The 144,179-nt window shown below is 42.5% G+C and overlaps 2 protein-coding genes across 3 annotated transcripts in view; both read left to right on the forward strand.

The window, feature by feature from the left end:
• The first annotated feature begins 42,413 nt into the window (after positions 1 to 42,413).
• DHX15 (DEAH-box helicase 15) lies at positions 42,414 to 102,029 on the forward strand. The gene is made up of 14 exons (XM_038533565.1): positions 42,414 to 42,638; positions 50,097 to 50,532; positions 54,629 to 54,822; positions 71,990 to 72,149; positions 74,428 to 74,646; positions 79,556 to 79,723; positions 86,793 to 86,879; positions 87,961 to 88,110; positions 88,512 to 88,620; positions 89,102 to 89,293; positions 92,207 to 92,329; positions 97,430 to 97,620; positions 100,091 to 100,260; positions 101,458 to 102,029. The coding sequence occupies exons 1-14, from the start codon at positions 42,568 to 42,570 to the stop codon at positions 101,573 to 101,575; spliced, it is 2,388 nt and encodes a 795-aa protein (XP_038389493.1). The 5' UTR covers positions 42,414 to 42,567; the 3' UTR covers positions 101,576 to 102,029.
• Positions 102,030 to 137,806: 35,777 nt separating this feature from the next.
• PPARGC1A (PPARG coactivator 1 alpha) overlaps positions 137,807 to 144,179 on the forward strand; it is a 639,471-nt gene continuing 633,098 nt past the window's right edge. Inside the window, exon 1 of one of the 2 annotated variants that reach the window (XM_038533568.1) lies at positions 137,807 to 138,400. The gene's annotated coding sequence lies outside the window, so the exon portion shown is untranslated. The remainder of the gene's footprint in view (positions 138,401 to 144,179) is intronic. The other variant, XM_038533573.1, reaches the window with a different exon arrangement.

The raw sequence follows: 144,179 nt of genomic DNA on the forward strand, positions 1-144,179 counted from the left end.
ACCTTCAACCCGGGGCGTGATCCTGGAGACCGAGGATCGAGTCCTATGTCGGGCTCCCTGCATGGAGCCTGCTTCTCCCTGTGCCTGTGTCTCTGCCTCTCTCCCTCTCTCTCTGTCTGTCTCTCTCTCTGTCTGTTTCTCATAAATAAATAAAATCTTAAAAAAAAAAGGAAATAATTTCAAACACAGAAAAGTGGCAAACATAAAGATAACACAAAGAACATTCCTGTACCTCTTCCCCAGATTCACCTCTCCTTAGCATTTTACCCATATCTTTATAATTCACTCCTTCCCTCTTATATAGAAAATATATGTGATTTTTTTATTATTTATTTATTTGAGAGAGAGAGCGTGAGCAAGGGGAGGAGCAGAGGGAGAGAGAGAACCTCAAGCAGACTCCCCACTAAGGGCAGAGCCCCACTCGGGGCTCCATCTCACGACCCTGAGATCATGACCTGAGCCAAAATCAAGAGTCCCACGCCTAACCGACTGAGCCGCGCAGGCGCCCCGATGATTATTCTAATTATATAACCATATTATGGCTTCTAATTACTTCAGCGTATATTTTCCAAGAATTGGGATATTCTCCTATGTAACCACAGTACGGTTATCAACTTCGGTTCATTTAACTCGAGCGAAACACTTTAGGCTACTTACTATATTCCAATTGACAATTGATCCAATAATGTCAATTGACCCAAAATGTCAATCAACCCAATACTGTCCTTTATAGCATTTCTCCTTCCCAGTTTAGTTAACCTTTCTTTGCATTTTATGACATCAGCACTTTTGAAGACTAGAGAGCTTCTCTCTCTCTCAATGGAAGGGTTCCTCATTTGGGGTTCATCTGATAGGTCCTCATGGTTAGATTCAGGGTATGCATTCCCAGACAGGGATCACCATAGGTGATATGTGTCCTTCTCAGTAAAGGACATCTGGAAATACACAACAGCCACCTGCCCTTCAGGGGTGATGTCAGTTTTAAACATCTGGTCAAGGTGTTGTCCGATTTCTGCACTTACAGTTACTGTTCTTTCCCTTAAAACTGATGACCAACCTCTAGAGAGACGCTTAAGCTCATGCAAATCTCCTGTTGCTTGTGAAAATACGTCCTAGGTTTAGAACCACTGATGATCTTTGCCTGAGCTAACTTTATTGCGATGCTGGTAAGGGGTAATCTCCAACTTTAGCACTCTGTGCAAATATAAAGTGGGGACTTGACATTTTATTATAAGCAAGATCCTTCTTGTTTTACCCATTATTAGAGTGGATTCACCTGTTTCTAATTTTTAATGACTTTTATAATTCACTATTGTCTTTAGTTATCTGGTTCTTAAATGTCCCAGATTTTGCTGGTGGGAACCCCTCTGAGTAGGATTTGTGTCCTTGTGATGCTCACTCCATCCTTTTTGGGGGTACCTCCTTCCTCTCTAAGCATTAGAAGATGTTCAAGGTTCATCTTGGAGTTAGGTCAGGGATTTTTGTCTGTTCTGTTCATTGCTGTATCTTCAGTACTGAGAATCATGGCTGAACATAATAGGTGCTCAATAAATATATGTTGATAATATGAAAATAGTTCTATTTTTAAGGTTTTATTTATTTATTTGACAGAGAAAGAGAACACAAACAGAGGAAGTAGTAGACAGAGGGAGAGGAAGAAGCCAATGAGGGGATCGATCCCAGGACTCTGGGATCATGACCTGAGCCAAGGGCAGACGCTCAACCAACTGAGCCACCCATGAGCCCCAAAAACAGTTCTTAATTAAAACCTCTTCGGGTACTGAGATATATCTGTGCTCAGAAAAACCTAAATGTTAAAGTTAAGATTTTGGTGGCCAAAAGCTTGTGAACCCTGCAACCTACTAATTCTATTTCTAGGGACCAATCCTAAAAGGAATACCTGAGATTAACATGTAATCTGTGATTACAGAAAGATGTAAATGTAGCAATGTTTGCACAAAGAAAATGTAGACTCACTGTCCAGAAATGGGGAAATGAGTAAGTAAAACTATGTGACTTTCACAGGATATAATATAAAGAAGTCATTAGAAGTCAGATTTCTAGAGATCTGTTAATAGTGGAAAATGCTTTTGCTCTGATATAAAGGGGAAATGAGAATACAAAATTGAATATATAGCATATATGAAATATATTAAAATATATCTATAAGAAAAACCAAAAATCTAGAAAAAGATTTTAGTAAGAATTGCTTGGGTGGGAGGATTATGCAATTTTTCTTCCTTTTTTTTTAAGATTTTATTTATTTATTCACAAGAGACACACACACACAGAGAGGCAGAGGGGCAAGCAGGCTCCCTGTGGGGAGCCCGATGTGGGACTCGATCCCCGGACCCTAGGATCAGGACCTGAGCTAAAGGCAGACACTCAACCACTGAGCCACCCGGGTGTCCCAATTTTTCTTCCTTTTTTACTTAACTTCTGCACTTCCAATTTTTCTACAATATGCCCAGATTTCTCCTTTAGCTAGTAAAGTTAATTAAAAAAAAGCATGCGAACATGCATAATGAATAACCAGGTGAGCGGTACCCCTCACGTTGGCTAATATGTGTGCTACGTGTTACAGAATCAGTCCTATGTTCTGGAAGGCACTTCTTGACAAACAGAATAGTCTAGCTTGGAACCCCTTGGGGGCCTCATTCAAGCACAATCCTCTACCTCCAACACGGTGTCAGCTCCCTCTGTCTGCCAATACCCCATCCAGCCTTCAAGGGCTCTTAGCTTGGTTTCCTACAAAAGCAGAGCCGAGGGCTGGGGCGCAGGCGGCCCCATTGAAAGAGGAAGGAGGAGAGGTGTGTGTTAAGGAGCAGGTTACTACGGATCCTAACCTGGGCTTCAATCCCGGGGGGATCATCTGAGGAACCTTGGGACAACACGCCTCAGAAGTGTCCCCTTGTGGGGTGTAGGGTGAGTATTGGTTTCCCCGCTGCGCTCCCACCTTGGCTGAGGGTCTCCTCTGGGGCATCAAGTCCGGCACCTGCAGGCTGCCCTGCAAGCAGGAAGGTAAACATCGATGGTGCTGGAGAAAGCGTCAAGCCGATGGGCCGGGAGTCCCTCCAGGTGAGATGCTGTCAGCATTGGGGAACTACCCACCTGGCTGCCGCTGAACCCGCGCATGGTCCTGGTACGAACTGGGGGCAGGGTGGTATGAACTGGGGGCTAGACATCTACGGTGTCCCGGTTCCAATTATCCCCTTGCCGGAGAAGCTTCCAGTCGTTTATAAAAGCATCCATCTCTCTCTTCACCAACACTGTTCCTGCAGCCACTACTTTCTATGTGAGCTCGGGTACCTCTTCGTGCCTCGGTTCCCCCGTCTGTGAAATGGGGATAATCGTCCCTGGGTAGGTTGCAAAATAGGGCTACCACTCTTTGCCCCTCTGGTATCCATCTCTTTACAGTCGAACCCTACGGTTCCTCTCATCCCCATTCCCTGAATCTAGGGAATCCGCGTTGGCCAAGTGCAAATGCAGCACAGTTGACGGCGTGCCGACTTCATGTCTCGGCCTCCAGGGCTTTCCATGCTCCTTGGGATCCTGCCTCCATCGTGACAATGCTGGAGGAGGAGAGACCCAGGAAAACGGAGGCAAATCGTGTCGTCGGAGATCTTCCCAGACTGGCCGGTCCCTGGATGCCCGGATGCAGGAGAGAACCTGGCTGAGGGGTCCCAGCCAACAGCCAGCTGCCCCACGAGCAGGAAGCTCCCAGCCGGTGCACAGACTTGTGAGCGAAAATAAATGTTGTTGCATGCCACTGAGGTTTTATGGTCATTACACAGCATGATTATGGTAATAGATAACCAATACAGCACCGATTTTACTAAGGATTAAAGAAGCCTATAAACATGTGCAGGACTTAGCACAGTGCCAGGACCATGATACTCTTTCTTTAAAGGTTTATTATTGTTGGGATAATATTGCACTATCATAGTTTCCATGCTTTCAGATTATTTATATGTGTGTGTGTGTATGTGTGTGTGTCAGCTTCTCCTACTAAACTAGGGGCTCCTGGGTGATAGAAAAACCAGATCCAATTCATCCTTGATGACATATTTCCCTACACTCAGGAGCCCGTAATTCAGGACAGAGACAGATGTATACATAAAGTCTGTTGTGCGAACCAGAGATAGCAAATGTCCAAAAGTGCTGAACACAGGGCTTAGCACAAAGAAGGTGCCCAGTAATGATAAAATAAATAATAAAAACCAAGCCTCCACCATGTCAGAGCATTTTTGTGGAGGGCAAGATTGATAAGGACCCGGCCGGCCGTCACCTCCACCTCTTGGAAGCTCAGCCAAGGGAATGATGGGCTTATTTGGCGGCTTTATAGCATAGCTGCTGCTCAAACTTTCAAGCTCACTCTTCCTCCAGAGACCAACATCACGTGATGAAAAAACTAATTAGAGCAAGCATGGTGCTCAGAATAAGCGGCCTATTAAAGAAATGTGAGTCAAATGAATGCAAAAGGATGTATATTATACATACATTCTTAACAGGTATTTATTTTTTGTTTTTTTCACCAACTTCCCTGGGGGAGTTTATTGTTTGAGAAAAGGCTGGGTGAAAAATCAGAATATTTTTACGATTTGCCTCCTGGTCCCCATAGAGACGCTCTCTGGGGCCCGCAGGCTGCATGGAGCAAGATCCTAGCAAGAACAGGCAGCCAGAACGTGCTGAGCCTGGACAGCAGGTTAACAGAGACTCAGACAAATTCATCTTCATTTCATGTCTTCGACAGCCTCTCAACTTAGGTCAAGTCCAAGGCAAACCAAGTAATTTTATTAGAGGCAGAGAAAGGTGGTAGAGAGCACGAGGAGTACCTTGGATTCGATTCCCAGCTGCATGACCCACCAGCCAGGAGACCTTGCCCTAGTTATTAAATTTCTCTGAGTCTCAATTCTCTCATCTGAAAAATAGGGATAATAAGAAGTCACCTTGCTGGACCAGTATGAAGACCAAAGAGACACCAAACGTCTGACTCATAATGGCAGGTGTGTAAGGGCAGGATAGCCTAGTGGCTGAGCAATTGGGCTCTTGAGCCAGAAGGCCTGTGTTTGTATTTAGCTTGTTCACTTGCTAATTGTCCTTAGCAAGGACAGACTTCCTGGTCCTCAGACTCCATAAAATCCGTAAAAGGAAGTTATTTCTAGCTCTTGAGGTTGTGATGGTTTCAATGAGCTCGTGTATGTAAAGTCCTTAGGACAGTGGCAGGTACATGGCAAGTGCTCAGTGTCTACAATTATTGTTCTTCAAATAGAATTATTAATAAAAAAAAAACCTCTGATGGCCAGAGACTTCCTAATCATTTCCCTTCAGTCCAGATATCAGCTGCAATACATTAGCTCATACGCACAAATGGCGAGAGTGGATTTAAGCACGTCATAATTCAGTGAGTCACGATTCCAGTTTATAAGCAGAGAAGCACAATTCAATTTTATAGGCAGCTGGGCTGCTAATTAAGAAGAAGCCCTTAATTACAGCACCTGACATAGGAGACCTGTCTCATGCTCACTTGCCTTATCTGTCCTCTTTTCTCCTCCCTCCATCTATCGCCCATCTCTTCCTCTGCTTATTATTTATTTTCCTGTCTCCGTCGAGGGTATGTCAGCTGTCTGGAGACCTAAATACTGAAGCTGCTCTCTGACTCTAGAATCCATGCATCTCTGCTTGAAGGAAGAACAGCTCTCAGCTCTCCAGGCACAGGTGCTGAGGTCCAGGCAACAGATGTAGGGGAGCCACAGAAGTTGTGGGGAGCCAAGAAAATGGTCCGCGGATTTACGCAAGGGAGATGAAAACCTATGTTCATATAAGTCTGTATGCAAATACGTATACTTGATTCATAATTGCCAAAACCCAGAAACAACCCAAATGTCCTTCGCTTTGGTAAATGGATAAACAAACCGTGGCATGTGCGCAAAATGGAATACTGTTCGGGGATGATAAAGAAGAAACCACCAGGACAAGTGCGTCATAGGTGCATCTCAAATGCATTAGCTGAGGAAAAGGAGGCAGATCTGAAAAAGCTATATTACATACAATTCCATAATCCAACTTTCTGGAAAAGGTAAAACTATGGGAATGGAAAACAGGTCAGTGATTGCCAGGGCTTGTAGATGGGAGAAGGGGGTCAGCTACAAAGGGAGGGCCTTAGAGAATCTGGGGGAGGACTGGAAATGTCCTCTACTTATACACACGTGCTTGTCAAAAGTCACAACTGTACACTGAAATGGGTAAATAAATGTCACTGCGTGTAAATTATGCTGCATTAACCTGACCTTAAAATGAATTTGTCCAGGGACGCCTGCGTGGCTCAGTCAGTTAAAAAAAAGCATCTGCCTTTGGCTCAGGGCATGATCCCAGAGCGTGATCCCAGGGGTCCTGGGATCAAGCCCCACGTTGGGATCTCTGCTCAGTGGGGAGTCTGCTTCTCCTTCTCCTTCTGCCTGCTTGTTCTCTCTCTCTCTCTCTCTCTCTCTTTCTCCCTCTGTCAAATTAATAAGTAAAATCTTTCTAAATAAATAAAGAAATAAATAAATTTGTCCATAGGGAGCCATGGAGCAGGGAAAAAAGGACCTCAGCACTTCCCAAAGTTTAATGAATAACCTCTATGTTTCCGTTTATTTTTATTTTATGCATTTCTTGACGTCCTTGCTAGCTATTGAAATATGCATTTTTAAAAGTAGGGGGTAATTAATCTCATCAAATATAGTAACTAACACCAGCATAAGGAAATATTTCTTTTCACCAGTAAACCAGCCTTTTAGAAAGAATCAGCTAGGAGGGGTGCCCAGATAGCTCAGTCGATTAAGCATCCGACTCTGGATTTCAGCTTAAGTCATGATCTCAGGGTTGTGAGATCGAGCCCCACATGGGGTTCCATGCTGGGCATGGAGCCTCTTAAGATTCTCTCTCTCCCTCTCCTTCTGCCCTCCCTTCCCCACATCTATCTCCCTCTCTAAAAAAAAATAAAAAATAATCACAAAGGAATTCCACTGGGCAAAAACCATGGTCAAATCAGATGTTGCACAGAAGGGGATATATGTGTTTCAGAGTCTGAAGTAGAAGAGAAAAGGGCCGTTAACCATATTTTGCCCAACTGACTCATATCAGCTCTCAATGCACAATGACTGCAACACATAGAGAAGCTGATCATCCAAAATTAGGGTAACGTCAAATGTAGACAGAGGCTGCATAGGTGTTCCCAGAAGAATAATAGCTTTATCCAAGTAAAAGACTGCCACATGGATAACATCCAAGAGTTGGTATTCAGAATGCCTACAAACTGCCCAGGGTCTAGTGTTGTAGAAAGAGGCCTGGTTTTCACAGTTCATCACAGCATAAACGTGTGAGTATAGATGGATTGTTGTGAGCTTTGTCCATCATTAAGATGATTTTTCTCAACTTGAAACACACGTCACTGATGAATCACTAGTGACAGCTTTTCACAGAACATGACAACTCCAAAAAATATCTGTGAATACATGAGTCACCCAAGGTTGGGTGGGGCAGGGCATGGAAGGGTGCTATAAGCCAACAGGTCCTGAGTATTTGCTGAGGACAGACCTACATGACCAGGCCTCATCCCAGGACCACCTACAAGGAAGTTGTCATTGTCACCACTTTACAGACAGGAGATGAGGGCTCAGAGAAGGGAAGTCACTTGCTCTTAACCCTTTTATATTTTCAAGTGCAAATGTTCTGTGACCCCACAGCAAGTGGAAGCAGTGATTTCTGAGTTAAATTCAGACAGAGCGGGAGGGAGGCGAGGGGACAGAGAATAAAATCACAAAGAGGTGGGGAATGGTGTGCTGGTGGCTGACAACCTGTTCTGGGGCAGACAGGGCTGGTTCATGGCAGCTCCACCATGGCCAAGTTGAGGTTATCCATGTGAAGCCAACGAGCCTGCAGATTTCCTGACAGTTCAACAAGCAGCTACCCCGAGAATCGCCAGTGGGGAAATGTGGGGTGAAAATACCGGTTCTCGGAAAGCCTCAAGAGGACTCTGGGGGAACTAGAACTTGGAGGTGGGAATAGCAGGAAAGGAAAGAGACCAAAGATGGGGTGGGGGGATTAAAGAGGAAGACAGGATGCTGGGGACAGATCTGAGATCCGCTGCTGAAGATGGAGGTCCTGCTGGCAGTTTCATGAAGCCAGGGAGGCCCTGAACCTCTCCATGGCCCCCTGTCCCAGAGCCCCCAGAGATTAAGCAATGGGTGGACCGGGGAACTGAGTGGAAGCCTGTACCTGAGGAAAGACCAGGAACACAGCAATCCCTGGTCAGGGTTTAGAGATGGGATCCGTAGACCAGAAAAAAGAATAAGTTGTTGAGAAGAAATGGTGATTCCAGTGACCACATGATCAGACCAGTTCAACATTTTTTTTTTTTAAGATTTCATTTGTTTATTCACAAGAGACGCACAGAGAGAGGCAAAGACACAGGCAGAGGGAGAAGCAGGCTGCTTGTGGGGAGTCCAATGCGGGACTCGATCCGGGGACCCAGGGATCATGACCTGAGCTAAAGGCAGATAGATGCTCAACCACTGAGCCACCCAAGTGTCCCTAATTTTTTTTTTAACATTTTTTTAAAGATGTTATCAGACCATTCGGATATCCAAGCATAACGATGCAACCTCAATGGGCAGTAATACCCTGTGTCACGCTCGCTCAGGTCCCGCACCACTTCTAAAGGGCCTCTCTGCTTCTCTTGCTGTTCAGAGCCCTTCTTCTGAATACCTGATCCCAGTGCTCCTCCAATCCTGCAGTTGCTGACTCCTGCTGCTTCAGTTCTGATCTTGTTTTCATCCTCCCCCTTTGCAGCTTCACCAGGCCCTTCAGGTTTGATTGTCATGCAGTCGTCCCCCCTATACATTTGGCTTCCTGTTAAACTCTCCTCAACTCCACGCCCATGGTAGGTTGTTGTTTTGTTTTGTTTTTTAAGATTTATTTATTTTAGAGAAGGGGGAGGGGCAGGAGAGGGAGAGAGAATTTCAAGCAGAATCCCTGCTGAACAAGAAACCCGACACAGGGCTCAATCTCATGACCCCTGAGATCATGGCCTAACTGAAATCAGGAGTCAGAGGCTTAATCAACTAAGCCACCCAGGCACCCAGCTCATGGCAGTTTTAAAACAAACCTGCAAATTCCATGATGCTCATTTCTTTGAGAAATGGGGTCTATGTTCCTGCCTCTTGAATCTGGGCAGGTTTGGACCCATGGAACATAACGGAGGCCCCACTCCGTGCTCCTGAGATTGGCTCCCAAACAGTCGTGCAATCTTGGGCTGCCAAGGAAGAAGACAAATTACCCCGAGGCCACCATGTTGGAAAAGCCACATGTAGGCACTGCAGTGGACAGCCCCAGGGGAACTCAGTCTTTTATCCAACTTGCCAAGCCACCAGATATGTAAGTAAGGCCAATTTGTATCGTTCTGGTCAGCTTAGGCCGCAGTTGAATGCTGCCCAGTGATTTTAGGTGATGCCACAGATGGTGCTTCTGCTAAATTCCTTAGGCACTAAATTGTAAGAGATACTAAAGGGCTCCTGGTTTAAGCTAATAAGTTTGGGATAGTTTGTTAGGTAGCAATGGATATATAAAACACCCCATTCCCAGGCTTTTCATGCCTCCCTCTCTAAAGAGCCTCTGGGTAGACAAGGCATCTAGTCCCAACCCCTGAGCAGTTGAGAATAACACCATGAAATATTGGCTTATTTAATTTCATCATATCAATCAAGTACAATTTCACTAGCTTATACACTGCACGTATGTGGCTATGCATTAAAGAATCATAGCCTTCGGCACACATTTCCTTGAAAAAAAATCAGTCTCTGGACATAAGAGCTATCAGATATTTCTAAAATGTCCTGTTAGTATTTGCTATTTGTTTATTCACATGTGAACTGCTCCCTTTCAGAGAACTGGAAGCAAATTTCAAAGATTCATAGACAATTTAAGTGAGCAAATTCTATCCATTTATGTGACCCTTTTCCTCCGGAATTTGAGAAAAAATGTTCTTCAAATCGAGCAACAAAGCATCTCCATCACAATTCATGGAAAAAGGAAGCATAAATTGACAACCATTCTTTCAAGCCTGGGTCAGTCCAGCTAAACAACTGATACATGAACGTGTACCATTAGTTACCTGAATAGCTTTTATTTATTTTTTTTAAGATTTTGTTTATTTATTCATGAGAGACACAAAGAGAGAGAGAGAGAGAGGCAGAGACACAGGCAGAGGGAGAAGCAGGCTCCATGCAGGGAGCCCGACATGGGACTCAATCCCAGGTCTCCAGGATTTGCCCTGGGCTGAAGGCGTCGCCAAACTACTGAGCCACCTGGGCTGCCCACCTGACCAGCTTTTAGTTTGCATTTACCCATTTATCCCACGGTTTTTATTGCGCATGTAATACACACCGAGCACTATACTGGACTCTAGCAGTACAGAGATGAAGTAGAAACAAATAGCAGAACTAAGGAATGTAGAGTCTTGCAAAGGAAATAAACAATTTGGCAAGGATCTTAATTTTGTGATTGTAAATGCAAAATGTCTCATATTTTATATTGCTGGGATTGGAGTGTGTCTTTACAGTTTACAATCAATGTTGACCCTGACTTTCCTACCAGCTGCCAGACAGAGGAGTAAGTTGTCACTACCTGGGATAACACAAATGGGAAGGCCCAAGCCTGGAAATATTTAGTGCTGAACAATGAAGGTATTTATCCTTTTCTCACCTCTGCAGGTTATTTGCATTGGGGCAAAATTATAACTAAACTTTGGATTTTTAATTTTTGCTTAAAATGTCTTCCAGAAGATGATGTTATGATGAAGCATTAAAACAAAATAATATTCAGGTGCCTGGATGGCTCAATCAAAAGAACATGTGACTCCTGATCTCAGGGTTGTAAATTTAAGCCCCACATTGAGTGTAGAGATTACTTAAAAGTAAAATCTTTAAAAAAAATTTTTTAAATAAATATTGGGGCACCTGGCTAGCCCAGTCAATCAAGCTGACTCTTGAGTTCAGCTCAGGTCATGATCTCAGGGTTGTGAAGATCAAGTACCAAGCTGGGCTTTATGCTCATCTCGAAGTTTGCTTGAAATTCTCTCTCTCTCCCTCCTTCTACCTGCCCCTCCCCCGATCGCATGCTTTCTCTACAGTAAATAGATAAAAATATTTTTAAATCAGGAACACCTGGGTGGCTCAGTGGTTCGGCATCTGCCTTCAGCTCAGGGTGTGATCCGGAAGTCCCTGGAGTAAGTCCCACATCGGGCTTCCCGCAGGGAGCCTGCTTCTCCCTCTGCCTGTGTTTCTTCCTCTCTCTCTGTGTCTCTCAGGAATAAATAAAATCTTTTTTTAAAAAATGGTCTTTTAATTAAATAAATGAATTAAATTGAACACAAAGTAAAAAGCTTGTCTTCAACAGGCAATGCAATTAAAGGTAGTACAAACACCCAAATCTCTCAGAAATAGCTGATAGAACTTCCCAAACCTGGGAGAGATGGGTGTGACCAGTCTATACAACATGAAGAATTGTCACTCAGTCTCTAGAACTTTCTTTGTTCTAAGCTTCCTATCACTTAGAGAGAAGCCATTTAACTTCCAGTGATGGAGCAATCAAGACTCTGACTTGAACAAAATAAGAAACAAAGACAAAACTCTGATAATCCTTAATATACTACAATACCTCATGGTCCTAAAGAGGTCACAGTCATCAATTCAGATTACAAACATGATCATGACGTAAACCACAATGGTAGGCAAACTGCAGGTCTTGAGACATGATTCAAAAGGACCCTTATAGTCTCAATATTACACTCAAACTTTGTAATACTAAACAAAAAAAAGGAGAACATAACAATCTGGATCAGTTTTGTAGTTTAAAAAATTTGATGTAGTTTAATGGTTGTTTTTAAAAGTCATTACTAAATAAATGTGCAACCTTAGAACCAATAGTGTCTTCAAATCAAGGAACAATGGTGATTGCACTTTACAGTCAAATCTGTTTATGGGGGGGATGACAGAGTATTTTAATATACTGTAATTATATTGTCAAATGTGCTATGGACTCTTAATTTAAAATTTATCCATTCTCATCAGTATTAGTATATTTATCAGAAAATATGTTATGTTTATTGATCAGGAAGATAAAGTCTTGGGTGATAGAGGAAAGGACCATGGGATGTAAGATATTTATTTTCTTTGAAATAGGAGAGGGAAAAAATAAATTGGGTTTCTAAAATTGTATTTTTTAAAAATTCTGTCTTTAATGATGGATTTTTGTCACAGGAGTAAGGAGAGCTAAAATTAGAGGAAAATAACATGAATGAAGTCAAAATATTTGGCTTATTCAGGAAACCAAGCAGCTCAGTGGCTAGATTGTAGAGCTTAGTTTAGGATAGTGACAGAAGTACAGAAGTGACAAAACCATGTGAAGTGGCTTATGTTTCACTTTATCCTCTACATGTGAAAAAAATCAAAAAAAAAATTTTTTTTTTTTTTTACAAAAAAAAATTTTAAAAAGAGAAGTCTCAAGGACAAATGTAGGTGTTCAAAAAAAAAAAAAAAAGAAGCTGTGATAGCTGCAGAGAAAATGAATGGGAAGAGAACAAGGCTGGAGACAGGGAGGCCAGTGGAGGCTGTTATAGTTTCAAGGGAGAGATGATGAGGGACTCAATCAAGTAAGTGGCTGTGCAAATAGATAAGGGAAGTGACTCCTCAAAGTTGCATTCTGCTGTATTACCACATCCTTCACCATATTCTTGAATTCTGTGTATGGGACCAGACCAGAGACAGACAAAGGAAATGTATATTATTGGAGGTAAAGAAGTACAAAAAGTATGTGAATTCAGGAATTTAGTCCTTAGAAAGAAAATTCCCCTTTTAAATTCCTTTTGATTTCTTATGGAAGCAATAGTCATAAATCAATCAATGTGATCCACCATATTAACTGGTTAAGGAAGAAAAACCACACAATCATATCAAATGAGACAGAAAAAACATTCAACATAATTTAACACCCATTCATAATAAAAACTAGCAGAAAATAAGGAACATAGGAGAACTTCCACAACTTCATAAAGAACATCTACAAAAACTACAGCTAACATCAAACTTAATTTGAAAGACTGAATGCTTTTCTCATAAGATCAAAAGACAATGTTAATGTTGTACACTCTTACCACTGCTCTCAACATAGCACTGGATGTTCTGGCCAGAGTAGTAAGAGAAGAAAACGAAATAAAAAGGATACAATTGTAAAGGAAGAAATAAAACTTTCTGTGTGTAGATGACATGCTGATTTACATTAAAAAATCACAAGGAATCTATAAAAAAAAAAAAAGAAACCAACCAAAATGAATAAGCAACTTTAGCAAAGTTGCAGGATATAAGATCAACATACCAAAATCAATCGTATACTAGTGTACATACTAGTAATTGTACACACACTAGCAATGAATATGTGAAGCCAAAATTAAAAATATAGTACGACTTACATGGATTAAAAGACTCAGAGTATTAAAGATGTCATGTTTCTCCAAACAGATATACAACTTTAGTGCAATTTCTGTCACAATCTCAGCAAGATTTCTTGTAAACACAGACAAGTTTATTCTAGAATTTATATAGAATGGCAACGAAAGTAAGATAGCTGAAATCCTTTAAAAAAAAAAGAATAAAATAGAAGAAATCACTCTACCTGATTTCAAGACTTACTAAATAGCTATAAAATCACAGTTGTGTGGTACTGGCAGAGAGATAGACACATAGATTGGGGGGACAATACAGAGGACCCAGAAATAGCTCTACATAAGTACAGTCAACTTATTTTTGATAAAAGCCAAATGCAATTCAATAGAGAAAGGATAGTCTTTTCGATAAATGGCAGCAGAGCAATTTGGATATCCATAGGCAAAACAAAAGCAAACAACACCCAAACACCAAAGAGTGAACTTGCTTTAAACCTCACATCTTATACAAAAATTAACTCAACATATTACGGAGTTAAATGTAAAATATAAAACTATAAAATTTTTAAAAGATAATGCAGTCTTCAGGACCTTGGACATGGTGAAGAGTTCTTAGACAAAAGAAACAAAAAACAACCAAAATGAATAAGCAACTTTAGCAAAGTTGCAGGATTTAAGATCAGCATATCAAAATCAATTGTATACTAGTGTACATACTAGTAATTGTATACACACTAGCAATGAATATGTGGAAGCCAAAATTAAAAATACAGTACGACTTACACGGATTAAAAGACTCAGCGCAGCAATCCATAAAAGAAAGAAAAGTGGATAAATTAGACCTCATCAAAACAAAAACTTTACTCTGTGAAAGACCTGTTAAGAGGATGAAAAAGCAAGCTACAGACTGGGAGGAAATATTTGAAAACAAAACACCCCAAAGTGAATGTCTGGGTGGCTCAGCAGTTGAGCTGAATGTCTGCCTTTGGCTCAGGGCGTGATCACAGTCTGGGGATCGGAGTCCCGCATCGGGCTCCCTGCATGGAGCCTGCTTCTCCCTCTGCCTGTGTCTCTGCCTCTCACTCTGTGCCTCTCATGAATAAATAAATAAAATATTTTTTAAGAAACCAAAACCCCAAGGTCTCATTTCTAGAATACCCAGAGAATACTTAAAAGTCAAGATATCAGATATCTGATTAAAAAGTGGGCAAAAGACATGCAGAAACATTAAACATTTTACCAAAGTGGCAAATAAGCATCTGCGTGGCTATTCAACATCACTGGCCATTAGGGAAATGCAAATTAACAGTACAATGAGATATTACTACACACCTGTCAGAACAGCTAAAATAAGAAGTAGTGACAGTAGTATTAATTTAGTAGGACTGCCATAGCAGATACTGCAGACTGGGTAAATCACCTGCAATTTATTTCTCAAAGTTCTGGTGCCCAGAAGAGCCAGAGCAAGGTGTTGGCAGGGTTGATTTCATCCTGAGGCCCCTCTGCTCGGCTATAGTTGGCTGTCTTCCCCCTGTGTCTTCCCACGGTCTTCCCTCTGTATTTATCTGTGTCCGAAACTTTTTATAAGGACTCCAGTCATATTGGTTTAAGGCCCACCCCAATAACCTCATTACCCTTATTTACCTCTCTAAAGACCCTATCTCCAAATACAGTGACATTTTGATGTACTGGGGTTAGGATTTCAACATGAGTTGGGAGATAGGGGGACACAATTCAACCTATAACAAACACCAAATGCTGAGGCGGTCGTAGAGAAAACGGGTGCCTTGCTGGTGAGGATCTAAAATGGTAGAGCCACGTCCGGAAAATAGTTGGCCAGTTTTTTAAAAAGCTAAACTAAACATACACGTACAATGTAACATAGCAATTGCACGCCGAGGCTTTTATTCCAGAGAGATGAAAACTTACCCCTGTACAAAAGTTGGGTGCCCCTCTTTTCATAGCAGCACTATTTGTAACAGCCCCCAAACTGGAATCAGCCAAAGTGTCCCTCAATAGGTGAATGGTAAAACACACTCTGGCACGTTCATACCATAGAGTATACTCAGCAATCAACACACAATTGATGCTTGCGACAGTTTGGAAGGATTTTTAAAAGGTCATTATGCTGAGTGAAAAAAAGCCAATCTCAACAAGTCACGTACTGTGGGAATCCATGTGTGGACATTCTTAAAATGACACTCTCAGAGGTGTGACAATCAGGTTGGGTTTTTGCCAGGGGCTACCCCCACTCTGGGGGGGGGGGGGAGCGGGGGATGGATGAGTGTGACTGTAAAGGGTAGCCCAAGGGAGAATTCTGAGGAAATAGAATCATTCTGCATCTTGTTCGTGGCGGTTACACCATCTACACGTGTTATTAAATAGCACGAAACTACACACGCACGTTGGATCCATGTCAAATCCCTGCTTTTGACCTTATACTCTGGTTACGTAGAATGTAACTGTTGTGGGGAACTAGATAAAGAATACGCAAGACCTCACTGAAGGGTAGTCCCCCTGAGCCGCAGGGATGCATCTAAAACCCCCAGGGGATGCCTCAACCTGTTGCACCAAACTCTGTAGATACAATGATTTTTCCTCTACATACAGACCTATCATTACAGGATTTGTGTTCCCTTAGTGCCTGGGTTTCCCACCACTTCCAAGAAGGAAGAGGTAGACCAGACGAACAGCGTTGAGCAGCAAAGCAAAGTTTATTGAGCAATGGTATAGAGCTCCCGAAGGGGGTGGGGCCTAGAGGGTTGTCCCCCGAGTTTCTAAGCTTAGGGGTTTTAATGAGCTCTTTTGCAGAACTTTCTAAAGTGTTCAGGGAGTGCTGAGTCACGCCAATCAGGGCTCTGGTCACGCATCTGTCAACCTACTAGGTTAATGTCCAGGTGCTGATGGTCTTTTGTGCTGACATCTGGGGGCTTAGGCCTTAACTGCCCCTTGCCCTTGATGTTGACAAATGCTTTGTGGTTAGTTGCCTTATTTTAGGACATTTTGCAGAAGTCATTTCTGCAAAGGCTGCAAAGCAGAATGTCAGTGCGGTCCTGTCTAAGCTGCAAAACAGGATGTCAAAGTGCTGTTTTACTTTAGCTGCCCAAATTCCATATTGTCTTGTTGGGGACACTAGCCCTGACTACCTAAATGTCCAACTAACTCCTAACACTATGATAGAGTTTATTTTATAAATTAGGCGTAGTAAGAGATTAATAATAACTACAAAGCAATAAAAGTTATGGGAATGTAGTCTCTCTCGAAATACCTTATTGTACTGTACTCACCCTTCTTAGCCCTTCTTAGATGTCACCTGATAAAGTGTCTACGTGGTGAGATGATAAAACACCCACCTGATGAGATGCAGTGAGGGGGACTTAGGCATTGTGATGTAGCATTAGGCTACTATTGGCTTTCTTCTTCTTCTCCTTTTTTTTTTTTTTTTTTTTGGTGTGGTCCCTGAGTAAGCTAGTCTACTACTACCACCGTTGACCTTCTGATGATATGTCAGAAGGAGGATCATCTGCTTTTGGCCCGCAGTTGACCGTGAGTAACTGAAACTGCAGAACTGCAGATAAAGAGGGACTACTGCATAACTTTGCAATTTCCTGTAAATGCATAATTATTTAAAAAGAATTTTAAATCAGTGATTAGCAAAATAGCAATATTTTATTTTATTTTTTAAAGACTTATTTATTTATTTATTTATTTATTTATTTATTTATTTGGGGGGGTGGGTAGGGGCAGAGGGACAGGGAGAGGGTCTCAAGCATACTCTATAGTGAGGGCAGAGTCCAACTCCAGGCTTGATCTCACGACCCTGAGATCATGACCTGAGCTGAAACCAAGAGTCAAACGCTTAATCAAATTGCCACCCAGGCCCTCCAATATTTTAAATAAAGAGAGAATCCAAAGGGACTGGGATTCCAGTGAGATGAGTAAGGCCACTCATGCAATTGTAGGACTCCATTTAAATTTTTGATATTCTGCTCACCAATAGATTTTTTGGTGCACTTTGTTGGTGTTATTGCTTTTTTAAATGTTGCATTAAAATATCACTTATCTTGACTACTGAGCTTTTGCTATCCGCTTACATTTTGCACCCAGGACAAATGCCTCCTTTGCCTCAAACCAATCCCAGCTCTGTGGCTCACGACGTGTTCCCAGATTGTTTGTCAGAGGGTTTTGCGGCTAATATCTGCTACGCAAAACAGGAGCATTATTTTACAATGTTTTTAAATTTGATTACAAGAATACTGCATACTCATAAAAAATAAGAGTGTGAAGTAAAAAGTAAACATCTCTCATATCTTTCCCCTCTCAATCCCGTTTCCAGAAGTAGCCATTGTTAATAAATTATGTGCTCTCCCAGATAGCTGTGATATAAATGCATGCAACAACGTACACATACTATAAATGCGCTGTGAAAAACAAATGGGATCCTGTCCTACCACTTCTCAACTTGCTTTTCTTTTCTATGAGAGATATAACAGGCAAATTTCTGTATCCTCCTATTCTAGCACGTTCTATTTGAGCTGCGCAGAATCCAATTTGTAGCTTTCTCATAATTTGATTAATGAATTCCCTACTGATAGACATTCAGGGTATATCTAGCATTTATTGTTTCAAACAATGCTACAACAACAACAAAAACTCCCTAAATATATTTTTGCCTGTTCATTTTTATTTTTTTTATTAATATTGCCGAATTGCCCTCTCAAATATATTATGTATCTTTTCATCCTTCACCAATTGTTTCAGGAGGGAATGAGATCTATTTTCCCTCTGTTGCCAACACTGTATGCCATCAATTCAAAAACTTTTTTTTGCTAATCTGATAGGTAAAAAATGTAACATCATTGCTTTATTTTGATATTCTTTTATTATCTTTTTATAGGTTTATTAGCCATTTACTGCTTTCCTATGAATTTTATGTTCTTATCCTTTGCCCATCTTTCTATTGGATCATTAATTTTCTCCATATGGATCAGTATGAACTCTGCATATTTAAGAGGTTAATCCTTCATGTGTCATGTATTACAAACACTTTTCTTTCTGTTTTTGTTTTGTTTTGTTTTTTATCTTTGGAAGGTATTTTTGTTGACTTGTTTTTGTGAGCTTTTACTTGCTGCATGGAAATTCCAGGATTAAGCAAAATATTTAAATAATAAATTTTATCATTAATGGTTTCTTAATATGTCAAGCTTAGTATGGTCTTATCCATTCAAACTTATTTTTTCCTTTTTTTCTTTTTTTTTTTTTAAGATTGTATTTATTTGAGAGAGAAAGAGAGAAAGGGAGATAGTGAGAGACAGCAAGTGGGGGTAAGGGGGGAGGAAGGAAGAAGCAAATACCCACCTGCTCACCCCTCACCCAGGCTGAGCAGGAAGAACGACTCTGGGCTGGATCCCAGGACCTTGCGATCATGACCTGAGCCAAAAGCAGACACTTAACTGACAAACCACCCAGGCATCCCCAGACTTTCTTTTCTAATTTACTCATGTTTTCTTCTAGGGCTTTTGTTGTCGCTATGGCATTTCTTTTAGAGTTTAAGCCTTGAATTTCCTTCTGAAAGAGATGATGCAGAGATTCAGATGATCTTTGTCAAAAGGCTTTCCATTTTTTACATCATACTTCATTGGATAGGCCATCTTTCACCACTATTTTTAAGAGGCTAAAGTTATCATATCATATATACTTCCAATCATTTCTGAATTTCCAATTCTATTTAGTTAGTAGATTCTTTTTGTTTCCATATCAGTTCATAGCATGTTAATTACCTGAATTTAATGAAACATTTAAGTATTTGATAGGGCTATTTCTTTTCTTTTTTTAAAGATTTTTTTAATCTACTCTTTGTCTCCAACGTAGGAACGGACAACTCCAAGATCAAGAGTCACATGCTCCACCAACTGAGCCAGCCAGTTGCCCCTCTTTTCTTTTATTTCTTTTTATCTGCAGATTTTTTTTTCTGGCTTTTCTTCATGTTTGTTTATCTAGATGAGCATTAGAACAATTCCATTAAGGTTTTAAAAGCCCTGCATTCTGACTGGCATCACACTAAATTTATAAATTCATTTCAGGACAATTCCTATCTTTTAATATCTTTTTAATAATCTCCATATCTTTATAATTCCTAGGCAAAAGGACACACGTCCATCAATATATTGTTTTCTTGAGGGGCACCTAGGTAGCTCCATGGTTGAGTGTCTACCTTTGATTCAGGTCATGATCTCAGGGTTCTAGAATTGAGTTCTGCATCGGGCTCCCCTCAGGGAGCCTGCTTCTCCCTCTGCCTATGTCTCTGCCTCTCTCATGAATGGATAGATTTTTTTTTTTTAAGTAAAAAAGATTTTTTACTTAATTAAGTAAAGATTTAAATAAAATCTTTTAAAAAATAAAGTTTTCTTGAACAAAATAATATTTCATTATGTTGCATATCTTTGATTAAGAGCTTGAGGAGGGAGAGATTTTCTGTAATTCTATAATTACTATTTACATTTATTTTAACATGAACTAATTCATTCCATAAACAAGTATGAAGCACCTATTGCCTGTACCACACACCATGTTAAATAATAAAAAGATAATGAAGTAAAGGCATGTCCCTGCTCTGACACCTTATCAGGTGGTCATTTCTAGTACTGAGGACTGTTATATAAGTAATTACAGAATATTGTAGTGATTACTGTAACAAGGGCTATAGGGTATATTGCTATAGCATTGACTATAGGATCACAGAGTTTGAAGAAAAGCTTACTTTCTATAGCAATTTGTTGGGACTTCCAAGACATGACATGTCAAGTAGATATTAAGGAAAAGTAAGCATTGGTCAATAAGCATATTGTCCATTTATGTATCAACTGGAGTCTTGATGTTACTCAAAAAGATTGTTTTAGTTAAAAATAACAAAATAAGTGAAAAAGTAAATGCAAAAGTATCTGTTAAGAATTGCAACTTATATATAAACAGATTTTCGTATGTGAGTGAATTCTTTAGATCATAGAGATGTGACTTTCTAACCATTATATGTGATGCAAATACTTTCCCCACCAGCTTTATTAATTTTCCTGGTAAAAAATATCCAAAAATTTAAGACCATTAAATCTGTCATTTCCCGTTTAATTTTTCCCATTGTTTCAGTCTTTCAAAAGCTACCATTTCTGCAAAGATCTTGTAAATAGGGTCCCATTGTCACCACATTTTAATAATCCCATGCATTGCTACACAGCATCCAGAAATGATGAGAAATGAAAAGTAGTTTTCTGTTTCTTCACAAGTAAAAATTTAAATAGGACAGACCAAAAACAGAACTTGTGCATTGTCTCCAAGAATAATACAGAGGATGTGAGCAATGATTTTCAATGTCCGATAATTTTGATTGAGAGAAAATGAGTTTACAGCAAAGTAGATACATTGTGGATGAACACAAGGCAGAACTGACCTGCTAGAACAATGGAATAAAATCCCAAAGTAGATGAGGACCTCCGTTTGCATAGATTTTCCCAAGATAATGGAAATCACTGATACTAATGATTTACAAACAAGACTTCTTATCTGGGGTAAGAGAAAGGTAGGGCTGCTGGCGGAGGGCCAAGGGCATGGGACTATCAGTTTGAACATAAAGATCTGGAAAAACTGGTTTATATCATTGACAGATGGGGTGTTGACAGGTGGGGTGCTGATTCAGCTGATAGCTCAAATCTCTTCTCAGTATCGGCTGATATTAGTAGTTAAAGGTCAAGTCACATTCTTAAAAATAGTAATTTTGGTCACAGCCTCGTGATTTTGTGATCTGTATTAATTCATGTTTGGCCTTGGACAAATAAACTCACAATGAACACTTTTCCCTTCAAATCCAACATACTCATGAAATTACATAAAAAGCGAAGAACCAAGAGCATTGAGAATATATATATATATATACATATATATATGTATATATAATGTATATATATATTTTTTTAAATAAGGGAACAAAAGGCATCTTTTTCTGTGGTTTAGAAATGCTATGCTGGTGGGAAAGTTAGATAAAAATAGTTTAGCACGTTCCCAAACTCTCAAACTAACCAAATTTCTTTTCGTAGGACAGGCATATTCAGCCTATAAATCAATGGTCAAAATCTGGTCTCTAGTGATTTTAAAAACAGACAAAAAAACCGCATATTTTACATTTTGAAAAGTCTTAATTGACTAGTAGAGCCATGGCAAAAGGAGATTAGAAATTTCTTCAGCTGCATAAGATTTTCAATGAGTTCCCTAAGGACGTGGGTGGGTATCTTTGATACTAAGATTGAGTTGATTAGCAGAAAAGAAATGTGGTGTCAGGCATTAGAACCTCATTTTTATTATCCAGCATTTATGCAATTCATTTCCTCTCTGAACTGAAAAAGATACTTTATAATATCTAGTTAATATAAGCAGTGTTACATTTCAATGGCTGGAGCTGGAGATCCTAGAGGAGTCCAGCTGGTGGCCAAGCCAGGCCTTACAAGGCTACATTGTGTTGATGGGGTCACCAGTTAACTCCAGTCCATCAGATGTACTCAGACACAGAGACAGTGACTCACACTGACAAACTACCAATTCTCTGAGGTCGAGGATGGTGGGAGTGAGCACACACATCTGCCTTTCCTTCTGCACCAAATTCTATGAAATCACTCACTGTAGAGGCACTTTTAAGAAGAATGAATCTATAACCATGTGGGGAAATAATAGGAGGCTTCCTTAATGAGCCAGAAATGTGGAATTATTTCTAAAATGGGAAAAGCAAAAGGAGTCATATTTAAGAGGGAAAAAAATCCAGTAGAGTATCACAGTTCAAAACACATGCAAGATAGGAATTGCGCCATTATTTGGGGGAGTTCTATGCTCCCAGCTAATGCAACTCACTAAGTGGTTCTTTCATTCAACAATTCTCTGTTAAGCATCTGTTATGTGCCAAGCACTGTTCCAGGCATTTGGGTCACACCAGTGAACAAAACAAGATTCTTGCCCACTTGGAGTGTATGTTCTAGGGGTGGGGGTGCCAAGGACAAGAGCAGTGCAGGTGATGAAAGCGGTCAATTCTGAATATATTTTGAAGGTAGAGCAAACAGGATTTCCTGTTTGTGTGTGTGTGTGTGTGTGCGCGCGCACACACACACACACACACACAGTTTCTCTTTGTTTTCTCAGCTTGGTGTTTGTCACATTACAAAGCAAGAGAGCCAATCGTAACAAGTAAAATAGTACAGTGATGTATAAAGAATAAGTGAATCACCATTTCATCCCCATCTCAATCCCCTTTGAGATAACAAATGTTAACAACCTGGCATTTATCCCTTCACATCTTTTTCATGGCTCATTCAGTATTACAAGCGTTTAGGCAGCCCACAGTTTTAAAGGTTTGCCTGCACGCGCTTTGTTTTGACAAAACAGAATCATACCATACACATTACGAGCTTTTTAAAATTTAACAGCATATCACGGACATCCTGCAAATATGTAGATGTAGCTTCAACTCTAGTTTTCTCCTTTAATATATGTCATATATATACACATACACTGTACAGATATGTGTGTGTAGATATGTGTTGTATATATATCATTATGTTAGTTTTAAAAATATTAGATCAGCTGTTTTTTTTTTCTTTTATCTTTCTTACATCTCTCCAGATCTCATCCCCCTCCCTTCAACCTGGTGTAGACTCTATTAACAACCCCTTGTAGAATATTCCATGCTTTTCCCCCAAGCTCACAAAGTCATCAATAAAGAGAGGTTTGCGTACAAATATACACATGTGTAGTGTGTAAATGTATATATTTGTACCCATCCTCGATCACTGGCAGCCACACTGTATACAATTCTCAACATCTTGCCTTTCTCTCTCAACATCTTGTAGAAATCCTCCTAATCCATAGGGAGTAGTTTTAGTAACTTCCTCTGTAACTACATAGTATTTTGTGATGCAGATAACACACACAATTTAGTCAACCATTTCTGTATGGATGCATATTCACTTTGTCTTTAGTTTTTGCCACTGTAGTTCTGCAGTACACAATTTTACATATAGGCTTCTGTACCGGTTCTTTTATTTCTACTGGCCATATTCACAGTTCAATCCTTGGGTCAAAGGGCATGCGGATTCTTTATTTTGATAGATGCTTCTAGACTGTCTTTTTTTCCCAAAAGGCAATAGCAATTCATATTTTCACAAGCGATGCATGAGATCGCAATAGATAATATCATTCTTTCTAACTTTTTTGCCAGTCTGATGGGTGTAGAGTAATGTCTCATTATTATTTTAATTTTCAGTTCCCTGACGTTGGTGAGTTTGGGTGTCTTTTCATATGTTTATTAGCCATTTGGATTTGCTATTCTGTAAATTGCCTGTTTATACCTTTTGCCCTTTTTAAAAATTGGAAGGGCTTATCCTTCTCTTATCGCTTTGTAAGAATTTTTTGCATATGAGAAATATTAACCCTTTATCTGTTACCTTCATTGCACATATTGTTCTAAATGCATATTTTGACTCTTGACTTCATGGTATCTTTCACCATATCAAAGTTTAAACTTTTATATAACCAAATGTTTATCTTTTATACTTTCCATGTTTCTGATTTTAGTTTAAAAGGTGTTCTCTGTCCCCTAGATTTGCATGTAGTCACCTAAATGTTCTTCTAAGATTTATTGTTTACATTTAAGTTTTTAATCCACTCAAAATTTATCTTTGGGCTTGTTGTAAAATTGGGATACAAGTTCATTTCGTTCTAGATGAACAACCAGTTATGCCAGCACTGTTTATTAAATAAACCATTCTTTCCCATAGAATTGAAATACTACCTTTGTCACATATTAAATTATGATATATACTGAGATCTATTTTTGGATCCGTTCTTGTGTTCCACTGATTTGTCTACTCTCATGCCAATACCATGGTGGTTGTGTTACAGTGATTTCTATTATAGTGGCTTTCAATTGAAGACAAGTCTCTCATTATTTATCTTTTTCATAGTTTTCTTTGCCATTCAGGCATTTATATTTCCCTACGGATTTTAATATAATTTTATCCAACTCCCTCACCCCTCCAAAGGAGAACTATTGAGATAATAAATGGAATTGTGCTATGTCTATTTAGGGGGAGAACTGATATTTTTAAAATTGGTAACAATTTCAGTATTTCTTTAAAAAACTAACAGCATGATCACATCTTAAAAATTAAAGATTTCTTGGGACACCTGGGTGGCTCAGCGGTTTAGTGCCTGCCTTTAGCCCAGGGCATGATCCCAGGGTCCTAGGATCGAGTCCCACATTGGGCTCCCCACAGGGAGCCTGCTTCTCCCTCTGCCTATGTCTCTGCCTCTCTCTGTGTGTCTCTCATGAATAAATAAATAAAATATTTTTAAAAAATTAAAGATTTCTTGATGTAATGAAATGTCTAGTCACTGTTTAAATTGCTCCAATTACCTCATGATTATTTAGCTTATTTGCTGGATTCAGGATCAAAATAAAGCCATAAATTGCAGTTGGGGGTGATTGGTTTTTAGGGCTTTTTGTTGTTGTTGTTGTTGTTAATCTGTAGATTCTCCCTCTGTCACATTTGGTCTTACAATTTACTGAAGAAAACAGACTGCCTAGTAGCATTTTCCTGGGCTGGATTTTGATCATTGCACCTCTGTGGTGTCATTGGATGTATTCTTCTGTCTCCTGTAGTTTCTGTATGTTGGTGGTTAGACAGAGAAGTTTGGTCAGACTCAGGTTCAGTTTTCTGGCAAATCCTCTTTACAGAAGGTGGTGCAGGATATCTGATTGTCTCTCTTTGGTGCCCAGCACTCTTGTATCCACCGAATTGTTAGGATTCTCAAAGGGGTGATATTTTCATTCCATCACTCCTTCTTTATTGTTAACTGGACCAGCTTTAGAAGTTTCTTCTAGGGGCGCCTGAGTAGCTCAGGGTTGAGCATCTGTCTTTGGTTCGATCCCAGGGTCCTGGGATCGAGTCCCACATCAGGCTCCCTGCAGGGAGCCTGCTTCTCCCTCTGCCTGCATCTCTGCCTGTCTCTGTGTCTTTCATGAATATATAATAAATCCTTGGGAAAAAAAAGGAGTTTTTTCTACAAAGATGCTATGTCCTTTAGGACCACCTGGCTATTTGGAATGCGGGTTATACAGGATAACGAGAAAAAGAATTGATTTCAGATGATCTAGTTTCCTGGAATCCTATAAAGGTGACCCCTGAGTTTTGTTGGTTTGTTTGTTTTGCTAAGAATTAGCAGGCCTAAAATATTGATGTATTTCAATTATAGGTATTATTTTTATGTTTCGGCGTTGGCTGGTGAGTGCTTTGCACACAGCCTTGAGAATCTTTGAGGTCATTTCAGAGAAAAGGAAGCTCAGATGCTCAGAGCAGGCAGTGTGTTTCCTTCCCTAGAGCTGTCCTGGCGGGAACCCCAGGGGCCCTGCTGCCTTCTAGGGAAAATGGAATGGGACCACCATCTGGATACTTGATGTTGCAGGCTGAGTCACAATTTTTGGACTTTTTCAGAGGATGGAGTAGAAAATGGTGTTTGTTTGTAAGATTATACCTATCATGACTTTATATCAATAGTTTGGAATCAAATGAAAGACTACAGGATTTTTACTTAACTCATCGATCTCCTTTTTGCCATATTGAAAAATCTGGGTTTTTGACAATCCCAACAGAATTCGTTTACTTTAGGCTACTTGGCACACACTGCAGTCTCAAAATAACAATCTCCATGCTGCCTCAAAAACATGAGATTTCTGAGAGCAGTGTAAGATAGTTTCTGCAATTCTTTTCCTGCCTTTGGGGCACATCTCACTAGGGACGAGCTATCAAGTTACTATGCTTTAAAAGTCACTTTAGGGGATCCCTGGGTGGCTCAGTGGTTTAGCGCCTGCCTTTGACCCAGGGCATGATCCTGGAGACCCAGGATTGAGTCCCATGTTGGGCTCCCTGCATGGAGCCTGCTTCTCCCTCTGTCTGCCTCTCTCTCTCTCATAAATAAATAAAAAAAATTTTTAAAAAGTCACTTTATATATGCTCTCTCTGTGTAGTTGTAGCACCAACCTAATTCCATTTGGGTTGGGTTCATTTGGCTACTTTCAGTTTTAAGAGATTGATTCTTAAAAAGTGTAAGTTAGATGTATAACTATGTAATCTGTATATGGTTTTAAAGTCAAATCTGGGATGGCTGGGTGGCTCAGCGGTTGAGGGTCTGCCTTCGGCTCAGGGCAGGATCCCGGGATGGAGTCCCACATTGGGCTCCCCACGGGAAGCCTGCTTCTCCTTCTGCTTGTGTTTTTGCCTCTCTCTGTGTGTCTCTCATGAATAAACAAATAAAATCTTTTAAAAAATAAAAAATAAATAAAGTCAAATCTAAAAGCAAGATGTATTTGGAAAAGTCCAGCTTCTGAGCCTGCTCCTTCACTACTTCCCGTAACTGTAAGTCATTTAAGATTGTGGTAACAGGGGATCCCTGGGTGGCGCAGTGGTTTGGCGCCTGCCTTTGGCCCAGGGTGCGTTCCTGGAGACCCGGGACCCACGTCAGGCTCCCGGTGCGTGGAGCCTGCTTCTCCCTCTGCCTGTGTCTCTGCCTCTCTCTCTCTCTCTCTCTCATAAATAAATAAAAAAAAAATTAAAAAAAAAAAAAGATTGTGGTAACAGCTAATCAACTTTACAATTTTAAATTTAAGTAGATTTATGCACATGTGTATACATACATACATGTGTACATGCATTTTGTGTAGCTCCCCCCCCCCTTTTTTTTAAGATTTATTTATTTGAGAGAGAGTGTGTGTGTGCCTGAGTGGGAGGAGGGATAGAGAGAGAGAGAGAGAGAGAGAACCTCAAAGAGACTCCTAATTGAGTGCAAAGCCTGACATGGGGCTGGATTTCAGGACACAGATCATGATCTGAGCTGAAATCAAAAGTCAGATACTTAGCCAACTGAGCCACCCAGGTGCCCCTGTATTTCCCCTTTCCTAAATGGTGGAAAACTGTATATACTTCTCTCGACCTTTTTACATTTAACAAACTCTCCCAGAGATCACTCTCTCTCCCTAATCTTGAGAATTTTGATATTTTCATACAGTGGAGTTCCCACTCTTCCCAGTTTATCAGCTGTGAATGGGCCAGCGTGTCCTCAACTGGGTTTTCAAATGCACCCTTCCATTATATCATGCATCTTCCCTTGCCAGTCCATCGACAGCATCCAGCAGGTGAGAAGTGTTATTTTACGATATTACCTTTTCTTATCCAAAGGTGAGATATATGCAAGTATAAGGGTATCAGTTATTTCTCATTTTAGAATATAAATTTAAGTCAATTGCAATTCAAATCCAAACAGGCTTTTTAAAGGGAATTTAGGGAGCTAGTTATACAATACATAGGAAAGACAAAGGGACCTAGATGGCAAAGAAAATTTTGAAAAAAAGAAAAATGAGAAAAGACTCCCTGACCAGATACTTGAACACACACTGAGGGTCTACTGTATAGACTTGGTTTATTAACATCTGCTCCAGGCCATCATGAAACAACCAGTGCCCAGATTTAACCTCCTCCTTACACAACGAAATTACTAGACAAGATGTATAAAATAACAGTTTCAGGCATTGGCCAACAGGGAACATAGAGAAGGAAAACAAATGAGATGAGCCCTAAGATTGCCTAAACCTACTGCCTGCTCAGAATTTCTCAGCTGCAGTTCAGGGAGGAGCACCCAGAGTGACCTCTGACCTGAGCATAGAATCAGTGTCTGAAGAGGTCAAGGCAAGCGAGAATCTGCGGGGCACCACCAGACAACAAAGAGCCACATGGAGAGAGCTCCAAAGATCTACAGAGGGTTCCCTTTGAGGGTTTCAGCCTAGCGCTCATCAGTAAGATGTGTCTAAGTAAACACAGGCTGCTGTAGCCAACTGCCATACATTGAGTGGCTTAAATGATGAACATTTATTTTTCATAGTTCTGAAGGCCTGAAGTCCAAGATCAAGGTACCTGGTCAGGTTCTTGGTGAGGGCTCTCTTCTTGGTTATACTCTCATGTGGTCTTCCTTAGTGCTAGTCGCAGAGAGGAAAGAGATCTTATGTTTCTTCCTCTTTTTAGTAGGGTGTTAATCCCATCATGGGGGCCCCATCTTCATGACCTAATTACTTCCCAAAAGTCTCACCTTCAAATGCCATCAAGTTGGGGTTAGGGTTTCGGCGTATGGATTTGGAGGATTCAGACGTTCAGGCCACAGCAATGTGAATGAGAAAACCACAAGAAGTGAGAGAAAGACCACCAGGAAGAATGAGGGAGAACAATCTCCACCACTAGCATTAGGGTAAAAGCCCTTCTGGACTGAACTAATAAAGCATAAAAACAAGCTTTGAAAGGATTGAACGCCTTCCAAGTATCTTAATTCTGCCCTCGAGCAAAGTCCAGAGATATTTAAAGGAACCAAAAAATACCCCGTGTGGAACAAGACAACATTCACAGTATCTGCATCTAATAAAAGTTTACCAGACATGCAAAGAAGCGGAATGCTGTAACTCATGATAATGAGAAAAAGGAATCAATAAAATAGACCCGGAAATAACACAGATGATAAAATTAGTAGACAACGGCACTGAAAGAATAATCCCAAGTTTAAGAAGGTGGAGGAAGGCATGAGTCTCTTAAGGAGGGACATGGAAGATACAGGAAAGATCCACATGAAATTTCTAGTAACTGAGATTTTGGAGACTGAGCCATTCAGTATATCAGCCTTTGGAGAATTAGCTTTTAGAAAAGTGTTTTTGGGAGAACCGACCACAAATGTAGCGTGGACCTGTGACTGAGAGTGGAGCTAACATCTCTTCACTCTTGGAATGAAAGTAGCAGAGCTGGGTAACTGTAAGACTCCCTCCTCTTGGTGGGAAACCAGGGCATAAGCAGTGTACGTGTTGTGTTCTTTCTTGGCAAGTCACACAGAGGAGGAGGAGTGGAGAAAGAGAATGGACTCCATCTGTGGGCTTGCAGACCCAAAAGAATGAGAACCAAAACGCTGGGTTACCCAGTGACTCATTCATTAGTCCCACCCAACTGAGGGGCACCTGGGTGGCTCAGTAGTTGAGCATCTGCCTTTGGCTCAGGTTATGATCCCGGGGTCCTGGGATCGAGTTCTGCATCGGGCTCCCGATACGGAGCCTGTTTCTCCCTCTGCCTATGTACCGGCTTCTCTCTCTGTGTCTCTCATGAATAAATATATAAAATCTTAAAAAAAAAAATCTTACTCAACTGAGAAACATGGACCAGTGGAAGTCAGGCTTTCACTGGCTCAGTGGAAATGGTGTAATATTCCTCCCTATGTACTTCCCCATGAGGAAGACTGCTTGAAAAGTGTGTAAAGCTGGGGGTGGAAGGAGAAGCTGTCCCTACACACCAAGTAAGTTCTGGCTTTATGCTCCAGATTCAGCTTGGGGGGCATGTGGCTGCTCTTCTCAAGTCTCTGTCTTGATTTCTCACTTTCTGTTCCTTTCTGTTTTCTTTGTAGGCTTCCATTCGTCTTACTTGCCTCAGTACCTGTAAGGGGCCACCCTGAGCTTTCTACCCGTCTGTTTATAAAGTTATCATGAGAGGAGGAGATACTGCTGCAAACTACTAGAGGCCAGAACAGGGTCTCTCTTAGACTCAGGGAACAGGGCTCACACCCTGAATGGCCCAGGTCTCATGACCATTCTCATAACTCCCTGAGTCCTGGGCCACTCAGGGCTCCAATGGGGGTCTTCTCAAGCCAGTATTCACCCACTTGGCAAGTTGTCTGCAGAGCCAAGGGACTTTGGCCATTTGGAATCCCTGTCCCTAGGAACCTGGCATGACAATTGGGCCGGGGTGTCCCTAAAGGGAGGAGAGGGATGATGTCTATGCCACAGGCTGGGAGCATTCATTTGATTCCTTGCCCCAGATCCCTTCAATGTTAGCAGTAGACCTGTTTGGCAATCCCGAGGTGGCCTGACTTCTTGCTGGTGGAACCCAATATTATTTTTTGCCAGCTTGAATGCTTTCTCTGGGGCCTAGATGTTGTATTGGAACTCCTGGCTTTACCTATCCCTGCGCATCATGTCTCTGCTTCTTTCCTCCTCCTATACATCTTTTCATCTCTCATTCACTCAACCCCTTTGTCTGGGTTCTCATCCTCACCCCGTTTCTGAAACAGCTCACATAAAGGTTATCAGAGGCCTCCATTGTTCCCAATCCAGTGGTCCGATACCAGCCCCATCTTACTCCTGCATTCATTTTCCATTGTTGCTGTAACGAATTATTAAACACTTAGCAGCTTAAAGCAACAGAATTTATCTTATAGTTCTGTATGACAGAAGTTTGACAGGCAGCTCACCAGGCTAAAATAAAGGTGTCAGCAGGACTACATTCCTTTCTGGAGGCTCTAGGGAAGAATCTGTTCGCTTGTTTATTCAGATTTATTTGCAGAGTTCAGTTTCCTGTGGTTGTAGAACTGTTTGCTTTGCTGGTTATCAGCTAAGGGTTGTTCTCAGTTTGTAGAGGTCACATTCATTCCTTTGCTGGTTTGGCCCCTTCTTCCATTTCCAAAGCCAGCAACAGAGGTTTGGGTCCCTTCCATGCTTAGAATCTCTCCTTCCTCTTCTTTTATCACATCAATCTGCCTCCCTCTTCCATTTTTTAATTTCATTTTTTTATTTAAAAAAAAAAGACTTTATTTGAGAGAGAGAACATGAGTGGGGGGGAGGGGCAGAGGGAGACAGGGAAGCAGACCTCCTGCTAAGCAGGGAGCCCAACTTGGACTTGATCCCAGGACCCCAGGATCATGACCTGAGCCAAAGACAGATGTTTAACTGATTGAGCTACCCAGGTGCTCTTCCTCTTCCTTTTTAAAGGCTCTTGGATTACAGTGGGACTGCAAGCATAATCCAGGATCATCTCTCTGTTTTAAAGCCTGTGAGCTTAATTTCATCTGCAAATGTAATAGATATAGGTGAAAACTATCCGGAGAATAAAGATCATGGAGCCAAAGTCCTGCCTAGTATATTGGGCCTCCTAGAAAGATTGAAGTTTTTTTTCTTGATGTATTTACTGTTCTTAGTTTAAGGGACCTGGTTTTGATGGTCGGTTCTTCTCGGTTGCCTTCACTGGCAGATGAAAGATACCAGGGCCTGGTTCTCACTCACGGATGAAGTGACTTCATCTAGTTCTATGTTTTTTATTTATTATTTTAAAAAAAAGATTTTTTTAATTTATTTTGAGAGAGAGAGAGAGAGCATGAGAGGGGTGGGGGCAGAGGGAGAGGGAAAAGCAGGCTATCTGCTGAGCAGGGAGCCCAATGTGGGACTTGATCCCAGGGCCCTGAGATCATGACCTGAGCTGAAGGCAGACACTTAGCCAACTGAGCCACCCATGCTTCCCTGGTTCCCTGTTTTTAAATAACATCTCTCTGCTAATGATGCTAGATTTACATCCCCAGCCTTAACCTTTATTTATTTATTTTTTTTTTATCTTATGATAGTCACAGAGAGAGAGAGAGAGAGGCAGAGACACAGGCAGAGGGAGAAGCAGGCTCCATGCACAGGGAGCCCGATGTGGGATTCCATCCTGGGTCTCCAGGATCGCACCCTGGGCCAAAGGCAGGCGCCAAACCGCTGCGCCACCCAGGGATCCCCATCCCCAGCCTTAACCTTTAATTGTAGGTTTAGCTGTCTCCTTGATATCTCCACTTGGATGTCTGACAAGCATCTCAAACTTAGCATGACCCGAAAAGACCTCTTAATTCATCTCCTCCAATCCACCCATCACAATCCTACCCATCTTAATAAATAGTTCCACCATACACCCAGTTGATCAGATATCCCATAATCTTCTCCTTTCTTTCTCCTTTCCCAGCCTTCTGTTGAAACAACCCATTAGCAAGTCCTGTTGGCTCTGCCTTAAAACTAGATCCCAAATCCAATCCTGTCACATTTGCTTTATTGCCATCACTCTGGATTGAATCACCATCACTTCTCATTTGGGTTACTTCAGTATCTTCTGTACCAAGTTTCTTGCTCCCATTTTTGCCTTTGCCTCCCATAGTTGATTCTTCAATTGTAGCTAAAGTGACTTTTTAAAAAGTAAAACAAGAATGTTGCTCCCTTGTTTAAAATTCTCCAATGGATTTCCATTGAGATTAGAGTAGATCCAAACTCCTTATAATGACCCATGGGTCCTATACAATCTGGCCCCTGCCTACCGTAATGACCTCATCTCAGCCCACTCCCCCTTGCTCACTATGTCCATCCATGCTGGTCTTTTCCTATTGTTACCACACTCACACTAATTTCCTTTCTTACACTTGCTCTTTTGTCTGCCTGGAAGACTCTTTTCCAGTCCTTAAAAAGGCTCCATAATGCAGCGCACATTCTAAATAAATGACTTTTATATAGTATTATTTCCCCAATAGGTTGAATACATAGTTCTGGGAATCAGAAGATGAGAGAAGGAGATCCCCACCTTCATTCACTTCTAATGGTCCATTTGGGGAATTTGTACTCCCCATTCCTGAAACTCTGGATTCTAAAGAGTTAAGAGTCCTAAGAGGAAATACTTCCACCATGGCTGTCCTCTGCGCTCTCTAAGCTCCTCATGGCAAGGAGCCCTTGTCTTGCTTAATACAACTTCAAAGACAAGACTTTCCTAACTACCTTCTCGCTAGAATCCCTCTCACTTCCAGCACATCCAGTCATTCTCTGTCATACTATCCTGTATTTTTTTTTTTTTTTGCAGTACTCATCAATATCTGAAATTATCCTATTAATTTCTTGCTTATTGTTTGTTACTCTCCACTGGAATATAAGTGTCACTGGGGCAGGAATCTTTTCTCTTTTGTTCATCACTATAGCCTTAGCATCTAGAACAGTTCTTCACATAGAGTTGATGTTAAGTAAATATGTGTTGAGTGAATGAATGAATATGAGACTTTCTTTTTTTTTTTAAAGATTTTATTTATTTGTACATGAGAGACATGGAGAAAGAGGCAGAGACATAGGCCGAGGGAGAAGCAGGCTCCCTGTGGGGAGACTGATGAAAGACTCGATCCCAGGACCCCAGGATCACGCCCTGAGCCGAAGGCAGATGCTCAACCACTGAGCCACCCAGGCGTCCCTATATGAAACTTTCGAACTTTCTGACAAGTCATATAGAATCTGTTTGGAAGTGGTTCATATTTAAAATAAGGAAACCTACTCTCTAATATCTCAAATTAGGCTTCTTGGGAAGCAGACTCAGATATTGAGATTAGCGTACAGGAAATTTATGAGGGAGTGCTCCATGGATCAACACCAGTAGAAGGGAAAGGAAGAAAATAGGATTGGATAGAAACAAAAGCGTGCCTGTGATAGTCCTTCAACAGGCCAAAGTCAATCCCAATGAGGACTCCAAAGCTAGGATAGCTTTTCCATTTGGGTCCAGATCATAGTGGGTGGACCAAGACATATTTCCATAATAATCGATCATTAGACATAGGCTACCGTGGGTAGGAGGTTACAGATACCAGCACTCAATAGATCTTATTGTTGTAATGAATGCTCATCGCCTCCTTCCTCTATCAGCCATCTATTTAAGCTTCATCCCCAGGTAGCATCTTTGATGCTCCTGATGGCTTACCTGGTAATAAAATCCAGACCTTCAAATCTTAAGGGTCCAAGTCCATGGTCACCTATGCCATTCTCGGCTGTGGCTACTACATTTGTATATTTATTATCAAAATTAGAAATGAGAGCACCAAGAGGTGCTGAGAGGAAAACATATTTTTTTGTGTGTAACAGCAGGCCTAATCTCATCCTAGTGACCCAGGCCAATTACCTCTGTTAAGATGATGATTCCTTTTCCTGCCCTCTGGTCCCTTACCATGAGGAGCTTAGAGAGTACAGTTAACAGCCATGGTGGAAGTATTTCCTCTTAGGAGTCTTAAAAAAATTTGTTTTGGGGGGGATGCCTGGGTGGCTCAGTGGTTTAGCACCTGCCTTTGACCCAGGGCATGATCCTGGAGTCCTGGGATCGAGTCCCACATCAGGCTCCCTGCATGGAGCCTGATTCTCCCTCTGCCTCTCTCTGTGTGTCTCTCATGAGTAAATGAACAGAGTCTTTAAAAAAATAAAATAAAATAAAATAAAATAAAATAAAATAAATAAATAAATAATTTTTTTTATTTATTTATTTATTCATGAGAGACACAAGGGAAAGTCAGAGACATAGAGGGAGAAGCAAGCAGGTTCCTTGTGGGGACCCCAATGTGGGACTTGATCCTGGGATCCCAGGATCAGTCCCTGAGCTGAAGGCAGATGCTCAACCACTGAGCCATCCAGGTGTCCCTCCTTTTAGGACTCTTAATTCTTTAGACTCCAGAGTTTCAGGAATGGGAAGCACAAATTCCCCAAATGGACCACTAGAAGTGAAGGAATGTGGGCATCTTCTCCCACCTTCTGATTTCCAGAATATTGGGGGAAACAGCACCATACAAAAGTCATTTAGTCATTATTTAGAATGTGCATCACGTTATGGAGGATGGCATGCCATCTTCATGAGATGTTGTCTCTGAGCCAGTTAGTCTATCATGCTAGTTCTGGGTAGTGCAGTATGTGATATGAACAGTGTCTTTCCTGGTCATATGTCTGTTCAAGCACTTCTTTTAATGCTAAATAGATCCCTTTGTCTGTCACCATGATATGTGAAATCCCGTCCGACACCATGATATGTGAAATCTCATAATAGAGGATTAAACACTTATATGGTAAAATAATAGTACTGGCTGAGGATTTTGGACAGAAAAAAAAGAAATTCATACCTAGAATATGGGTCTATTCTTGTCAAAATGAATGGCTACCCCTTCCAGGGGTGATGGTATCCAATGTGGTTAACTTCTTATCAAGTGGTCGCTTGGTCTCTTGGAGGGATTATATCATATTGGGCATTCGATGTTGGTTTTTGTTGTGAAAAGGTTGGATATGCAGTGATGGTAGTAGCTAGATGAGCCTTGTTAAGTGGAACCCATGCTGCTGTATCTACCTATAGCTTCCATCCCTGCTACCATGAAAACTCTAGTCATGTGTCCATCAAGCAAGCACTGGAGTGGCTGATGAAATGTGGTTTATTAGTGCCTCTTCTATGATGGATGTTCTTTGATGGGCATTAGCATATGAAATAAAGATCATCACACTCTGTTCCCACTTCCAAATGTTCATCTGCATGGCTTTACCCTAATCCTCATTGTTCTCCAGTCTTCCAAGCTTTCTGCTTCCAGACCCCTGACCAGATGGCCAAGTTATTCAGCATTGCCCATGAATCCCTGTGGGTTCTCATTTCAGGCCACTTCTCTTTCCGTGCAAAGGAGCTCACTGAGTAGGAAGATTTCCCCTTACCACCAATCTTTCAAGATCATGCTGAATAAGACAGTGGTGCCGTCACTGTTCATTTCTAGTTTTCACCAACGAACCAAATCGAGTCATTTGTGACTCCATCTCAGGCTTTCCCCTCTATGTCAACTGATCATTGAGATCGTGAGATGAGCAGTGCGGTACTGGTAAGTATTTAACAACCAGTTTTCTGAAAAGGAGAAAAAATATGTGATTGTAGCATTCTTTCATTTTCATGGTATAAATACTTCTACTATGGTCAGTCTCTAACTATCCACATGATGTCAACAGGATGGTAACATTCCTGAAAATTTAACAATGAGCACTCATGAGCTGGTACAAACTGGCCCCAGCACACCATTAGAGCTGAGGGAGAGGTGCAGGTAACAGTGGTGGTTGATGGAGTTACATGCATGCTACTTGCACTGACACAGCTTGCTTGTGCTCTAGTTTTATTGCTGTCCGATACTAGAGGTGCCTCTTCCATCCATGCCCTTCTCACCTTATGGCTTGAGAATGCGATGGAACCTAGCTTATGAGGGGAAGTTGGTCACTTGATGTTCTGTGACTAGGTACGTGTCTCAATCAGGATACTCCAAAAGCTGTTTTTTGAAAGGGGTTGCATTTGATATGGCCTTGATCCAGAACTTATGAATCTACATTGTGATTCTCCAATCAGGCTTATATAAAATCCACATGTCATCTTTTTCCATCACTGACACCCCTTAACACTGTAGGATCTGCTGGGCTGTATGGTCCAAGAGGCCAGCTGTGCCCTCCAGCCTGGACCTGTGACAGTCCTTCCCTACTATGGGCCCCCTGAAAAAGAGGCATCCATCTGTGTCACCTGCTATGCGAGCTAGAGCGGTACATTTGGGAATATATTGCTTACAGAACTTGAAGAGACCTACTTAGCAGGCAGTTTGCTGTCTTGCATGTGATGGCAAGGAGATGTCCCTGCATAGCCAAGATCACTAGACTCTAAAAAATTACTTATGTGGAAGGCTCCTGAATCTCATTCTCTCTCTCTCTCGGGACAGAGGGAGAGGGAGACTCTTAAGCAGGCTCCATGCCTAGGAGCCTGACATGGGGCTCGATTTCATGACCCCGAGATCATGACCTGAACCAGATGCTTAACCAACCGAGCCACCCTAGTGACCCACTCCTGAATCTTTTAAGGGTTGTCTCCCTCAAGAGTGCACGTGAATTACCAAGGCCTCCAATCTCCTAGCCACTCGTTTATTTGGTCCAGCTAGCATGTGTCATCAGTTTCTCAGACCCATGTGCTATCATGTGGGAGGTCCAGCTGGTTCATGTCTCTTTAGACTGTGTTATGACAGAGGACAGCAGAGTTTTAAACTAGCTCTGGGGCAAATCTATAAATGGATACTGTTGCATGCTCCAAAGGAATGTGAATTGTTTCTGATTTTTTTTTTTTTTTGATAGTGGTAGAAAAAGAGTCAATTTGCCAGATCATTGCCACATATCATTTACCTGAGTCCATGCTAATCTGCTCTAGCAAAGATGGCTCACTTGACATAGCATCTACAATTGGGGATGCTATTTAGTCAGGTTTGTGATAATCAGTGGCCCTTCTCCAGAATCTGTCTGGATTTTGCAGAGGCCTGACCAGTAAATTAAATGGAGGTATGACAGGGACTACCACCCATCATCCATCTTTTAGATCTTTAAGGAAGGCAACCATTTTTACTTTCTTTCTCTCATTTCTTTTTAGTGTGGTAAAACATATACAACATAATGATGACCCTTTTAACCACTTGAAAGTATGTAGTTTAATGGTATTAAGTATATTCACGTTGTTGTGCATGTACTCATTTCTAGAACTTTTTCATGTTTCAAACGGAAATCCTGTACCCATTAAACAAGAAATCCCCATTTCTACCTTTCCCCCAACCCTTGGCAACCACCATTCTACTTTCCATCTTTATGAATTTGGCCACTGTAGGTACCTCAAATGAGCAGAATGATATGATACTTTTGTGTCTGGCTTATTTCACTAAGCATAACGCCTTCAAGGTTCATCTGTGTTGTACATGTGTCAGGTTTTCGTTTCTTATTAAAATTAAGTAATATTCCATTGTATGTGTACACCACATTTTCTTTTTTTTTTTTTTTTATTTTATTTTATTTTTTTTTTAAATTTTTTTTTTTATTTATTTATGATAGTCACAGAGAGAGAGAGAGAGAGGCAGAGACACAGGCAGAGGGAGAAGCAGGCTCCATGCACCGGGAGCCCGACGTGGGACTCGATCCCGGGTCTCCAGGATCACGCCCCGGGCCAAAGACAGGCGCCAAACCGCTGCGCCACCCAGGCATCCCCTACACCACATTTTCTTTATCCATTCATCTATTAGTGGACATTTGGGCTGTTTCCACCTTTTGGCTATTGTGAATAATGCTGCTATGAACATGAGTATACAAATGTCCATTCCAGTCCTGCTTTCAGTTCTTTTGGGTACATATCCAGAAGCGGAATTGCTGAATCCAATGGTCACTCTATGTTTAATTTTTTGAGACATCACCATCATTGTTTTCTATAGTGGTTACCCCATTTTACATTCCCAACAGCAACGCACAAGAGTTCTAATTTCTCCTCATTCTTGCCAATACTTGTTTTGTTTATTTTAATAGACATCCTAATGGGTATAAAAGTGGCTCCTCATGGCATTTTAAATTCACATTTCCCTAACGATTAGTGATATTGAGCATCTTTACGCGTGCTTATAGGTCATCTATGTATCTTCTTTGGAGAAATCTCCATTCAAATCCTTCACCCATCTTTTAGGTAAGTTGTTTTTCTTGTTTCCCTAGGTTGATTTTATAACTGTTTTCTACAGTTTTTTCATTATGTCTTTTTTCACCTTTTCTTTTGTCTGCCTTCTCTGGTTTTAACTGAGTATTTTATATGATTCCATCTTATCTCCTCTTTTAACTATCAATTACATGTAAATGTAGTGGTTGCCAAGTGTACTCTCCCAGGTCCTGCTGGTACCTGTGAGCTAGGTCCTACAGCTTCTTCGGGGCAGGGTCATCCTAGGGTTATTGGCCCTAGGATGTCCCTGGAATATCATATGTTGTGACCTCACTTTAATTATTGCCTAGTAATCAGCAGAGAAGTGTAGATGTATCTTGAGAGAAATGCATTATTATCCTGCAGAGGGGAGGCCTCTCATTAATTTACAAGCAAGGAACACTGGCTTTTAATAGGGAGGAGTGGAGCATTTGGGCAGGCTCAGTAAGTTGAAGGGGTTTTGGGGATTCAAAATTGTTCAGGTATCTGAACCTAAATGTCCCCATCCCATGTGTCACAGTCCCACTCATTCCCGACTAGGTTCCTGACCCTGACATATCATGCCTGCCTAAGTGGAGAGTTTAGTCTTTGCAAGTTACCCCCTGGCTTTTGCACTGTTATGTTTAAGTCCTGGGGCTGGTCCTCAGTTTTCTCTGCCTTCTCACCGCAGGAGAGGAGAACCTCTTTATATGCTCCCAGAAGGTCTTCTGGCTTTCACACTTCACTGTGAATTGCAGATCCACCACTCTAATTATTCGTTACCTCTTGCCACCATCAATTCCATTTGGCAGTAGTCATGACATCCTGTGTGCTTACAGGTACTATTTCCCCTGTACTTTGATAGCAATGCATGTTCTTTCACTATACACTACACACTCTTTCCCAGGACACCACAGGTGAAACTTTTAGTTGCCTAGCTTACATAGCTCATGGTAGCCATGTTCTACCCATTACCACTGATTCATGGTGGCCGGGTGACCAGTGGCCAACCCCAAAATGCAATCACAGTGTCTGCTTTCTTGGATCATTCCTGGCACCAGATCTTTTAGGTTGGGTTCCATAAAAGGTAAATTCTGAAGCAAGATGAATGTTCGGGAAGCTTATTAAGCGGTATATTAGGATCAACAGCAGTGGAAGGGAAGAGAGGACAGTAGGATCAGATAGTGAAAAAAATGGGCTGTGGTGTTGTTGCATAATACTGTTCCGGGTTCCTGGGAGGTAACTTCTAAACCATTGGAATTTGCCAAGTAATAGGATTGTCTTTGTCATTTACAGTGGGTCTGGCCCTTTTAGTACTTATCAGAGCTGTAACAAATGACACGTTGTTGTTTTCTGTTTTTTGTTTTGTTTTGTTTTTTTGTAGTTAGCTGTCTAATGCCTCTCTTCCTCTGATAAGTGTGATGAAGGCAGGAACTATGGCTATTCCCTTCAGACTAAATTCAATGCCTGACCTAGGTGTTTAATAAATACTCACTGAGCAAATGAATAAATGAAGAAATTTAGATAATAGTGATAAAGTGTAGTGGTTAATAGTGTGGCTCTGTAATCAGGCTGGGTTCAGATCTTCCAAATCCTTGTCCGTCCATGGTAAGCTCGGTAAAGGAGTCCTCCCCTTGCACAAGGTATGAAGTTCAGTTTATTGGTCCACACTGAGTTTGCCAGACGGGTGGAACTTTTCCTCAATAACCAAACCCTAGAATAATGTGGAATAAAATACCTATTTTTTATCAGCATCATCAGCAGTAGCAGAAGCAGCAGCAGCATACCAGCCCTAAGCACCAAGACCATCTGGGAATCCCAGAATTGTCACCTTGACCATAGTCCTTGCCCTGTTTGCCCATCAGTTTCCTCACCTGTGAATGAGTCTGACTCATAAAACCTAGCCAAAAATAGTTGTAAGGGCCGGGTGGGTTAAAGTGTCTGGTGCACAGTAAGTTCTCTATATGTGTTTGCTCTTATCATTATTATTCATAAATTTCGGTTGGAAGACATCGCTGCCTGGACACCTGGAGCTGGTTAGCTGCCTAAGACATTCCCTCTAGGGTAATAAATTCATGCCAGAGACAAATAGTAGTCAGAGGGTTGTCTAGTAGACAAACTGTTGGTATAAAGGAAATATTCTCTGGCATTTCCAGGAAGCTGTAGGAACCTGGTGGGTGGCTCTTCTCTACTCTAGGGCAGCTCTATCTGAAAATCTAGGGTGGATCATCTAGGCCCGGAACTCTGCCCCTCTTCCCCGGTGGTGTGAACAACCTGGTAGTTTCTGGCCCTTTGTTCTCCTAATTATAGATTCCAGACAGCCCACTATCTTTGGGTCAGCACGGCTTTCCTTCAGTCAGGTCACAACACAATTTATTCCGTGATCTTTTTTTTTTTTTAGATATATCCTAGGCCCCAGGCAGAAGCATCATCATCTTGATTTCAGTTTCTCCTTTACCAAGTCTCCTTGCACCTTTATGACAGGCTGATGCCTCTTGGGGGGAGGGAGGCGTGTCCGCAGGTACAACTCTAACCTTCTCCCTCATTATTCCTCCAAAATTTTCAAGTACTGAACAGTAGCCCCCAAGCTGAGAAACCGATACACCCAGGGGGCCAAGATCCACAAAAGTCCTAAGAGTCATCGCGCCTCAACAATTTGCTGTGGCTTCAGGGACACCTATTAGGACGTGACTTATCTTCAGCCTCAGTGTCCACATTTACGACACCTGCCTTGCAGCGTTGCCCTAAGGATGAGGACAGAGGTGGGGTTAACACTGTGGAATCACCTAACAGGCATACAGAGGGGGGGGAAAAAAAAGAAAAAAAAAAGCAAATTATGCCCTGACTGCCAATTTTCTCTGTTCCAGTCTAAAAAAAAAAACCTCTACAGGTTGAATGCAGGTTGTCCATGCTGGGAGCAAAATGGGGGCACCTGGGGTGCTCAGTGGTTGAGCATCTCCCTTTGGCTCAGGTCGTGACCCCGGAGTCCTGGGATCGAATCCTGCATGGCGCCTGCTTCTTCCTCTGCCTGTGACTCTCACGATTAAATAAATCAAGTCTTTACTTTTTAAAAAGATTTTATTGATTTTATTTGTTTATGGGAAACACAGAGAGAGGAGGCCGAGGGAGAAGCAGGCTCCCTGCAGGGAGCCCATGCGGGACTCGATCCCGGGACCCCAGGATCACACCCCGGGCTGAAGGCAGGCCCTGAACCGCTGAGCCACCGGGGCTGCCCCCAAATAAATAAAATCTTACAAAAAAAAAAAAAAAAAAAAAGCAAAAAACAACTCTTAAAACACACACAAAACCCAAAAAGGGGCAAAATGCATGGTGGGCAGCCTGGGCATTTTCTCAGCTGCTTCCTTAGCCCAACTGGGAAGGTCTGGTCGGCGGCCCAAGCTCAGGGTTTGCAGGGACAGAGCTCTGGGTTCCAGTCCTGCGTCGGCGCCGCATCAGCGGTCCCGGTTGGGTAGTTTCTCAAACTCTCCCGGGGTCAGACTCCGCTGAAGCCGGGGCGGCAGAGGTGGATCAACTTTCCGAAGCGGGACTTGACGGTCCTCGGCGTCCGCGCCCCGCATCAGCGCGGGCTGCAGGCCGCGGGGGACCAGCCCGAGACCAGGGGGCGGACGCGGGCGCGGAGGGGGCCGGCGGGAGGCCCCGGCCCCGGCGCGCGCGCACCACGCACGCCCGCACGCACGGCACGCACGGCACGCACGGCACGCCGACCACGCCGCGGGGGCGCGCGCGCAGGCCCAGCCCTCGTCGCCGCCGCCATTTTAGCTCCTGGTCCCGGCCGCACGGTGTGGGCTGTTGTGGCGGGAGGGGTGGGGGTCCTCCGGAGTGAAGTACCGACGCAGCCGCCAGCTTCCTCTGCTGCGCCTTCCTTCTGCCGCCCGCTCGCGGAGCCCGAAGATGTCCAAGCGGCACCGGCTGGACTTGGGGGAGGATTACCCCTCCGGCAAGAAGCGTGCGGGGACCGATGGGTAAGGCAGGACCGGGGGCGCGAGGCGGCGGCTCGGGCTTTTGTTGGGCGGGCGGGCGGGGGGGAGGGGGTCCCCGCGAGGAGCCCCGCAGGAGCCCGGAGGAGCCCCGGAGGAGCCCCGCAGGCCCCGCAGGCCCGGGCCCTTTGTGTCGCTCCGGGCTCGGCCGGGCAAGGGCGCGGGGAGATGTGTGCGGCGCGGCCGCCGCCCGGGCCGCGGGGGGGGGGGGGGGGGCTGCGTGGCCACGAGGGCGTCTGCTCCGCGGGCCGGGCCGGGCCGGAGCCGCCTGCAGCGGGGCGGGCGGGAGGCGGCCGCGACCGCGTGGCCCGGGCTCCCGGGGGAGGCCTGGGGCGCGGGGGTTGCTGGGAGGGCGCGGCAGGGGCTCCGGGCCGCGGGGTCCCCGGGGGCTGCCGGGGGCTGCCGGGGGCGCCTGCACCGGCCGGAGCGGGCGCGGGAGCGGGAGCGCGGGCGCCTCGGTCCATTCAAACCCCCGGAGGAGGTCCGGGGGCGAACTTCCGCCTCGGCCTACGCTCCCGCCATCTCCCCGGTTTCCTGCCCTTGGGTCACACGGCGGTTCCTGGGGGGCGGGCCCGGGGGTGTAGGAACCACAAGCCCACTTTTTTTCTTTCTTTCTTTCTTTCTTTCTTTTTCTTTTTTTTTTTTCCCCGCCTCCGCCAGTATATCCCTCCTTCATTAGTAGCTTTTGGAACACGCACTTTTCAAAAAGGTTGTGTGTATTTTATTTTTCATTTTCTTCAATTGAATTAATCTATTTATTTTTGGTATTTATGGCAAAATGTCGCCCGTGGGGAGGTTGGGCCGAGAGTCGAAATGCCCGGGGGGCGCTTGCGATCGCTTTTTCCCTTTCTCATAGCCCCCCCCGCCCCCGCCCCCGCCCCCCTGCAAGCCGCGGAGGAGTCTGAGCAGTCGGCCGACCCGCGCGCTCCTCCAAGTCCTCTCTTGTGTCTCCCTTGTCTTGTTTTCCGTTCCCGAAGTGGCAGAGATTTTTATTTGGGGGGTTCCGGCCAGAGAGCACGTGTCTGGAGCGTGCAGGCGCGACTCCTGAGGATCTGGCCACCGTGCGTGGAGAGGGTGTCCGTCGGCCCGGCCCGCCTGTGCCTCGTGTTGGGTCTGTTGTTGGCCCGGGGCGCTCGGGCTCGGCCGGTCTCCACTTGGTTGTGGAGCGCCTCGCGGAGTGGGGGCCTGGGTAGGGGGGCGTGTGCCCCCGACACCCTCCCACTGCTGGATGTGGGAAGCGGGACTGTATACGACACTTGAGTCTTGCAAAGTGGTTGCGTCCGCAGTGTTAGACGTTGGCTTTCTTTCTTTTTGGACTGTTTCCTCTCTTTAGGATCTCCCTCCCCCCACCCCAGCAAAACTTTAGCACTTCGGGTTAAAGACTCAGCTGGAAGTTACTTTGAAGAGTGTTACTCACCGGCCCCACTCGAGGGAGGCGAAGTGGGCCTGCAGAGTTGTCCAGGCGGCTGGTACGACCGCACACGGTTTACAGCGGGATTTAGAACCTTGATCTTTCCATCCTCACTCCTCGCCTCTTGCCTTTTTTTTTTTTTTTTTCTTTTTTTTTCTCCTTCATTACAACACGGACTGTGGCTGTAGTTAGTCAGTGCAGCCTATTTTAATGACATCTGTAATGGGTTGTCAAAGTAGGGAACGCCTGGTTCTTGCTTCCTGTGAGGTAAAAATAAATTGGCATGTCATCTGGCCAAGATGCAGCTCATGTCCCTCATAAGAGTTCAGGTTGGAACAAAAGATGCTGGGATGCCATGAATTCACTTATTCATATTTGTATGTAGGCGCACCGTTAACTGCTTCAGGTTTAGTGGCCTGAAGCATTTAGGCTTTACATGGATATATGCTCCTTTCCTCTTGAGGAACAGAGAGCCTTAGTAAAAAAAAAAAAAAATGTGGACTTTTTAGGCTTAAGATGGTGACCTTACTGATTCTCATGGGTATTCTATATCTACCTGTTGGTGAAGGAGTTTGGTATAAAGCCCAAGTTCTGAGCTACTCTGCAGAGAAGTTTCTATACATACTTCTAATCACTTCTCATACAATTAATTTTTTAGCAACGGGTTACAGCTGTGAATAGTGCTGCCGCCTCAATGATTTTAAGTCACTTTTGTTGACTGCCATGCAATCTTGAAGTTGTTTGGTTGGTTGTTGTGTTTGTTTTTTTTTTTTTTTTGTTTGTTTGTTTGTTTGTTTTTTAGCCCTGATAGTTATTAGCAAGTGGTTTTTAATCTGAGGGAGAAGCTTGACAGTCAGTCTTAAGAACTCCACTCCTAAGCTTGGCTGGCCCATTTCCCCAATACTGAGAAGGAAGGTAATTTGGTGGGAGATTTCTTTTAGATTCAAGTTCCCAAACTGTATATGGTGTTACTTACTCATGCTGTAATTTATTTGGAGGTCAGGTAGAGAAGTTGAAGGTTTCTGTTACACACTAACCTTATTACTTTTTTCATCATCCCACAGAATTTTGCTTTATAAAGTTATACCAAAAAGACAACTGAAGTATGGAACATGAGGACATTTTCCATTTTGATGTTTGTTTCAGAGATTACTTCCTAATAAGAGCTTTTCTCCTTAATTGGTGGGAAAGTGAAACAAATATTAACATATGTAGAGTACATAATGTGCTCCCAAAACTGTTCTGGGGGCAGTGTGTATATAACCACATTTTCACTACCTTCCTGTGATATAGGTGAGGTTAAGTAACTTGCCCCAAGGAATACAAGAAATGTCCATACATAAATAAAAGGCAAAAATGTCCAATGTCTCTGAAATCTTCATCCTCGTCTTTTACCCCTTGATGGACATTGTTTTTAGTCTTTGCATGTCTTATAAAAACATCTTATTTATTTAAATGAGGTGGAGGGAGAAGCAGACTCCTGTTTGGGCTGGGCAGGGAACCCCATGTGGCTGGATCCTGGGACTCTGAGATCATGACCTGAGCCGGAAGCAGACACTTAACTGACTGAGCCACTCGGGTGCCCCAGTCTTTGCATGTATATTCACAAATATAAACTATATATTTTCCAATATAACGTTTCCATACGTTTCTATATACGTTTCCAATATAATGTAAAACAGTGGGATGTTTCATTATGGGTTGTTTTGTGCTTTTTTATTTGCTAAAAAAAAATGTGTCCTAAAGTAGAATAGATATATATTATCCTTTTCATTGGCTTTATAATATTCTAAGTATAAAGGGGGATCATAACTTATCTACCCAGTTTCCTATTCTTTAGTGTTTAGGTGGTTTCCCAATGTCTATTATTTTACAAGTGAAAAGTATGAAGAACATCCTTTTGTACACAAATTTGCACACTTACATCCTTAAGAGAAGTTCTAGGAGTGAGATTGCCAGATAAAAAGCAATGCTTATTTATTTTAAAAGCATTTATTTATTTATTTACTTACTTACGAATGACAGAGAGAGGCAGAGACACGGGCAGAGAGAGAAGCAGGCTCCATGCAGGGACTCCGATGTGGGATTCGATCCTAGGACCACACGGGCAGAGAGAGAAGCAGGCTCCATGCAGGGACCCCGATGTGGGACTCCATCCTTGGACCCCGGGATCACGCCCTGAGCTAAAGGCAGAGGCTCAGCCACTGGGCCATCCAGGCGCCACCCCCAAAACAATGCTTATTTAAAATACTCTGCTTTTGATAACCAGCTTTTACATCTTCATTAGCTGTACTGTAGTGCGTATTCCATGTAGAATTTTAAAATGGTATTTTAAATTAAACCAAAAGATCTTTCCGTCATAAGCAATATTTATCAGGTATTTACTATATTCCAGGCACAACTTTAAGCATATTACGTATATTAACTCATTTAATTCTTGAAATACTGTACAAGATCTATGAATAGCCACATTTTATAGGCAAGGAAAGCAATAACTGGTCATACAGATAGCCAAAGTGCTGAGCTAGGGCTGAGCTGAGACTTGGCTGTGTGATCAATAAAGCACCACTTTTTATTCAGTTTTTAAGCGTTATATGTCAATGAGTAAATCTTAACCGTAAAACTCTCCTGTATAATGAAAGTGCTTGTTTTAAAAAAGAAAACAAGCAGGAGGCCTAGGTGGCTCAGTTGGTTAAGCCTCTCCCTCACCCTTCATTTCGGCTCAGGTGATGTCAAGGTCGTGGGATCCAGCCCCGCATAGGGCTCTGTGCTTTGTCTCTCAAATAAATAAATAATCTTTAAAAAAAAATGCATACACATGGCAGCTTACATGTTAGTTATGAAGCAGTAGGTTTGAGATAGCCCTCTGTAGCTGCTTTTTAATTTTTATCCTCCCTCCCCCATTGAAAGTAGATAGTTTGAGTCATAGGCAACATTTCAAAATGATTGAATTTGCCGCGTGCATCCTTCCTGTTGCTTTCTTATTTTAAGCTCCCAACTGTTTTATTAATACTTTTTTCTTTGCAGATGGCAAATTGAGACTTACACCTTGCTATTGGTTATACAGCTGTGATCTCAGTGCTCCTTTTACTCTTTTTATTTTTACCCCCATTTCTCTGGCAGCAGTTAAATCTTTGTGTCCTTAGAATGTATTTTATACTTTCTATGCTGTAGTTATTTTGGTAATGAAGTTTTTGATGAAGTAGGCCCTTGAAAAACATCTTTGTATAGGTATTACTGTAACAAAGTAAGGTGTTATGATTAACTCTTTTTTTCCCAAGATTTTATTTACTCATGAGAGACCTAGAGAGAGGGAGAAGCAGGCTTCCTGTGGGGAACCTGATCTGGGATTCGATCCCAGGACCCCCGGGGTCAAGACCTGAGCCAAAGGGAGATGCTCAACCACTGAGCACTCCAGGTGCCCCCATTTTGCTCCCAGCATGGACAACCTGCATTCAACCTGTAGAGGTTTTTTATACTGGAACAGAGAAAATTGGCAGTCAGGGCATAATTTGTGCCCCCCCCCCCCCCGTTTGCCTATTATGTGATTCCACAGTGTTAACCCTACCTCTGTCCTCATCCTTAGGGCAACACTGCAAGGCAGGTGTCGTAAATGTGGACACTGAGGCTGAAGATAAGTCACGTCCTAATAGGTGTCCCTGAAGCCACAGCAAATTGTTGAGGCGCGATGACTCTTAGGACTTTTGTGGATCTTGGCCCCCTGGGTGTATCGGTTTCTCAGCTTGGGGGCTACTGTTCAGTACTTGAAAATTTTGGAGGAATAATGAGGGAGAAGGTTAGAGTTGTACCTGCGGACACGCCTCCCTCCCCCCAAGAGGCATCAGCCTGTCATAAAGGTGCAAGGAGACTTGGTAAAGGAGGAACTGAAATCAAGATGATGATGCTTCTGCCTGGGGCCTAGGATATATCTAAAAAAAAAGCAGTCACGGAATCAATTGTGTTGTAATCTGAATGAAGAAAAGCCATACTGACCAAAGCAGGGAACCTGATGATCCCTGGACCCAGGATCACGCCCTGAGCCAAAGGCAGATGCTCAACTGCTGAGCTACCCTGGAGTCCCCCTGTCACGACTTACTTTGTTAATCCCTCTCCGCCTCCCATATTTTAAAAGCCTTGAAAGGTTAGTTAGGTTCATATGTTAGTACCTAGTACTGTAGTATAGAATCTCCTTAAACTTACTATATTTTTGTCTCATCTCTTGATGGTCATGTAATGGTCTTCTGTCCAGCCCCACTCCTAAAGTACTAGACACGTGAATCCTTTGCTTTTAGACCGGATGTTCTTTAAGGGTTCTTTTATGTTCTGTGACCACGTGTATGTTCATGGCTACAATGCTGCTCTCTTTGTGGGCCACATTTCTGTGTACTCTGTTGTAAACTTTCTCGTTCACATTTGGGGCAATATAAATAATGAGTACCTTAGACCAAAGGCAGAATGAGATAAGCAAAGAAAGGATGGTTGACGGCATATTTCAAAGATAGCCCAGGAAGCTATAGTCTGAGAGTTGATTTTGTTTATTAGGTTATCCTTTGGGTTCTTTTTCCCTTTGATTTCCTTTCTCTTTGTATCAGATGGGATGAAAGGTTTCAATCCTAGCTTGTGTGTCCTGTGATTCTGTAGGGGGTGAACACTTGGATGGGAGAGAGGAGGATTACTTTTTATATATGTATCTTATATTTGTATGAAAAGTATGAATATGTGGATATATGAAAGTATATATATGAAATGTGTATGTATGTGTATATATGGAATAACTTTAAATTCCTGTGGAATACAGTTATATTTTAGCGAGGACAAAAGAAAATAAGATTGATCTGCTTAACATTTCTGTATTTGGGGAGCCATCCTAACTCCTGCTGTCTCTAGAATTTTAGCTGTATTCTGTCAAGGGGTTTCTGTTGTCCTGCTGATGTGCTTTTATAGGGAATGAATGGTTTTTCCTACTCAGCTACTGATAATTGGTGCATGGGAAGTTTGTATGCCTTTTGTGTCTTATGGATAAGGAATATTGAGGTGTTCAGTGGCTTGTCTCATAGCTCTATATTGCCTCAACTATTTCAAGTCTGGGTCCAAATACCTTGTAGAAGTTTGCTATAGGAATTGGTCTGAAGCTTATTTAAAAATTATTATTGTATTAGGAATCATGCCTGCTAACTGGAAGTAGATACTAGAACTGAGTACTTAAAGTTGACCTAGGCTTAGTATAGTGACCGTCTGCATAATTTTAGCATTTTAAGACAACTTACTATTGTTCAGTGGAGCTTGTTTTTTTAGTGGTTATATTTCACTTGATAGATGTCCAAAGTATACATAGGTTTACAGAGTTTTGCAGTTACTATTAAGGATATCATGCAAGAGGAAACAATGAAAACAAAAGGAAGTGTTTTAATTTTAGTTTTTTTTTTTTAATAGGACAAATACATGCTTATAAAACAAAATTGGGAAACTGATTTAAGGCATAACTTGAAAATGAACTCACCTACAATCCTTTAACTCATGTTTGTATTACTGTTATGTGAAGTAGAATGGTCCTTGTGTCCAGAAGCAGTTTTGAATTTTGAACATACTTTCAGTGCAAAAAATAACTTTTCATGTAACTTGAGGGAGAATCTGGGGAAAATTGTGATGCCCATATCCCCCTCTTGCTTTATTTTCTCCTCCTTTTCCCCCACCTTACTCTCAGTCTTTAATTTCTACTGTCTAAATAAGTAGGAAGGGGTTTTACTTTACTCAGTCAAGTCCGAGTCTTGTGTAACAACAGCTGGTGGCTAAAGGTGTAGAAAGAGATGGTCCCTTAAGAGAATTTGAGGTCTCATCAAGGAAAGAAAAAGATTTATGGGTGAGGCATGGAGAATTCTTGATTATAAGGTCTTTTTCATTATGTCTGATACTTACATAATTCATTGGTTTATTCATTTGGTGGTTAGACATTCTTGTTCTTTGTGACTATAACACTGCCAAGAACATTTTGCGTAAAATTCAGAATCTGAATTCTAAATTTTTATTTTTAGGAAGGATCGAGATCGTGACCGGGATCGTGAAGATCGGTCTAAAGATCGAGACCGAGAACGTGATAGAGGAGATAGAGAGCGGGAAAGGGAGAAAGAAAAGGAGAAGGAATTGCGAGCTTCGACTAATGCTATGCTTATCAGTGCTGGATTACCACCTTTAAAAGCTTCCCATTCAGCTCACTCAACTCATTCTGCACATTCAACACATTCGACACATTCTGCTCATTCAACACACACAGGACATGCAGGACACACATCACTTCCACAGTGCATTAATCCATTTACCAACTTACCCCATACTCCTCGATACTATGATATTCTAAAGAAACGGCTTCAGCTCCCTGTTTGGGAATACAAGGATAGGTTTACAGATATTCTGGTTAGGCATCAGTCCTTTGTACTGGTTGGTGAGACTGGGTCTGGTAAAACAACACAGGTGAGTTATTATTGTGTACCACAGTACATACCGTATTAATGTTTACATTTACTAAATGTTGCTTATTTGATTGGAAGTCCTTCTGCCTTGTCTGTCTCCTAGAACATCCTGAAGACTAGCTACTTTGATGTTTGTAGTGCACAGAGTGGGAATCCTGTAGGGAGTGCCTATTTTCCTGAGTCTAGGGGAATATAGCAGTGCTGTTTTGTTAATGTTAAATATGGCAGAATGATGCATTCTGATCACTTTGACTCTGGGGTGGTACAAATTTGGAGGTACAAGTATTCTATTGCTCTGAGTAGAAATTTGGAACCACTGGGATAGTTTTGTTTTTGTTCTTGTTTGTTTTGAACCATGTGAAAATTATCCTTTTTTTTAAAAAGATGGAAGAGCTGAGTAAAGTCTCTTTATTCATGACCTCCACATCCATCTAGTTACACTTGGCCTAGAAGTAAACACTATCTTGTTAGTAATATATCTAGGATATTTTCCAAAAATGGATGAGCCATTGTTTACTGGTCCCATGTTATCGATCTCTAGGCTGCTTCTGATGGTTGTTTTTCATGAGCAAGTAGATCCATTAGACTATACTGTGGAATTAGAATATTTACGAATCTGATATGTGAAAAGTAGTATCAGCATAATTTTTAATTTGCATTTCCTGCTATGAGTGAGGTGTTAACCATATTTCCCATATGTTTGAGCCTGACCAGTCACAAATTTCTAAGAGATTGCAAAAGTAGCAGTCCTTGGCCATTGTAGAAAATTTGGAAAATCTGGAAAGTGTCGAAATGAATTTAATAACTTGTCTTACCATGTAGAAATTATGACTGTACTGTGTTTCTTCCTGGCTTATTTTCCATGTTTATGTACCTGTGACCCAAGTTTATAATGGAATGTACTGCATACGCAAGTTACCATTTAAGTTTCATATGCCACAAACCTAGATTGGAGTATATCATGGAGACATTTTGAAGGCTACAGTGGCAACCAGAATAAGAAGTTTTGAAAGACTGAGCCTTACTGAATACGATTTTTCTTCATAACTGAACGAAAATCTAGTATTGATGTTAGGAACTGAAACTGATAGGTTTATTTTTATCACCTTATGGAAGTTTAATGTGTGAAAAGATACGACTTTAAACTTATTTTAAAGAATTATTTAGTATTTAAAAGAATTATTTCAACTAGTTTATCTACATAGTATTTAATTAGCTATTGGATAAAGCTAGGCACTGTGTCCCTTGTATGTATTATTTGTGTCAACAACCTTACAAGGAAGTTGTTAATCACCATTTCACAGATGAACAAAATGAGCCTTAGATTCATAAGAGTCTTAGAGGTTTTAGTGGGTTGTCCGTGGTTATGCATAGTAGATTTAGGTGGGCTCAGTATTAAGAACTTTGTCCCATTGGCTATTGTTTATAGCCAATGCTATATTTATTTCATTCTGCTATTCTGTGGTCTTATGTGGTTAACCTTATTTCAGAGATGAGTTTCTTTAGTAGCAGTTAATGCAGATGGTCAAGTCAATTCAAAATGAGAGGTTTGTAATTATTTGGATGAATATTTGTGGTATTTTTTGTTTGTTTTTGTGTACCTAGGATTGCAGAGCAGTTGGGTTCAAAGGGAAGCTGAACAGCTTTATTTTATTTATTTATTAAAGATTTTATTTGTTTACTCATGAGAGAGGCAAAAACACAGGCAGAGGGAGAAGCAGGCTCCATGCAGGGAGCCCGATGTGGGACTTGATCCCACATTGCAATATGGTATGTTCATGCTATATCCATATATAAGAAACTAAAGCCAGTTGAGTGTGAACGGGGGCACAGGTTTGGTGAAGAGAAAGCTCTGTATGCTCTGTATATGGACGACAGACTTTGTAGGAGATCATAGCAAAATTTGACTCTGTATAAGGTAATAGAATAAACAGTAGATTGTGGAGTTACTAATCTTAGGGGACGTGGGAGGGATTAATAAGTATTTGGAGGAAGGTGCAAAATGGTTTTGAACTTCTTGAATTTGGGATACTCAAGTGGAAAGGACCGTTAGGTTAGGGATGGGAACGTAGTTAGGATTGTCAAATGTATTATAGGTAATATTAGAAATCAGGAGAATAAATAAGACCAATCAGGATAATGTGTAAAGTAAGACTAGAGGGCTGAGGATCAGTTTTTAGGAAGGTAGCTTCAAATGGAGGAAGAGAAGAAGCTGAAAGGAAGGAATCATCCCTGGTTTGAACAGGCCAGTACACTGCGTATTTCAGTTCCCACTTCCCTTCTTCAGTCTATTCTTAGAAATATGAATAGATGCATTGACTGTGCCATTTTCCAAATATTGTCTGGGAACCCTTGAAGGCTCCTGCAACTCTTTCAGAGGTCCTGGGAATTTTTTGTATACTTCAACAGAACAAAAATAGTGCAACACATTTAAATTGAGACCAGTAAGAGAATCCAAGTGTCTTCTATTAAGCCAGACATTAGAGACCTGCAAAAATGCAAAACAGTGTAGTCTTCTTGCTAATTTTTTGTTTTCTTTTTTCTTACTTGGAAGATGTAATTTTCATAGAAAATGTGTTAGCATAGAATGGGTTTCTTTTGTTAGAAATTAATATTGTAACAGCTTTTGAGTTTAATTTCCTCATACAGTAAGTCTATTAGTTGTTTGGCATCCTTGGTTATTTTAGGAGTATAAAAGTCCTGAGATCAAAAGTTCAAAAACTGCTGAATTAGCTAAAACTGTTTATATCTTACTTTTAAAATGGGAGTAAGTTATCCGTTTCACTGGAGTGAATTTAAAAAACTTTGCAAATTCTTGCCTTGAGAATTCCAAAATTTGAGCATTTTTGCCTTGAGAATTCCAAGCTCATTCCAACGAGCTTTAAATAGCTTTAACTGAATGGTAAATGTTTCTTTGAATTTCATTTTATTTGGTCTTAAAAAGTACATTTTGCCTTTGTAAGAAGCTTGCTGAGATTAGATATGAAACTTCGCTGGAAAATCTTTTAAACTTTGGTTTGTGGGTTTACAAGCCTAGAGAGATCCTTCACTTTTAGGGTAGTATTTATTTCTGTTCATTTTAAGTCCTTTTAAAGATAGGCATTGTTACATTCTTAGAGAAGCGACATAGTCATCCCTCCCCTTTCAGATATTTGTAAGTGAAAACACTTATCCCCAGTTTGCACAAGTAACCTAACTAAAATGTAGTAATGGTACAGCAACCAGTATTCTTCAGGTGCATTTGTACAAATCCTGTAACACCCCTTCCCCCCCCCCACACACACACACATTTTCTGTAGTATTTGACAGGCTTTTGAATGCTTTGTTGGAGACCTATCATGACTTTATAGCAGTGGACTCCCATTTAATGTAGTGATCACTTAAGATTTTTCCCATGGTTCTTACCCAGGTAAGTGAGTGAAGAGCCATGAAATTAGAGGTTCTATTGATGGAACAAGGAGAAAATGTGCCATTGTCCTGGCAGCCAACCAACTTGTGCTTGTTGGTATTTTTCTCTAGGTGCTGTTGAATTTGAGATTGACAGTTATTGAAATTGACTTTTAAGATGGCACCTAAGGTGGTGTTCTGTTGTACATACCTCTCTTGAAGGCAGAAGAATAGGAGCTTACCAACTTAATTTGTATTGACGTAAAAGATACAGGTTTATAACCACAAGGGTTTGTGATTTCTATTTTCACCTGCATTTTGTAATTCAAATTGCATAAGAATTTATTATTTCTGAGAATATTTTTGGAGACTCAACATTTGTTATAAAGTAGAATTTTTCGTAAGTTGAGTTTTTTTCCAGTGTATAGAGAAATGCTTAATGATAGAATAGTTGACACTGTAGAGCATATTCAGCATAGCCTCAGTGGACCTAACCTGCTCAGAAGTACAGTTACGTTGGATTAGTGTTATATATGGCCCCTCCTTGGCTTGGAGAGCTCATGCTATAAGTTTGGGTCTTAAATAGTAATTTGTGGTGTGCCTAATTGAATTTTGTTTTATATTATTAGAATGCAATGAAATACTACATGTAAAATATACCTGATATGCTGGCAGAGTGGAATTAATTTAAATGTGAAATTATTTGATAGATTCCACAGTGGTGTGTGGAGTACATGCGATCATTACCAGGACCCAAGAGAGGAGTTGCCTGTACCCAACCCAGGAGAGTGGCTGCAATGAGTGTGGCTCAGAGAGTTGCTGATGAAATGGATGTGATGTTGGGCCAGGAAGTTGGTTACTCCATTCGATTTGAAGACTGCAGTAGTGCAAAAACCATTCTTAAGTAAGTACTATCTTTAAATATGCATATTTTGTTTCTCTACTGGTTTTCTGCCACTAGATAGAGGGCTTAGATAGTGGAGTCTCAAGTCATCCAAATTTAAAATAGCCCAAGAGTAGACCTTCTTAGATTTAGCAGGTGACTTTTTAATATGAATTCTCTTTCTTGCTGGTAATGTATATAGCTGTTCAGTAGACAGCTTCAAAGGTCAGATTTTAGTTATTTGGTGCTGTATCTTAGGTGAAATGTATCATTTAAATGTGATAGAAAAGTGATAGATCTTAGTAAATGAGTTTCTTTTAGAAAGAATGTTGTGTGGGATGGAATAGAAATTATTTGGGGGATAGGGCTTTTAATGTTAATTATACAGTTATTATCATACAGATGTTATGAGCTAAAAGGAGGAATCTTTTGTTGTGTAATAGAGTCTTAGAGTCTCCTCAAAGTCCTTTTCCTTTATAGCTGTGGTGCACGATTGACTATCATGTTGAGCTTTTTTGTAATATTTTCTTTAACTGTCCTAATTTTTTTTCATCTTACACTTATATTCTGCTTAAGTTGTGGAAATGTTGTGTTGCTGGATGGTAATTCTTTTGAAAAATTTACCCTTTTGTTGCTTCTGTTTATTCTGTATATATGTGACATTTAAGTCATTTTTTAAAAAATGATTTCTTTGTCACAATGTAATCTCCCTGAGGTTTTTTAAAAGACAATTCTGGAAAAAAAAAGTTACATGGGTAGTGAAATGAGTCACTGGTGGCAAAAATATATGTAATCTTATAGGGAAAAATATATACTGTAGAAATTTTCTTTTTTTTATTGTAGAAATTTTCAAATGTATACAGAAATACAATAGTATGATGAACTTCCATGTGTTTATCATGCATCTTCGACCATTGCCCAGCTTGTTTCATCCATATCCCAACCTTTTCCCTGCCCCATATAATTTGAAGCAAATCAGACGTTTTATACTTTGATCTGTAAATATTTCAGAATACAGAGGTCAGAGATAGAGTTTCTTATACAGTTACGATATTCACAGGTTTAAAAATCTCCTTATTCCAAGCATCCAGTCATTCAAGTTTCATGTCAGCTTTTTTCTAGTTTCTTTGATAAGCATTATTAGAACTTCAGGTTAAAGAGTTAAATATTGTTTTTAATAGTAGCTGGACAATTTACTTAAATCAGCTTGTCTTTATGATTTTAGGGTATGTTTTTGGTTTATATCTTAAGTTTCATTGAGAGCATCTTTTTAGTTTAGTGATTATCACATTGTTCACTTTTAATTATATAATTTTTGAAAGAATTACATAAATCATAACTTAAGGTTTTATACTAATTTAAAATGTAGATAATGTCAAGGACTTGAGGACAATAAAGGGCAGGCTTTACTCATCTTTAGGAGAAATGATACAATTATTCACTGTTGAATTTTTTTGGCAAACCACCGTTGAACAGGGAAAACGAATTTGGAAATTGGGGAGAGGCAAGTTATATGCAATATTGGGTCTGTGTGTGTGTGGTAGGAAGTGGAAGGTTTTCAAAAGGTATACTTGTGAAAGATTTTGGTTCGGTTAATAGGGAATGACAAATAACATAAAAATAGATTTGATAGATCAAAATGAACGTATTTTTGGCATTGTGATGTTTTCTTACGGAATGATTCCCAGAGGCTATAACTAAACTTTAAACAAAAATCTCTGCTTAATTCTGGACAGGGCAAGCTTACTGGGATATCTTGGAGAATCTGAAGAGATAGAAGCTAACGTAATACTGTCTTTATGTGATACTAAATCCAATATAAGAGTATGGAGCAAGTGATAGTTTTGATAATAGGAATGCTTCACTAAATGGGAGTATAAATCCCTAGATATATTTTGTATAGTTATCTATCAACTCATTTTTTTGAGAACCCCAGATGTTAAAACAGCCAAGATTTAAGGATCAGTTACATTAATCAGTTGGGTAGGAAGAGTGAATACCTACGACACCTATCAGTCTCCTCCTGGAGCTCTTCTCATAACACTATTGACCTTTGAGCCATGGAGAGGGTAGGAGCACCTCCTGCCACCACCCCCCACAAATCTGTGTTTAACTTCTGACTTTGCCACAAATTACCTACTAATAGCCTACTGTTGACCTCACTATTAACAGTTAGCACATTATGTAGGTATGTATGTATTATCTACCATATTCTCAAAATAAGGTGAGGGAAAAATCATGAGAGAAAATACATGTACAGTCCTGTATTGTATTGAAACAAATCTGTGTATAAGTGGACTTGTGCAGTTCAAACCTGTGTTGTTCAGGGGCAGTCTTGGATGTAAAAAGCCTATGTATCCATTATTTAGTCAGGTAAAAAGCTGCTAATTTTCACCATAGAAGGATGGTGAAGAGGACTAACTTCCGAAGATTCTGTCTGAGGGACTCAGAATTCAACCACATTTTTCCTGATTTCATTATTGACAGTAAACACACTTTTTTACTAATTAAATTTGTTTCAGAGTACTTTAAATTAATGTATCTTTAAATCTCTGTGTACACTGAGGATCTAAGGTATCGGGACACCTGGGTGGCTCAGCAGTTGAGCATCTGACTTTGGCTCAGGGCGTGATCCTGGGGTCCTGGAATCCAGTCCCGCATCGGGCTTCCTGCATGGAGCCTGCTTCTCCCTCTGCCTGTGTCTCTGCCTCTCTCTCTCTCTCTCTCTGTGTCTCTCATGATTAATAAATAAAATCTTTAAAAAAGGGGGGGCGGGATCTAAAGATACCTTTTCTGGTGTATGGGACATATATCCATAAATTCTAGATCCTTGATCTAATATTGTGCTGTTTTCAGAGAATTGGTTCTAGTGTAAATTAGTGTACTCTCTCTATTAGACTAGTCTTAAAAACCTGTCCAGTCTCAAACAAGTTAGTTTTCTTTTCTCTATGTTTTCTCCTTCTATGTCTCAGCCTCCTTCTGTGTCTCTCATTTATTCAGATGTCCCAGGCAAGTTAGTTTTCAAACGGCTACCACTGTAAATGGTTTTTATGTATCACTTGTTATGATTTTTGCCTGCTTCTATTGCTTTTCTGAAGTATTCCTTTTGCAAAATACTTATGTTCCTTTTGCTATTTTGGCTTGGAAATTTTGGGAGAAAAAAAGTGAGCTAGTTAAAGAAGAGCACACTAGTCAGTGGAAGATGTTGCCAAATTTGTGACTATAGTCAGTGAAAATATAATTCACTTTAAGGAAGATGAGGTAATAAACTGTTTCAGTGGATTTTAAGAAGCACTTTGAAGTTACGACAAATTTTGAGAAATCTCCATTTATTTTGAGGGAGCTGATAATTGTTTTTTAGGTAATAAAATAGTTTAATAGTCTTGAGCTTTCAGGCAGACATAACATTTGAAGTTGGTAGTTTTGTAGCTAATTTAGTTATTTCCTTTTTGTCCCTCCCCAGCTACAAAATTCTGAGATATTTTGATGTTGAGGGAACCCAGTAATTTACATAAGTAATGATAAGTTAGTTGTTCATTTAATTATCTTTTGTGTGTTGGACAGTGCTAGATACAGTACTAAAAAGTAATCTGGTTCTTGTCCCCATAAAGTAAATAAAGTAAATATAATTTCAAATTGTGATTAGGCTTCAGAAAGAGAATACTGGGGTTTGTGTGAAAGCATGATTTGAAAATTCAATTTAGATTGGAAAAGAGCAGATGGAATAAAGGCCTGAATTGAAAGTGATAGTTCAACAGGGTAGGGATTGGGGTACAGGGAGCAAAGCTTTCTTGGCAGATGGAACAGCATTTTTAAGAATTTTGGGGGGGGGCACCTGGGTGGCTCAGTGGTTGAGCATCTGCCTTTGGCTCAGGGTGTCATCCTGGAATCCTGGGATCAAGTCCTGTATCAATCAGGCTCACCCCCGCAGGGAGCCTGCTTCTCCCTCTGCCTGTGTCTCTGCCACTCTCTGTGTCTCTCATGAATAAGTAAATAAAATCTTAAAAAATAAAAATAAAAAACTTTCTTTCTGAAGGGAAAAAAGAGTATTTTTTACTTTAAGGGACACTGCAGTCTGTGTATTTTTTAAAGTATTCAGATGATTTGTGTTAAGTCAGCATTTCCATGCCAGATCACTTGAGATGTTACAGGACTGGCTTATGGACTGTATGGATAACTAAAGATTGATTTCTTTTTTTGCATAAACTCTTTGGGAAACAGAGTTTGTGTCTCTATCTTTATACTTGCCTTGTGGATGGAATTTCAGGGAAAAAAACCCTGAGATGGAAAAGGCAACAGAGGAGAGTGAAATTTGTCACTACACTGTAGACTGCGGGTGAATCTTTGACATAATCGTGAAAAATGGGTAACTTTTTCATGAAAAGACATTTTCCCCTGATTTCTTGGTGGAGAGTGTGTAATGATAGGGTGACTTGGTGTATATAATTTATAATTTGCCTTCTCTTCTGAATCTTTTGCTTTTGGTATCAGATTCATTTCAATTTTGGCATCTGTCACAGGCCAAGGAATTGATCTGGGGTAATGTTTATGAAGCAGAAAGTGTTGTAACTCTTTCAAGGACATGTGTTTTGTAAGACCTGTACTATCCTGAGTTGTTTGTATATATAGCTTCAGGACAAGCTGCTGGAAAAATCAGGAAAAGTTACGGACAGGACGTAGTTTAAATCTATAATTGAGTGATAAGAATGAACAGAACTTAGGGTCTCACGGTGTGATAAACCCCTTGTTTACAAGGAGAAAAGGGAGAGGGAGAAAAAGGAAGGGAGAAAAGTTTTGAAAAACCAGCCAAAGAAGTACTATTCTATGCAATATGTGTCAGAAACTTTATGCATTTTTTAATCTCAAAAAGGCAATCTAGACAAGAAGATGAAAGAAAATCTAAAAATATTTAATAAGTAAGGAGATTCCAGTAGAAACACAGCTACAATAAGGAGCTGGCTGGTATAGTACCTTTGAGGTTGACACTGAGAAGAAGGATTTACCTGGCATTGCTGTAGCAGATTCTTTGGGCCCCTGGAAATAAGAGTTAGAAGCACTAACTGCATAAAAAGACTACTTAAAGATTCCACAGTGGGTTTCCTATAAGGCAACCTCCTTAAAAGGGTGAGTTGAAAAGAGAATCAAAAGGAAATACACCCCAAACCACAGACTAAGATTACATGGCCGGAGTTGTGTCCCAGCTTTGTCACTTATTAGCTGTGATCTTGGCAATGTTAATTAACCTCCCTGTGATTATTGCTTTTTCAGAAGATAGAGGTGATAATAACTACCTCATATGGTTGTTCTGAGATAAAATAGCGTAATTCGTGTACAGCCCTTAGAGTAATTCCTGTCGCCCAGCAAGTGCTAAGTCAACAGTTCTACTTTTGTTGCTGCTGATAGTGGTGGTAGATTTTCAGTTTGGGAAATTATTGAATCTTTTAACCAGTTAACCCAGTTAATTAAAAAGAGACAATAAAAACAACTTAATAAAGTTCCTTTTAGTGCAGCAATTGAATTATAATTTGGGTTTTAACTGAAATTAAAACTTGATGTTACTTGTCTCTGAAATGAATGAATAAATGCAAATATTCTTTTAGAGCTAGAGGTAAGCCCTGGAAATAGGCCTGGTACTTAAAGACCATTAATTATATAAACATTGATTATATACTAATTTATTGAACACCTGTTACATGGTAGATTTTATTCTAATTCAAGTATAGCATTGGGATTAGATAAAGGTAGTTTTACAAAATCTTTAGTCAAGGAGCAGTAATAAAGAATAAATGTGGTTGTTTACCACTTGCATGTTTTCTGTCATACTGAAAACTCATCATCATCACCTTAGAATTAGAATTCTTTGGCTTTTGTTAATTCATGAAAACGAACTTGATTTCTTTCCTAAAGGTATGCATATATTATTACATTTGACCTTTGTGTTTATGCTTAAGTACTTGGGAAGGGTTTAGTTATAGAAGGCTCTTTGTTTACAGTGCTAACATCTTACGAAATATTAAATAGAACCTATACATTCATAATAGCTTTCTGTAAATTCTGTTGTGAGGATGATAGGCATTTCCTTAAAAACGTGAGGAATGGGCAGTGTATTTTGAAAAGAATTTAGTTGCCTTCTGTTGTTAATTTCTTAGGCATTTCTTTTTGTTGATTTACATAGCTAACTGAAACATACCACATGTGTTTTAGCTGTTTGCCCAAATAAAGCTGTATGCTTTGAATGCTGATCTCAGAACTGTGAGGCTATTTATATAGAAGTGAGGTTTGAGGTTTTGTTTGCTTTCTTTTTGTCTGTTTTTTGGTAGTAGAAATGCATTGAAACATTGTAGATTCCAAATTCAAAATACTGTGTGGTGCCTTTCCATGTGACTGTTCACGTCTAGTAGTTCTCATTGTAAGAAATGCTATATATAGGTTGTGATTGTAGTAAGTTTAGTGTTTGAATGTATCAAGTTGAACTTGACCCTATATAAATGTATGTTTATCCTTTTACAAATGAAAAAAAACATTATGTACATAAAGGAACTGTGTTATCTCTGGTTCTTCTCTTGGGACTTCTTGGTTGGGGACTTAGGCTGTGAAGCAATGAAGAAGATAGTTTGACTCAGTCACACGAATTATGTAGATGATTTCACAGAGGAGAAGGTATTTCATCTGAGCTGAGAAGGGTAGAGAGACTTAGATAGGCCGATTAACTAGATGAGCTAGGTTTTAAGTAGAGTAGAAGTTCCCATGCTACCTTGGTTCAAAGTTTCATGCTTAATGTCTCAGTCTTCACAGTACCCTGTCCTGAAGAAATAACTCAGAATTCCGTTTATTAGTTTAGTCCTAAAAACATAGTTAAGTATTTATGTTCTAACAACTTAGTAGCCTTTAAACAAATACCACACATATATTGGAGGAAAAATCTTTTTATTTCATTATTAATCACCATTATCTACTAGTGTGGTATCTTTGCCAGTTGAACACTGCAGTTTCTTAAACTTTAGAGTCGATGGACACTGCCACCTTTATTTACTTACTGTTTGTTTTACACTGATATTTGCCTAATATTTGCTTTTTATTAGAGCAACTATCAAAAATAGAGCTTTTCAAAGATACTGTCTTTGAAAGGAATATAGAATAATGAAATGCCTCTGCCAGTAGCATTATGGCATCACATGTTGAGTATGAAAAACAATAATATAAATTGTTTTGAATCATAAGGGAAGAATATAATTATTCTCTGGAAATAAGATTTCATTTAACAAATTTAATCAACTTACTGTAGCAAGTAAAGTTACCTGTTTATATCCAAAGAAGGAAGTAGTTTACTCTTCTCTTTACTGGATATATAAATAGATGTTAAAGTTCTACAGTAATCTAAACTTGGACTGTGCTAGGGAATTATACATAAACTGCCCTTTGGGAGATCTTAATATTGAACAACGAAATGTCTTATTTTTTTTTAACTGCTGTGTTCACATGGATCAGGTTTGTAAGGGTTTTTGTTTTTGTTTTAAGATTTTATATATTTATTTGAGAGAACAGAGAGAGAGCTCACATGAGTGAGGAGGGGCAGAGAAAGGGAGAAGCAGACACCCTGCTTGAGCAGGGAGCCTGACGTGGGGCTCCATCCCAGGACCCTGAGTAATGAATGACCTCAGCCAAAGGCAGACACTTAACCCACTGAGCCACCATGTGCCCCCCGTAAGGGCTTTTTTTTTTTTTTTAACATAAGTTCATAGAACTTACATATATTGAGAAGTACAGTGTTCTAGCATTATGGACACAGAGAAGACTTTAAAGGTAACAGTGAATCCAGAAATAGCCAGATCACCTAAAAGAGGTAAATAACTTTGTTTTAAACTGATTCATGTATGGGGCAGCCTTGGTGGCGCAGCGGTTTGGCGCTGCCTGCAGCCTGGGGTGTGATCCTGGAGACCTGGGATCGAGTCCCACATTGGGCTCCCTGCATGGAGCCTGCTTCTCCCTCTTCCTGTGTCCCTGCCTCTCTCTGTGTGTCTGTCATGAATAAATAAAATCTTTAAAAAAAATAAAATAAACTGACTTATGTATACTTAGATGATCCCGTCTTTATTTTTGTACTTATGGCATGTAGAAATAACTTGATATTGGAAGAATTGTTGGAGGAAGGTAATTTGATGACTCTCAGTAGCTCCTGATTCACTGTGAGCATTTTTAAAAGTTGGTAATTGACCATAATGTTGACATTGTGAAGGATGGGTAAGTTGTGGGTATTCAGGCTCACTATATTTATAGTAGTGAAAAGAGTTGTATTTTATAAAGTCCCTATATACTATATGTGTTTTTTTTCTTCTAATATAGTTCCTGGTAAGTGCAAGCTGTTTTAGTTTTGTCATTCTTCTTCTTTTACTGTTGTCATTCAAAAAGTATTCTACTGCAAGGGGCTGCTTTATTTATTTATTTATTTATTTATTTATTTATTTATTTATTTATTTGAATGATTTTTTTGTATTTATTCATGAGAGACACAGAGAGAGGCAGAGACACAGGCAGAGGGAGAAGCAGGCTCCCTGTGGGGAGCCTAATGTGGGACTCCATCCTGGGAATCTGGGATCACGCCCTGAGCCAAAGGCAGACACTCAACCACTGAGACCCCAGGTGTCCTGAGGTTGCTTTACTTTAAAAAAAATTTTTTTTTTTTTTTTTTAATTTTTAAGTGATCTCTGTATCCAGTGTGGGGCTCAAACTCAGAGTTCAAGTTGTGTGCTCTACTGACTGAGCCAGCCAGGTGCCCCGTCTACGGATAGGGGCTTTACACAAAAATAGGTTATATGGTAGGGAGGAAAAAAGTGAATAAATGTTTTTTTGGTTATGGTCTATTTTAGAGGTCTTGATCTAGTATAACTTAAAAAATTCTACATACCTTTTTGTGCAGGCATTTTAATATGTGTAGTTTTTAGTGCAGGCACTCATACGACCTTATTGGATTGTAGTGGGTTAATCTAAGTTTTAGTAGTAAATAGTAAAAAAAAAAAAAAAATGCCTTAAACTTTTTTAAAATTTTAATTTAAGGGATGCCTGGGTGGCTCAGTGGTTGAGTGTCTGCCTTCGGCCTAGGGCGTGATTCTGGATTCCCGGGATTGAGTCCTGCTTTGGGCTCCCTGCATGTAGCCTGCTTCTCCTCCCTCTGCCTGTGTCTCTACCTCTCTATGTGTGTCTCATGAATAAATAAATAAAATCTTTTAAAAAGATAAAAAAAATAAATGAATAAAATCTTTTAAAAAAAGTTTAATTTAAAACCTGTATATTTATTCATCAGTCTTTTAATATAGGACCATCACCATTTCCTTGAATATAAGTTGTTTGGAATTCAATTATGCAATTAAAAAGTCTAGATCTTAACAGTGGTATTTAAACTTCACACACTTGAAAAATACACAGGTGTTACTTTTCTGGAATTCAAGAGAATTGTCTTTAGAAATTCTGAAATTCCAGACTCCCTTTCACTCTTTTGTAGTTATGTCATACATTTGATAGTTTCGTGTGTGTATGAGACTCCTGTTTTTCAAGCTTTTGTGAAGCATGTAACAAGAAACATCTATACAACTCTTTTCTGCGCTAAGAGCTTGTCATTACATGTAAATATAATTATGTTGACCCAGCTGGTAGAGACAGACATGTGGCTATAACACAGTGTGTTATACAGAGGCTAAGGTTATTCCAAGGATTTATTAGGGAAAGGTTAGTTAAGAGCTAGTATAGAATTCTATTTGTAGTTATTTAACAAGTGCCAGATAATTGGTATAGTAGGTGCTTTAGATACATTCTTTTCTTTCATTTAAGCAAAAGCCACCATATTCACATTTTACAAATGGTGCTTTAGAGAAGTTGATGTTCAAGATCAAATGCCAAGAAGAAAGTAGGGGCTTTAACTTAGGTTTATCTTGTAACAAGGGTGCATTTTTTTTTTTTTAAAGATTTTATTTATTTATTCATGAGAGACACAGAGAGAGAGTGGCAGAGACACAGGCAGAGGGAGAAGCAGGCTTCATGCAGGGAGCCTGACATGGGACTCGATCCCGGGCCTCCAGGATCACACCCTGGACTGAAAGCAGCGCTAAACCACAGCCATCCGGGCTGCTCACAAGGGTGTATTCTTAACCACTCAAAGTGTTGTTCCTCACCATCCTCATTCCTCATCTCCATGTAATTCTCTTATGTCTAAGTATTTGTAAAGTTTTCCTAGGTAATTTGGAAAGCAGTAAATCTTACTACTCAAATTAAACAATGCTAGTCATTTATGATAAACTTGGAAGCAGTTACCAAAAATTTCTTTGGGTCGTGCTGAGTCAAGTTTTGGATTCTTTAGAAATGCAGTTTTGATTTATCTGCATGTGTAATTACGCTAGAATAAAACCTATACTTTGAAAGGTAACCAAATCCTAACAGTATTGCAAGAGCACTACATAACTAGGATTTTCAGTGTTGGAGCAGGGATTGGTTCAAGACATGGTTGCTGATTTCACTTAATATTGTTCTAGAACAGTAAATATAAAGATGCTTTATTATTTTTAATGACTGTATATTGTTTCATTCTTTTGATGGACACTCAGATTTGTAGTTTTTGCTATTAAAAACACTGTCCTTAGTACCCTCTTAGAAAACCTTGTGTACACATTTTTCTGCAAATGCGCAGGTATATATCTGAAATGAATTACCTTCAGATGAAATTGGTTGAGTCACAGGGTATGTTTGAATTTTATTAGATTGCCAGATTGCCTTTTATAGAGATTTATCTACTCTGACCAGTAAGGAATGAGCAAATGAGTGTCACTTTATGTATCCTTGCCCACAGTGTAATATGGAACTTTTCTTTGTCAGTATTTTAAGTGAAAAATGGAATATTATTGTTTTAATTTGCATTTCTTTTATATGAAATTGAGCATCTTTACATGTATTTTTGAGTCATTTGTGTTTCTTTTTGGATCTGAGACTAGTGCTTTCTCATCTTTCCAGAATTATTGCTACTTGCTTGACAGTCATTTTTGTAAGGGGCTATTTTAAAATGCATCCCAATCACAGAGAAGGTAAATTTGAAAAAAAAAAAATGTACAGTATTATGGGAGTAATAAACTTGGTGTTTGTTCACATTCTTTGCCCATCTTTCTGTGGTTGGTTAGTTGGCCTTTTTTATATTGACTGTAGGAGCTTTTCACAGGATTAGCATTCTGGATATAGGTTGCAACTTTCTTAACAAAATTGGCATTCTGAATTTAAGTTCCAATTTTTGCTCACTTTACCATGTTTCTTTGTTTATCACACATCATGCCATGCAGAAACTTGAATTTTATACAAGTGTTCTTAATTAAAGATGTATTCAGTGTATTGAATAATTCTATGAATCCATGTGTTTTAGTTTTTTGTTTTATACATCTTGGATCAATATGGAATTTCTTTAGAGAGATATAAGGCTTGAGATAGGGATTTAGGAAGGTTCAACTGTGTCTCTAAGCACATTCCTACACCAGGGAACATAATACTAAGTTATTGGGAATTGTTTCCCCCTATAGACAGTTTTTCATTACTTGACATTCATTAAACTTACAAATAATTTGATACAGATCAGAGTTCATTAAACAATTTAGAATTTCTGGTGTACATTTTAGGAAACCATTTCACCTTTTTGTGGTTCTTTTTTCTTTGAACCAGGCAAGTTGAGGAATTTTTCAAAAAATTCTAAATATATGTAAACACAAAACTAAACAATACCTTTGTAGTCTGTAATGTTTTATCATACTGTGTTCATGTCGGAATTGATGATATTGGCTAGGATCAGGGTTAGCAGCTGGCTTGTAGTTGTACTATGCTATTTGCACGTGCCTGTTGCAAAAAAAATACTCAAGCTATGTAAGCTCGTACTACTCAGCACACAAATTATTCTTACATGTTTTAATATTTTGTGTATTTTATTAATTAGATAGTAGTCATGGTTGAAAATATCAACTGTTTCTGACTTATTTTTCAGGGATGTTTTGCTGCTTTAGGCATCTACTTAATCTGCCTCTTGTTTAACTTGATTTAGGCTAGTGATTCTAATACTTTAGCAAGCATATTAGAATCAAATACATGAAAGCTTGTTAGAACAGATTGCCATGCCTCATCTTCAAAATTTCTAAGTAGGTCAGGGATGAGACCCAAGTTTTGTATTTCTAACCAGTTCACAGGTAACACAGAAAACTTTTTAGTGAGTCTTTGTTTTAAAACAGAAACACTGGATAATAGGGTATCCATTCAAATGTAGAGTTTGACTCTCTTATGCAGTTTAGTCTGTTATTGAAACTTCAAAATTAGGTAATCACAAGTTTTATTATTGTGACACTATTTTTTGTGACTGATGCCTGAGTCTGGTTAAATATTCCATTAGTACTATGGAGGGTATAAAACGTAAAAGGGAAATGGCTAAGACTTTTATAGGATGTCCAGTACTTGGTTCTGCCTTTTTCTGTGCTTGGTGTTTGGTCACTTTTTTTTTTTTTTTTTTTTTATGATAGTCACACACACACAGAGAGAGAGAGGCAGAGACACAAGCAGAGGGAGAAGCAGGCTCCATGCACCGGGAGCCCGACGTGCGATTCGATCCTGAGTCTCCAGGATCGCGCCCTTGGGCCAAAGGCAGGCGCTAAACCGCTGCGCCACCCAGGGATCCCCCCCCCTTTTTTTTTTTTTTTTAAAGCAGGGAGCTTCATATATCTAGTAGTATAGCAAATCATTGGGTAGCTTCCCTTTTTTCTTGAGGTTAATAAAGGCTTTAATTACACACACACACAATGCCACACATAATTTAAAAAGGAAACAAAAAAACAAGCAAAAACTGTAAAAGACACAGGTAAACATTCGTTCCAAACAAAACAACAGAAAGAATCAAGTCACCCTGAACACAAAAAATATCACCTCAAATGTGCCATAGTTGCCAGTAAATCTGGTAGTGGCTTAATTAGGCAAAGCATGGGACCTTTCCTTCTGTTTTTTTTTTTAGCATGAGTAAACAACAGTGACAAGGGCCAGAGAGTCTAGATGGAAGGACAATCAGAGAGGGAGGGAAACCTGGGGAGGATAGGTGTGTGGTCTTGCTCTCAGCCTCCCCTCTGTTCTTGAAATGGGCCAGGTCAGTTGATTGGTCTCTGTTGTTTTGACATTTGACCTATTGAACTTGTTTGGGTCTTAATCCCCTCTATCTTGCCAGTGAACAGCATGTCTATAGTTCCAGCCACTTAATGTACTTTAAGAAAAGTCCAGTGTTCCTAAAATCAATTGGCTTATGTTCATACTGGCACACTTTTTTATTTAAAACTTCAAAACTTCACACATACAGCACATACAAAAAAATTGAGTATGAATATGATACAATGGAAAAGACTGCCTGAAGTCTAGTAATCAAAGCATGCTGGTAGGAGTCTGTGATTGTGGCGATGTACAGCAAAAGAATTGTCCCCAAACTCAAGGTCTGACAAGCTAGTTTTCCGATAAAAATATGTATGTTTCTCAGATGTTCATAAGATATACCAGCAGAGACAAAATTAGAATTTTTGAGGTGACACATGAGAAAGATGTTAGATGGCAGAAATCTGCTCATTTTGGAACACTTAAAGAGAGGATTATTCAGAAATAAAGCAAGATGGGGAGGAGGAGGAAAAGGACATAACTGTTTTGGGGAAACACTTTTTTATCTGACTTGCATCTGGTAACGGGTTGATTTTTCTAAAAATTTCTATATAGAAGATACAGATGTATTTGGGAGGTCTAGCTGTTTCCCTGATTTAAAACAAAAGGCCAGCTGGGGTGCCTGGCTGGCTCAGTTGGTTAAGCCTCCAACTGTTGATTTCATCTCAGGGTTGTGATGAGATGTCCTGTCCTCCACGCTCAGTGTGGAGTCTGTTTGACTTTCTCTCTCTCTCAATCAATCAATAAGTAAGTAAAATCTATCTAATCAATCTATCATCTATCTATCTAATTAAAAAAAAAAAAGGATGCCAGTAGTTCAGTCAGTTAAGCTTCTGCCTTCAGCTCAGGTCATGATCTCAGGGTCCTGGGATTGAGCCCTGCTTTGGGCCCCTTACTCAGTGGGAGGCCTGCTTTTCCTCCCCCTCCTCCCCCCCCCCCCCCCCCCCTTGTGCTCTCTGGCTCTCTTTCTCAAATAAAAACAAAAACAGGATCCCTGGGTGGCTCAGCGGTTTAGCGCCTACCTTCTGCCCAGGGTGTGATCCTAGAGACCTGGGATGGAGTCCCATGTCAGGCTCCCTGCATGGAGCCTGCTCCTCCCTCTGCATGTCTCTCTCTCTCTCTCTCTCTCTCTCTCTGTCTCTCATGAATAAATAAATAAAATCTTTAAAAAAAAAAAAAAAAACCAAAAGGCCATCTAACAGTTGGGTCAATTAAATCAGGGCAAAAAAAAAAAAAAAAGTTATGGCTAAGAGCATCCCCTGCAGTCTTTTCAGAGGATAAAGAAAGGGAAGAGTAGTACTGTTTTAATATTAACCTGTTTTTGGTAGATCACAGATGAGTTTACAAACTACTCCCCCCCCCCCTTTCCAATCTCCACCCCCACACTAGGTAACTTTTGCTGTTGTATTTATATGTATATTTTTCTCGGACTTTGAAGAGATTGTATTAGTGTAGGAGGGGCCCAGCAATGGGCATCAGTGTGCTGATACCTAGTCTTAAACTATTTAACTGGTTTTGAGACCCTGGGAAAGTTAACTACTAATAGTGAATTTCCTACATTGGAAACGCAGCAATATTGATTGTATTTTTAAGAGATCCGTTCAACTTTATTTATTTGAAAGAAGGAGAGAGCTTGCATGCATGCGTTGGCAGAGAGAATCTTAAGCAGACTCCCTACTGAATACAGAGCCTGACTCAACTTGGGGCTTCATCCGGACCCTGAGATCATGACCTGAGCTGAAACAGAGTCGGACACTTAACTGAGCCACCCAGGTGTCCCTACAGGTGTAATTTTTCCTGAAGCTCTCTGTTGCACAGACAGCAAGCTTCCTATGCTCCTGTGATGCAGTAGAGGTAAGAGTAGCATCTCATAATTGGATCACTGAGTGATGATCAAGTATTGAGACATCTGTTAGGAGTCTATCTCCGGAGTCTGGAAGTCAGGCTTAGTTGACTATTTAACATAGTACATATTTTATGCGTAGTTTCTAATAAAACAAGGCAAATAGTTCATTAACGTACAGTATCTCTTCTGCCATTTACAACATTTCCCCTCAGAAAAATATAAAAGAATGAGTATTTGGGTTAGCTGTGCTTTTGAATGCCTCTCTACCTGTGGTGTCTGAAGGTTAAGGAATGTATGGAGGAAAAAGGTCAAAAAGAATGGCTTTTTTTTTTTTTTTTAATGAGTTTGAAGGAGTTTTCAAGTTAAAGCCTGATACTTATGTCAGTTCTGTGACTTTTTCACATTTTTAATATGTGAGACTGAGGCACATTTTTACAATCTGAGAGTCTTATAAACTGGTAGCAGTTTGGTGGTGGTTATTGCCTGTGAATGCTTGAACTTGATCTACTTGTACATCAAATAAGTAATGTGCTACTGTTGAAACTATGTGTACTGGGTTTATTTACTAATTAAAATGTTTTCAGAAAGATTACAGTGGGATTCCATGTTGAATTGAGTAAGCTTGGAAACTGAACAGCATGGTGTAAATTTTATAGTATTTAAGCAAATACTTATCATTTGAAGAGTCACTACTAGTTCATTTCTTTTTTTTTTTTCCCCTGCAAAAGACCAGATGAGGTCTGTGGGATCTGAGGTAGTTACTCACAAGTAGATGGAACTGTATTATGTTTTGCTATCGAGATGATGTGCAAAAGGATTGCCTATCTCATGTCAGTAATTAGCAGCTGAAGTCAGGAGAAATTACTAAATGTTCTCAAATAGATCAGAGATAATTTAAAGTAGCTAGAGGCTATAGCTGATTCATGCACTGCACCACACTGTCGTTAAGGCATTGAGTCATAGTTTAATTGGCACTGTTTTTTCTTTCATGGTCTTAATATAAAATAATCTTGCAGGTAATGCAGTGTCAACTCCAGAAATGTAGTTTACTTTTAAAAATATGATCAAAGAAGAAAGAAGCCTAAAATATATAGAATAAGGATGGATTCGTTTGCCAAAAGCCTTAATAAGTTTAGAATTAAATTCAAGGGATGTAAGGAGAAGGATTCAGTTCTGCTGTACATTGTCAATTTGGTGAACTTAACTGCTCCAACAAACGGTATTAACTAGAAATACCAAGTTGGTCCATGAAAGATTAGGTTAGATTAATTTGTGAAAAATAAAGACCCAAAATAGTGAAATCATAAATGATGACTTTACATTTTTATACTGCTTTTAAATTTTAAATAAAATCATGAATTTAATGAACTGTGACCTTAGCATATGCAGGCCGACTTTGTTTTGTACCTGTGCCAAACTAGGGATAGTTGTTTTGTGTTAGTGGCAGTAGCAGCCAGAATAGAATGGATAGGAGGAGATGCTGTTTATCTTGAGCCTTCTCTCAACCTGGTTTCCCTCTCTGGTTCATTGAGTTAGTGGATTTCTTTTGTCTTTCATACTTATTTATCAACATCTCTATATTGCACATGCCATCCCTTATTCTGTTCTTTTTGTGCTTCTTTGCCATCGTTTCATTAGGTTGGGTGGGGCTGGGGGAAAGAAATGGTAGACTTTTGTGCTGTCTCAGCCCTTTTGAACTAGGGAAGCCTATTGTTAGCTTAAGTGAGGAATTACTAAGGCTTTAAAGAAATGTACATTTGCATGTGGTAACATTTTAGTGATATGATGTTACAAAACAAATTGGTTTCTTTGTTTTGTAGGTCGAACTTTTAAATTTTGTTTTGCATTTAAGTGATGCATTTGTGTAAAACCATGTAATCATTATATTCAGTAATCAGATTCAATCTTAATGCATTTCAGTATTACAGTCTCACTTGACAGAATTTGATAGTGTATAACACGTTTGATACTCTTAGAAATTTTTCTTGATGCTTAATTTTGCGATTGATCATGAAACAATAACACATTGGTTTTGAGAAAAATTTAATTTTGATTTACCCGATCTCTTTGCGTGTCATGGAGTTTAGTTTTTCAAATGCCCTAAACGAACCTTGACCAACTTGTTTACTGTGAATATAGGTATATGACTGATGGGATGTTACTTCGTGAAGCTATGAATGATCCCCTTCTGGAGCGTTATGGTGTAATAATTCTTGATGAGGCTCATGAAAGAACATTGGCTACAGATATCCTCATGGGTGTTCTGAAGGAAGTTGTAAGACAAAGATCAGACTTAAAGGTGAAGTAATTTTTTTTTCTTAATCATCTCATTAAAAATAGGGGTATGTATAGAAAACAGAACATATGCCAATCACTAAATCAACTATAATATATCAATTGTAAAATAAGGAACAATAAGTACCTACATTGTTATTTTTCTTTGTTTCTAATATATGTAGCTGTGTCTTCATGTGTTTTTACTTTGATTCCACTTTCTAGTGATGTATGTATTTTTAGACCAAACCTTTTCCATTTCTAACCCACCTGACTTTTTTGTGTTTTAATAACATGGTAGTTTTGTATCCCTGCTGCTCACCGTCCCCTTCATTAAATACAGAAACCTCAAATCTTTGTCCTGCCCCAACATAAACACACCCATTCTAACTCATCATGTTGGGTAGTAGGAACAACTATACCCAGAACAAGCAAGCCACCCATCAGAACTCTGTTCACTTAATCTAGTTGGCTTGAGTTTTTTTTTTTTCTGTCAGTCCTACTACTACTGCCCTGGCCAGTGTTACTGTTTTGATAAGGGCCTAAAATGGGCTGAATTTCTGATCTCTCTGCCTCCCAGAGTTTATGAAGTGCCTCTTTTTGCTGTTGTATATACACCATTTATTGGAACTTAGACTCATTCTTTGATTGTTAGTATATGTGTTATAGAGGGATTTTACACTGGGGGGCAGAAAGATTCTGGGTCTTAAAAAATTGTTATCTTAGTATGTTTTTGTTTAAATTTATTATTTTAAAGAATGTATTTGAAGAATGAGGAGTATTCCCATTATTGATTAAATGTTATGAGCTTTTGAAATTTTCATTTTGTTTTAATTGAAGTATAGTTGACCAACAACAGTGTTAATAATGTTAGTTTCTGATGTACAGTGTAGTGATTGGCAATGACAACTCCCTGTTACGCTGTGTTCACCTTGAGTGTAGCTACCATCTGTCACCATGCAATGCTATTACAATACCATTGACTATATTCCCTATGCTATGCCTTTTATTCCTGTGACTGACTTACTCTGTAACTGGAACTTTGAAACTCCTAGTCTCCTTCATTCATTTTGTCCATCCCTCCCTGGCAGCAACCAGTTTGTTTTTTGTATTTATGAGCCTGTTTCTGCTTTTTGTTTTTTAGATTTCATATATAAGTGAAATCAGGTATGAGCTATTAAGGTTTTTTGGAAAGAAACTCAAAGTAGAATTTACTCTGTAGTAGAATGTTTTATGAGGGAGCCTTCTTTTTAAGTAAATTTTTAATGGGTGCTATAATGTTTGAGTTACATGGAGAGAGGGTGACTGTACAGTCTTCATCGCTCTGTATTTGGAACAGCCTTTTGGTGACTGGCTTTTTACAACAGTGTAGAAAATCCCTGTTTAGCAATTTTTCTAAAGAAGTCATTCTTATTAAAGGTGATTTGGAAAAAGAGAAAATTTATATCTGTGCCACTGATGTTTTTCTTTTTTTCTATTTGCATTTCCTGCTCTTTCCTGTGTGTAAGGTTGTCCTGTTCTGTCTTAATAAACACAGTAGTAATTGTGCTATTTATTTATGTTGTCTTTTACCCTTCCCTTTTATATATTATATAAATCTTATGTAAACATAAATATGTTAAAACAGTTTATGAACTTTGGGCCTTCAGGTGTTATTTATTTCTTATTATATACTGTGTTCATTTCTAATTTTTTAAAAATGTCAGTAACTCTTTTATCATAGTTCAGCATTTCTGTATTTGATTTTTTTTTAAGATGTATTTATTTATTATTTTAGAGAAAGGGAGTGTGTGCAAGGCAAGGGACAGGGGAAAGGAGACCTTCAAGCAGACTCCCTGCTTAGCCCGAGGAGGAGATGAGGGACTTGCTCTTAGGATCTTGAGATCGTGATCTGAGCTAAAATCAAGAGTCGGATGCTTTTTAAAAATTACTATTTTTACTTTTGAAGATTTTATTTATTCATGAGAGACCCACAGAGAGAGGCCGAGACATAGGCAGAGGGAGAAGCAGACTTCCTGTGAGGAGCCTAATGTGGGACTCAATCCCAGGACCTTGGGATCACAACCTGAGCCAAAGGCAGATGCTCAACTACTGAGCCACCCAGGTGCCCCAAGAATTAGATGCTTATCTGAGTCACCCAGGTGCCCCTGCATTTGATTTTTTTAATCATTTTTGTAGGTTTTTTAATAATTGAGATATATATAGAACATAGACATTACTTGTCTTTTTTTCCTTAGGACCATGTAAGAATCCTTGAAGACTGCTTCAAATAATTAACTTTTGTGTTTTTTTGTTTCCCCCAGGTTATAGTTATGAGCGCTACATTAGATGCAGGGAAATTCCAGATTTACTTTGATAACTGTCCTCTCTTAACTATTCCTGGACGTACACATCCTGTTGAGATCTTTTATACTCCTGAACCAGAGAGAGATTATCTCGAAGCAGCCATTCGAACAGTGATCCAAATTCATATGTGTGAGGAGGAGGAAGGAGATCTTCTACTTTTCTTAACTGGTCAAGAGGTATTAATTGTCATTATTTGCTTAATTATTTAGCCTTTAGCATGTTAAATTATACAACAGCTTTTAAAATCTAAGAACATGGTATATATTAACCACGTATTTCTTATCCCAAGGTTTAAAGATTTTCCTCAACTTGACTGTATTTATGTATGAAGCATTATAACCCCTTTTTATATGTACTCTAAGAATACCCTTTTATACAATTGGTGTTTGTTAATTATCCTAAGAATGTTACGTGCTTTTAGAATTTCAAGATTTAGCAATTGCAGTTTTCAACTTTGGAGATACCTGAGTGGTAAGTGGTGGTGTGATAATTTGCAGCTTTGCTAAAGCATAAATTTGAACCACACAGCTGCAGTGAAATCATGTTGTCCTAGTCAGCTTGTGAGTGAAGTTGAGTGGCTTCAAATGTTTGTGTTTTGATTTTGTCTTCATGTGTTCACTGAAGATTAGAAGGAATCAGTGAAATTTCTTAGTTGGAATTTACCTCACTTTGACAGGTTTTATTCTCAGGTGTAGATTTTTTTTTTATTTTTTTGTGCTGCATTTTTTAAAACTTGTTTTCCACCGTAGGTTTATAGGTGTGCTATGAAATTCTCAAGCTAAAGTTCAGGAAAAAGCTATCTGGAGAAGACCATTTCAGAGAGCCTCTTACTGGAGGTTTTCTTAGAGCTTGTCCTCTGTTTCAGTAGGCTTTATGAACTTTCTAGAATGTATTTTTCTAACATACATGCAGTTCCACTTAGAAAATTTCCACTTACTGATTCTGATTCAGTAGGTCAGGTGTAGCCTGAGATTCTGTCTACCTAACAAGCTCCCAAGTAATGTTGAAGCTCTCCAGGGTTGAGTGGTGAGGTTTTGGGGTAGTGCTGTTCCATCAGACCTTTTGTTGGTGCTGAACATGTTCTGTCTGCCGTTCAGTATGTCACTCACCAGGAGTGTATGGCTTTTGAGGATTTGAAATGTGGCTGGTGAGAGGAGGGAATACATTTTAATTTTATAGCATTTTAATTTAAATAGCTACATGTGCCAACCTTCCTCCAGTTTCAGTTTTTGTATGGCCCACTAGTTAAGAATTGTTTTTACATTTTTAAGCAGTTGTAAATAAGAGCAAAGAATGTGCAACAGAGATGATGTGTGCATTCAAAGCCTAAATTGTTTTGGCCCTTTACAGTAAAAGGAAAAGGTCTGACCCCTGCCCCAGAACATTTTTCTCAAGTGTGATCATTGGACAGTCTACTTAGGAGAGAAGAGTAGAAGAGTTTGTTAAAAGCAAGTTCTTGGTCCTGTTCCAGACTTGCTGAGATAGGTGAAATCTGAGGCGAAAAAGGAATCTGCATCTTCAATGAGGTCTGTGGGCCATTTTTATATTTCCCTAGGTTTAAAGGTCATTGTCCCAGAGGAATGTTTAAACCAGTATAATTCCTGTAGTACATTAATGACACAACTGTAAACAGTGTTGTGGGGAATTGCTCTAATTCTCCCAGATACAAAAATCACAGGTCTTCTGTGACTGCCTACCTCCATTGGAATGTGAATTATTTTATTTGTATTCAATTTCTACAGGAATGCTTGATACACATAATATTCCAGCAAAGGCTGTTGTTTTAAGAGCTATAAATGTTGCGTCATTTCTTTGTCCTTGCATTTCTTCAGTATTTGTATGATCTATGATTTGTACCCCCATTGGCCACAATGCTTTTTCTGTAGAGCAGGTTTTTTCAACTTCACTATTTACATGGTTGGCCTATCAGTTTTTTTTGTTGTGGGGTAACCTGTGCATTGTGGCATCTTTGGTCTTTACCCATTACATGCGGTAACATTCTCTCCTCCAGTTGTAACAACCAAAAATGTCTGCAGAAACATTGTCACATGTCCCCTGGGTAGAAAATCATTCCCAGTACAAAATCATACTTGTTCTTTTGGGAAATAAAATGTGTTGCAAATTCACTTTTACAGATAAACCCTCTGTTGGTACCTGTCTTTATTTTTATGCATTTTGAATGGAAGAATTTTTATAAATTTTAGAAGCAAGAGTACCAAATGCTTTTTTGAGGGCATAAAAATGGTATTTATGCAATAATGCAGCCTTAGGCATTTGAGGTATTCATCTTGTCCTTTTGTGCCTGGTCTCTAGTTTCTTGATTCATATAGAGTGCTGTGTAGTGTATTTTCTTAAATGACTTTTTAAAATAGCCATTATGTTCAGATAACTAAGCATATTAGAATTTTATCAGAAATATCAGATGATCTCATGGTGAGAACCTGAAAGGCTTTCCTGTGATTTAACTTCTTGTATTTGGCAGCTATCCCATAGTTGGGGAAAGGAAGGGAGTAAGCCCCATGGTTTTCAAATGTGTGCTTGAGTACATGTTTTCCAATAAAGTTATTAACTGTAACTGTGAATAAGGTTTGCATATGTCCTCTTACATTTTTAAATCACCTTTTGTTGGGTGACTAGTCTTTAATTTGAAGATCTTCAGGGAGAAAGTATCAGAGTACATAATGTATTTTGTTTCATTGATTGTTTTTAGTAGAGTTGAATTAAAGATACATAAAATATTACTGTTTTTCATGCCTGTGAAGGTTTGTTATTTTTACATGGTCAGTTAAGTGGTAGATTCTTGGAATTCACTATTGTCTTCATAAATATGAATAGCACCTGTAAAATTTAATTTTCCCGTGAAATTTTAAAATGATTTTTAAGAGCATTTTACCATTTTGACTTAAACAATAATGCATCTGTAGTAATCTGAGTTAATTTGGGAATAGGAGATTAATCTTGATTGGTGAAAGGTTGGGAAAGATTTGAATTCTAGAATATTTTTTATTTTATCTTAATGCATAAAATCTGGAGCTATGATTAAAATTAAGTGTTGCCTAGTAGAAGTCCTTCGGGGAGCTACACTTCTGAATTAGATAAGAATGATTATAATTGAAATATCAATTGTCAAGGGTTACATGAAGATGTTAAAACCATTCTTTAAGGAGCACATTCTTTTATCTTTAATTTTGCTGAGTAAAATGTCTTTTCCATATGCAGTGAATTCAGCCTCCTCAAATTAGCAGTCCAAATTTATTTACTCACATATATTAATACTTTTGGAGCTGAAAGTCTTTAAAAACTCCTGAGCTTCTGTCTCAGTAGTCAATATTGCTCATAACTAAGCAGCTCTTAGCAGATGGTTGCTTTATGCTGCTGAATGTCAATGAGCTTTGTGCTCTTCTGAACTTAGTGTTGTCTATGGATATTTGGTAAACTTTAGGGAAAATTTGTTGCAGTTTTAAAACTAAGTGTTTAGAACCTTGCTTGTCTAAAAAACAAGTGGTGTGGGATTTTTTTCTTCTTCCATCTTTAGAGTTGTCTTTATATCCCATGCAGTAGTGATCTCATTTTAGATGTATTTGACAGATTGGATAGTGTAGTCCCAAGTAAAATTGGAATTATCTTCTTGCTAAAATTTGGAATGTGCTCATGTATAATTTGGGGCACTGTGTTTTCTACTTTGTGAAATCTGGATGTTTGGTGACTTTTTGGACCCTTTGTTTTCTGGTCAAATATATGGTGAGATTAACTAAGTTAAAAATACTCTGAATATTGGCATCAGTTTTTCTATTTTATTTTAGAGAAGTCTAATTTGGGGTTTATATTCAAATCATTTTGATTTGGAAGAGATATAATTTTGTATTTGCATACCAGCAGGGGGCATTCTAGTCTAGATACAGCATTTGAAAGCCTTTTTTCTTTAAAATTATTTGTTTTGTTATATTCTTTTTTCAATCAATACCATTCTTTAATTTTCTTTTAGAAACGTCATCTCAAAGGGAACTGTGAACATCCAATACTTAATAGTAATTTTCTACTTGATAATTTTCAAGACCCTTATCCAGTTTTTAAGAGAACTCCTATGGTTAAAAGAGTGAAAAATTTTGTTCTTAGGTATCCAAAGGCTTTGTATTTTTTAACATGGAAACAGAATTGCACTTTGATTTAAAATAATTTCAAGGAAAATAATTGTAGTTTAATATAGTAAAAATACAGACTATATTTACCTGATAGACTTTTTCCCATTTTTTTCTTTAATTCTGACTTTTGAATAAGTTTTTCTTTAATCATTCTGATTTTTCAGATAAGAGATAATTTGTTGATAAGGATAGCTTCTGATTCAGTTATGCTTTGGACAGACTGCCAAATCATTTAACATACTTCTGAATTTAATCTGATGAATGCTTCAGTAAACTTTAAATTTGTCTTACCCCCCTTTTAAGTCCATTTGCCCTTCCCTTGGAGCCTCCATCTCCCTCTCTTTCTCTGTCTTCTGCACTCTCTGAGTATTCATTGTGTGTCCTCTCTTTAAAACCTAGAGATGAATGCAAATGTGTTAGAATTATTTTCTGTGGTCGGGAAATTTTTGAAGATCCTCTGAGTTATTTGGGTTAGCCTACTTCTTAAATATCTATGTTGATACTGTAAAGGTGTTTGTTCTCATTAGGCACAATGAAGCAAATCTTCCATATAATTACATTAGTGATACGTGACATTAAAGCCTAATTGGCTTATTTAAAATATCTAGCACATCCATTTCTTTTAGATTGTGAAAATTTAAAAGGTTATGAGTGCAGTTAAATATTCCTGGGTGAGAAATTTCAATTTTAGTACAATTTGTTGAGAATTAATTAGGACGTTTGACTAGAAGAAAAAGTGTAGAATGCCAATGAGATAGTTGTGTCTATTTATTTGAGTACAGAAATCAAAATTTCAATGATAGTTTTGGAAATCCCGATGAAGTTTACCGAGTTTTGACTTACCAAGTTCAAAGTAAGCTGCATAGAACTAGGATTATGATAAATACTTGAATGTTTTAGTGTGTATGTGTTTTGTTTTTACACTCAGACTTGTATTTTGTAGGAAATTGATGAAGCCTGTAAGAGAATAAAGCGTGAGGTTGATGATCTGGGCCCTGAAGTTGGTGACATTAAAATCATTCCATTATATTCTACACTTCCTCCTCAGCAACAGCAACGCATTTTTGAGCCTCCGCCTCCAAAAAAGCAGAATGGAGCAATTGGAAGAAAGGTTAGCCTAGAGATATTCTGTGTAAACATTTCATTAATACCGAAAGAACTGTCTATGAGAAAAGACACTATATCAAATTATTAAGGACTAAGTTATGTGTGATGGCGATCTGTGTTGCACACTACAAAATAATCTGTATTTAAAAAGCAAATAGAAAAAAGTATATTTTGGTATTATTTTGTGTATCTTTTGACCTTAAGTAAGAGCATGCACTGTTTCCTGTCCCCACAGGAAGCCCCTCTTAGTAAACGGGTGGTTGGTTATGATGGGTCAAGAAAGCAGGAGATGGCCAAGTGTTGTCTTTCTCTCTATTAAGTCACTTGGCAAAAGCTAAGCACTGTGTTCTTTCTTCAGTGGTTTGGCTTCTGCCTAGAATTTGCCTTAAGGACCTAACCAAATGTCATGTCTTACAGGTATGAAATATTGACTACAGAGATCTCTGATAACAGTAGCACTCATCATGCTGCCTAAATAGGTGGTTTCTATGAGTATGGGTGTCTGCCTGGCATAGAAAGGGACAAGGGTTTTCCAGACCTGTTTCTGGGCTCTCTTCTGGGAAGGGGATCTGAGTTGTAATTTGAAACTGAACAGTTACACTTTTATTAAGAGCAATGTTCTTACTAGATCTTCAAAAATAAGATTACATTGTCTGAAAAGGTTTGAAAAACATTAGTATAGTGGAGTCAATCATTAGGTTAAATAGTAGCTGCATATGAATTTTGGTAAGATTCTTAATCTTAAAGTTTTGATTTTTAAAAATAGGTATAGTTTACCATCATCACTTTAGGGGATTATCTTCAAGGATCACACTTTGTGTGTACAGGGTACTAATATATGTAAAATAAACTAATCCCTCAGGGTAACTATAACTACTATCAGTTCCTGGAGTATATTCATGTAAAAAAAAGTGTTACTTGAAATATTACTTATGTATGATTTACTTGTTTGTCAGATTTAGAATTAATTGCTTTCTTCTTTCTAAATTCAGGACTAACAGACTCTCACAACTTTTTTCGGCTTTTTATTTCAATCTTTTTGCTAATGTTTATCATGATTATAGAAAAATTACACATTATAAAAGGATACTTAAATATATCAGGGCTAATTATTTCTTTACATGGCTGTGTAAAAGTTAAATGAACCAAATACATTTTTGAAATTGAAGAAGCTTAGTGAAGGGGTATACAACACCAGCCTAGTGGAATATAAATTATCAAGAGATTGATAGGAAAAAAAAATCAGGTTCTGAGTATTTCATAGATCAACAAGAGTAGTGAATATGACTTGACTTTTCAAAAACAGTTTGGTCATAGCTTCATTTTGTTGGACTTTCCAACTACTTTTGTCATAGTGTTGTCTCTGTGTTGTCTCTAGAACGTGTTAAAACATTTTCCCCGGTTAACTTTGTGTGCATTCTGAACTTTGGAGAAAAGTTGAAATTTTAGGTGATAGCTTTAGTATACAATTTTAAAGTTAATTTGTTGACTGAAGAATTCTGATTTTCTGAGGAATTCTTAGCTTAATTTTGTATTAGTGGATGTATGTAAATAAAGGTGTGGATTTCTTAAACATTCTATAGTAAAGAGTAGAGTGGAGGCAGATAATTTTTCTTGAAATCATGTATACTTTGGATATCTACATTTGTTTTAATTTTAAGCTGATTTTTTTTAACCATTGAGTAAATTTGGCATATAGCAAGATTTTCCATATTTGTGTCTTTTCACATAGCTCTTTTCATTCCATTTTTAGGCTTCCTTGAGAAGTATGGCCTGAATTTACTGAAATGTAGTTCACATCTGAATTCTTTGCTCTGTTAATTATTAGTTTATTGGAAATTTAGATTCAGTCTGGTGCCAGTCCAATGTGATACATTTTGTAGAATCTACAGCTTAAGCCCATGGGGAATAGAATTTATTTAACTGTATTGCTTTTTGTGTTCTTATAAATCCTAAGGATATCGAGGAGAATTTTGTCTTACTGGAAAGAGTGACTTGGCAACAATTGGATATATGTGTGCTTGATGGCCAGAGATGACGAGCGAACCGCTGGAGTTCCCAGGGCAGGGCTTACCTTGGGAACCCGTCCTAGGGCCACAGTGATGCTTTATGACAGTGTTTCATTCAGCTGAAACTACATGACCTCTTGCTGGGAAATCATGTTCTCTCTTGGCATGAATCAACTTCATTTTAGAGTCTGAGAAGAACTGTCTCTAGCGTGCATGCATACACACATGCACCTATGACCCAAAGAGAGGGAGGGAGGACACAGTTTGTGTGTCATTCTCATTATGCGAAAAAAACGCTTTGAAGCCTGGCATGTTGAAGGAAAAATGAACGTTTTTATGGAAGCCTAGTGCACAGAGCAGGATTCATTCATCCATTCAAGTTTTTGATGCTGGACAACAGGGAAGCTGCCTGGAAGAAGATAGGACCAGAGAGAGCAGAAAATACACTCTAGCCAGGCACTAACTGGTAGTTTCAGAGGAGCAGGTGACCTACAGACGGACTGACTGGGTTAGAGTCGTCAGAAGGGTTGAGAGACTGTGTGGAAGGAGGAAGGGACGAATTTAAGTCCTGTGAAAGGAGAGTGGCTCTCTGCTGGAATAGGAAGAACTGGCAGTCAGTTGCTGTTTTCCTGTTGTCTTTTTTTTAAAATGCTGCAACTTTGATAATATCCCGTTTATATTATAAAATAAAGGACTAGAGGCCAGGCTTGCTGCTTCTGTCCTGAATTCACTGCCAGTTACTAGAATGGCGCTTTCATTCACAAGTGTTAAACTGTCACTGGTTGATATTTACAATTGATTTAAAAATACAAAGGAACATTTAGGGATTTATGGTCTGCTTCCAGTTGTGTAAAACCAAATAGGATTTGATTCATTTTTTGTTAAATTTGTTCTAATACAAGGATAATAGCTGGCATAGAGTAGAATGTAAGAAGTTAAAACGTTTGGAAACAAAGAGAATATTTAATAGTTTTTTAATTTCCACCAAAATAAGTGTAATTCTGTATTTATATTTGGACACCCTTTGTAAGGTAGTGCCTTATTTGTTGTTGTCTTACTCGTATTAATTTATGCAAAATAGGGCCTAATACAGTTGTAGAACTACCAAAAGCACCTTTTCGTATTAAAGTTTTAAAATGTAGGCTATATTAAGGGTAAAGTTTTAATGGGCATGGGGGATTTAACTAGCATTCCTTTTACAAATAGTTACTGAGTTCCTTTTATGTGGGCTTCTAACACAGCACTACTGGTGAATAGTTTCGAATTTTTAATGATCAAGAAAGGTTGAGGGGATCCCTGGGTGGCGCAGCGGTTTGGCGCCTGCCTTTGGCCCAGGGCGCGATCCTGGAGACCCGGGATCGAATCCCACATCAGGCTCCCGGTGCATGGAGCCTGCTTCTCCCTCTGCCTGTTGTGTCTCTGCCTCTCTCTCTCTCTCTCTCTCTGTATGACTATCATAAAAAAAAAAATGTTTAAAAAAAAAAGAAAGGTTGAGAATGCATGTGTTTTTGTGAGTGTAGATTATTTTGCTTGTTTTGATCATGCTTGACATTTATTCAGATATTTGAGTTTAAGTTCAAGCTATGGTTTTGTTATAAGCGTTAAAAGTTTACTCAAATTTACTCATATGCATTTTTTGACTAAGACTTAGAATTGCTATTTTATAGATTTGATGTTATTAAAATCCAGGAACTACTCTTTGATTTTATTTAGGTTTCATTAATTTTATCCATACAAATAGCTGATTTTTCTGTAGCTTATCTTACAGTTTACTAATTAACATGGCTCAAAGCATACACTGCTCAATAAAAAAGAGAAATGGCCCTTGTGGAGATGGTTCTATAGTTTTAAAGAGAGGCTTAATGATCCACTATCTGAAGATAACTTAGTGTGGTACTGCTGGGATGTGGACAGATAAAGAAGTTAATGTCCTTACTGAATTGGCAACCCCCACAGAATTCCCTGGGGACTGAAAATCCAAACTAGTTGAACCTAAGTGCATTATTGTGTCCAAATAGAATTCAAATAGAGTAACTTAGGGTACTCTCACTTCTACTACTTCTAAGTGGAATTATTGAAATAAATCAAAGTGGATTTCATTGCGAGGCATGTTATTGAGGGGGAAACACTTATTTCCATGTTACAGTCTAGAAAGCTTGTATCATTTGTGTATATTCCCATGTGTTGTATGTAGATCCCCTGACCAAATTCAGGATCACTTTGTGTTCTGAACAGTTCCTAATTAGATCATATGCAAGCTACATCTAGAACACACTTAGGGCTTGCATTAGTCTACTACTAAGGTTTCGAGGAAGCTAGATAACTTTTTATCATCTCATGTATTTGTTCTTGCGCATCATATATATATATATGTTTTCTTTAGCCATAGCTAGAATTACCTCTCCAGCTTTAGTAGTAAAGTCATTAGAAGAAGCATTCTTGAAAGTCCTACAGTTTGTTACAGGAGTTTTCCCCCTTTTTGTCCCCAAACCTACCTCCCATGGTTTACGAGCCCTGCCTTTTTTTTCATAGTACTTTAATAAATCAGTATGGCAAATAAGTCCTATTCAAAAAGCTTTTATTACCTTAAAGCTTTTTAACCAATTTACTTTTAGTCCTTGGAAGAAAGCCTAAGGTCTTTTTTTTTTTTTTTTTAACACCTCTGTTTTGGAGTTTGACTTTTGGTTGGCAGTAGACTATCGATAAGGACATGGGGTTTGCCAGCTTGGCATAATCCTGTGATTCTTAAATCCACAGTTCTTGTAAGTATTACATTATTTGCCACACAGACATAGCCAAAGACGCATGCACACCAAGTGAAATTATTTTCTAAAGAAAAATTACTTTAGGGGTGCCTGGGTGGCTCAGTTGATTAAAAGCCTCCCTTCTATTGAGGTCTTGATTTGGGGATCCTGGAGTCAGATTCCCTGCTCATGGGGGAGCCTGCTGCTTCCTCTCCCTTTGCCACTTCCCCTGCTTGTGCTCTCTTTCTTTCAAATAAATAAAATCTTTTAAAAATTATTTTTAAATTCTGAAGAATTGATCATAACAAGAAATTTTTCCATACTAACTGTATTCTGTTTTAGAAGAAACATGTGAAATGTATTTTTTTATTTCCTCCACTGCTCTAAATCTGTATCCAAAACTATTATAATATCACCCCAGAATTCCAGAAAACCATAAGACCTTTTATATAATCACAAGCATGTCACTGGTTCTGTAATAGGTTTATAAGGACTTTCTCTATTTATTGCCTAATTTTGTTAACAGTTTTGTCTTAGCTAGATGAATATTCAGGAATTATAAAAGCAAATGGAGATTTGGGAGTGTTAAAACCTTTAGCTACTTAGGTTGGCTTCCAGGCTCTGTCACTGACTTCTAAATTCATTGCTCCTTCCAGGTCAACGTACTTGACTTTGTAGAAGAATATTAAACTCAGGATATTTATTCAAATTCACCTGTCAATTTCATAGCCTTGTTTTTTGTTTTTAAGATTTTATTCATTTATTCATGAGAGACAGAGAAAGAGAGGCAGAGACACAGGCAGAGGGAGAAGCAGGCTCCGTGCAGGAAGCCCGATGTGGGACTTGATTCCAGGTCTCCAGGCCCTGGGCCGAAGGCAGGTGCCAAACCGCGGAGCCACCCAGGGATCCCCTCATAGCCTTGTTTATGTTTGCTTTGGTTCTAATTTTTGAGCCATGTGCGTGCCATCTTAAAGGTACTGAAAACTGTATTTGAGTAACATTAGATGACCTGCGTTCCTTATCATTTGCTAGTTACCAGTCTTTGCAACTACACAATACAAAAAAAGGAAGGATTTTTGGTTTTAGATGTGTGAATGATTCTAAAATATTAACCTGTCAATAGGTCTCTAGTAAATTTTCAAAACCTCCAGGATTTCCTGGTGGTATGAGTCCTTTTCGTTTCTCAGATGTGCCTATGGGCTTTTTTGCCTGTATGTCATAGTTTAAGCTGAATCTTCTACTCCTAGTGTTCTTGTTCCCTTCTCTCTCGTGGTAGATTCCACCTTACTCTAGACAACTCAAATGGTAAGTTTCCTTGGTCTTAACTGTGGAAGTAAACCCTTTTTAAGTCTCAGGGTGAGTCTATGGTGTCATTTACACTATGCATGTGTAATCTTCCTTCACAGGCTGCAAGAGCAGGCCCTGTATCTGATTCATCTTTTTTGTCCTCTGCTTGCATATACAGGCATTTTCACTTAATGGCACTTTTCTGTTCCTGAAAAATCAAAGGTTCTGGGGGAAAAACAATCTAACAAGAATCCCATTTTCTTATCGTTAAATAAGAAAAATTATGTGACATGTTATTCTCAAACCCCAGCCAGTTTCCTAAAATAGATCTAACATACATCACACGCTTACGTAAAGAAAAAAACAAGGGATCATATTAGTATGTAAATACTTGAAACGTTTTTCCCTGGCAGTAAAAGGTTCAAATGATTAACAGTTGCTTTGAATGCAGTGACATCTTCTTTGAAATTGTATACTTTCTAAAACATCTGCATTTGATTCTGATGATGTGCCAATGCTTCTTAGATCTTAACTTGAGATTTTGTCCCCCTGTGCCCTCCTGTGCCATTTTGTTTTAAATGTTTAGTTTTGGTGATACAAAGTTCCCTTTGTAAATACTGCCAGAAAATACCAAAAGATATACATGTTTTGTGGACTTTGGATAATAACCAAAGTAGTGTTCTGTCAGCAAGACATGTAAGGCAAGCTATTATACTGTTTCATCGATAATTTTTCTCTTGATGCTATCTTTCTGTTTAAGTAATGAAAACATATGTGATTGAGTGATAACCTGAAATAATAGCTTTCTTTGAAAAAGGAATTTGCTATGATGGACTAAATGAGATTTTGAATTAAGATCTTAAATATTAATTTGTCTTTGTATTGCATTGCATTGGCCATTGAGGATGAAACCTTATTTCTAGTTTACTTACTGGATTGAAATTCATTAGTGAAAGGTCATGGCTACCCTTACGGTTTTTTTCAATTTTACTTCATTTATAATATAATTTATATACTGTTTATTTCTTAACAGGTAGTTGTGTCAACTAACATTGCAGAGACTTCTCTGACAATAGATGGTGTGGTATTTGTGATTGATCCTGGATTTGCAAAACAAAAGGTACATACTTTAATACTTTAGTTGTTTACTTTATTAAATTGGTGTTAGCTTAAGAGTACATACTGTGTTGTGTACTTGTTCAGTGACTAGAATTTACTTTTTAGAATTATTTTCCTGTTGTCTTGTGTTTTGTTTTCAGACTTTGGTGATATGAACCCTTTCTGTTCTTAGCTGACTATCCTTTATTAAACCCATGCATAATGTTGAATCCTAGGCCTTTTTTTTTTTTTTTTTTTTTTTAAGGGTGCTTTGGGGTTTTTTTGTTTGTTTCTCTGTAGCAGTTGGAAGTGTTTCGGTTTCTGTGTTCATTTAAGGAGTATGAGAGTAGTAATAAGAGGACAGGATTGTCATTCTTGTAGGTTGATCACCCAGTAAGATTAGAGTTTCTATTATGTGTTGGGCATAGTATCTGAAAAGGTTTTAACGTTATCTTCTAGTTGAGCAGTGCTGAATACCAAGCACTTTGGCCAGAGGAAGTGACTACTCAGGAAATAACTGGTGATGTTGTATGATTCACAGATTTTTAAAATTACATTTGGTTACATTTTATAGGTATAATTGGGAGAATTTGTTGCATGCAGTATTTATGTTTCTGATGGAAATTTTTCACTTTAAACTGGCAGTGTGTAACTGACCTCTGAACTGAGTTCAAAATATTTTTCTTGATGTTCACACTGAACATCATCAGGTATTGAAATTGACAGGTTCTTTACAGGCAAAAGCCTTCAACACTGTTGATCCACTCTAAAAAAGCAAAGTAAAGCTGGTAGAACTGAAATTAATTTTCAGTTAGGAGGAGTAAGGATGATGTAAGCTTTTAATTAAGAAGAGTGAAGATGATGTAAGCTTTGTGTGTAATAGATAAGAACCTTTCCATGTTAGCTTGAGTCTTCAGAATGATTATTTCAGAATATCTGAAAGAAAGTTAAGGCACAACCAGTTCTCAGTTTCTGTCTCTGATGTGCAGCCTTCATCACTATACTGCTTTGTTTATTTTGAGATTAGCTGTGGACTTTGCATACAGATTACAGTTTTGTGGTTAACTGAAGGAAAAATTCTTACATTATTTTCATTCTTATAGGTGTATAATCCTCGAATCAGAGTTGAGTCTCTTTTGGTAACAGCCATTAGTAAAGCTTCAGCTCAGCAGAGGGCTGGTCGAGCTGGGCGTACAAGACCTGGGAAATGCTTCAGACTTTATACAGAGAAAGCTTATAAAACAGAAATGCAGGTAAGAGGTTTTGCTGTATCCTTCCTGTGTTTGGAAGGTTAAGTTGAATTTGTTACCAGAAGAAAATTGCTTTATTTACTTCATCTTGCCTTTTGGCACCATAAGCGCCTTACGTTTTCCCTGAGTGAGATTTATGGTGTAATCTACCAATACAGCTCTCTGTTAAAATTTTAAGTTGAAGTGAACAGTTCGCAGTAACACTTTCAACCCTGTAAAGATAGTTCACAGAAGGTGTCTGATTCCTTTCTGGTATATTCCACCAGTATTCTTCTCCTGTGGATCAGTGGTTTAGAAGTAATGCCAAAGTAAATAGCTAAAGAGGCAGAGAACAGGTATGTTTTGTTTTCTGGAGCAAGAGGATTAAGGCATGTTTAACAATAAACACTTTTGTTTTTTGCTAGGATAACACCTATCCTGAGATTTTGCGTTCTAATTTAGGATCAGTTGTGTTACAATTGAAGAAGCTTGGTATTGATGATTTGGTGCATTTTGACTTTATGGATCCACCAGGTATGAATTCTCAAAGCATATTTTAGCAAGCCTTTTAACCAAAATTCACTATCTCTACATCTTATCTCACACACACACACACACCCTTTACTTTTTCTTGTAGTATGCGTCAAGAAAAGTCCTATATGTTAGTATTAAAACTAAGAATGACAACTATATGAGAAAGTTTTTTTTTTTTTTTCTTTCCTCAGAGTAACTAAATTATCCCGGGAATTACTGACCCAGCAGGAAAATGAGAAATTTCTAATTTTTCTTTTTGTTAGGAATTAATTTATTTAGGAAAATGACAGTTTTAACTACTGTGCAGGAAAATATTGCAAATTTATATGAATTGTTGTTTGCTAGAACTCTAACTGAATTTGATGACAGTTTGAGTTTGGTCCACTGAAGAATGAAAAATGAGATTGCTTATAATAGTTTGTACTTTATCACCTTTTTGCTTGTTAAAGCAGTTTGTCTAATAGATTGCCTTTTCCCCCAGCTCCTGAAACTCTGATGAGAGCCTTAGAACTTTTGAATTACCTGGCTGCTTTAAATGATGATGGAGATCTGACTGAATTGGGATCCATGATGGCAGAGTTTCCTCTAGATCCACAGCTCGCTAAAATGGTTATTGCAAGTTGTGACTACAACTGTTCTAATGAGGTCCTATCTATTACTGCTATGTTGTCAGGTAATAGAGGGAAAGGAACTAAAAAAAGCCCAGCTCTTCACAGTTTGGGTGGACTTCACATTTGGTTTTGTTTTTTATTATTTAGTATGATAGTAGATTTTATAGATGGTTTTGAGGAGCTCATTTTGTTTCCTAAATATCTTGTAAATAGATTTATGAAGATACAGTATTTACAAAAGTAAAGTAATTGCTTGTGCACAAAATATAGTAAAAACATTGGCTCTCTTGAGTGCGAATAAAAATTGCAATAAGAAAAGAACAAGTCTGAACACAATTGTAACAGTTCTTTGGTAGGTTCATCAGTTTTGCGGTTTATTACTGAAAGTACAAGAAGAACTTTGTTCTAGTACTTGGCACTATTAAGTGAGCCTGGGACAAACCCAAACTATCATTTAAATTGAACTTTTCCTACACATATAAATAATATATTCTAGTGGCAGTTGAGCAAATGTGAATTTCAAACTTAGTATCAAATAAATAGAAGTAGTAATGTGTAATTTTAGGTTTAAAATCTCATCAGATCATAATTCTTTTACAATGGCAGAAAACAGTTGATACGTGAAAGACACCTAATAGATAATATTGCTGATTTCGGAAATTGGAGCATTAAGGTTAACAAGTCATGCTGTTTTTAGTAGCAGTAAAGCGTATCCATCAATGAATTATAATTTGGAAATTAGATTTTCCAAAAAGAAGAAATATGATTAACAGCTTTACACTGATTCTTACAGCTAAAAAATAGAAGACATTTTATATTTTTACTGATGACCAAAGTACTCTATACTATACTACTAGTTCCAGTACTGGGGAGAATGACTTCAGTTTCAGAGTGGTTTATTAGTCTATAATTATAACCTAATGCCTCAAATAATTCAAAATCTTACATGGAATTAAAAGATAAATTGAAAAATTTTATAATTATAAAATTATGGCTTAGTTTAGATGTATGATATGTTTTAATGGTGTGAATTTTTTATTTAAGAACTAGCTAAAAATGTTTTTTTGCAGAGTTATGACTGATCAGACTCAGAGCAGATGGGCAGGGCAGTATCGAATCATTTTAATAAAATTGTAGTCTCACTTGCGGAGGTGGTGGTAGGTTGTTGTCTGCCTTTCTTACATGTTTTTGTTAGATGCTCCCAGTTGGTACTTACCCAAGATTTTAGTTTTAGAGAAAGTGTGGGGCAAGGGTTAACAGATTGCATATTTATTTGTTATCTGCTCAGATTTTATTCTTCCAGTTTCTCTTATCAGGCATACTATATAATTACCATCGTTTGAGTCTATATTACTAGTTCTTTAAAAAACTGGTCATTGTGACGCAGTTGAAATCTTCCACCTATATCTCTTATTTGTAATAAGGAGCTCTGTACAACACAGGAGTTTATTAGCACATCAAGAGAATGGACATTTATGTTTAGTGATTATTAAGCAAGGCACTTGTCGGGGGCGGGTATTAAAAGGTGAGGAAGAAGTCACAGAACAAAAACAGTTTGCCAAGCTTATACTGTTTTGTTTTTCATTTAAATAGTTTTTGACATTTTCAGGTCCTGATATAAATAGTGCAAATCAGGGGCCTTATAGAGTGCTACTTATTCCCACTGTTAATTCTGGGAGCTAGTTCACTTTTACTTTCGTATCTTTGAGAGGTTTCTGTACTTTCATGAATTAGCTTGCTTCAATTACATTAAGCAAGACATTTAATTAATATTTATTGTGATCATGTGTCATTGTCTCTATTTGGCTTCTTTGGTATCTTTTAAAGGGGAAACTGTATGGGAAAGTAATTTGATACTGTATTTGATCTTGTTGTTGATTATTCCCATTATCTTCTATCTGGACTGATTCATTTATACTTTTTTATATTGAAAAGGTTTTAAGAGCTTTAAAAATGTGTTGACAAAGTCCCAAGCTGTTAAGTATTTTTACTTTCATACTGCTTTTATGACTATGGAATTGCTAAAGTGAATTAAGGAAAGTTGTATTTTAAAAATGTAGTGCACGCTTTGTAACAACTTAAAATTTTATGTGAATTAACATCGAGGCTCTAAACAAATACTGTAGTTACATATTTTGATGACCCTTGAAATAATGACTGTTTCAGACTAATTGTCAACTTTCAAATATTGGATTTGGTTTTTATATTGAGGTTTTGATTCAAATAACCAAATAACAGTTTTTTTTTTTTTAAACTTGGGACGTCATTTTCTAATCTTTTTATTAAAATGCTGGAAAACTAGGCTGAATTTCCTCAGCCTTTTTGAATTTTCTTAATTCAAAGGCGGTTTAACCTTCCACCACTACTGCTATCATCAAAACCCAACATTTCATGATATTTTTTATGTTTCCATATGCTTCTGCTCACCGGTGCTAATAGTGATACCCACCAGTTGGTAATAGCCATAGCATTAGGGAAAAAATTACAATAGAAATGTGGCAATAGACTGGCTAGAAAGTGGTTTTTAGCCCTGCAGTGGGCAGATACAGCTTCATAACTTCCATAGCCATTCAGTGGATTCAGTGGATGGCCTTTTGAAAAATTACATTTAGCTTAAAGGCTATTGACACCATAATTCTGGTTATTGGTAGAGCTATCGGCACTGGTTTTTGAAATAAGTTGAGCTTTCTATTTCTAGTATCTTGATGGCCTTCAGAATAGCTGTTTGATGCCTACTTTTAGATCTAGTTAAAATCATCAGGTACTCTGTAGCTTTGAAACCCTCTTGTCTTACAGATGTGGTTAGGTGTTGATGTACCAAATCAAGGTAGTAAACAGTCCAAGATGCAGTTGGAGGCCATCCTGCCCTGCCCTATGCTCTGTGAACTGACCTAGCTAGGCCTTGTTCCTCTATCTGTGAATGCGTGACTCATCGATATGGGCGTTTGTGTTGGGCCCATACCAACCTTGTTTAGTCCCACAGTGTTTTGTTCGCCCCACGGAGGCCAAGAAAGCCGCAGATGAAGCCAAGATGAGATTTGCCCACATAGATGGAGATCATCTGACACTGCTGAATGTCTACCACGCTTTTAAACAAAGTAAGTGTAAATTAGATTGAAGGCACTCTTTTGTCTAAATGTCACTTGCAGTATATAAGATGTTTCTTCATCTCACTTTCATTTATTATCTGTGACAACTTTACATTAGAAACCCAGAGGTACTTTAGAAAAAACTCCTGACTAGCATTTAAAATGGAAATTGTCTGTCTTTTTCAAAGTTGTTTACTCTTATAATCAGTGGGGAAAATACCTATTATAGAAAGCTGGAAAATGGAGAGCGTTAAAAACAAAATACCAGTATAATATTTACCACTAATACACAGATTTTTATATACTTTGTTTCACTGTTTATTTTCATTCGTTTTGTGTGTTTAGTTTTGTATTATTTATAGAATCTTTACTGTTTAGTAATTTTACTAATAAGTAGCTCTTAAATACAAAACTAAGAAAATAGAAAAATGGGCTGTAGATGTGAATCAGCGTTCTCAGTCAGGCTTCAAGTGGTCTGTAAACATGAGGAGGAAAGTCAACTCTACTTGTAGTTCAAGAGCATTATTATCTAGGGGTACCATTTTCTCACCTACAAAATTGGCAGAGGTTAGGGCAAAGTAGTCCTTAGCTATGTAGGAGTGGGTTTAGTGAAACAGTCCTACAAGAGAGGTGGAACTATAAATTGATGTGGTCTTTGTGAAAAGCAGTAGATTTTATGTTACTGAGAAAGTTAAGTTCAGATCCTGTGACTCAGAAATAATCTATGAATAATCTGTGATCTTCCAGTATCCTGTGCACACAGATATAATTAAAGATTTCATCCCAGAATTATTTATGATAGTAAAAAAGGGTGGGAGGGAATTACCTTAATGCCCACCAGTAAAAAGATAGTTCAGAATTTATGCTATAGCCACATGATGAAATACTGTTCCAGGCTCCATCCCAGGACCCTGTGATCATGACCTGAGCTGAAGCAGACGGTTAACTGGCTGAGCCACCCGGGCGCCCTGTTCTAGCTTTAAATCATGTTTTCGGAGAATATTTAGTGACATGAAAAACATTTTCCAGTTGTTTGAAAATAAGGAAATACAGTCATAATGAAGTTATTGCCAGATGCTATTATTGGAATCCACCATTTATAAAAGTTAAATGAGAGAAGAACTTCAATTAAAGAAAAAAATGGAGGGATCCCTGGGTGGCGCAGCGGTTTGGCGCCTGCCTTTGGCCCAGGGCGCGATCCTGGAGACCCTGGATCGAATCCCACGTCGGGCTCCCGGTGCATGGAGCCTGCTTCTCCCTCTGCCTGTGTCTCTGCCTCTCTCTCTCTGTGACTATCATAAATAAATAAATAAAAAAAGAAAAAGAAAAAAAAAAAGAAAAAAATGGAGAAATAATTGCGAGTTTTGAAAATTTTTGATTTCTACATATCAGTAGGTTAACCTCTTAGATATGTAATCAAGTAACGATAGCCTTACATCATCACACTTTACCAAAAATGTGGAGTTCACGGTCAGTAAAGTGTATGGTTTCTGCCAATAAGAAAATGGTTTCCTAATTTACTATAGCATTGCCATTTGTTATCTCCTAAAACTTTTGTTTATACTCCTAAAATAGTCTGGTCATTTTAACACATCTCTTTTGGGATGGAGGTGAATTTATTTATCTCAGAATCCAAAAGTACTGCAGAGTGGAACAAAAGGCATAGCTGCCAACGTGCTGCATGTCTGTGGCTTACATATCAACTCTGTCATGAGTTGAATAGAATTGATAAATATCTGGTGAAGAAGCAAAGGCCACTACACAGCTTACTTAAGAACATTTTATCCCTCTTGTGTTCAATGTATTGATAACACATAATGTTAAAGACTATTCCTGATAGGTTTGATCTGTCCCAAGAAATATGCTATATTCCTATATGTGCCACATTGTATTGTGGTGGTTGAGCTGAGCACCGAGCACATAATTAACTGACAGTGGGAATGGCTGCAGAGAGGAAGGCCTTGAGAAGGATTCACGTCCATCTTAGTTCTCAAAATCCTTTGTTATCTTTAAGATACTGTTTTAAGTGGAAATTAAAGATTTCTAAAGGATCAGCATGGGTTTTTTACCATGTATGTGTCACAAGAAATTTTAATGTTCCGTAAATTAGGAGATTGTGTTCATTTGTTTTAAGTTTTGATAAATGGCACAGCCACGTGTTAATAGGACTAGCAGAGGGAGTGAGTTAGAGTGGTAACATCCATTCCCTAGATGCTTGATCCTTGTCTTCCTGTTACATGCTTCTTATGTTTTATTATTTTATTCTATATACTTGTAATAAATAAGGTCAAAGGAAATCGGATGACTGAACATTTGATAGAAATGTCCCCATTAGTCAAAGGATTAGCCTTTAATTATTGCCTGTCATCTTAAATAAGGGGAGTCATTTAAAAGTATCAGACTTCCAGATCTCTCTGTAATATTTGGACATTTAATATCCATTTATTGAATTTGGAATGTTTTCACTAATGATTTTTTTTTTCACTAATGATTTTTAAGTGATGCTGTGTTACATTATTAATTGAAACATTAAATGTGTTTGAAAAATTAACTTATTCAGATATTGGTCAAGAGGAACTATTTCATTAAGAGACAATAGTTGATTACATAGAAAAGCTAAAATTCATATGTTGAAATAACACTTTAAAAAAGGATTTATTTCAGAGAGCACACACATGTGCACACATGAGCAGAGAGAGGGAGAATCTTAAGCAGACTCCTCCCCACTCAGCTTGGAATCCACCTTGGGGCTTGATCTCACCATTCTGAGATCAAGACCTGAGCTGAAAATCAAGAATCGGATATCCAACCTACCGAGCCACCCAGGCATCCCTGAAATCACACCTTTGAGAAACAGCTAGATTTAAGTTGTTTTGCAACACCTTGATTGCTCTGTGTATCTGCCTGATTTCACCCTGAACTGGTTTGACCTTAGATTTTAGAAGCAGTTTTGCTGTATTGGTAATAAATCTATAGCCAACATTATTGTACGAAAATATTTCCATTTTTAGATTTTATTTCTCCCATTTACCAAATTTAGAAAATACAGTAGAACTACCAGATAGTGTTTGTTTATCTTGACAACTTAAAATTGCCATTTTGTTACTCTTTAGGGTATGAATTCTGAAATTTAGAACCTTCAGAAAAGCTATACTCCAGATCAGAGTCTGCAAATCAGCTGCCCTTTTCAAAGGGCCCCCTTTCTTACTGTCTCAGCGTGGACATTTCCATTGCCTTTCAGCTCTGTACGTTGCACCAGCATAAGCGAGGATGCCTTTAAAACACACTTTTTTCTCTTTGAGTTATCTCCAGAAGATATTTGCCGCGTTGTCTTAAATACTACTACTCATTCTAGATCAGTTATTTAATTGACTTGAACACATCAGTTCTTCAGTTTAAAGATCCGTTTTACTACCTCACCTACCCACTTGCCTTTTCTGAAATGTGGCCACATTTTGTAATGGACAAACATTTATTAATACAGTTGTTATTCCTTTGAAAATTAAGTGAGAAAAGGTTGTATGTTATAATTGGTATTATCGTAGAACTAAAGCGAAAAGAGTGTGCCAAAGATCAATGTATGTTCCAGAAGCTGCGGAAGGATCAACATCGTTCTTATTTTAAGGTCCTCCCCCTGCTCCAACCCCCAATTTCACATAACCCTCTTAGGTTTATTTATCAAAAGGCCTGTGAGGTAAATAGTGAAGTTTTCCATTGTGACTCTCCAGGACATAAAAATGTCATTATATAATATTTTATATTTTGCTGCAGTTTGAGCTTTTTGCTCAAATGAGCACACAGTGGATTGGTTGGAAGCTTCGCAAGTATTATTCATCAGTGGAGAAATATCCCTTTGATAATAAATACATGCAGTGAAATTACTTGAAGTGTTAGCTTTGTTTATTAATAATAATTAGCAAGTCTTGTTTATTAAACATGAGTGGGGATTCCAGACATTCCTATAAATTATGCCACTTGTATTTTATTTTTTATTTTGTTTTTTACTTTTATAATATAGCTCTTTGTTTGATATTTTTTGTTTTAATTCCCGTTAGTTGAGATAACAGTGTTGTATTAATTTCAGATGTTCAGTATAGTAATTCGATACTTCCAAACATCATCCTATGCTCATCACTATTCAACAGGATACATGCATCCCTATGTTTATAGCAGCAGTATTTTACAATAGCCAAGATGGGGAAGCCACTCAAGTGTCTATTAATTGATGAATGAATAAAGAGGTGGTGTGTGTATGTATAAATGTGTGTATGTATGTATATGATGGAATATTACTGAGCTATAAAAAAAGTGGAATGTTGCCATTTGCGACAAAGGACTGAGCTAGAAGTATAATGCCAAGTGCAGTAAGTCAGAGAAAGACACCGTATGATTTCACTCATGTAGAATTCAAGAAACAACAAAGGGGAAAAAAAAATAAGGTCAAATCAATAAACAGACTCTTAACTACAGAGAGCAAATGGATAGTTACCAGAGGGGAGGTGGAAGAGGGATGAGTTAAAAAAAAAAAAAATAGGTGAGGATTAAGGAATGCACTTAACCACTTGTATTTTAAGTCTTGTTCGTCCACCACTAAGAGACCACATAGGTTGCAGTAAAACCTTTAAACCCTTCAGGTTTGGTGCCTTAGCCCAGGAGTAATTAAATAAAAATTACAGTAGTCCTTTGAGTTCAGTTTTATAACTCATAAATTATATTTGGTAATCTTAATCTAAGGTGTACTTTCTATGAAAATGAGGCAGACATGGCATTTTATCAAATTCCCTCAACCCACCCCTGTCTGTTAGACTATACTAGAAGCATCCATGTAGATTTTCATGAGTAACCTAACTTCATTGATTCAAAATAGTTTATTCAAAATCACAAAATCCAGTAGCCGGAAACCTTAGTGCTATTTCTGATTTTGAACTTCACTACACTAGATTTTTAGGAAAGTTGATAACATTGTGATTCTTTTATAACGGTGATGTGGATAATTCTTTCTGGGTTACTTATTTTACTCTTAATAATGATTTTTATTTTTAATTAGATAATATACCTATTTGGATGATTCATATCCCCTCTTTTTCCCCCCTCCCTCCAACTTTGTAGATCATGAATCGGTTCAGTGGTGTTATGACAACTTCATTAACTACAGGTCCCTGATGTCAGCAGATAACGTACGCCAGCAGCTATCGCGAATTATGGACAGATTTAATTTGCCTCGTCGAAGTACTGACTTTACAAGCAGGGACTATTATATTAATATAAGGAAAGCTTTGGTTACTGGGTATTTTATGCAGGTATGTGGATAACATATGTATGCGTAATTAAATGTTTACATCATATTTGCTTTCTATAACAGCCCTTCAAATCTACTTGTAAACAAGTTAGGGCAGCCCTGGTGGCTCAGCAGTTTAGTGCTGCCTACAGCCCAGGGCCTGATGCTGGAGACCCGGGATCGTATCCCATGTCAGGCTCCCTGCATGGAGCCTGCTTCTCCCTCTGCCGGTGTCTCTGCCTTTCTCCTCTCTCTCCTCCCTGTGTATTCTCATGAATAAATAAATTAAATCTTTAAAAAAAAAAAAAAAAAAAGAATGCCTCTGAATATTGACTTTATATGTTATGTCTAGATTCTCAAGTGAATTAATATAATATACTAATTTTATGTGTCTAATGAGTAACAGATTAATTTGTTAAATGACAAAGTTAGTAATCCAGTTATGTAGAAATCAATTTGTAGTTATTTTTTAATTAAGAGTCTTTATTATACCAAATGATATGTTAGCCATTTTCAGGTGGGATTAACAGCTATTTCTTCAATGTAAATTTCAGTTTTTGGCTTTTGATTTTAAAATATTGAAACATTTCTGTGAATCTAGGTGGTAACTGGAGAGATACAGTTATAAATCGTGCTAAAACATTGCAGTTGTCTGGGTGGATCCAAGAAGTGCAGTTCACTTTTGTCTTTATATAGCAACTAAAGACTACCCAAAAAATCAAGTATTGAGATAACTGTATTTCATTCACAGTGCTGTAGAATGATCATGGAAATATATAGCAGACACCTGGGTGCTGCAAAAGCCAAAAATGTCTTTTAAGTGATAATGATGAAAAATAATTTAAAATGTTTTATTTAGTTTTAAGTGTGTTGTCGTGGGGACGATACTAATTGAAGTATATATAGCTTGTCAGGTAAACAAAGTGTTTAAGAGATTTTAAATTATGTTTTAAACTCATTCTCTACTGGTAAAAATTGAAAACAAATCTATCCATTACTTGGGATTGGATTGATTTTAATTATCTCTTCTATCTCCTGTTTGTTTTTTCATTTTCTATTTTGGCTATGTCTTTAAGCAAGATGTAGCCTGCCTTAAGGCCAAATGAGCTGAATAAATAGAACGGACCCAAATGCTCAAAATCAAAATAAAAATTGATTGGTGCATAGTCTGTAGTTGAAATCGTAATAACAGTAAGAATTTTTATTATGGCATCTCATATAAGATCTCATTCATTAAAGTTAGGAAAATAATAGAGCTAGGTATGAAAATTCATTCTAGACACTTTATTCTTAATATATAATATATATTAGTATATAGTGGCTTTTTGACATATTCTTAAATTTGCTTGTAATTCCAAAAACATTGACAAAGCCATATTCAAACATGGATTTCTACTTTGAAGATTAAATTTGTTAGAAACAGGGCATGCACTATAGTACCTAGGACCTATTAATTAGGTACTTAGTATTTTTTAAAGGAAACTGAGTTCATTTTCTGTTATTAATACTTACTCATTTCTATCATTGACACACATTCTTCATATTACTATCTAGTTCTAGAATTAGAAAGGGCATATCAACTGTTTCAGTGTTTGCTAATTAAATATTAGGTAGACATATTTGATTACAGATAGAAGAAATGCAGGCAAGAAGCATGTGCACCTTTGTCCCCTCTATTCTTTTTATTTTTTCGTAGACTACCATTTGCTTTTCACTCCTTTTTGCTTTATTTTTTCTATCTTAATTGTGAATGTTTTAGTAATTGTTCATCTACTACACAGTTTGTCACCTAGCACTAAAGAACCTACTCTAGATGGTCTAAGGCAGGAAGGACTGGATAGTGCATATTTAAGGCTCTGTGGACCCATTCAGTCATTCTGAAACTACTTAGCTCTGCCTCCCCTTGCAGTGCAAAAGCGGCCATGGGCAAATGGGCTCCCTGGGTTCCAGAGAAACTTTATTTTTTAAAGATTTTTATTATTTATTCATGAGAGACACACAGAGAGAGGCAGAGACACAGGCAGAGGGAGAAGCAGGCTCCATGCAGGGAGCCCGATGTGGGACTTCATCCCAGGACTCCAGGATCACGCACTAAGCCGAAGGCAGACACTTAACCACTGAGCCACCCAGGTTTCCCTCCAGTGAAACTCTACTTAGGAACCCTGACATTTGAATTACGTGATTTTTACTCGTGACCAGATATTTTCCTTTTGCCAGCCCCACCCACCCACCCACCCTTCCCCATTCTGTAAAGATGTATAGAGCATGTTTGTCCGACAGGCCTTTAACAAATACAAGCAATGAGCTGGATTTGGCTTGCAGGAGTTTGCTTATCCCTGCTTTTATCAGGCAGTTGTAAATAAGTGTAGCCATTGAATAAAAAGCAAAAGATGAAGCTTCTCTGTTCCTAATTATAGTAGCTTTACAGCACTTTTGCTTTATAACTAGCACATCAAAAGCATTGTATTAATTTTACTGGGTTTTGGTTTCAGGTGGCACATTTAGAACGAACAGGGCATTACTTAACTGTGAAAGATAACCAGGTGGTTCAGTTGCATCCCTCTACTGTTCTTGACCACAAGCCTGAATGGGTGCTTTATAATGAGTTTGTTCTTACGACAAAGAATTACATCCGGACGTGTACAGATATCAAGCCAGAATGGTAAGCACCACCCTTTGTTTTAAAGGTTTTTGTTAACATTTTGCTCAGAATGGAATCTGATTTTGTTTCAGTAGTCATGTCCTGAAGTTAATGTTATCATCAGCTCAGGATATGTGCTCCAGGGTTTAGGCATGGGGCTTCGACCTGATGGTATGGTTGATCTCTTTAAATCTTTGCTAAGAGAATAGTGGGATTGTTGGTATGGGCATGGGCAGGATTTGAAGTCAAATATAAAATTGTAGTTGACTAGAATCAAAGACTATCTTTGGAGCTATTCTCTTGTTGTTGTGATCAACTCAAGTCTCCTGGTACTGCACTAGAAATGAATCTGTCCCATTTATCATTAGCTCTGAACTATTTATTTTTATATGTTGATGCTTTAGACAGAGTTAAGCAAACATAAAAGCTACACATCTTGTGTCTTAGCATATTTGATTTACAAATTGTTACTGGAACTGATTGTGTTATCTTAAGCAAAATTACCACTCCTCCCCTTTTGTGTGTCTTGTTTTTTGTTTTGGTTGGTTGGTTGGTGGTGGTTTTGCCAAAATCCATTCCGTAACTTAGGATTAGAGATGTCAGCCAAGAATGGTGGGCTGAAAGCACTTATTTTAGTTGTTGTCACTTGCTAGATAGTGTGAGGCTTTTTTCCTACACAGATTTATGACTTTTGACACTTGTGTAGGACATTACCATTTTATCTTAAATGCTTTTTGGAGAAAAAATTCTATGGCTAAACATTTAAAAAGATTCAGTCAAGTGAATTCTTTGGGGTATAGATCTATATTTATAGTTATTAAACTTGGAAAATGAGAAGATCCAATCATTTGAATACAAAGATATTTCTCACTTAGAACCTGTATTAATACAACCTTGGGGAGGTTGGTCAAAATAGGGTTATTAAAGAAATTAATAACCTTATTTTAATATCTTTACATTAGTGTAAAGAAAGGTTTTTTTTTTTTTTTTTTTTTTAAGTTACAGAAAGTCCAACATCAGAAAATTTACAGCTTACTAAAATAATGCATTTCTGAAAGCGGTGTTTATATGGATTAGGCATTTGCAATTGTAATGTTGATTTGGATTCATAGATTTGCCTTTGTTCATCAGTATATTAATGAGTAATTCTTATCCTATTAGCAACTCCAGTCTTTAATTAAATGTTAATTTGCTAATTTTTTCCCCCCTTCTGGACAGGTTGGTGAAAATTGCCCCTCAATATTATGACATGAGCAATTTCCCACAGTGTGAAGCAAAGAGACAGTTGGACCGCATCATTGCCAAACTTCAATCCAAGGAATATTCACAGTACTGAATTCAGTGCTTAGAACTGAAGTTATTCAGAGGACAGCTTTAAAAGATGAATGAACTGAAAAGTTCAAGTTGTGCTCTTCACGTTGGTTCAATAATGGCCTTTATTTGAAAGCTTTTTAATTTTTCTTTACAGTAAATATTCCATTCTGATTTCATAAATTAAACATTTATGCCTCCCTTTTGTGTTGACACTGTAGCTCATACTGGAAAAGTCGATCAATGTTTTGCAGTTTATTGAAAGTAGTTCTATATATAACAATGTTATAAGCATTTCTTTAGAAATGGTTGAAAATGCTTCTAAAATGTGATTATCGACCATGGTATGCATGATCGTTGTAATTGTTGACATTCCTTTTAGAAGTTGTGAAATGTTACAACTTGTGCTTATGTAGACACAATCTTCTGTCTCAGTACAGAGGCACTGACTTCAATAAAGTCTATTTATACTAATTTCAGCCAAAGCACTTTGATATCTTTGTTCTAATCTCTTTAAATATGGCTTCTTCTCAAATGTGGGGCTTTTTTTTTTTTATTGTAAGTATACTATGATTACATATTTAACATCTTTCCACAAAGGCTATTCCTTAGATGAAATAGTTATTAAAACAACATTTTTAAGAACATGGCAGGACACTTGGTTAGGTTAATTAAGGTGTAACCTAATGGGATAAAAATATATAGTTTTCATTCAATATTGGCTCTCAGGACAGAATACTGGTAGAATAGTTTTCTCATTGTCTTAAAGTTCATTTTGTAAGGCTGATTTGTTACTACTTTTTTAGCAGATCTTTTTATTATGCTTAGAGAAACCTAAACACCCTACCCTCTGAAACAAATGTTTATTTGTATTAAATAGTAGGGAATGATGTTATATTGTAGATCTTAGTTTTTCTAAACTCTCAGTGGGATATTTTATCCAGTGTACAAAGTAATTAGCAAAGTATGTTAAGATGTGAACTTGACTTTCCTGTTTCCTGTAACAGGCAGTAGACAAGTTAAAACCCTTTTTTTTTAACAGCAAATGAGGTGTTTGGTGTGACCCTTCAAGGGGCCTGTAATCAGTTCCTTTCACTTGAAGACTAAATACTGTACTCCGAAATGTCTGGACTCCCCTCTTTTACTCCCCCCCCCCTTTTTACAAATATTTAAATGTTAAAGGAAATTTGTAAGTGTGTTTAGTTGGAATTTAAATATATTAAAGCATTTATCATGTGGTTTAAGGGAGTTAATTGGGCTAATAAGAGTTTTTCAGGCTGTATACTTTTTAATATAAGATAGGTGTTATTAAATGATGCTAGTGGCTTAGTTAATACACTTCTGTAAGGGCCTAGTGTTATTCCTGTGGAATAATTTACATGTTGACATAATATTTTGGGTTGCATTTAAGTTGGTTAAAAATTTATCCTACTCTCAGTATCGGCAAATTGTCTGCTAGGATATTTTTAGAGTATGTTAAGAAAGCCTAGGCACTTGGTCAGACTGTTTTCCCCTAAATAGGTAGCTTTTGCCAAAGTATTATGTTGCATTTTTTCCATTTGCGCATATTTTTTATATTCTGACTATCTAGTTTTAAATAGATCACATTTTAGCGTATTTGTTGTTTAATCTTGTGCTTTTTAAAATCCTAAATTAAACCATTAGATTTTCTTAAAGGGAAACCTAAAAAAGATGTAAAGGAGGAAGTTTGGCATTTGGCCAAGTTTCTAGGAACAGCGAGTAGTACACTTTTCCATCTTGTAAGTGATGAGTGTGCACTGTGAGTGGCTACATGGCAGACAGCAGAGCAAACTGTCATTGTGCCCACTCTGCCGTTAGTTTTTGCAAGGCTGGCCACATCTGACCAAAGCTGTGAATCTTAAGCATTGATGTAATTGGCAAAGATATGGCTTCTGTAATTTGTGTACCCTCACCCCTTCGTTACAGGTTTGGCAACAGAATACAAAAGTGGTCACAATTTCCCTTGTTCACACAGGTGGCTAAAACTATCAAATGAATCCTCAGTGGTGTAGAACAAGAAAGCTAAATTTAAAATTTTCTCCTTAATATTCAGAAAACCAGATTTTCTGAAGACCTCTCCTTACCTCTTAGAATAGTTGAGCTGTTTTTTGTTGTGAATGTAGCATAAGAAAGGGAAGGCCTTTGACTACAGTTGAGGAAATGAACACAACTCAAGGGGAATGGGACAGTAAAGTATACCCTACAGTCAACCCACTTAGCCACAGTCCACAAAACAGCATATGGCTTAGTCCTAGAATTTCAGGTTTATAAGGTAACACAAATATCCTGAGATTCTCTTCTGAATGATTTTAAAGGCCATCCCCTCTGCTCAGATATTTTAAAGAAAACCATTACTTTCAAAGACATTTTAATAGTTGTAGAAATGCTGAGCTAAAATTTCTTTCTCTGTGACTAATTGTTTCTGATTCTCGCTTCTAGAACAAAGTTAAATAAGGATAATTGTTTTACTGCACAATGCCATTTAGGCTGAATAGCCTGTCCCTTACCCGTCTCTTTGATACGGTTTCTCGATAGCCTGGACATCTCTGATAAACCTCTGCTGAAGATTCTGTGGCTTGTAGTCAAGTAGTGTGGCCTAAAGTGGGCAGAGTGAGGTGAACTTGTATTTCCCAGGGGACCAGACATGACATCACTTCTTTAATGCAGCTTATGGTTACATTAACCATTCAAATAACCACAGCATACTTTTGGCTCACATTAATCTTACCATAAATTTAAGGCATCCAATTATTAGGTGATAGTTTTGGATGTGGCTCAGGGCTGAGGAAAGACCCTCACACCGTGGACATGTTCATCTTTGGAGACCTCACCTCATGCTTTTAAATGCATCTCTATATCGCCCATTAAATAACATTTAAAAAATTCTAGACCGGGCAGCCCCGGTGGCGCAGCGGTTTAGCGCCCCCTGCAGCCCGGGGTTTGATCCTGTGGACCCTGGATCAAGTCCCCACATCGGGCTCCCTGCATGGAGCCTGCTTCTCCCTCTGCCTGTGCCTCTGCGCATCCCCCCGCCCCCCCCCCCCCCGTGTGTCTCTATGAATAAATAAAATCTTTAAAAATAAATAAATAAAAAGTAAAAAATTCTAGACATAAAAATTGTTTCCTAAATAATTGGGAAAGGAGTATCTCAAGTACATGTTTTCTCATAGTTTTAGAATTCTTGTACTGTGAAACTAACATACACATTGTTTCAAATGCAGTTTTTAAGTTGACAGATTTAGTATGTACATATTTAAACAAGGATTTGAATTTTACAATTTCTTTCTATATTAGAGAAAGTAGGGGAGGAATTGTGTTCCCAGGCATTTTTAGTGGTGCGCTAGTACTGGGCCTATGGACAAAATGGTCCTGTAGATAAACTATTGCACAAGTGGTCAAGTGGTTTATCTTGCATTGCCAAGACAAATGTACTTATTTGGAATTTGTTGCCGTGGTGACTTCTAATTACTTTTCTTGGTATACACTGGCTAGATGATGGGAATTTTCCAGTTTTGCTGAACTGAATTCTCTAGCTTGGACTTGATAATCGCTCATTTCTAGGGTATTTGAACCTCACTTAGCAAAAGCAGGTCTGTTCTCTGTGGCCACCTCTGTCATCATTTGTGTGCTAATAATAAGTTAACTCAACCTGGGAGTTGATTAGGTTTGGCAAGTGTCTTACTTTTTTTTGTTAATGTGTGGGCCTCTTTTATTACAACTTAAAAGATGCTTGCTATTACTTATAGGGTCTTCATTTGTAATTATAGGTTGTAGTAAATGGAACCTGTTGGGAAACTCAAGAAGGCATAAACTTGGGAAAACCACATTTAAATAACTTTGTTGTTGAGAGGGTTTTGAAGTAGAAAATACTTCGCAGTTTACCTTTTACAAGAAGTTGCATGGTTAGGATCAAGGAGAGGGGATACTTTTTTAAAGAAAGGGACCACGTTAACATGTTTTTAGTCAAAATTTCAACTAATGTTTTAAGAGACTGGGGTTGAAGCCAAGGTTGGTGATTCACGTTAGCCTTGGAAATGAGGAAGAGATTTCCTTAGATTAGGTCTGCCAAGGGGCCTCAGTTCAAATGACCTTTTGTGGAGAGTGCAGGGGATCAAGTTCAGGCCTGAGGGACAGGTATATTGTGTGAATTTGACTTCTCAGGCTCCTCCTCTGTGGTCTCTACCCTGGGAGTAAAAAACAGGGAGAAGGCTGCACTGCTGCAGTGTGGGAACAAAGGCCTGGAGAAGAGTGGTCAAGTGTTTAAGATCTTGCCATTAGAATGGTTGATGGGAGCCTGCTGCAGGGCTCAGTTGGTTAAGCATCCGTCTTGAATTCGGCATCAGGTCATGAGCCGAGGGTCATGAGATTGAGCCTTGAGTCGGGTTTCTTGCTAGTCATCTTCCTGAGCATGGCACCTGCTTGGGATTCTTCCTTTCTCTCTTTTCCTCCTGCTCATGCGCCCTTCATGTGCATCTGCGCGCACACGCACGCTCTCTTTGTCTCTCAAATCTTGAAAAAAACAAAATGAATCCTTGATAGCTGTCCCTATATATTCATCTAGTATCTGTGAATTTTCCTCATGCCTTGTGCTTCTCTGTGATGTTTGGTTAGTAGCATTGGTGAACATTCTATACACAGTACTAGTCGTAATGTCCTTGCTAAGAATTAGATTCATTTCAGCTCATACGTTTTTGGTTTTTTTGTTTTGTTTTTTTAAGATTTAAAAAAAATATTCATGAGAGACAGAGACACAGGCAGAGGGAGAAGCAGGCTCCTTGCAAGGAGCCCGATGTGGGACTCGACCCCGGGACTCCAGGATCAGGACCTGAGCAGACACTCAACCACTGAGCCACCCAGGCATCCCCATGTTTGTTTTTCTTATGAATTGTTAAGCAATTGAAATTTTGTCCCAGGCAAATCTGAGACCTGGTCAGAGTGAAATGAGGCATGCTCTCAATTTCAGGGAGTGACTTATTTTAAAACCCTTAATGAATGAAAATTTAATGCTTACAGAGGTATGTGTTTTATTTTAGATTATATAAAGAAGTGGAATTACTAAGGTTAGATGATAGGGAGTATTTCAGCTTTATATTACTAGTTCTATGTAGTGTCTTCTCAAAGAACCTAGTCTTTGATTCATAGGGAAGATTTACTTACTAGTTGCTGACATTCTTCTTAAAAGGGAAACACAGTTTTTATGAATGATAAACTCATGCAGTAAATTGTATCAAATGATTAGAATTTCATCTCTGAATCGGGATAGTGTATTGTGACACTGCTTTATTATATTTGCTCCTTAGTTGTACAGTCTCAGTTCTCCCTGGTACAAAAACACACAGGACTATTTTGTAAAATAACTTAAAAATTGTTAAAGCTTTATATTGGGCTGTTTTGTGTAATCACTCATAACCAAGATTAATTATAGTAATGAAATTTTCTATAATTAATATATTTAATTGTTTTATTATGTACCTTTTTACATTTAAGAGGGGCTGGACTGATGATTGTTAAAGGTATTTTTTTAAGCTTTGAATGTCTTTCTGCACTTGCCTTCTGGAGACATTTAGTTACCTTAGAGAAACCTAGGACTTTGTACTGAAAGCAATGGCCAACTACATTAGAGTTGTCTCCTTCAAGTAGTGTTATGATCAGGATCTCATGTCAGTTTTGGTACGAGATAATTTTATTTGTTGGGTAAGAATACATTTCCCCTTTTTTGTTTTATTAGTATGGAGAAGTATATAAGTATTGTCTGGTATGGAGGACTTTGACACCAATTGATGGCTCTTGGATAGTTTTGGTCATGTTTTCATCAAGAACTAAAGGCAGTAGAAATAATGGGGCCTGGTGGAGGAAAGGAAAAGCAATCAATAGCAACTTTTAAAAATGCTTCCTAGAAAATCTTCAGAGTCCTTTAATCAGAACTGAACCTTATAGCTCTGCAGTATATTTCATTATTTCCTTTTTTGGAAGGCAGTGAGGGGCGAACCGAGGACCAAGGTCACGTGGCCACTTAGCAGCAGGACTGGCTATTCCTCATGTTGCCTGAGCCCCCTGGACTAAAAGTGTTTTCCCCAAGCTGTATAGTTTGGGGAGCTAAGATATATAAAGCCTCGTCGGGAGTCCTTGATTGGCTGCATGGTCTTAAAGATTGTGATGCTTATGAATCATAAGTTTAGAGCATTATCCATATCATGTATTAGGCACGTTTGTAACCAAGGTGGGTAGTTTTCCATTTTTGCTTAATGTTGGTGAGAAATGGAAAGGGAACTTTATCCCTCGTCTTCCTTAAGTGGTACTATAAGGGTCTGAGGAGGATACTTGTAGTTGGTGACCGACTTGTTTATTGTAGTGTGGATTTTCAGTGCAACCGTTTCTTGATTGTGTTTTTAGAATGGATCAGGGAACATAATCTGAAGTGAAGTCTGAAAATAATCCAGAAGTCACTTGTTGAGTTTTGGGATTAGAAATATTTCCAAACCAAAGCGAATCATGTTATTTCCTCCTGCTTTTATTCATACTAAACTGCTGTTCCCCATGACTTGGAGCCATTGTGAGGATGGATCATCTTTCCAATTTCTATACTTTGAGTATTTGGGGCTGTTTTTCTCTGCTAGGCTGTGAGTTCCTTAAGGGCTAGAGCTATGTTGCACGTCTCTGTGTCCTTAGTATCTAACCCTAGGCCTGGTATGCAATCACTTTTCAGCACATACTTAAAACTGTTGTGGCTTTCATGTTTGCTTTCTTATGTGTGTGGGTTTTTTAAATTTATTTAAAAATATTTATTTATTCATGAGAGACACAGGCTGAGGGAGAAGCAGACTCCATGCAGGGAGCCTGATGCAGGACTCAGTCCCAGGACCCTGAGAGATCACACCCTGAGCGGAAGGCAGACGCTCAACCCCTGAGCCACCCAGGTTTCCCTGTATGTTCCTTTCTTAATGGTAGTAGTAGAACTTACGACTCCCTACTAGTTTTTTTTTTTTTTTTTCCCATTAGGCTAAAAACCAGATTGTTAAAAGGTATGCAATGGACTGGGGCAAGAATGTGATGTAACAAATTTTGTAAACAGACCAATCACATTTTATTTTTCTTCTTTTTCTAGTCAATAGGTTTCAAACCTTCCTCTGCCCTTATCTGGCAGTAAGGTTGTAGATTTGTGATTTACCTAGCCTGCTTCCTCATTTGTAAGCAGAGGCTTGATTATAATACCTTGCCCAAAGGGTTTGGTTCACTAAATAAAATAATATATAGCATTTGGTCCTGTGGATGCCCATAATTGACAGGTTTTCCTATTCCACTGTTAAAAATAGGATTTAAATAGGTACTTTGTGGGTCCATCCTTTACCTAGTACTTGGAATAGTTATTGTGACCTCCTTCCAGAGATCGGTCTTGTTTTTAAAGTCACTTGGAAAGAGATTGCCCTGTATAAACATCAATACTGCTGTGACTGAGACAAGCAGATCTGAGTAACCTGAATGTTTTCCTTCCCTGATTACATCCTAGGGGATGCTTGCAGGAAGTATTCGAAAGAAAGAATGTATTGAAAAGAATCACAAGTTTGTTATGGGTAATTTGTATTGTTTTTTTTTTTTTTAATTTTATTTATTTATTCATGAGAGACACACAGAGAGACACAGGCAGAGGGAGAAGCAGGCTTCATGCAGGGAGCCTGATGTGGGACTTGATCCAGGGTCTCCAGGATCATGCCCTGGGCTCAAGGCGGCGCTAAACCACTGAGCCACCAGAGCTGCCCTGTATTGTATTACAAATTGGCAGAGTCTAGTGTCTGTTCACAGGGTTTTAAAAATTGTACTTTAGTCTTTTGAAGTCGTTACTTGATTACAGATAAATGACCGAAGAAGTATTGGTCTACAAGATGAACTTGGCATCATGCACTCTCTAAACATCTAGTTTAAGTTTCCAGGGGAAGGCCGTACTCATTTGGATCTTTCTTTTTAGTCTCATGACAAGGGTTTTGGCACCAGTAGGCAGACAGGAGAGCCAGGTGTTCAGACTTCAGAAGAGTTTTGAACTATTTGGCATTTAACGGTTATTTTTCTTCTGTAGCATTTTTTTCAGTCTCATAAGAGGGGGAAAATAAAAAATGGCATAAATAAGGAACTTCGTTTGTTACATATTCCGTATTAAAAAGTAATACTGAGCGCTTTTAATACTGATAGCTTTTGTGTAGGTAGATCTAGAGAATTACTTTTTCAAAATTCATTTACTTTATGAAAGGGAATGTTAGGCATTTTTGCCAAACTTATCTGGCTAGCAAATATAAACTCCATCAATCATATGTTCATGTTTATTATTACTAAGTTAGATCTGGATAATACAAAGACTAATAATGACCTAAAAGTTTTTCATGGCTTATAGGATTTCCCACCCAATCTTTAGGCCTACTAGATTTATCTTTTTAAGTTAGTGTTCAAAGTTTCACTCTTGATTCAAAAATTTAAAGCCTAGGGAAACAAGTAAGTGGCAGTTCATCACTTCCAGAGCCCATCCCTCTTTTACTTCCAAGTCATTATCTGGTTTCTGAATATGGCATTGCCACCCGGATTTTTTTTTCTTACTGTTCTGCACTAAAATATTTGAGATAAGTCCTTAGTGTTGAGGAAATCCTGAATCCTAGAGCCGGGGGGTTAAAAGCAATACAGTGACAGGCTATGAAATAGTGTTGTCATAACTTATCAGGGGCTAGTAAATAGGGTAGTTGCCTTCTGACACCATTTTGAGTGAAGGCAGTTTAATTGCGTTGCCTCTGTTTAGATAAGCATTTGGGATCCACAGTCAAATGTGTGAATGCTGTGGTTTAAAGTATTTCTATTATATAAGATTTGATTTCTTAAGTGATTTTTCTTTCTAAGTTCCACTTTATATCAAAATTTATTTTGGACAATGTCTTTCACTGTGTACACGGAGAAGGAAACATCACCAACAAATGTATGTAAATCCAGTGACTGTAAGAAATTGGAAATTTGCAAACAATGACTGACAGTTGGTGATTTACCCCCACGCATCACCCCTTCCCTGCCACCCCCCATCCTTTGTGGAAAAAATTAAACAATTCTGATTAAGAATTTGTCATTTTTTAGTTGTGTTATTTTTTCCTTGAAGAAGACTCCTTCCCTGTTGAGTGAAGATTCTAGTTTCTGGGCATATCACATTCACGCTTCCAGCCTCATTGCTTCCTGCAGCATAAACAATAAACACTTAAACCACTAAGCATTTGCCTGAATACTCATAGAGCAAGGCTGCAGCTATTTGAGCTAATTTTTGCATGCTTTGTCAATTCAAATTTTCTACTAGGTTGAAAATCCACTTTGGTTTGCATTGGTGATGGGTTTTATCCTCTGATGATTCAACCTTTTCGATTTCTGAAAGAGGAGTTTTAACCTTAGCAGTCATGTAGCACTTTAAAATTCAAATCAAGAATTTGACTCTTTGACTCTTAAAATGATACTGTGTTTTGTTTCTGTGGAATGGGAAGGCCAAATGGGTAGTTAGTTTCTGTTGCAATTGCAACAGCTGTCATAGAATCAAAGAAAGTGCTGGAAGGGGCCTCAGAAGTCCTTGATTTTAAACCCTCATTTTCAAAGAAAACCAAGGCCCCGAGATAACCAAATTCTCTTCAAGGTCATTCAGTTTGTTATTTCGTCTCTGCATTCCAAGTCAGGGCATTTCCCCTCAGATGCAGTTGCAGACATGGTGGCTTTTAATTGCACATGATTTCCTGCTTTCCTCAAATAAACAAAAATGGCTTTTGAATTATGCCGGTGGCATTAAGGGAATGTGGATAATAGTTATCAAAACTTGTGTGTGTGCATTATTTTAGTGATTTAACCATGGAGTAAGTTTTAAACCTTTGCTAATTTCATACAATTGTTTCTTCCAAATCATTTGATTAGGATCTCATATGGCTATAAGATCTTGGCCCTTTGTAAGTAAAGATCAAGTTTGTTTCATTTTTCATTGAATTTTCGGGTAATGCATACCATTTCTTGACTTCCTTAAAGAAAAATGTGTTGAACTCTGGAAGAAAAACATTTCACATACAGTTGGATTTGCCTTACCATGTTTTGAACACAACTTTCACGTATAGGTCCTGTGCTAGTTAAGCACTGAACATGCACTAAATTTACATCCATTTTTCACGACAGCCTAGCCAAGGAAAATGAAGCCCTGTGAAGTTAATGTAACTTGCCCAAGGTCTAGGACTAGTGAAAGCTGGGTTTTAAACTTTGGTGATGGAGGTGAAGGGTGAGGGGAGCAGACCCCAAAGCCCCATTGTCTCCAGCCATGTTCTCCCCATAATCCACCTCACCCCCCTCCAAGCCAGTGTGAAGTGGACCTTCGTTGTCATATCTCTGTGCCACTCGGGCCGTGGTCTCTAAGGCTCAGGCTTCCTTTATGTAGAAGTTGAGCAATGTGTCCATTCCTAGCTCCCTCCCTCTTGTTATCTTGCCAAGTTTAGCAAATGTCAGGGTGTACCCAGCCACAGCATCATCTTCAGTCCTTTCCTCCCATCTCCACACCAGAGATTTCCCCTATTTCCTAATAGGCCCAGCTGTGCATTTTAAAACATCCTGTGAGAGGCGCCTGGTGGGGCTCAGTCAGTCCAGCGCCCAACTCTTGATCTCTGGTCCAGCTCTTCATCTCAGCTCAGGTGTTGAATTCAGGTTCCGCACTGGGCTCCACACTGGGCATGGAGCCTACTTAAGTAAATAAATAAAATCTCTTGTTATGTTTATTTTCTTCCACATTTCCAGTATTTTGTTGTAGGAAGCTTTCAGGTTATCGGTCTCTAGAATTGTTGGATGTGGAAGTTGACCACTCCTTCATCTTTAATCAAGAGAAAGGATTGAGGTCCCTTCACTGTGCTGCCTAATGAATTATTTGTACAGATGTAGAAAAGATAAATATTAATTGATGGAATCAGATGAGTGAAAGTTTAGTAAACTCTCCCTGACATATTAACATACTTGGGCCAGCCGATTTCCTGTCCTTTAGCAAATCTCACTTGGGTTATATTGGCATAATTAAGTGGGGTTGATAAACCATCTCTATTTTCTTTCCCCCTGAAGCCTGACATGAGGAGATGGGGATCCTGAGCTGCTTCCTTGCTCACTGTCCTAGTTACTTGGTTGCTGAGCCTCTTTTCATTCCCTCCTTTAGAGAGGGATAAAGCAGTCTTGTCTTTCACCCAAGGATCAGACTCCTTAAGGTGAAAATCACTATATAATTCAAATTAAATCTCCCCAGGTAGGGGAGATGTTATGCATGTTGGGCTATTTCAAGGGATTGGGGGGAATGGCCATTGTCCCCTTCAGTATTGGAAGATCCTAATTTTTAAGCTGAGAATTGATTCAGTTGGCCTTCATTCAGATTTTTTACAGAAAATCCCTATCAAGAGAGAATCCCACTTGTTATAGACGACGCACAGACTTGAAGAGGCAGGCAACTCTTCAGATGATAAGCTGAGTCTGCTCACACTTCCTATTCCATAGACTCCAGGCGCTCCGAGCAGCGGGCAGAGTTGTCCAAACTGTTAAGGACTGCATTTTCGCCAGTTTTGTCTTGTTTTTGGTGTTTTGTTGATGCCTTATAATTGATGCCTAATTAATTGCTGTCTTGGTTATGGTGAGAATGAAGTTGGGTAGTCACTGGTGACAGATGCTTTGTAAACTGTAAGATCCCTGTGGTAGTCACAAGTGCAGTTCCCCGGGCATTTTTGGTTCCAGGCCCTGTGGTCAATTTTCACCCTTGAAGTTAGGTATGGTCATGTGACTTGCTTCAGCTGGTGGGATGGAGCAGAGGTGACGGGCACACCTGCGTGGAGGCAGTAAGAGCGCAGCCAGTGTGCATTTCCCGTGTGCCCTCTCCCTTTGCCACAGCAACTTTACTTCCAGAGCGAGGGGACCCAGAGCGGAGTGCCCAGATGACCTCAGCTGGAGATGAACAAGAAATAACCCTGTGTCGTAGAAGCCTCTGAGGTCTGGGGACCGTGTCCTTGCGGTGTGACTTAGCCTGTCCCGACTGAGACACACCCGTTTTACTTGGTTCTGTGCTGTCGGACCTGTAGGCCGAAACCAATCAAGGCTTATGGTAGAGGCGCAGCTGTGAGTTAAGTATGACATGAACTCCTTGGAACTCATAATGGAAAAAAGATAGATCCAGATCCTTCAAGGATATGTTTCAGTCATGCCCTGTTTCCACTAACCTAACATCACGGGGCTCTTGTTGGCCAGACAGACTTGCATTCCATCCTGGGTCCACTGAGGAAATTACTTACCCTTTTCGTTTTGCCGTCTAAAACGGGGACCGTATTAGCATCTACCTCATCCATGTGTACCAAGTATACAAGTAAAGAACGTAGTCCCGAGGTTGATCAGGTTCCCCAAAGATTATTACTGTGTTTTATTTGTAAACGACTAGGAACTATATGTAGCAGGTGGAGCCGGAAAAAGAGGTCTCCGTTCGCAGTGAGGCAAACCCAACCTCGACACAAGTTTGAGAAGCACCTGGCCCAAGTTCTCATGTCCAGTCCCAGGATCCTGTTTCCTCTTCCAGTTCTAATTTTCTTGTCCTTCCATGCAGATTCCCCATAAACCTCAGGTAAGTTATGCCAGAGAGCATTCCTTAAATAAGCCACCAGGAATGAGCCGGGGGCCTTTACGAGGACAAGGTAAGCACTTCGGGAATGAAAACCCTGGGCTACGGAAGCACCTCCACCCCAGTTATGCCTCCCTAACGGCCTCCGGCTGTCCCCAGCCTGCTTCTCACCCTTCTTAAAATATTCCCTTGGGTAACGTGGCTCAGGGCTTGGGAAAGTGAAGGCACATTTCAAATAAATGATTATCTGGGCCTGTCCGGTCCCAGTGTGGGCCTTACGGTGCAGTGTGAGAGGGTGGGCATTGTGGTGCTGGCTCCCACCACTCACACAGCTGTGTGACTTTCCATCAATTTGGTGCAGCAAGGGGCTTCTAGAAGCTAGACGAGGCAAGGAGAACCTGTAGAGCCTACAGAAGGAATGCACATGTGTTGACACCACGATGTTAGCCTCTAAGACCCATCTTGGACCTCTGACCTCCAGATGTAAGATAATAAATCTGTTTTTTTTTTTTATGCCGCTGAATTTGCAATAGCTTGTCACAGCAGCAGTCGGAAACTAATACAGCCTGAATCACGTGTTTTCATGTGGGAGTTATAGAGGCAGTATGGCCGTGCTTTCTGGTTTCCTTTTTTTTTTTTTTTTTAAGATTACTTACTTATTTGAGAGGGAAAGAGAGCAAGAGATCGCAAGTTGGGGGGAGGAGGGGCACAGAAGGAGAAGCAGACTCCTGACAGGAGGCTCGATTTCAGGTCCCTGGATGATGACCTGAGCCCAAGGCAGATGCTTAACCAACTGAGCCACCCAGGCACCCCTGGTTCCCTTTTTCTAAAATGCCCTTCCCCAGATACCCACATGGCTTCCTTCCTCATCTTTGCCTTCTTAGCTCTCTGTGTACTCGTATGCCACCTGCCCAGAGGGACCTATTTATTTCAAATAACAAATGCTCTCGTATCTCTCTTTTCCCCTGCTTAATTTTTTTTTTCCATAGCACTGATCACAACCTGACCATAAACGCGTACTTTAATTTACATATATACAGAAGAGCAGAGTCTTGGCTTTACTCACTTTACCTGCACAAAGCAGGGGCTCCCTGAAATATCTGCTGATTGAGTGAAGGAAGGAAAGATGTTGTTTGTGACAGGACTCCTCTAACGTAAAGGCTTCCTAAATGGTATTCCCACTTCATCTATATTCCTAGTGTAGTTTGTGTATTTCTCCCTCAAATCTTTCAATAAAACGAGGGCACTCTGCTTAAATGACGGAATGCTTCAAACACACAGCAGGTTGCCAGCAAGAAATTGGCATTAATTCTACATTGCAAATGAGAAAAACAAAGTGCCTGGTCCAAGACCAGCAGCTTTTTAAAACCATGATTGTGGGGATTCGGGCCACTGTGCTGGGCAGAGGGCAAAGGTGAGCCCAGTGGTTCACCGGGGCTTCCCAGGAGGAGCAGATTTGTTTCATCCTAATCTCTCAGAGATCAGAGCTGGGAGGGTGCTGGGGAGATCATCCTTGCCTTGGCCGTGGGACTGTGGAAACATTCGCTGGGCTCTGGAGTTTGAGAAAATAGTGCCCCCTTTCAGAACATTCCTTCTCCCGTTGCCATCTGGCCTCAAACTTCCAGCCTTCAGCAGGCCACTTGACAGGTCTTGTGGTACCCCCGGGGGCACAGAAATCCTGGCTGGCCTGGGTGATGCCGAGGCAGTTGCATTGGTGACTCGCAGGCCTGTGGGACCAGCTCCGGTGCCTGCCTGGCTACCAAGGCCTTCGTGGCTGCCCGGCGGCGGCGGGCAGGCTTGAGCGGTGGCCCCAGAAGCAGCTTTGAGTCGCTGCGGTGGGAGGTTTGCGGGGGACTGCCTCTCAAGCGTGTTGCACGCTGTCCCGCAGTGGTTCCCAGGACAGGCCTCCAGCGGCCCTGCTATTGGCTTCCTTCCCTTCCCCGCCCCTTCTCAGTATCCTCAGGGATCACATCCCAAATAAGACCCACGCACTGAATGGTCATCTCAGGGTCTGCTTTTAGGGAAACACGAACTGGAAATCAGCCCTCGGCTCTCCCCTCGCCGGTTGGTTCACTCCGTGGGTGCTCCCCTGGCATCTGAGCAGCTGCTCGTGGCACTCCCCACCTCAGCCTGTCGTCCCCTCCCCAGACGGCTCGGCCCGGCCCTTCCCCAGCAGCTACTAGCCCTCTTCGCCCTGGGCGCATACCCACCGCCTGTGGCAGCTCTGACTGTCCAGCTTTTGGTGGAGGCAGGGTACACGGGGTGGGCATATCCCTCCCGGTGCGGCCGGAAGTTCCTGGGGGGCAGGGACTGTCAGACCTGTTCATCTCCCCCAGAAATCCAGTCTTGCACCCTGACACCTAGTAGGTTCGCATCAAACACTAGTGCAATGACAGGTATCCAGAAAAAAAGGATTGTGGTTAGAAATTCACTTACAGACATCTTTGTAGAGGACAGAAAGCCCGACTCCTACGGTCTGAGGGGACTGCCATATGGTGGCTCCTAGGGCACAAGAGTCCAGGGAATGACTTCAGGCGGGGCTCAGATGATGGCTTTGGGACTCAGGACCCTTCTCCCCGCCCCGCTTCCCCCTGTTGGCTTTGCGCTCTAGCACTCGGCTTGGGGGTCCCCTGGATCCCGACTTCGTGGCCAGCCGCCTCATTGTAAAGATAGTGGTTCTTCCCAGGAGCTCTCGCCTAAGGCTGCACCCGTGGGACCTGTACCCGCCCCTGAGCCAATCCCTGTGGTTCAGACAGGGTGGCGGGTGGCCTCTGCGACTGCAGGAGAAGGGGTTCCTGCTCCCTCAGACCCTGATCACACGGGGTGACTCTGGCAGCTGAGCCCACAGTACCTGTTCCTTGTCTTTAAAATGGGAATAGTGTTATGGGGATTGATGGAGTTAAGCACATTGCCCGGCCCTAGGGGAGCACCCAGGACATGCGCACCCTTGTCGGAACAAGGTGAACAAGCGTTGTTGATACTGTAGAAGCAGAAGTGCTCCTTCCCAGCATTGGAACCGACCAGGTTGGGAAAAGGCTGGCTCTTGAAAACGGTCACATCCCTGGGCCACCAGTAGTCACCAAGATGTACATTAGATCCGGAGAACTAGCTCTTAGACCCGAACCATTGAGGGGTCCCCGGGTGGCCGTGCGGTTGAGCGTCTGCCTCCAGCTCAGGTCATGACCCCGGGGTCCCGGGATCGAGCCCCACATCGGGCTCCCTGTGGGGAGCCTGCTTCTCCCTCTGCCTGGGTCTCTGCCTCTCTCTGCGTGTCTCTCATGAATAAATAAATAAAATCTTTATTTAAAAAAAAACTGAAGTTTGTAGCCTTTGACCTGTGACACCCCATTTCCCTTCCCCCAGGTCCCTGGCAACCACCCTTCTATTCTGTATTTCTATAAAGTAGGATTTTTTTTTTTAAGTTTCCGCATGTAAGTGACCCCATACTTACCTTTGGCTTTCTCCGGCTTATTTCACTGAGCATCATCCTCCCCAGATTCATCCGTATTGTCACAATTGGTAGAATTTCCTTTTTTACGCCCGAACACCATTCCTTTGTGTATATTGTGTGTGCGCGTGTGTGTCGGTACCACGTTTTCTTTGTCCATTCATTCGCGGAAGGGCGCTTGGACTGTTCCATGTCTTGGCTGCTGTGAACGAAGCCCGGTGTACAGGGGGCTGCGGAGACCACTGCCAAATACCGATTTCCTGTCCTTCAGGTAACACCCGGCGCGGGATGGCCGGATCCCGTCTTTGAGGGGCCACCTCTGTTCCCCATAATGGCTGTGCCGCGTACACGCCCATCAGCAGTGTCCAAGGCCCGCCCCCCCCCCACATCCTTGCCGACGTTTGTTACCTCTTGTCTTTTTCATAGTAGCCATCCTGACAGGTGCGAGGCGGTCCCTTGTTCTGGCCTTTGATGTGCATTTCCTTGGTGATCAGTGACACTAAGTACCTGTTTATGCACCTATTGGCCATTTGTATGTCTTCTTTGAAAAAAAAAATCTATTCAGGTCCGTTGTCCTTTTTTTTTTTTTTTTTTTTTTTTTTAATCTACAATAGTTACACACACACAGAGAGAGAGGCAGAGACACAGGCAGAGGGAGAAGCAGGCTCCATGCACCGGGAGCCTGACGTGGGATTCGATCCCGGGTCTCCAGGATCGCGCCCTGGGCCAAAGGCAGGCGCCAAACCGCTGCGCCACCCAGGGATCCCCCTTTGTCCATTTTTAAGTTGGATTTTCTTTCTTTTTTTTTTTTTATTTTTTTTGCTACTGACTTGTGTAGATTCTTTATATTTTATTTACCAACCCCTTATCAGATCATGGTTTCGCGTGTATTTTCTCCCACTTCAGTGGAACAGAACGGAGTCTAGACGTAAACCCACACCCGTACGCAGCCAGCTGATTTGGGGCAAGGATGCCACAAACACGCACTCAGGGAAGGAATAGTCTCTTCAGTGATTGGCCTTGGGAGAACCAGGTAACCCCAGGAGAGCATGAAGCTGGACCCTCACTCTACACCACACACAAAGGTTACCTTGACATGGGTAGAGACTTAGAGGGAAGTCTTGACACCATAAAAACACAAAGAAAACAGGGAAAATCGAAAACCTGTGTTTCAAACTTACTGCAGTGGTTCTCCCAAATACAACGGGATTCTTGTCACGCGGTTCGCCCGGGCGCCTCCGCAGTGGCCCTTGCTGGATAATCGGTCCGCTCACCGAGGACTGACCGTTTCTCGACCGGGCAGCGTAGAAGTCGTGGGGAGGAGGCTGCTCAGCGCTTGGGCAGTAGCTGCACACGCAGAGGGGGCGTGGGAGGCTCGCGGGCCCGCCTTTGACCGACCAGTCGGTTGGAGCCAACGTGAACTGTAGCCCCTTCTGGAGGAGGGGGAGGCTGATGGGACGCCGTCTCTGCAGTCACGTTCCACGACGTACTACAAGCCCCTGGGTCAGGCACCTCGTAGAACTTTCTGGAAGAGCGGGAGACTGTGATGGGATGCCGTTCCATTGCGCACACATTATGCACGCGGTGCTGGGCGTCACCGGGTCTGGCCTCCCAAAGCAGCAGGTCCCGGCAGTGTCCTTCCTGCTGCCTCCCGTTGGGGGGGACCCCCCGGACGCAGCCCCGTGGAGCTGTAGGCGAGCCCCTGTTTTATGGTCGGGGTGGGATTTGCAAGTCCTCTCCCATCAGGGTGTCCTCCTCCGGGAGCCTGTGTCTTGCTGACCCGTCGCCTACGGATCTGGAGGCTGGTTCCTTACATAAACCCGTCGAGCTCGATGTCCCTTCTTCACGCCAAACCCCCTTCTCTTGACTTTTCCTCGGAGAAGTTCAAATGGGCGAGGACGACAAAGCCGACAGCACCAGAGCTGTCCCTATGCAGCCGTGTCGGGAGGAGCTCAGGAGAGGCTGGGCGACCTGGAAACACGGCGGAGTCCTAGAGCGCCCTTACCTGTCGCCCCCATCCCCATCCCCTCCGGCGACGGGTGTCCCGGGGTGGGCTGGGGGGCGGGCATCAGGCCTGGCCCTGGTTCTGGGAGAAGCGTCCCTGCTGCGCCCACGTCGTGTCTGTAGAATGAGAGTTGACCTCTGCCCTTCTGCAACAGCACGGAGGGTGGCCTGCTGCAGCGTCCCAGCCCCCCGCGGTGGAGCCGGGCAGGCCTGCCCCCGGGTCTGCGACCTGCGACCTCAGTTCTGTTCCCTCATCCGTGAAGTGGGGGTACGAGCGTGGGCGGCACCAGTGAGTGTGTCGTGGCTACCGGATGACAGCACGCCTGCGGTGACCGCCCCCAGTCCCTGGTCTAGGGTCTAGGGCGGGTGTCCTGCCTGCACCCCGCGCACCGCCCCCAGGACCCCCAGCTCCCCGCACCCCGCTTCTGTCCACACCCGCACCTAACGCCCGATGGGAAAGGCCTGGTAGCCTTGGATCCCTTGGGGACCAGGTGAGACTTCAGATGCATCTGTTTTTCTGCCTTGGCAACGTGCCCGGTGCTCCCTTCCCCGTGGCCCTCTCCCCTGCAGTTGCCCCCCCATCCCCTCTCCGGAGCTCCTGCTTTGGAGTGAACATCGCCTCCAGCCCCCAACAAACGGGCAGCAAGTCGCCTACTCCCCGGTAGCGACGGCAGGTCGGCCTGGCCCACGGTCGGTCGCGTGTCCGGGATGGGGCAAGGAGGGGGTGACCCTGCAGGTCTCCTGCACGGCGCCGCCTAACTAACTGCAGCCCGTCCGTCCATCCCTGTCCGCCCGTCCGTCCTCCCCAGCGGCACCCCTTGCCGCGTTGGCCCAAGTGCTGCGGCGCTGCTGCTGGTGTGCAGGGGCGGCCTACAGCCCCGAGGGGCCCTGCCCGGGGGGCGGCGAGGAGGCCCGATGTCCCCGCACATCGGTGCTGCCTGATAAATATTAATTGCTCATCGATTGATTTGGCCCCGTTTGCTCCCCAGGGAAAAGCATCTGTGCTCGTGATGAAATGAGCACGGGCGTAAACGTAGCCTGTAAACCCCACAGCGCTTACAAATGTTAGGGGTGTGCCCGCGGCACTGCCCGGCCCTAGCAGGGGCCAAGCCCATGGCATCAGTGCCCTCCAGTGACGGACGTCGGGGGCGTCGTCAGGGGGGTAGCTGTGCTCACTTACGGGGGAAAGTCTTCGGCATTGTGGACATACTCTCTCTCTTTTTTAAAGATTTTATTTATTTAATCATGAGACACAGAGAGAGGCAGAGACACAGGCAGAGGGAGAAGCAGGCTCCATGCAGGGAGCCCGACGCAGGACTCGATCCCAGGACCCTGGGGTCACGACCTGAGCCGAAGGCAGACGCTCAACGGCTGAGCCCCCCACGTACCACTGTTTTGTTTTGTTTTTTAAAGATGTTATTTATTTATTTATTTGACAGAGAGTGTGAGCAGGGAGGGGGAGGAGCACAGGGAGGGGGCCAAGCGGAGTGCATGCGGGGCTCGAGATCCAGGCCCCTTAACGCACTGAGCCACCCGGACGCCCCCTCCCTCTGTTTCCTATTCGGGCCACAGCCGCGACGTGACTGCAGCCAGAGGGAGAGCACGTTTCGATGAAAATTCTCCATAACCTACAACCTTTATTCTCTCTTAGGCAGAATCTGAGCTGTGGCCTGTTGCCCCCACAACCACCTTTCCATTTTCTTTTCGATTTTATCTCTAGCACGTTTGGTGGACCTTTCTCCTAAAGAGTTTAAGAGTTTCCTAGTCGGGCTCCGTCGGTGAAGCGTCTGCTCATGGCCCCGGGGTCCTGGGATCGAGTCCTGCGTCGGGCTCCCTGCCCAGCCTGCTTCTCCCTTGCCCCTGCTCGTGTGTGCGTCCTCGCTGTCTCCCTCAAATAAATAAAATCTTACAAAAAAAGAAGTTTCCTACTCCTTACAGCTATCAGAGACGGATGGAGCAGAGCTCTTGTATTACTTTGGGTGAGTTCTTAACTTTCCCGAGGCCAGCGCCTTCACTGTCCCGTCTGTACCTGAAGTCCCTCCCTCCCCAGGCTCCTGAAGATCCAGGACGGAGCAGAGCACCGGCCGCGGTGGCTGGTGGACCGTCGCTCAGGAAGGTGGCGTTTCAGCTCTCTACGGCTTTTTATTTATATTTATTTATTTATTTGTTTGTTTATTTATTTATTCATTCATTCATTCATTCGAGACACACAGAGAGAGGGATGCAGAGACACAGGCAGAGGGAGAAGCAGGCTCCATGCTGGGAGCCTGACGTGGGACTTGACCCCGGGTCTCCAGGATCACGCCCTGGGCCGAAGGCAGCCACTCGGCCACTGAACCGCCCAGGCGTCCCCTGGACTATACTTTTCTAGGTCATTCAAATGTCACGCTGCAGCAAAACCTCTGACCGTGTTGGTGAACATAGCAACCTCATGAATAAACTTGCATCCCGTGCTCAAGGCCTTAGCTCTGCGCACGAACTCATAAAATACAGTTTGTGCCCCACGGTGCAAAACAACTTGGTTGCCATTTGGTTTTGTCCTCTGGATTATTTGGGGGGGGGTCACCCTGAACGCTGAAAGACTTCGGGGCTCTTTGTAGTTCGGGTTCTGTTGTTTCGTAACTCAGACTTGCCGTGAGTATCTCGCTTGGACGCATTTTCCTCTGTCCTGAGGCATCTGTGGCAATTCCTTATTCAAGTGCGTAAGGTTTTATTTTTTTTTTCTCTTTCATTATGTTCTTTATTTACTGAAACAAAGAGAATATTAATAGACACGCTCTGCATATAACGACCCTGATGTCAGAGGGGGCTGAACGAGTCAAACAGGTTTCTTCCCTGCAGGACTTCTCAGAACCTTTAGTTTCTGCACACTTTGTATTTCGGAAAGAGAAAATTGAAGGCCCTGTTTCATGGACCCATGTGATTCTCGAGTCTTTTTACAGAGCACTCCCCAGGACCTGGGACCTCCTTTAGGAAAGGGAGGCCCGAACCTGTGCTCCTTTGTGGGGGAAGATGCACGTGACCCACCACTTTGTTCGCGTCTGCGTTCCAGGTGTGTGCAGCCTTCCCTTCCGCCAGGCAAGCGGAGTGCTGCCCTCTCCTGGGAACCTGGGGCCAGCCTGGAAGAGTCCGAGAAAACGGGGTTCCCTCCGTTTCTTGTCCCGGGTGTGGGGTCCCGGGCAGGCTGGCCTCGGTGCCTCAGGGCTACTGCGGAGCTCACGCAGTTGCTTGAGGGGGGGCAGCGGGCAGGTTATGGGGGGCAGTAGGCAGGGAGGTGGCCTGGCCCTGCCCGGGCCTGGGGCCCACACCGAGCACGGGGACCACTAAGCAGCGCACTCGCCCCCAGCGGGCCTTTCGGCCTCTGCCACCCGAGTCCACCGTCCCTCGGGGACCTGATGGCGCAGCAGCCGCCGCTGTGAGCCGCGTGTGGCAGTTTGCTCTGGACGGACACGAGTGGAGAGACTGCTCAGATGGAGACGACGGATTTTAGGACGGAGCCGTGGGTTCTTTTCTCAGAAAACGCCCAAGCACCGTCCCCATTTCACAGATGCCACCCTCGAGGTGGCGCCGAAGGGACAGGGTGACCCTGGGGCTCACGAGGGGCCCTCCCCACGCGGCTGAAAGCCCGGGCGGACAACCAAGGGCAGGCCCCCCTAACTGTCATGCGTGGGTCTTCATCTGGACGGGGGCGCTGCAATTCCCCGACTCGCGGGCTGATGTTCATCTCGAAGGACGTAAATTGGGCAAAGAGCAGCCGGTGATGACAAAAGTCGCCACTCACTGAGAGCGTGGCCTGTGCAGGGAGCACCTGCCGGCCAGAAGCCTTGGAAGCCGGTAGGAGGACAGGCGGCACGACTCTGCCTCCCACGCGCGCGCCGAGGAAGCCGAGGCACAGAGCATGGAGCGGCACGTGCGAGGTCCCCCAGCTCCGGGGACGGGGGGGGGTGAAGCCCGCACCCCAGCCGTGCAGCCCGCTTCCACCCCTGTGCGCCCAGCTTGCACACCGCCCGGGCTCCCATGCGTGTGCCACGTCCCCGCCGGGTGCCCGCCCCGTGCCAGGAGCCGCGAAGGATACAAAAGATTCATGAGACTATTTGGTATCTCTGATTGCTCCAAAATTGGTTTTGACTTCTTAATAAAGGGTAAAATCCCCGAGGAAAAAACTGAATGATGAAATTTAAAAGAGCGAGTTTTTCAAAGGAGGAAGAGACTGGTTAATGGCAGGCTGAAGGGCAAACCTGTTTAAGGAAAGACCCGGCGCCGGGGAAAGCAACGGCGTGTCCCTGGCACGTGTGGGGCGCAGGCCGGCGAGCGGGGGAGCGGGGAGCGGGGCCAGGGGGCCCCGGGGCTGCAGAGGCGAGGCCCAGCCCGGCCTCCGAGCAACCGTCAGGTAGCTGCAAATTAGAAGCCGGACGTGCAGAGGCCCCAGCTGAGGGGCACGTTTACAGAAACCTCAGATAAACGATAAATTATTAAATATGTTAAAAGCTAAAAGGATCTCTGTGTCTGCAAGGCTCTTAAAAATCCCAGCGAATAAAGTGCTGGCTTGGTTGGCCCGGGAGGGTGGAGGCCGGGGAGTGGAGCCGGCCTGGCTGGAGGGCCCCCCTCCGAGGACTCGGGAAGACACCGGGGGGCTTTCACGGGAAATCGCCGGCCCCCGGGAAGTAGAGGAAGGAGGTAGAAACACCAGGGCCTTGGAGGGGTGGGAGCTCCCCCTGCGGCCTTCTGTGTCCAGGAGCTGGAGGCCCCACGGGAGCCCCCCCCCCCGCCCCCACAGAGGCCTCCCTGGCCCCCCCTGTTTCTGGCCACTGGGGGGGCGGGGTGACGCGACTCTGCAGGCCCCGTGCACCTGCACCTGCCGAGGCTCCTGGGACCCCGGTGCCACCTCGAGCACCCAGACCATGGGTGTTCACCCCCCGGGTGGGAAGGAAAGACCCCGCGGCCGGAGGAGCAGCGAGGATTCAGGCCAGACCCAGCTCGGCCACTTAACCAGCTGCTGACCTTGGGGCTCCTCGACCTCCCGGATCCTGAGATGGGGTCCGAGCCCCTGAGCTCTCCGCCTGCGGCCCTCTCAGCAGCCAGGCCTCCTAACAGTGGGTGTCCACGTCAGCGATCCCTGCCGGGTCCCCCCTCGGGCAGGTCCCTGCGGGGCCCAGGTCCTCTCCCTCGGGCCCACTGTCCACCCCCCCTCGGGCAGGTTCCCACGGGGCCCAGGTCCCCCCCATCGGGCCCGCTGTCCCCCCCCCCGGCAGGTTCCCACGGAGCCCAGGTTCCCCTCCCCCAGACAGGTTCCCATGGGGCCCACCGTCTCTTCCTCGGGCAGGTCCCCACAAGGCCCAGGTCCCCCCCTTGGGCCCACCGTCCCCCTGTTGGGCAGGTCCCCACAGAGCCCACCTTCTCCCCCTCGGGCAGGTCCCCACGGGGCCCAGGTCCCCGCCTTGGGCAGGTCCCCACGGGGCCCACCGTCCCCCCTCCCGCCGGGCAGGTCCCCATGAGGCCCACTGTCCCCTCCTCAGGCAGGTCCCCACGGGGCCCAGGTTCCCCCCTTGGCCCCACCGTCCCCCCCTCCCCGCCCCACCGTCCCCCCCCCCACCGCCCCCACCCCCCCAGGCAGGTCCCCTACTGGGTTATTCCATTTCCTGTTCCCAGCAGCCCTGCCTGAAGGGAAGTGTCCCAAGCCCATTTTGCAGACCAGGAGACTGAAGCCCGCCTGAGGCCACAGGAGGGCAGAGCCAGGATCGCCCCCAGCCTCCGCGCCCTCTCACCCGTGTTCTTTATGGGGACTTTTTTTTTTGTTTTGTTTTTGTTTTTGTTTTTTAATTTTTATTTATTTATGGTAGTCACAGAGAGAGAGAGAGAGAGAGAGAGAGAGAGAGGCAGAGACACAGGCAGAGGGAGAGGCAGGCTCCATGCACTGGGAGCCCGACGTGGGATTCAATCCCGGGTCCCCAGGATCGCGCCCTGGGCCAAAGGCAGGCGCTAAACCGCTGCGCCACCCAGGGATCCCCGGACTTTGTAAACATACTTCTGGGGCCCGTTCCCTGGGGTTTGGTTGGGTTTGGTTTTGTGTGAAGAGATTTAGATAAATCCGACTAGATGACGGTGTGACTCCCTCCTGCTTGTCACGGGGGTCACCTCCAGTCTTACCTCTTCTGTCTTTCTAAATTTTTTCCCCTTAATATTCTATTCATGAGAGACAGAGAGAGGCAGAGACACAGGCAGAGGGAGAAGCAGCTCCCCGCCGGGAGCCCGATGCGGGACTCGATCCCGGGACCCCGGGGTCACACCCTGAGCCGAGGGCAGCCGCTCGTCCCCTGAGCCACGCAGGCGCCCTGTCTTTCTAGATTCTCACTGCTGCTTCCAGTCTTCAGATCAGAGGCTGGAACTCTTTTTCTGTCACTTATCAAAATCTCGGATGGTCTGGGTCACGCGTTCGCTTACCGTTCTCCGCCTGGCTCCACCGGCCGGGCAGCGCGGCGGACGGACGAGGTGGTCTCCCACCCTCCCGGGACGAGCGCGTGTGTGCGTGTGGCAGGTGCTCCGTGTCGCCCTGGGAGGGAGCCTCGTCAGGGGCACAGGGCCCAGGCCCCGGCAGCTGTGGTTGGTTCCCTGAGCGTCTGCCAGTCTCCCGCGCCCAAGCCTCGCCTTTGCCACCTGCGGGATGGACGCGAGTGTAGACAGCGGAATGCCACGAGGCCCCCAGGAAAGCCGGGCTAAGGCAGGCACCGCCCGGACAGGCATCCCCGACGTGCTAAGTGGGGGGAAAGGTCAGGCCATCGGATGGCGTGTCAGGATGAACCCGTGAGGCCCGAGGTGTGTAAGCCGCGCTCCCAGGCTGCCCGCTCTCCGCCTCGCATCCCGTATGCTGACTGTGCGACGCGGGCAAATGACATGCTCGGTGCTCGGGGCCCTCGCCTGTGAATCAGGTTGAGAGTCTGTGCCAAAGTGCTGCGGAAATTAATGAGCTAGGGCACCACGTGGTGGGGGGTGGGGGTGGTACACAGTAGGAGCCTAATGAGGAAGAGCCGCTCTCTTTGCTTATTTCTGTATGGGCCCCCTTGTCTCTGTGAGGTGTCACGTGAAAATACAAGGTCAGAAAATACGAGCAGCACGATTCCAGTGTTTCTAGTGGGTGTGTACGTATGGCTGCAGGTACACCGACCACAGGGCCGCGTGATCTCTCGAGGACACGGTGACTTTCCTCGTTTTGTTTTGTTCTTTCTTTCCTCCATTCCTTGGTTTTTTGTTTTTTGGTTTTTTTTTTTTTTTTTTTTTTTAAGATTGTATTTATTCATGAGACACAGAGAGAGGAGCAGAGACACAGGCAGAGGGAGAAGCAGCTCCCTGCGGGGAGCCCGATGTGGGAGTCATCCAGGGACCCCGGGGTCACACCCTCAGCCGAAGGCAGATGCTCAACCCTGAGCCACCCAGGGGTCCCCCTGCCTCCCTTCCTCCGACCCCCCTTTGCCCCCCTTCCTCTCTTTCGCCCTTTAAGCAAACATGCATTACTTTGCATAGCATCGCAGTAACACCAAGAAAAGTCGTTTATTACAAAAAATAGTGAAACAGTAGAGTGGACGAGGTACCCTTTCCAGGGAGTAGGGGAGGTGGGCTCGGTTTCGGTCCTGTCACCGTCCTGCTTGGGCACAGGAGGCCTCCGGGCCGGTCGCAGTAAGTTGACGCTTACTGAATGCTTTTACACTCAGCCCCTGTCACCAATTACACAATTTAATCCTCCGGCCCACCCGCCAGATAGGTGTTGTCACCGCGGTTACACAGGTAAGGAATCCAGGGCCCAGAGAGGCCAAGTCATCTGCCCCCAGAGGGCCCAGCATCCCGGGAGGCAGCCCCCAGCCGGGCCTGTGTAGCCTGGAGCCTCATCACAAACTGTGGGGCCGGGAGCCTCATCCTCACCCAGGAGCGGCCAGGAGCTGCCGGGTGACCAGGTCCCCCGGTGGTGGCCCCCCCCCCCTTCTTGGTGACTACTCAGCTGCTCTGAGACAAAGGGGCAGAGAGGAAAGACACTGGAGCCCTAGAGCAGCCACCTACAGAGTGGCTGCAGCGGCCCGGTTCCCCCTTTCCAGGCGGTGGCCGGTAACCAGGGTGTTTTTGTTATTTAAAGAAAAATAAACACTGCAGGCTTCACAACCGGAGGCCCTTCTGAGGCCGTAAATGCCATTCCGGCGGCCCCGATTTAAGGGTCTGGCGACAGCAGGGCCAAGCTAAACCGTCCTGGCCTGCGGGTGTTTATATATGATGATGGAATGCAAACAAGCGCTGTTTGGCTCCGAACGCGGAACCGGAGAAAACTTCATCCAGGTATTTAATTATATGGGAGGGGGCGCCGAGTGGAGATAGTCTTGTTTCCTCACCGGCCCGAGGTCAAGGACCCGTGGGTCACCCTGCATCACAAGGCTCCACAGCCGATCAGAAGGCACCAGAACATCACGTTCAGCGGAAGACTCGTGCTCCGGTCTAGAAGGCTGTAGCAGGTGTGTGATCCCCGCACGGGCCCCGCGGCGGGGCTGGGGCGCTCGCAGAGGTGGGCCCTTCGGGGTTCCTGGACCCAAACCAACATGACCGAAGACAGAAATGGGGCGTCGAGCTGAGCCTCGGTGCGCGAGGGACGGGGAGAGGAACCCATCTCCTGTCGGCCTGCAGACGGGCTTGGCAAGCTGATAAAGCCAAGGTGCTGGGCCGTAGCCTTTGTTTTTGGCATTTTCTTATGAAATATCAGGGCTCTTCCACCAGCGTGAGAGCCAAGGCAGAGAACTAGAAAGATAAATGATTTAATTCAGGCTGTCAGGTTCTGTTTGCTTGGAAGCAAGGATTCGCGAGGAGAAAAGCACATTAATTGAGGTCTCAAGGTGCTAGTAGAGCACATTTTCTTTATTACTGCTTTCTGTGTAGGGGATTGCTTTTTTTTTTTTTTTAAGTTTATTTTGCCTTGTTCAGTCAACTTTTATCGAGCAGGTGCTGTGCTAGGTGGGGAAAATCAAAGCGAATGAGATTGGCCGGTGGGAAATGGACCGGAGGAGCGGTGGAAACGGGGAGAAGAGACACACGGGGCGTTTCCTCTTGGGGCTGTGACAAAGGCCTGTCTCCCAAAAAGGTGACTTCCAAGCTAGACTTTGAGAAGGTCTTTGCCAGGCAGAAAGGATGGAAAAGGCATTCGAGGCACATGGAACAACGGGGCGGGGGCGGGGAGGGCAAAGCGACACTCCGGTGGAGGAGTCTGATGTCTGTGGGACTTGGGCGTGTGTGCTGAGAGACCGAGAGAAGGAGCAGAGGAGGAAAGGACTTATTTTATTTGATTTTTTTAAAAAGGATTTTTTAAATTTATTTATTCCTGAGAGACACACAGAGGCAGAGACGCAGGCAGAGGGAGAAGCGGGCTCCCCGCGGGGAACCGGATGCGGGCCTCGATCCAGGGACCACCCAGGCGTCCCAGGAGAACGTGACTTAGGATGACATTGGAGAGGTATATGGTAGGACTGGATGGTGACGCTGATGGGCCTTGTGGCTTTGTAGGCCACATGGGATCCTAGAAAACTGTGCCAGACTTGGGTCAGCTGTGGGTGGCTAGGCTGGAGGGGTTTGGAAGGGCGGTTTTACGGATTTGGGCTTTGACCCAACGAGCAAGGGAAGCCACCGAGGGGAAGCCACGATCACCGAGGGGAAGCAAATGGAAAGATGATCCCGTTTGCAGAGGGGGGAAGGATGGCTGGTTGGGGCAGGGGTGGGGGTAGGGCAAGAATGGATGCAGATGCACCTGTTAGGAGTCTCCTGTAAGGTCCTGGCGAGAGGACAGTGGATGGGCCTAGGGTGACAGAGTGGAAGTGGAGACCAGTGGAAGTCTTTAAGTCAAAGAAACACGGCCTGTGGGTGTGGAAGGGGACGGAGGTGTCAAGGTCACTCTTCACACAGCGTGGTGCAGGCTTCCTCCTGATTGGCTCCCCCAGACAAACACCATGTGCCACCAAGCCCTCAAATGGCCCTACAGTCCAGGGGTTCCCGGGGGTCGCCGGGGGTCTGAGCGTCCGGCGCCTGTGGACATCCTGTCCTCTGGCATCTAGAGCCTCTGACTTTGCAGTCAGAGCCCAAGTCAGAAAACTTGGGCACCCTGACCCAGGGTGTGACAGGTGATTGGACCCCGAGTCCCATCCTTCTGGGCTCCTTCCCCCTGGACCCCTCTAATCTGCTCTGCGGCCCGTACCGTAAACGAACGCACCCACCGCCCGCCGCAGCACCTCCTACCTGACCCCTCGGGGCTTGGAGGCCAGGAAGCTGAAGACCCTTCCCGGACTCCTCGGCAGGTAAGGTCATGCCTGCGCCTGAGGCCCCCGAGCGAGCACGCCGCTCCGCACGGGCCTGCGGAGGCCAGCAGCGCATGGGCTGCTGAGCGGGCGAGCGCATGTCTGGCCAACGAGGTGGCCAAGCCGTCTTGGTTTTCCAGGGCAGCGGGTGGTAGAGCGAGGGGTGTCCACTCCCTCCTGTCACGCAAGCTTCTTTTTCTGGCTGCTTTGTTCCTATTTGTAGCATCTAAACCCAATTCTCTGGCCCATCCCAGTAATTATATAAGTTACCTCAGACTTATCTGCTGCAAGTATTGAAGTGAATGGTGCTGCCTGCGAAGGAGAGCCTGCCGTCAAGTTCATTCGCTATCGTGTATTTTCTCTGTCGTTCTCTGGGGGGCGTCCCATTCCCCTGAACACGGTTCGAGGTCTTCAAGGACAAGGGAGAGGTCAGGGGTCCCCTGTAATGTCGATCAGTGTGGATCACAGCCACTTTCGACTGCTTGACAGCCAATAGTCGCTCTTCCAGAAATAGGCGATTACCAGATTGTGCCCCAATTTTCCTCTGGGGGCCCGCATCTTCTCTCGCCTCACAGTCTACCTGCTTTGGGAGTGTTGACTCCACCGACGTGTGACTCAAGTCTGGCCGGTCGGACCGGAGCATCCCACTGGCCAGTGCAAGGATGGCCCAGGACCCAGGCAGAGCCAGGGATGTGCCGCCTCCGGGTTTCTGCGAGGGCCGTTGGGAGAGGGGGGCATCCGTGGGCAGGTAAGAGGAAGAGGCGAGCCAGGTGCTGCTGGAGTCTCTGCGTGGGACCCGACAAAGGTCAAGCGAGAGAAGGCTTGGCTAGCGAAGCCGAGAAACTGTTGGTGCTGTTCGAGCCTTGCATCGATCTAGCATTGCCTGGAGACGGCCCTACCCTCGGTCTCTTCGGTTCCGTAAGCCAGCAACTCTCTCTCTCTCTCTCTCTCTCTCTCTCTCTCTGTCTCTCTCTCCTGCTTTAGCCAGGGAAGTGGGGTTTTTGTCCCCTGCAACCACAAGGCTTGGCTAGCACAGTTGTCCCTAAATATCTCCTGATGGGCTCATCAAAACAAAAAAGCAAAAACCCAAATGAAACAACACTCACCAGCCACCAAAAATCTGAGGGAAGGCCTGATTCTCTATTTCTTTTTCTTTCTTTATTTTTTTTAAAGATCATATTTATTTCTTCATTTTTTTTTTTTTTTTTTTTTTTTTTTTTTTTATTTCTTCATGAGAGACAGCGAGAGAGGCAGAGACCCAGGCAGAGGGGGAAGCAGGCTCCATGCAGAGAGCCCGATGCGGGGCTCGATCCGGGGACCCCGGGGTCTCATGCCCTGAGCTGAAGGCAGATGCTCAGCCGCGGAGCCACCCAGGTGCCCCTATTTCTTTTTCTTTTAAAACTTTCTTTCGCTTCTACTGCAGACTTTCTGCAAGTGACCGTCATTATGACGTGGCTGCACTTTTAACAATTCGATGGGACAAACCATTCAAATAAAACCGAGATGCACCTCGATCCCTTCCTTATCGTCGGCAGCTGCTTCTGGAAGGAAAGAGGCCCCCAGCGAGGGTCAAGGAACGAGAAGGAGGATGTGGCTCTGAGCTCTGCCCTGTGGCAGATGCTCCGTTGAGCGTGATGGCTCAGAACATGTGCCGTGGCGCCAAATGCAATTAGGGTTCCTTGGGTTTGAGTATTGCTCCACACTCGTTAGATGTGTGATCTCGGCCAAGGTGCTTGGCTTCCATGAACGCAGCTCCACCTGGCGTATACTTCAAGAGGCGCTTACTGGCTCATGAACTTGGAAAGGCCAGGGAGGTGTCCAGCTTCAGGTTGGGCTGGATCCAGTTGCTCCAAAGATGTACGTCGGGAACCTGCGGTGCCTCCTGTTGGGGCTGGATCTTCAGGCCGGCTTTCCTCTGGGCTGGCTGCAGGCTCAGGCGGTTGGGCTCATTCTCGTGGGAGGAACACGGCCTGGAAGAGCTGCAGGCTTACATCTTCCTGGCTTTGCTCTCCCAGCAGGAAGAGCACGCCTCCTGCCCTACAGCTCCTGGGGCCGCCTGGGGGAGAGCTCTCAGCGGGACAGTCCGGGTCACAGGCAGGTACATGGATGGAGGCAGTTAGGTCAGAGCCTGGAGGGGGGGGTGGCGGGGAAGGAATGTTTCTCCAAGGAAAAGCAGGGGAGGGGGGCGTTCCAGCAAGAGGGAGCTGATGGTAACTGGGGACAAACAACAGATGCCACTTCTCACTCTCCTAGGCTGTGTTCTCTGGGGGGAAAGTGGAAATGTAATAGTTCCCACTTCACAAGGGTTTTTTTTGTGTGTGTGTGTGAAATGAAATGAGTTAATGTGTGGGTAGCAGATGCTTTTGGTGCCTCACCCTTGTCCCCACAGCCTTTAACCATTTCCAGGTCCACGGCCCCAGCTCCTCAGCCCGGCCTCGGCATCCCTCTACCTGTGGGTCCCCTGCCCGGCCCCCCCCCGCCCCCCCCCCCCCCGTCCATGTCCGCCACAGCTCGTCCAGAGGGAGCACAGCCTGGGAGCAGCCTTGGGCTGAGGAGGAGCCGGAGGGTCAGCACCCAGCGTCCCCCTCCACCCAGGCCCTTGACCGGGTGACAGTTGTGCGCGGTCCCTGCCACTCGCAGGGGTTCCCAAGCAGTACTGAGCTCCAGGTGCCCACAGTGGCACCCATCACGCCCCCGCCGCTCGCTGCTCTCACTTCTCTAACTTCCCTGCCGCTGCTCCCTGCCCCACACGTGGCTCTGCGGTCCTGTCGCAGGGAAGCCTGCACCCCGAAAGGGTGTCCCGCACTGACCCCAGGGTGGACGTGCCGCCAGTATGCAGGACCTGCTTGTTACCAGGACCTCCTAGTTCCTTTCTGCTGTAGCTTTTCTTTTCTTTCTTTCTTTCTTTTTTTTTTTTAATTGATTTTTTTAACTCTTTGTCTCTGCCACAGAGAGGCAGAGACACGGCAGAGGGAGAAGCAGGCCCCGTGCAGGGAGCCCAGTGCGGGACTCGATCCCGGGAATACAGGACCACGCCCTGGGCTGAAGGCAGGCGCTCAACCACTGAGCCCCCCAGGCCTCCCTTTTCTTTTCTTTTTTTTAAAAAAGATTTATTTATTTATTTATGAGACACAGAGAAGCAGAGACACAGGCAGAGGGTTAAGCAGGCTCTCTGTGGGGAACCTGATTCACGACTTAATCCCGGGACCCCGGGGTCACGCCCTGAGCCCAAGGCAGACCCCAACCACTGAGCCACCCAGGGGTCCCTCTGCTGTAGTTTCTTGTCACCCCCAGGCTGTGCCCCTTCCTTCTGCCCTTGCCTTTCTGCACTTTTCGCTGTCTGGCCATTCCTCTGCCCTCTGCCCCCTCTCACTACTTCCTAATTTCCCTCTTTCCCCAGAGCAACTCTCATTTCCACGAGAGGATGGAAGATTTTTGACAATTCCGGAGACAAACTGGCGAGTAGGAAAAAGGGTAGGTCAGACCACAGTTTGTGGGGACTGGCACCTTCTTGAAGGCAGGAAAGACCCTGGTTTTTCACTTTGCCTCGGGAAGAACGCATGCCTTTGGATGCAGGGGGCTTTTAGAAATAAGACGGAATTAGCAGAGTTTATTTTCGTAAAGGAAGGAGACTGAATGAAACCTACTTCCTCTGTGTACCGCATCTGCTTCCCCGCTGCAGTTTTAGCCAAAACGATCACTTTTTTTTTTTTTAATCCACACGATCCATGACAATTTGGCCTCTCGCATCTGCAGAGCGGAGCCACCACCATTCGCTAAATGAAACTCTAGTGGGACGAGACCGTTAATGCGCCTCGTTTATAACCAAGGAGACACCCCAGAGCGTCGTCTGGACCGTTAACCCGTTTCCAATACGAGATTAATGCAAAACTTATTTCTGGGGTGGGGGGAAGGGTGTATGAATAAAGACCCCCCTCCTTAGTGGCATGATCCCAGTTCAACACTTCACACATTTTTGGTGTGACAAATTGTGACGTGGCAATACGACAGGATTGCACGCGGAAGAGTTTGGTTTGTCTGGAGAGAACCAACCCCCGTGGACTTAGAAATCAAGAGCTTTGTTTCGGGTTTCCATCTTCAGACCTCCGAACGCTGTGTGGCAAGAAGTTGGCGAGGTGGCTGGGGTGATCTTTCCTCAATGAGCCTCTGGCTGTCTCTGCCTCCCGTGGGGTTGTCTGCATCTGTTCTGGGCCCCAGCGGGGGCAGGAGGGGGGTGGCTTGTTTTTATGTTGTTGGGAACTCAGCAAACAAGCCTCCACGTCACTGTGCTCATGCCAGGTGAGCAAAAACCTACTGAGGAAGAGGCCTTTCGGGGTGACAGGGAGGCCCTGGGAGAGCGCTGAGCTGGGCAAAGGGGGTTGGGGGGGTCCTCCTATCAGAAGTCCTATCCAGGTGGCCCTCCTTGGGCCTTCCCTGTTTAAAGGGAAAGAGCTAGAGATTTGAAGGGAGCCAAACGTTTGTGGCTGGAGGCCAGACTTCATTTATACAAATGTTTTCCTGTTGCCCAGAGGAGATTCTTTCCACCTGTTTCTACCTCCCCACCCCCGCACCCCACCCGCCTCCGCCTGTCTCCAGGGGTCCCGGGCCTGCTCAGTGGATCCATCCATTTGTTTCCCTGTGTGTTTGGAGATGGGAGACACAAATTTTCAGGAAAAGAGAAGCCCCGAGCCAGAAGTCTGGTTCAAGACCCAGCTCTGCCTTTTACTAGCTGTGGGTTGGAGGGGGTTGGGCATCTGAGCCTCAGTTTCCTTATCCATAAAGCAAACACGGTAATAGCTTCCTGACGGGGTCCTCGTGAAGGGTGGATGAGCTAGTGAACGTGCAATCGGGGTTAAATGAACACCTTACGAATGTACATGTATCACAAGGGGGACTGTTGGGGGGGAACCTCTCTCTCTCCACTTGAGGGGGGATGTGGAACGGTCGCATAAGAGCAGTACTCTGATGGGCTTGGGTAGAGCTGGATGGGAGAGGTGGGTGGGGTCTCAAAGTTTGGGTTCAATTCCTACTACTTTGTAGCGGGGGGACTTTGGGCAGGTTCCTTAGCATCTCAAAGGCGATTTCCACACCTGTGAAATGGGGACAGAGTGTCCGGATTCTTCCAGGGTTGTCGCGAGGCATGCATCCATCCACGCAGCAAATGGGAAAGGGGGTCACAGATGCAGGATGAACTTCCTCTACTGGGGTGGAGGTGGGACCTGAGCTGAAAGCAGGGAAGCAGCTAAGTGGCCACAGGCACAGAAAGTAAATCTGAACTAAAAGATCCAGTTGACCCTCGCACAACACGGGGTCAAACCACCCGGGTCCCCTTATATGTGGATTTTTAAAAATAAATACAGCACAGTACTGTGAACGTATTTCCTCTTCCTTCTGCTCTTCTTAATAACATTTTCTTTTCTCTAGCTTACTTCCTTGGAAGAGTACAGTATATGATACATACGCGAAATAGGTTTTAATCAGCTATTTATGCTGTTGGAAAGGCTTCCAGTCAATAGTAAGCTGTTAGTAATGAACTTTTGGGGGAGTCAGTTAGTGAGGCCTAGATTTTCTTTTTTTTTTAATTTTTTTAAATTTATTTATGATAGTCACAGAGAGAGAGAGAGAGAGGCAGAGACACAGGCAGAGGGAGAAGCAGGCTCCATGCAGGGAGCCCGACGTGGGATTCGATCCCAGGTCTCCAGGATCGCGCCCTGGGCCAAAGGCAGGCGCCAAACCGCTGCGCCACCCAGGGATCCCAGGCCCAGATTTTCGACTGTGCTGGGGCTGCCCCAACCCCTGCATTGTTCAAAGGTCAACTGTAAATGAAAGCGCTTTACAGATTGGATTTCTACTGAAGCGATTGATTCTACATTTCCATAGTAGAAATATTGTCTACAGAACTTTATTTAGACAGGAAAGCTCAGAAACGCCAGGCATTAGTCCTCATATTTTCCAGTCTTTTTGCGTTTAATATTTATAGGAGTGAGACGGCAGGAGGATTAAAAAGGGAGGGGGGGCAGCATTAAGAATGCTTCCCTCTCTCCCCAAGCCTGGAGACAAAAGAAACAGTGGAACGAATGATGGAGGTGAAGCCCCTCCATGCAATAGTGGCGCCATCAGCACTACTTTTGATAATGGAATAGAATTTCTGTGGGTCTAATACTTCTTAAAAACTATTGTATTTTTGAAGTGAGGTCAGTCAGCATTATTTGGGTCTGAAGTTAGTACATTAAATTTTGTCTCCCAATGTTCTCTCTGACATTTTTTTTTTTTTTAGAAAAAATTTCTAATTAATTTCTTCATTAAAATTTGTAGTGGCCAAGTGTGGTCAGGGGCTACTGATTTGCAACATCATTGCTCGTGAACCCAGAAAAGGGGATGATGACCTATTTTTTTTTTTAAATAGATTGGTTGACATGGCTTTGAAAAATAAGCCAATCCCAGAAAACAAAACCAAAACCAAGTATTTAGCCAGAAATTTAGTGTTTTCTGAATCTCTGCTTGGGAGCGATGCTGTTTGCAGGAAAACAGAAACTGTCTTTCTAGAGAGATCCTCTCTCCTGCTTTATTTCCCCTCTGAAATCATGAGCCGATGTTTGTGACATCACTGGGTTGCTGTGGAAATGTTTATTTCACAGAGGATTTCGACCTCAAGTGGGGAATTTGCAGGAGGAAGTGTGAAGTCTTGGAAAAACACAATTGGCTCGAATATAAATGGGCAGCATTTGGAAAAAGAATTCAGAAAGAAAACAATTTAAATTGCCTTAGAACAGGTTGTTTCAAGTGTGTCCTGTGAGGATTCAAATACTTGTGAGAGCATCTTACACTCATTTGGCCATTTTTATTTGAGTTTTACTCACTGGAAAGATCTCTATAAAGAGTTCCGGGGAGCCGGTAAGGCATGGATTTTTGCATTAAAAAAAAAAAAACCAAAAACTTCTGGCTACTCAATTATTAAAATTGAGAAAAAGGTTTGGTCCTAAAAAAAAAAAAATGCCATTTTGAGGTTGGGGAGAGATTATATCCGTTTATATTTTTGGACCACACTGGAGACTTAAGACAATAGCTCCGCTTAAAGAATTGCGACTCAAGGGGCCTGAGTTTTGGGTGCAGAAGCTCCAAAATTTCCCTTTCCGTTTAAAACTGTTAAATCAACAGAATGCCAGGCTAGAGCCTTTCTTCCTGCTGGGGCAGTATTGTCCCCTATAATCCACTTTCCAGTTTTCTCAGCCTAGCCTAGTTTGATGTAGCATCGACTTAGCTTAACTACAGCAACCGGCAAAAGGAAGTGGGTTTGCATTTGGGATGGGAGGAGGCGGCCACGGGCGTGCGTGCGTGTGTGTGTGTGTGTGTGTGTGCCTGCGTGTGCGCGCGCGGGGGGCGCGGGGCACCGGGGAAGAAAGAGCATCGGGCCCCAGCAACTGTGTGCAAAGAATGCCCCCGTGGCTGCAAGAGGGGTCTCTCTCTGCACGGGGGAAGCAATTTTAGGAATTATAAAAAAAAAAGAAAATCTTCAAAGAGGGCGGGAGGGAGGCTGGCCAGGAGGGTGCGGGGCGCGGCGAGGCCCCCGGCGTCCCCGCGGGCGCCACCCCGCCCCCGCCCCCGCCCCCGGCCCACCTGCCCGCCCGCCGCACCCGCGCCCCCTGGCGCCCCGGGGCGCGCACGGCCGGCGGCGGGGCGCGGAGGGGGCGCTGCTCGCGGCGGGCGGGCGGCCGGGGCTGTAGTACAGGCTGTCCCCGGCAGCCGGCGGAGTCAGCGCGCCCACGTGACGGCCCCGGCTCTCCGGTGAGCTCCCCAAACAGACGCACACCCAGCCACACGCGCGCACACACACGCACGCACCCCCGCGCGCACACGCCCGCCCGCTCTGCCTCTGCGCCCTCCATCCCGGCTCGCTCCTTCCCTCGCCCTCTCGCCTCCCCTGCGGTCTCTCGCTCTGCGCGCACACCCCGCACACACGCACACGCACACACACGCGCGCACACACGCAGCCGGCACAGGCGGCGGCGGCGGCGGCGGCGGCGGCGGCTGCCCAAGTCAGGACGAACCTCTGTAGGCACCGTCTCGAGAAGGCGGCGGCGGCGGCGGCAGCCCGAGCATCCCGAGCATCCCGAGCATCCCGAGCATCCCGAGCATCCCTCGTCTCCCCGAGAGCGAGCACCGCCGAGAGTTTGCGTTCCCTTCGCCGTTCCCTTCCCCCCCCCCACCTCCTTTTCTTTATTTCGGAGAGCGTTTCCTCCTCGCTTATTGGTTTTAATTTGATTCTGAAAATTTTGGGTTGCTTTTGTGTGTGTGCCTTTTTTTTTTTTTCTTTCTTTTCCCCCCTTTCCTCATTTTATTTGCATCCAGAGCATGGCGTGCTGCGGGCTGTCGGAAGACACCTTCTTCTCTTCCTTCTTTTACAACTACGGCTCCTCCTGGGAAACCCCCTCCAGCCAGGTAAGGGGCGGCTCGGGGCCCGGCGGCGTCGCGCCCTGTGCCCCCTGCCGCGCGCTCACTTGGCGCTCGGCGGGGAGGCAGAGGCTCGGGAGGGGGGTGGGGAGGCCGGGGGGCCAAGTGGGTCGCACTGTCTGGGGCAGTGCCAACCGGCGACAGGGGGTGCCCCCTTCCCCAGCGCCAGCTCTCCGGTCTCCAGGGGCGGTCGCGCCCCCCCTCCCCGTGCCCCATCCGCCCCCCCCCACCGTCACCACCACCTCCCAACCCAGCGGGAACCCGAGGAAGAGGCAGGAGCCGGCACGTTACCCCGAACAACTCCTGGCAAAACCAGGGAACTCGAGCGCAACCTTCCCCAAGTCGCCGCGGGCGCCGCGCCCCTGTGCGCCCGGCGCCTGCCCGCCCTCCAGTTGCGCCGAGGGGCTGCGGAGCTGTGAGTCCCCCGCGACGTGCCGGTGCCCTGCCGCTGCCCCCCGCCCCCCTCCCCGCCCCGGGCCCGGAGCCACCTCTTTTCCCTAAAATGGCTGCAATCTCAAGTGGAGGCGTCCCCTGACCCCGCGGAGGCGGGGTGGGGGTGGGGGGGCAGAGTGGATGCTCGGGCGCCCGTGACCCGGCGCTTCCCCCGGCGCGCACGAGCACCCCACGAACACACACACTTAACTTTGATGACTGTGCAATGCAGTCCGGCTGCATCGTGCCCTCGACGCTCCCCGCCGCCGGCCTGTAGGTGTGCATGTCGGTGTGGCTCCGGGGCGGAGGGCCCGGGAAGCCGGCGGTAGACGCCGGAGGGGGGAAGGAGACGGGGGTTGGGCGGCCCCGGGTAACCTGGGGAGACGGGAGTGTGCTCGGGGTTCAGGGGGTGCAAGAGCTATTCTGGGAGCCAGAGCGAGAGAGAGAGAGAGAGAGAGAGAGAGGGAAAAATGCCTTTTAATTAAATAACTGTTGTAGTCTGCTGCCCCCACCGCTTGTTTGGTGAAAGTCTACAGGCATCTGTCATCTCCAAACTACACGGGGAAGTGGAGCCGGAGTCGAGGCAGGAAGGGGTGTGTGTGTGTGTGTGTGTGTGTGTGCACGCGCGTGTCCAGGCTGGGGAAAGTTGGGGCCCGGAGGGGAGGGGAGGGGAGGGGAGGGGAGGCGGCGGCGGTCGGGGCGCGGGGCGCGGGGCGCGGGGATTCCCGGGCCGGCGGAGCGCGCGCCGCGGGGGGAGCCGGGCGGCGGGGGTGGGGGTGTCGAGGAACGGAGCTCGGCTCGGCCCGGCCGCCCGCCCGCCCTGCCCGCCCGCCCGCCCGCCCGCCGGCCTCGGCCGCCCGCCGCGCTCCCTCCCGGGCCCGGGGCGCAGCGCGCTCCCTCCCCGCCAGCTCCGGGCTGGGAAGCCACCCGCCCCTCCAAAGCCGAGCCCCCGAGACCTGCGCCCCGCCGCCCCCGCCTCACCCCCAGTGTCCAGGGGACGGAGCTCCCCAAACTAGGAGTTGCCGGCCGAAGCCCCGGCTCACGGCGAGGGCTCCGCGGAGGCGCCGCGGCCACCGAGCCCGGGAGCCCCGGAGCAGCTCCTCCGCCGCGGCGGCAGCAGCAGCAGCAGCCCGGGAGGCGGCGGGAGGCGGCGGGAGGCGGCGAGCTGGGGCCGGACCGCCGCGGGGCCCCCGGGGAGCGCACGGCGCGCGGAGGGCGGCTGGGGGGCGAGGCGGGCGGGGGGGCGGGGGGCGCAGGCCCCGCGGTGCCGAGAAACTTGCAGAACTGGCGGGGTGGTCGCCGGAGTTGGGGGACCCGGAGGGGGGCGCCCCGGACGCGCGCGGCCGGCGCAGCGCGGGGGGCGGGGGGGGTCCTTGGGGGCGCGCGGCCCGGGGCTCCGGACGCGTCCCCGGCGACCCCTCCGGGCGGCCGGGTCCGGCTCCCCAGGGCCGGGCGTGCGCGCGTGTGAGTGTGAGTGTGCGTGCGCGCGCGTGTGACTGCCGATGAGTCAGAGACCAGCCCCAGCCCGCCTGGGAGGACCGAGCGAGCGCGGGAGGCCGGCCCCGCAGCCCCGGCCCGGCCCGGCCCGGCCCCGCGCGGCTGCAGGACTCAGGACTCGGGGCTCCCGGCGGCGCCGCGCCCCCGCCCCCGCGCCCGGGCCGGAGGCGCTCGGAGAAGTTTCCGCGGGGCGCGTCCCTCCGACCTGGGTCTCGGGCTCCGCGTCTCCGCCGCGCGCGGAGGCAGAGGAAGGGTGGAGGGAAGCTCAGCGCGGGCAGCGTCCCTAACGAGCTAGGGAACTAGTCGCTGGAGAGCGCTGGCAAAGCCAAGGGCCGCGGCCCGAATTTGCAAGACTGGCAATCACGTGCCAACTCCTTGGAAACCGAAGGAGGTGGGCGGCAGGGAGGGGAGGGGGCAGGGTTGGAGTAAAGGAGGCAGAAAGCCCGAGAAGGTGATGGGGGCGGGGTTGGGGGAGTCGGGGAGGGGGGTGCGAGGGGGGAGAGGCAGCCCCCCCCCCTTTTTTTTTTTAAAAAAAAGAGGAAAACTCTCGGTTTCCTCGGGTAAAGTTACTTTAACTTGATTTGGAAAAGCATCCCCCCCACCCCCCTCCCCGAACGCGAGCTCTTCCTTGCAGAAAGGGAGACTCGTGTTGCTAAGAAAATCGGAAAAGAATTTTCTGATAAAGCAGCTGGCGCTGCTCGGTGCAGGCTGATTAGCTCGCAGGCTGGTGCCGGGGGCGCGCTCCTCGGAGTGCGGTGGAATCGTGTGCTGGGGAGAGGGGGCCGGTCTGGAAAATTGATCTCTCCCTCCAGGGGTGCGGTGTGAACTTTGCCATAAAGTACAGAAGCAAATGGCAGGTGCACATCGTTAGACTAAGGGGCCCGCGAGTGCCACGGAAGCTTTAAGCCTCGGTGACGAACGCAGCCAGGCGGTGCGTCGTGCCGGGATGTGCGGCTTCCAGCGCGGCCCGCTCCCCATTTGCAGGGGTGAGGCGTGTACATGTGCGTGAGGACCCGGGCTCTCGGCGAGGGTGCCCTGCAGGTCACGGTTTCAGCGGTTGAGCCTGGGCCGGGGACTGAGAAACCTGCTCCTGACTGTTCCTTCCTTGAAAAAGGCTGAAACAAAGACAACACTAAATCGCATCTTGGACTCAGGCAGGGCTGCGATGGGAAGGCCTGGGCCAAATTTGAAAGAGTGAGACTTATTCATGATTTTTACCTGAATTGCTGCCAAAAAAGCTTACAAATCCTCCATTCCCTAAAAATAGTAACGCTCTTCAAATATAATTTGTTTACTCTACCTCAATTAAAAATAAAACCATCTTCCCTAGTGTTATAAAGTGCTTATGAAGGTAAGGGTTGACTGTACTAAAAAGAAAAAAAAAATCAAGCTTTTTATTTCTAGATCAATATGATGTGCTCTCAACATCTAATACCATGTAAAAGGAGCCTTTTTACAACATCAATAGCAGGCAGGCATGTCTCCCTAAGAAGCTCTTTTCCTGGAATCACAAGGCATTTTGATTTGCTTTCATTTTCACAAGAAACATGATTATGACACCTCTGGTTATAAACAAGTGAGTGAAAAAAATAATGAGGATTGGGGGTTCTTTATATAGAAATCTAGAAATTTGGAAACAACCCCGGGCATTTATTCATTACTAAACCCCCAAAACAAAAACCAAAAACCCAACCACAGATCATCGTGGACTGGGAGGTTTTTTTTGTTTGTTTTTTTTTTTTTTTTTTTTTTTTTTTTAGTTTCTCTGTGACATTTTATCACTGAGGCTGGGGGAGGGGGAATCAGGGTGATGTTTCTGGAGAGAGCCCAATGTGTATCAGAGCCGAAACTGCATCTGTTACCATTTAAAAACTGGGAAATTCCATCTTATATCCGAATAGACCATGTTGCAGATATTTTGCACCCACTTGCCAATGTGCAAAACATACCATAGTGCGAGTGTGTATGTGTGTATGTGTGTGTGTGGGAAGCATCTGCTTAGGTGGAATTTATTTCTTCAATTAGAATGAAAACCCCAATTAAAGTGTGTATGTGAAATGTCTCTGACTTGGCTCAGTGCAGCAGACAGCAGACCATTCTTTAATTTACAGTTTCACGCCTAGGGATGGCAGTAGTGCAAGCTTCCAAAACCCAGCATTATCTTTTTTTTTTTTTTTTTTTTTCTGTTGTGCTTTTCAACCTGCGAGGCTCTCCTGTAGTTGTTTGAGGTTTCTGTCTCCATCATGACGCTGACTGTGGAGTGGTCATTACCGCTTGCTGTTTGGACCTGGGTCACTTTATTGACTTGTCACCGTGGAGGCCCAAATCGAAGCAGGCCAGGTCTGTATGATATTGAATCAGTCAACGGAAAGTGAAAAATGGAGCCAATTAGCTGACTGCTTGGATGTCCATGAGGCCAGACATCGGACTTTACCCACCTGATTGACCAGTCCTGTGGTTACTGGATAGTTTAACCCGAGTTTATGAAAAAGTTATTCGGGCCAGACATGACTGGGCTCTTCTACTTTTCTTCCCCACCCGTGCCCCTAGCCCCAGCCACTCCCTCAGATTTTTCCAGACTAGAAATATAAAATGGCATCCTTCTGTGGATGCACACCATCCTTCTAGAATGACTGCTTTGAATGCATCCCTGGACTTTTGTTAGCCAGTACCTGTAATTCTTCGCACCTGCTCTATCTTTTCAAGCAGGATAGATGTATCAATGTAGGATCATTAATGGATGCGGGTAAGTTGTTGAAAGCTTGTGCTGACTGCTTTTTTTTTTTTTTTTTTTGGCTTGGCACAATGTCCATAAATATCGACAGCCAAAGCAAGAAAGCAGCCCACTGAGGAACACTTCTGCTCCATCCAGTCCAATCACTCTAAAGAACTCAGAATTTTTTTTTTTTTGCTCCTCTTTTCTGGGTATTTCATAATTCTTAAAGGAGTAACAATGTTTGGATCCACGGAGATGAGCCAAGACTTGGGAATGACCTGCATTTGCAGGGTTGTTAGAAACGCACTGGGTTAAAGTTCAAAAAATAAGAGCTGGGTTTCTATACATTTTAAACATTTTTATTTTCTGGAAGATGTCCGGATGAACCGCAAAATCCTTTTTAAGTGCACTTCTGTATATTTACCTTAGACACTTTTTTGAAATCTGCTTATAAATCTAACTCATCTGACTCCAGTTTTTCCAACGTTGGGTTTCTCCTAGGCACATAGAAAAGCAAAAGAGACTTTTAATATCCTGAGTTTCTCGTGGGCCTCCCAGCAAGGCTAGCTTTCTTAAGGCACCACCTTGGAAATACTGTTTGCTTTTCTTTGTTAAGTTCTATTAGCCTCAAACTTAGGAACCGAGCAGCAGTGATGAGAGGTGCTATTAACTAATGCTGTTCCCAGCACTTGACATGTATTTGACTCATTTAATCTCCTAGACAACTTATGAATTAGGTACTTTTATTATTATTCCCATTTTATAGATGGAGAAAATAAGGCACAGGGAATTCGATACTTTACCTAAGACATCGCTGGTGCTAGGTAGGGGCAAAACTGGGACGTCCCCCAGGCAGCCAGGTTTCAGAGTCCAGCGTGCCTGCTAATTCCTACTCTCCACACTACTTCCTCTCCAGTAGACATCACGTGGCCACACGTACCTTTCTAGCAAGTTTGTTATGGTGTCATTCATTTGCCCGCTCCATGAAATAGTGAAGATCTCCTTCGTTTGCCCAAGTTTGCTCATTTTTTCCCCCCCTGGTTATTTACATAACCAGCCCAAATCCTCTTTGGTAAATGAGGTGAAGTCTTCTGTTTCGACAAGATCAACCATAACTATCTG

This window comes from Canis lupus, chromosome 3 (genome assembly GCF_011100685.1).
Source record: "Canis lupus familiaris isolate Mischka breed German Shepherd chromosome 3, alternate assembly UU_Cfam_GSD_1.0, whole genome shotgun sequence".
NCBI lineage: Eukaryota > Metazoa > Chordata > Mammalia > Carnivora > Canidae > Canis > Canis lupus.

Coding starts and splice junctions, on each gene's coding strand:
- DHX15 (XM_038533565.1), top strand. CDS start 42,568: ATGTCCAAGCGGCACCGGCTGGACTTGGGGGAGGATTACCCCTCCGGC. Junction 72,150..74,427: donor GACAAAGATCAGACTTAAAG/GTGAAGTAATTT, acceptor TGTTTCCCCCAG/GTTATAGTTATGAGCGCTAC. Junction 79,724..86,792: donor ATGGAGCAATTGGAAGAAAG/GTTAGCCTAGAG, acceptor ATTTCTTAACAG/GTAGTTGTGTCAACTAACAT.